Source organism: Solea senegalensis, linkage group LG8 (assembly GCF_019176455.1).
Source record: "Solea senegalensis isolate Sse05_10M linkage group LG8, IFAPA_SoseM_1, whole genome shotgun sequence".
Lineage (NCBI taxonomy): Eukaryota > Metazoa > Chordata > Actinopteri > Pleuronectiformes > Soleidae > Solea > Solea senegalensis.
Genome location: NC_058028.1, coordinates 18,992,221 through 19,120,084, shown reverse-complemented (window position 1 = coordinate 19,120,084; position 127,864 = coordinate 18,992,221). Strand labels below are relative to the sequence as shown.

General features: G+C 42.2%; 2 protein-coding genes across 2 annotated transcripts in view; one reads left to right on the top strand and one right to left on the bottom strand.

Moving 5' to 3' along the window:
- Positions 1 to 1,816, bottom strand: part of rbm7 (RNA binding motif protein 7) — a 4,808-nt gene extending 2,992 nt beyond the window's left edge. The window contains exons 1-3 of the mRNA XM_044031283.1: positions 1,592 to 1,816; positions 1,173 to 1,335; positions 90 to 165 (exon numbers count right to left, since the gene is read on the bottom strand). Of these exons, the coding sequence (XP_043887218.1) occupies positions 90 to 165; positions 1,173 to 1,335; positions 1,592 to 1,684 (332 nt within the window). The 5' untranslated portion in view covers positions 1,685 to 1,816. The remainder of the gene's footprint in view (positions 1 to 89; positions 166 to 1,172; positions 1,336 to 1,591) is intronic.
- Positions 1,817 to 54,291: 52,475 nt separating this feature from the next.
- Positions 54,292 to 116,444, top strand: clmpb (CXADR like membrane protein b). The gene is made up of 7 exons (XM_044032249.1): positions 54,292 to 54,542; positions 100,281 to 100,432; positions 104,753 to 104,957; positions 107,706 to 107,873; positions 109,145 to 109,264; positions 109,733 to 109,880; positions 111,200 to 116,444. The coding sequence occupies exons 1-7, from the start codon at positions 54,512 to 54,514 to the stop codon at positions 111,534 to 111,536; spliced, it is 1,161 nt and encodes a 386-aa protein (XP_043888184.1). The 5' UTR covers positions 54,292 to 54,511; the 3' UTR covers positions 111,537 to 116,444.
- Positions 116,445 to 127,864: the final 11,420 nt, after the last annotated feature.

Here is a 127,864-nt window from a genome sequence, read left to right as displayed (position 1 = left end):
TGATGGGACTGATGCACCTGTTAAAAAATCAGAATTAGTTTCTTACTTCTGCTGGGGGAAAAAATAAATAAAACAGGAGACATTCTTACCTCTGACCATGGGGATTTGGAGTATTTACAGGACTTGAGTTCTGAGAATTTCCTGTACTGTTGCTATGACTGCTACCTGTGACGAGATAAAAACAAAAACATTTTTAGTGAAGGAGAAAAACAATAGTATGAAAACTACGAACCACTGTGCACGTGTGACAATGGTGTGCTTAAGTATGGGTCTTTCTTAGATATGAGAGGAAATAAAGGTTCACAATTATTAGCAAATTAATAATTGTGAACCTTTATTTGCAAAGATGACATTTATTGATACTTCTGACAATTACAATTCTTGCTTAAATTGAAAGCATGGCTCCACCTTGTTTTGAGATTACAAGCCATCTGATCAGATACATGAAAATGTGGGATAGAAAGCACTGCCATTACAATATGACTTATAAACTTCAGCGTATTTATATATGTGCAGTGCTACCCTTACAATTAAGAACAAAGTGACGTCTGAATCTGACAGTGGCACACATTCAGATCTTTGTCTGATGAGTCAAATGATCAACACACGTTTCTGCAGGTTTAAAACATTATGCCATCTTTGAAGTTTTTATTAGAATTGGATTAAAATGGATACAAAATTGAATAACAAGGAAACAAATGCAAAATGTTTAAATCACTCAACTAAATTATAGCTTTGAAAACACTTTGCCACAGATTTACTGTGGTTTTTCTAAATCATACTGCACTGGATGGGAGGCAGTTGATCATTAATTTTTCTACATGTTGTAACTTGCTGGCTAGTTTGGTGGTGTGACTCTGGCTTTTGATTTGCAATGGCTCCCTTTATGCTTACAGTAATTAAACCCCAATATGTGTTTGTTTCGTTCATTATTTGTTCACCTCAGTTGTGTTTTGCAAATTACTGATTGCGCTGATATATAACAAATATAAATACATAATCAATTTATAAACAATATCAATCATAATGTATATGATTAATGACTAATTGTAATGCTTTCATCTAATGGTTTCTAATACTTTTCCAACAACATAAAAGACAGTAAATCAAACCAATACTTTTGATGTACAAGGTGAATTAAATCCAATAATCTAATGTCTGTGTGAACTCACCTGATCTGAACTGCACATGGATATTTTTTCCGAACAGCGTTGCTCCGTTGAGGAGCTGCATGGCGTATGGCACAGACACTTCGTGCTTGTAAACGGCAAAACCAAACGTTTTCTGTTTCCCATCCTGGTCTTTGGGGATTTTAGTTTTGACGAGAGGTCCAGCCTGTGAAAACAACAAATGAATACCATAGCCAAATAACTTACGCTGATGCTAACTAAAGCTAACTAGCCATTTTCCTAAAATTCCCACTAAAAACGATGCACCGTGTGTGTACAAAAACGCAGCGGCGTAGAAGGGAACCAACGTGAGTGGGCTCATTTACAGAGGAACATTTAAAATTCGCATTTAAAGTAGTAAGTGTGTTAGCGCTGTGCGTGTGTTATGCTAGCTTTACACTTAGCATTTGCGTCAACGTCACCTGCAAAAACAGCTCGAACAAAAGCTCCTCCGTCACCCTCGAGTCCAAGTTTCTGATGAAGAGCGTCCTGTCCGCTTCTTCCTCTATCCCCATCGTTATTATAGGTGCTACAGATAGATAGCAACACTGAAACAGTCGGTTGGCGTAAAAAAGGAAAGCGCTCAGCTTAATATAAACTGTAGGCCCAGTTTGCCGAAAAGTGAAATCATGCCGTCTATTTGAACTTCCGTCGTGGTGAATAGCTGCTGCTTTACGACACTCCGAACACCATACGGCGTCTCTTATATCAAATTGTCGACCAAGTAACACGTTTTCGCTTTGAGTACTTGGTCATGCGTATTTCATATGTGGTAAGTACGACGTGTGTTTCCCTTCTCTCCCAATTACAACTCTAGTAAAAAAAAAGGGAAAAAGAGAGAGCTGCTGCTCAAACATTCAACTACAACATTATTTTAAATAGTAACATTTGAAATTGTATTAATTAGACTTGATAACTGTCTAATTTATGGACATATTAATCAACTAGATTGAGGGACTGGTTAAAATGAGTGAAACTGGCATCTCCAAAGTGCTTGTTTTATTTATTAATTTTGAATTTAGTGATTTCCTATTTCCATTTTCTTTCTGAAAGTCTTTTTCACGTTGGGAAATTACTACTTATTACTATTAACTTGAAACGTTCCCTACTCAAAACCAAATGTATCACTAACTTTGTGATTGTTAGGTTTAATTATTTATTTATTTATTTTTTATGAAATACAAAACCAAAATATTTTCTGGTTACTTTGCTCCAGTTAACTGAATATCTTTTGTTATTGGACAAAACAAGACATGTGAGTAGACTGACAACGTCATCATTTTAGCGATTTGGTAAATACTGTACTTTTTTTTTTTGAACATTATCTAGTGAAATTTGGGACGCCACAATAAAACAGTGCCTACAGCAATGTACATCTGGAAATCTTGTTCAGTGCAGTATTTTGTTTTAAATCCGCTTTATTTATACACCACACCAAATCCAACTGGAACTTGTTAGTCTAAATCTGTTTGTCTCATTTCAGAAAATGCTGTGTGAATGCCGAGTGCTCGACAGATAGCACACAAAGTAAAGATAAAATATAATATAATAATAAATAAATAATACAGGGGCCATGAAACTGGAGTAGCTATACAGATAATGTCCATTTTTATTATTTCTTTATGAGAGGAGAAGAAGTGCTAACAGCATAATGAAAAGTTTCTTAATATTTTCACATTATTGTTTGCCTGTGCTCCGTTGACAGCATGGTTTTTATTCCTATAACATATATTTTAATGGGTTTTTCTCTCTATTCTATATATAGCCCATACTTTGTACCATCACCTTGTGTTGGTAACATTAATGCAAATGTTTCTCACTCTTCTCTTCGTTCACTCGGTTTGGATCGGTGGCCCAAGAGCCTGGAACCAAGTGTTTTTTTATTCTGGTAACATCACTGAATGTGGAGGTCAAATTAATGGAAAGAGAGGCTTGACTTCCTTAATCAGCTGGACCTTTGTGTCCATCCTCCATACTAATTGCATCAATTTAAACTGAAATTATTTTCCCTGTGTGTGCTAGGGTTTTTTCTGGGTTCTCCGGTTTCTTCCCACAGTCTAAAAACATGCAGATTTGGGGATTAGGTAAAGTGGACACTCTAAATTGACCGTAGGTGTGAGTGTGAGAGTGGATGACTGTTGGTCTCTATGTGGCCCTGTGATAGACTTGCAACCTATCCAGGGTGTACCCTGCCTTTCACCCTAATGCTTGCTGGGATTGGCACTAGCACCCTCCCACTACCCTCATTTGGAGGATAAAGCGGTAAAAGAGGAATAAATGAAAGGGAAACATCCTCCAAATTCTGGCCTGATGAAGCCCAAAGAGAAACAAGGATGATGCTGCATCCATAATTTGAGTGCCCCTCTTTTATGAAATATCTAGGTGTACTTTCTGTTTCAGTCGTAACAGATATATGAGATATTTAACACTTAAGTATTTAATCCTGATGCACCAAAATGCTGGCTGTCACTATGCTATTGTTCACAGTTGTTAACACCTGATCTACTGCATGTACACTGGCACTTAAACCACAAAATGCGGCAGAGCTGCAATGGAAGTTGTAAAAAAAAATATAATACCATAAACCATAAAACTACACCTGTGCTGTATACTGTTTGATGACTAATGCTTTTTAATCTATTTTGGGTTCCCGCATTGCCATTAGCCCATAATTCTCCCTGTGTTTGCCTCTCCCATTTTATAACCACTGGATGAATTTCAAGGGAGCACTATGAAAGTGCTGTTTTACAGGACTGCAGTTTGGAAATGAGGTCAAGCATTTAATAGAAGACAAAGCAGGCCAACCTGCTAAATATGAACAACTGTCATTGTAGCCTATATGGCCAGTTTTGCTTTAGCAGTTATCTCTTACCAATTATAATTGTTACCAATACAACCATTTTTGGATCAAGAAACACTAAAAATGTTTTCCTCTGTGTTAATACAGCCCAATTTGGATTATGCCAGCACTACATGGTAGAGTAGTGCACCAAAGTTTATTAAAATGAAACTACAGGCTGCTCAAAATAAACTAGTTAGAGTGGTACTGAACCTTATTTGTTTCTCTGGATAACAGTGACAATATTTGATTACATATATTGTGTTTGTTTAAGATTTATTCTTAACAATTTAGTTAGGCGTGAGCATCTGTATCAGGTGCCGTCATCTCGTCTTCCTTCAATTGACCTCAAAGGAAACAGTATATTTTATAACGTTTGTGTGTTCATCCTTGACATCTTAAATATTTGTGATGTACTGAGTGCTTTACTGTGTTACTGTGCACAGATAAGTTCCTCAATGTTGTACTGGATGCTGTGTTATACTGAAGTGTCAGTAGATGGCAGCATTGGTTCAGCGATACTAGATATATCATTGTTGCACAAGCAGAGGCCTTTTCTCTGCGGGGACATGAGACAGTTGCTGTAGACGAAAAATGTAAAGGGGAGTTGGATGCAATTGTCACAGGTATATCTTCTTTTTATGTGTTCTTGTTGCATGTAGTCCACTTTTAGTGTTTTTTAATAATGTTAAAAAGGTTATGAATGGCTTAATCCTCCTCTTATCATCAGCACAATAATAATAATAAGAAGAAGAAGAAGTTTAGCAGGCTGTACACTGAGAGGTTCAATGCTGCCCTCCACAGTTTTTAGTTCTCAATCACAGTTTGTCAACACAGTACTGTGCAAAAGTGTCAGGGCACCAGCAGCTTTGTTTTTATATTTGTCAAATTCTGTGATCATTGGTATTTGGTTAGGAATGAAAATTGGTATTATAGTATTATGTTATATATTAGTGTACCTACTCAACATGTGTATCTAAGGCTCAAGCATGTCTTGAATAAGCCTGGTGTAAGAGGCCTTTTTCAAAGCCGATATTTCCTAACAGGAAATAGTAGGAAAAACACAGGTTTTTACCAATAACATGAATAATGTCTCCACTCCACTCCAGTGTCAGGGTAGGTCACACTAAATACTTCAGCACTTTAACCTGAAGAAGTGGTTTTTTTTTCTGAAAGAGTTAATTCATTCATCCATCCATTCATTCATTCATTCATTCATTCATTCATTCATTCTCACATTAAAACTGCCCACATTTTATTGACATGTTCCAATGAAGCGATATAATTCTACTCTATGGTCATAGTGTTGCCTCAACAACAAATAGTTTGCACAGTACAGTATATGTACAGTTTATTCAACCGTACACACTCACGTTTGTATTATCTGCTGTTCAAGGCTCTGTTATGCCTTCAAATCTGTAGTCCTCTGTCCAAAAGCTATTATGTTTATTTTATGTTAGGAACACGTCTTTGACAAAATATGAAACACATGTATGCACATTCATTCACGTCACACATCGCATCCTATGCTCACCACCGTGAACATGAATGCATCGCAATGGGGTTCTTTGATGCCTGCACACACGACTGGGCTGTGTTAACATAATTAAATGGAGGATGGGGACTTGACAAAATGGGAGCAATGCTTGAGATAAGATAATCATTTATTAGTCCCACGGCAGGGAATTTGCTCAAGGGCAAGTCTGTGGCCAGTGAGGAGGAAAGTGACAGGGAAGGACCCCAGAAATAGGCCACAACCAGCCACCTCTGCCGTGGAAAGACCTGGGTGAAATTTGATGGTGGTTTAATGCTTCCATGCAAGGCTGCTGTCATGTGTCTTCACACACTTCCTTCCAATTATGACCTTTTGGCCTGAAGGTTTGGTGGAAGCCTGCTGTGATTGACTGCTGGTGAGACACATCCTTCACCCAATCGCCACCCTGGCTTTAGGCTCCAACCTATATACAACACACCCTTCCACTGCCTTTCTCGCCCGGTCATTAATATTAATAACTCACATGGAATTAAGTGATTTAAGATCATTAAATACACATGAATATTTGTCGAATGAAAGTTTAATTGAGCCATCTCTCCTGATGTCACAGAGCAGATCCCCATTTCAGTGCACCCAGTATCCAGGATGGGCGGTATGCTTTTTCATAAGTGCTTATACTGTAACAGCCGCCAGCTATATGGGGTCTTATTTTACACCTGTGCTGTTGTTGTAAAGAATCAGTTGATAATGGATGGTGGCTTAGTGGTTCCTAAAGTTCCTGTGGCAGTATGTGGAACAATCATACTTAACTCAGGATAGCAGAATCACTTTTGTGGTGGTCACCATCAATAATTCAGGACTGCGGTCTATGCATATATAGGCTTGCTTTTAAGATAGTTGGATATGTGGCACATACATACTGCATACATTACCTCTATCCAACAAAAGTTGTACTTTATACAATGTGCGTATGATGTGTTTATATCCGCGTAGTCCTGCATGTGACGAGGTGACAAAGACAGATCGTTACATTACAGCAAAAGCATGATATTGCAGCGAGAGAAAAGTTACAGTCTTCATTACTCAACTTTTCCCCCATTTGAGTCATAATCGTCTCCCATCAATCATTCTCAGCAAGTTTGCTTTAAATACAACTGCAAGTGTTGCACAACATGTGGCACAGGTTCTGTCACCACTGGCAGCACGCCACCCATTTTCAACACCCTCCTAGAACAAATGGATGCAAAAGTCTCCTGAAGGGCGTCCGAGCTGCTGCATCTCCCATTGCTACGTTTCTGTCATCCCTACATTAGTGCATGTTGCTGCTGCCCTGACGCGCTGTGACTTCATTTTCATTCCGGACTGCCTTCTTGCATTTGATCTTCCTCTCTTTCTTTCTTTCTTTCTTTCTCTTTCTCTGTCTCTCTCTCTCGCACACACACACTAAGGCAAAGATCCACCCGGTTGTTACAGTGCTGCAGTGCTGAGTAGGAGTATCAGAAAAGGCGGTTGAAAGAAGAATCTCTGGCATGGGCCCCACACCACAGAACTGACTGCAGCAGGGCATCCCAAAACTGTTTTTCCTTTGCACCGCTAATCTAAAACGGCAGCTTTGTTCCCTAGATCCCTCCACATAGGGCACACAAACACCTTTTACAAGATTTATTTTACATTCATTAATCCCTTCCCCTTACTCCTCCCATTACGTTTACCCCTTTCACTGTTCCGAGAAGTGAGGTGTCAGCATATTTCTGATAGCCAGGCGCACCCCTGACACCAGCCTGTAGAGGAGTAGAATAATGCCCCTTGCCAAAGGTGCCATATGGAAGGTGCTTCTTAGTCGAGGAATGGAGCGGAAATGACTGTCCTGGAGGAGTGATTAAGAACAAAGCTCATCACATCGCCAATCTCCAGCCTTTGGATGTTTAAAATCAAACTACTCTCTCCCCGTTTCTGCTTCTTTTTAAAGCCCGCGTCTTCAAAGAGGAATTGGAGCTCCGTCAAAAAGAAAGAGCTTCTCTTTATTTTCCTCCTCCAGTTATGTGTTGCCTAATTAGCTAAAATCAATCAACAGTGAAGGCTGCTGAGTGAACATGCCATCACCGACAATCAATACTGCAGCTAATAACCTATAACTCTAAGGCTGAACCCCTCAAGTTTCCCTCTGGAGAATTGTCGTTGCTAGGATAATCAGATGATGTTCTGCCAACAAATGTTTGCTCTACATGCAAACCTTCCAGATCAGAACTCCTCTAATTTTCGCTTGACTTCAGGCTCATAATCTGAACGACGTTTACAATGGAATGGCATTGAGGAAATTACACTGATTGATTAAAGAGCCCTCAGGTCAGTCAGTATTTTAAAGATATGACATGAAATGGAACAGCACAGCTGTACTGTAAATAGGAGTTCCTCTTTATCGAGTGCCACTTAAAATGCTGAAATTGTATTGTTTCACGAAATGGTGGTATGGTGAATGATGGTATGTTCACTGTAGTTTAAAAAAAAGACTTAACCATGCATCATTGGCATGCTGCTAAGAGACTATTGAACTACCCTAGGCCCAGGCTTAAGAGCTCCCAGAAGTCAATGATGCAAATGAAATAACATTTCTTTGCCATTGTCATTTCACAAAGAGAAGATGTCTGTGTGTTTTGTGAGGAGCACAAAAAGGTCAATATTTGTTTCTTGTCTAATATGCATGGCATGATTTGATTGCTTTCTCGAGACTCAAACCAAACACTGCGTTTGTCTCGGCATAGAACTGCAGAGATAACCTTAAAATTCCCGGGAAGTAAGCTCTCCGGAGACCCCACGGTTGTTTTTGTCTTCCTCACCCCCAGCCTCAGCCCTTTATCTTCACTGTCAGGATAAAGCACAATACTTCAAACAAATGCAGGAGCTGCTCTGGGCTGTACTGTGTTCCTCGCCGCAGAATAATAGAAAAAAATTCAAGAGGAATTTTGACAGATCTGGCAAGATGGGACTATGTCAAATCCATTGAAGGCTGTTTCAGGGGTTTGGATCTATTATTGTCACATCTAATATTGTGTGGTCCTTTGCTCATTGGCTTGTGGGAGTTCTCTTCACTACAACATTCTGAATTCTGCTTGGCATTCAGCTCATTCACTGATAATTTTGGAGAATTGTAACAAAGAAAGACGTAAGAAATGCATGTTATGCTCAGTAAGATAGTCATGTGAAAAAAATCAACAAAATGTCACATTCAGTTCTGAGCCCAGTGAGAAAATACACTATGCATTCCCATTAAATAGCTCAACACAAATGTGAGTTCTCCTTAAAACATTTAATTAACTTTGACTCAAATAGCAAAGACATTTTAATTGACAGCTTATTGAGACATCATGTCACACGTAACTGTTTCCATTTGGAGCATCCATGTTCCGAGTATCCATCCAGCTAACTGGTGTGACCATGACAGTGAGGCACAAGCCCTGAGACCTGCAGGTGGTAGACACATTTCACAGAGACAGATGGAGTCCATGGTCATTTCAATAATCTTCTTATGCTGTGGACATCACCTTTACATAGGTTGGTGGCATTAGGGAAAATGCAAAGTTGTGTGTACTGTCCTTCATTCTCTTAACATCTACTACATACAAAGTGTGGGGAACACGCCGGTCAGGTTGCTAGTCCATTAAAGGATCAACAAACAACCATTCACTCCCTCAACCACAGTCGGTTTAGAGCAGGGGTCTCAAACTCAAATGACCTGGGGGCCACTGAGCATCTAGTCTGGTCAGTTTTATGGGGGTGCTTACAGGTATGTCATGAATTATATCATGAATTTCAAAATAAAGTTCACAATAAAACCACTTCTGATGCTAAATCAATCTACAAATAGAAAAAGATATATATACAGAGATAACTTATTATAACTTGTTGTTAAATGGCAGGCCACATATATTTACTAGATTTGCTTAATTAGGTTGTACAATTAAAGTTTAAGTTATGTCTATACTGAGTAATTAACACATTGCGTCACCTAATGCCATCTTATTTCTATAGTAATCATAGTAACATTATATATAATAAGATAATTAGCTGATTGATTTACAAACATTTTCCTGTGACGAGATTACACTGTTGGAAACATACAGTTAGCTCATATTCATGCTATTACCCTGATATTACTTTAGAAATAATGTGGTATAAAGTAATATCATCTCCTTATTGCCACATTATTACTATGTTGTTACGGAAGTGTAAAACAGTTGGGTAAAATGGTGGTGCCATTATATTTTGCTGACTTGTAGGATGTGTTGTTGTTTGTCACATGAAATTAAGAATCTGAAAATGTGATTTACTGAGTTTTTATCATTATACTGGGTCAAGTGAGATAGTTAATATAAAAGACTGTAACCACCTTTGGAAATCTGATGTGTTTCCTGTACATAAAATTGGAAACACATCCAATCCAGTTCTGATAAATCCACACAGTGTTTACTGTCAAAACAGTTTACCGTCCAAGTGAGCTATGACTCTAAGTACACACATTTAAACAGAGGAGGGACATTCCTGTGACATTATGCCCTTCTGCTTTCCATTTCCCCAGAGCACACTGATGCATGCAACAATGCATCAGTTGCCTGCCCCTCTAGATTAAAGGAAAGATCTGGGGATCTCCCAAAAATAGCACTTGTATGAAAACTCCCACCAGCTGCTTCATGCTCCACTCAGGGATCATATTCTATCAATCTTCCCACCATTTATTGATGGGATGTCCACATAAATTTGCCTGACAGGCGTTGGAGCACAATGAAACATTAATTTTGTGTTCTCTGTCTGGTGTTCCCACATGTAGGGGAAAGGTCTGTCCCTCTGGCCACAAAAAGCAATGACTCATGACATTAACCAGTGGATAATGCTCATGGAATATGGCAAAGTAGGACCTGTATTGATGGCACAGGCTTATGTGCGCACACTATAGAGTGGGGCCATATTTTACATGCACATTTTAATGTTAACAACAAGATGACCTAGTTATTAGAGGTTGCTATAGAGTGTATTATACAGCCATACATTCAAGAGTACTTTTGTGTCTATACGTTCCCTGTAAGCAATAATATGGCAGGTTACTGTATCTCACCTTAGTGAATGAAAAGATTGGTAGTTTTATTGGACATTGTTGCTTTCTGATGTCATCGCTCGTAAAACAACAGAGGGAGTCGCTGCCGTCTAACTGCAGCCTTTGTGAGAGATACGTTTGCGTATTTACACTTTGTTTTCTTCAAAGTGACAGCGATGTGACTGCAACCGGATGAGGCGCCAAGGTTACGCCGCGGTTTGACGCTCCCCTTTTTTAAGATCTGTCAGAAAGTAAATAAATTATGTACATCAATCCATGCAGCAAGTACAAGGAAAATGCGGTTCAGTGTAATTATTGCCGCAGATATAGATAGGAAATCGGAGGTGTGACGGTGGCGTTCCATAAATCATATCCGTGTGTTGTGTGGCTCTAATAGAAACACATGCCTCGGCTGTACGGTGCTGCGTCCCAATCTTACAACCAGGAAACAGTAAGCATGCGTGTCACAGAGCATAATAGTATGTAAATAGTAGATTTATTGTTTTCCTTGTTGTGTTTCACATACAGTCCGGACAAAGTCATAAACTGTAGCATGAATATATATGAACAGACTGTCAGACAGCGGAAATACAGAATATATCACTAACGGTAACCGAGTGAAATTGAAATTCACCAGATTCAGAAATGCCCTGTGTGACGAGTGCAGTGAGGAGATTTGAATGATGAGAGACGAATCCCAAACAAACTCTTTACACATTAGCAGGGTCAGTGGTCGGCACCTGTTACAATTATATATGACTAAATTAATAGGGGACACATGAAAGGGGGGAAAAGGTTGGACCCATCATCAGCAACACTTCCCCTCTGGAATCCCAACCTCTGCTCCCAATGTTTTAATTCCATTACGATGAAGGGACGAGATAAGAAGCTGTTTGGTCGGTCAAAAACCAACCAGCACTCAAATCAATATTGTTATCTACCACGCAGCAGCCCAGTGACTGAAACAAACAGGAAAAGGACACAAGCGTTACTTATTTAAGTTGAATGATTCAACACTTTGCAACAACACTATAGCCTCTTTCTAGTTTGTGTGCCTCTTCTAATTGGTTTGGATTTGCATGCGAGATAAACATTTCTCCTCCTCATGAATATTTTTTGATAACACGCCTTACTTCGGTAAATAAAAACAACATCTTTAACTTTTTTTGCCCTGTGGAGGAGGGGGTCTCATTATCATATTTTGATATTTTCCACCTGGCTAACGAAAGGCTTATTTTCATTGTGCCCAGAGGCTCGCTTGTTCATATTGTTGCATTTCATCACTTGGTTAAATGTTTATTGAGTTTCTCGTATCATTTCTGCTAAGTTAATGTCTCGCTCAAAGGATTTCTTCCAAATGAGCTTTCAGGGTCTCTGCAGGTGTCACAATTTCACCTGCAGTGCTGGGTTCTGTGCATCTTTGTTTGTTGTTAAACCGCGTTTCTTCGCTTAATAAGCCTTCTGTTGTGATTGCAACTGTAATCAGGACTGACCAAGTGCTGTCAGTTACACTGTGCAAGCAAATTTCCATCCAGCGACGCAATCGCTGAGAAAAAAAAAGAGTGTCTGAAGCGTCTGCCATGTCAACTGCTACTGTTGGGAACTATGGTAACCGTCACATACCAGAAAGGATTTCATCATGAAGCGTTCTGCTTTGTCCATCAGCTGACAGGGTTACCATATTTACAGATGTTTTAATGTATTATTTATTTTTCGGTTTATTGGCATCAGGTTAATGTGGGTGGATGCATTTCTTCTTTGTGTGCTTTAAGCTTCTGCTTCAAAGTGTGAAGCACATGTTCTTGTTGGGTTCTCCCTCCTGGTTGCTGTAGAAACATGGTGGTGCAAGATGGCGGATTCTTTAAAGCATAGCCCTTACATGCACAAATGGCTACAAAAACCAAATGATATTCATTTTACAGTGACTAAACATTAAACACGCTTACTTATGGGTATTATTATTATTATTATATTCATTTTGTGCTAATAAACCCTCATCCAATGGACCTTTTGGTAGCTGGAATTGATAATAAGTGTATTCTAAAGCAGTTTGATGACAACAGAATGTTTCATTATAATGGAAATTCAGGCTCTAGGGCCAAAATTGATTAGTCATAATAGCGGCAAACAGTGGTACTAAAGTAAAAAATCTGACTCTGCATGTTTTTTTATTAATGTAAAACACCATTGGGTTTATGTGTGTTTTTTGTTGACTTAGGTCAAATTCATTACACTGAAAGTAAGGAGTAATTGCTTGGTTGATAGTAATGTTAATGACAGTTGGCATCCATGATGCTGTATTACTGGTTTCGTCTTCCCTCCCCCTCTTTCTCTCAAAGCTTTTGTGCATGCAGATAATATGATGTATATAATATTATTATTTGTGTAGCCGTTAAGACTCAGCAAATCAGGAATTTTATAGTTCATCTCGTCAGTCGGCACACTCCTCGTCTTGCCTGCTGTTTCCACCATTTCAGCATTTTTTTTTTCAGCACAGCAAAAAAAGGAAGTGGGAGAAAAAAGTTCAGTCTAGTTATTTCTGAATATCCTCAATTTCTGTTGTCATGCGCATCTACCTTTTGTCAAAACGCCAACTTCTCTACCTCCCTCAAGTGTAAAAACTTTTTTATTGTATTTTGTGTTTTCATTCATGTGCAAATTGATATGAATCTGATAGAAACACACCTACAGTTTTACTTTTTTTTTGTTGGATGTAATGATATGCATAAGATAATAATGTATACATGCAATATTCATTGAGGACACCCATTAACTGTGCTAGTGCTTTGGCAAAGTTACTCAGGGAATTCTAATGCAATACAAAGCATGTGGGGGGAAAAGACGCAAAGGTGGAGCGAGGCAGAGAGTAACAGGCAGAGTAAGGTGCCTCCGTCATGCTCACGGCCATGAGCACATAACTGGGGCAGTGTCGGCACTGCAGTGGCAGCAGCTGGCAATTACCTCTGTATCAGCAACATGTCTTTTGTGTCGACCATTTCATTAGCTACGCATCCGCTCCCAGTATATGATGGGGAAACCATTATTACCACCCCCTCTCTCCCATTTCCTGTCCTTTCGTTATATCATCTGTGATAGGAGTTAACAGGCTGTGGATGAAGAATACATGCATAGTTGTTGGAGGTTAAAAAAAAGTTCTGTTTTACATTCACAGCTTGTTCCGCAAGATGTGTGGTTCCACTGTGTTCCATAAAATGGCATAAATTAATGATGTTTTCTAGTCGGCCACATCGATCAGTCCCATTAATGCCAGTGACATAGAGTATATTAGTGAAACTGCCCCGTGCAGGCGAAGAGGGTGCATTACTAACGCATGAATAAAAACATAAATGCAAATGCACACACTACTTAACCATGCACATTCACAACCAAAAGTAAACTTAAGAAACCTGGTTGTTTTTAGATTCAGGGGTGCTGGGGTTGTTATTCTGCTGCATTGCTTCATCTTTAATTAAAGTGGAACCGAAAATGCTTCAGACTTAATTTAATGTGTGCTTCAGATTCACTGATAACGCTGACTTAATAATATATAGCTATGAGATTCAATCCATACAATCCTATATGTCACACTGCAAACCACAGACCCGTGCGGGCTCACATTCATGCACCAAAATCATGAAATCTACCTTGCTACAGATGTGTATATCAGTGTGATGGTGTTTCAGCCACTTAAAACACTTGAAAATGGTGATGATATTTATTTCCTGGTTATAACCATGGTTAGGTTTTTGTATAAAGTGAATAGGAAAAAATCATATTTTCCCTCTGTGTGTAAAAAAAAGCTCTTCATAAAACCAATGATGTCCTTGTAGCACCATCAAAATCCATAAAAACATAATGAGAAATGGGCAACATTTGGTCTCGAAATGTGTTCCACTGCTTTGCAAACTCCTCCGTCGCCGCACATCCCCACCAACCGCTCTACCTCTGGGTGGTAATTTAGTCCTTGAGGACCAGTATGTCACTGTACAAATGTTGGCATGACACAGACACATGAGAATCTATTTGGCAAAATTTAATTCTGATTTTTTTTTTTCTGTACAGAATGTACTAAATTCCTGAGGGGAAAGTAAAACGACATTTCTTTTTTCTGGCCACTCGTATCATAGAGGCTGAAATAAAATCAAAACCAATCGACCACACTTCTGCTATGTTTTGAGGTTGTATTAGGGTATTAGGGTATGGAGGCATGTACGGTATAGATTGAAATTCTATCCCTGATTGATATGGCCGTGCAATCATCAAATACAGTTGAAGATTGGTGACCGAGTTCATTTCCAACTTGATAAATGGAGTGCAAATTGAGCCCACTGAAATTACACAGACATGGCAAAAAAACAGAGCGACGACAAATCTCCAAATGTCACTCAAAAATATGCTGCAAAGTGTGTACAGTAGTAAACACCATCCTCCAGAGTTAAATTGTGTATGCAAGTGTGGAGGAAACTGGAGTGAAGTGGTGGTGTAGGTATTTTCCTAATTTCTCTCTACCTGCCATTAATCATCCATGTCCAGTTATGACACAGTCTATATGATGAGGCAGGGAAAAGATCATTCATACAGATGTCCTCCTCATTGGGACATGTCATTTCAATTAATGGGCCACGGTTGCGTTGGAGATGGTGGAGCTTTTTAAAATGCTAAATCGTCTGATTTTCCTCTTTCTTGCCCAATAGACCTTTTTGGCGGCGGTAATAATGTGATAACAAAATGTAAATGAGTACTTTTGATTCCAAGCGTGGAAACTTCATAAAAGTTCATTATATGTCTAAAGTATGGATGCACCGATCCGCTTTTTTCACCTTCGATACCGATACTGATATCTAAAGGTTTAGAATCAGCCGATCTCGATCCGATACCAATACAGAAAAACAGCGCGGAATTTTGTAAACAAACGGTAAAAACATCAGACTTGACTTAAACATTGTTTTCCTATTTTTTAAAAACATATAAACAGATAGAAATATACTGAATGACTTATTTAATAACTGTGCAGCAGTACAGCAATCTTAAATAAACCAAGAGCTTCACAAGCTTGATAGACATTCAAAATGAACAGTCAGTTCTTTGTTAATGGTTTAGTTTAGTACAAAAAATGATTTTAACGTTCAACGCAAAAGCAGCTGAGTAAACCAATAGCTTCTAGATAGCAGTGCATTGCATTGTATGTGCAACGCAGCGTATGTTCTCCATCGCCTTTTTACCATGCAGTTCAGGTCCTAGTCCCTAGTCATCCCTAGTCGAAATCTGTGAATTGCATAATGTCCTTTTGTAATAATAGCACATTACATTACATTACATTACATTACATTACATTACATTACATGTCATTTAGCAGACGCTTTTATCCAAAGCGACTTACAAAAGCACATGAAGCTGATTGACGTACATGTTTGTAGGGTTTCTCTGTGGACAAAATACACATTACATTACATGTCATTTAGCAGACGCTTTTATCCAAAGCGACTTACAATGGAATCAAGTACGATTAGCCAGGGGTGGAATCGAACTTGCGACCATGATGTCTTTGGTACACAAGGTAGGGTCTTAACCACTGAGCCACTCCACCCCCATCACATCAAATCAGGCGAAAGAAAGAAATATTTCTCACTATGTACTTGCTTTGTTGCCATGTTCTTTGTGATTTTTGGCAGTTAAATGCATTTCTTTTAGAGAAGCTGAGACTTCTTGGAGTCTTGTCATCATGTGAGAGTCTCTAGCCAGGCTAGCTGTTTAGGGCTACAAGTGTAGCTGAATATGCATAGGAGTATTGGTGTATTGTCTGCATGGAAACAGGGAGACCTGAAATGGTTTTTTTTGTTTTTTTTTTAAACAAATGCCTATTCGTGTAGACAAAAAAATATCCTATCTATCCACCTCTCTCTTGCGCTGGCATTGGTGGTCCCTATCTTTGTTGCCGTCATTAAACTCTTGTGTTACTGCACTGTTACCAACTACTGTCAATGAAAAGTAAGCAGCTCTCACAAGAATGCGCCCTGTCCTCAGTCTTTTTCTTCACTCCCGTGTCTCAACTGGCTAAGTGTTGAAGATTAACAGAGAAACCGAATTGTAAAATAAACAAAACTATTTTGTTGTTAGGGCTCAGAAGAGTTGTTTGCTTCATGATAACTTTTATTGTCTTTCTTTATTTCCCTTTCGATCCCCTGGATGGTTCATTGTAGGGTGACTCTGCTGGTTGGAAAGAAAAGAACTCCGTTTGAATGAAAGTCTGTGGGAAAATGAACCGACCTCTTACTAATAAGGTCAGTAAACACTGTCCTGAGGATTTAATGGTCTCAATAACTAGTTTCAGGTCTTCAATAGTAGATTATGTCAATTTTGTAAATTATGTTCCCATTTAGAAGCAAATATAGATGATGGCATTTATGAGGGGACACTCGTGTGATTGACAGCAGGTACTGTCTAACGAGTGCTTGGTTGCAGGTGACGTCTGTGGACAAACAGAAGACTACATCCACTGTTATATACGGTCTATTATTTCACTATGTACAACAACTACATCTAAGCCGAGAAGCTTGGCAGGACCATTAATGACTGACCTTGCTGTTGACCTTGAATGTTACTTTTTATGCTATGAAGGCTTCACACAGCTGTTTTTCATAATGAATGGTTATTTGTCAATGTTCATTAGGACGGTGCTATTTAGACATAACAACAGAGGTCAGAGGGACAGTTCTGTCTGCACTGCAGATAGCTTACCCTCACAGCCCGTGATAACCGTGCCTCCCTTCCGCAGCATGCTCCCTCATCTCCCCCCCACCCCACATCCCACTGGTCCCCGGGGCTACCATTTGTGAATTCATCGCTGCCTCACAGTCTTGTTCAGCTGTCACATCGCATCTCGCACTCGCAGACAGTCAACGCTAACATTGTTAGGGCTTTTCATATTCCATACACCCAGTTTCCACCTCCTACTCTAACCGACATGCAATGTTACCCCGAGTCTCTCGCCTCTGTTACCCCAGCAGAGACTGCCTGTTCACCCACACATATCCCACCTCGCCTTTGGTTGCAAGAATCCAGCTCTTCCCTGCTGTTTCGTACTGATTTTGGTCTCCTTTAGTTCTCTCCCTGTAGATCTCCGTATGTTTCACTGGGATCATTTATCCTTTAAATAAATGATCCTTTAAATCTATCATTAGACGTCTTTTCGGTACTGCTTTTAAACAAATAATTACAAGGAATATCGCCTGTATCGTCTTTAAAATGGCAAAACTCAGAGGTTTAGTTCGAGCTACAATGCTAACGCCAAGCTAAACACCATGGCAACTGCAGAAGCGGTGTGCGTGTTGAGGTTATTGTGTTTCACTGTACACCTCCCTTTTTTATGAATGTCAAACAAGCCAATTACTCCCGTGTTTCATTCATTTATTAAGTTGTGAGTTAAGTAATAAGCTGCAGACTCTGGTGCTGCTCAGCTGCATTGTTTCTTTTGTAACACGCTCATTGGCTTTAATACAGTTTACAGGTACAGTGACACTCATAGGAATTCTTGGGGTTCCAAACAACTCTTTGTATGGATATATCAAAGAGGGCAGCCTGACGCCAGCCCTTATTCACATTGTTCACATATGCTAATGAAACCAGCACACATTATAAATTAGATGTTGGGCCTCTCACTGATCCTTTCATTATTAAACATGGCTATATTATGTGACACTGACTAACTAGTGAATGGTATTAGAACTCCATGTCTGACACGTGGCAGTAGAATTGAATCAACTGCTTATTTCAATTCAGCAGTCACACTGGTATAGTCGCGACTAAACCTATAGTGAATGGGGAAGTGATGTCGGGCTTTTGGACCCCATTGTGCAGCATGTGCACATATATCTGCTGTTCATATCTATTTATAACCTCGGTGATCTGTATTTTAATGGAAGGTGGGATTTAGAGCAGGATACAGATGGATGGAAAGAATGTTTTGTGAGAGCTTGTCAAATGCATTGCAGAGAGTGCAGTGTAGAGACAGGAGGCAAGTGGGATATGTCAAACTGGAAGGAGAGAGGGAGTGAGAGTTTGACAGGAACCAGATGGAAGATGGTACAAAACAAGACATGCATGTCTGTTTAGTGTAATGCTAAAGGGGAAATAAAGGCCGTGTCAATGGAATACATCACATTTTACGTGCAATATTTACCTCAATTCACGTTTCAAAAAATGGTATATGCAGTGGTAAAATAGAATTCTAGCCAAAGCTATACATGTGCTAAAATACAGTACTGTAGTCACTCCACTCACTTTCACGAGGAATGAACAGTAGGAATTATACAAGTAATGTCAGTCATTGTCAGCAAAAGAAAAAGCAAGCTGTCCAGGAGGAAAAATAATACCCCAAATAAAATGCCTTTGCCAGTAAATCCCCCATTACTTGACTATGGAGATAACAATACATGTCACTTGGATGGAGAGACTCAAACTCCTCCTTATGCAGGCTGCAAATTGATGTTGCCACTATATGCATCTCTGCCAAAGCAAGTCCAGTGACTGCATAAGATGCCTCTTGCAAACAGCACAGGAATTTTCCTATAGGTTATCTTAATGGTGTTTTTAAACCTTTCCCATATTAACGTGCAACACAAGTGAGCATCACACACAAAGACTAACCTAGCAACTGACCATCGACCAAACCTGAAGTCCACACTGTTAGACTCTTCGACCCTATATTAAAAAAAATCCTTAATGAAGTCATTCAGGAAGTAAGAATTTATTGAATAGCCACCAGAGGTGTTGCAAAACAGTCTAGTCTTAGTTGGACTAACATGTCTGGATAATGCAATTCATAGTCCAATTACTCCTGCATGTATACACTTACTCGCACTGGAGTCAGACGTGACGTTCTGTGCATGCACTCAGTCTTTGACCTGGAAGTAGAAGGAGGCGACTTGTACTGTACTATTGTTGCTGGAAATCATACGGTAGCGCTGTTCTTCATCAGACAACGCGGCAACCGCAAGAGCCATGCTCCGTGTAATTTGTATCACGATGTACAACAGGTACGAAACTCACAGCACAATCGGTCTCACCGTTCACTGTTCAATACACACTAGCTTATAGAGAGGTACAGCACCAACTACTGTGGCGGAGTCAGGTGTATTCAGCCAACACATACATTTTCTCCTCCGCATGTGTACTCGGACTCGGAAAGTTGTGCGATTGCTAAACCGTGCGTGTGTGACAAAACCTGACCCGAACCAGAGTACAGTTTCATATTTGTCAGAACCCTGCCCAATCTGTCATGTTTCAAATTTGTGTCTACGCTCTAATGCAAGCCACAGGGCATGTTAAACTATTCAGGAATTTAGACACACATACACTCTGTATGTGTGTCTCCTGTTTATAGGTCAGGCTAAAAATACCATTTATCTATGTCACCACTAATTTAAATAATGTTGACATTTAACATGACGGGTGATGGACCAAATGTACATGACAGCCAGAATGACAGTGTTGACACAAGCCTGGAAGACTCGTCTTAACCCAGGTAAATTCTGCTGGTTTTGATGAATACAACATTTGAGAGATAAAGCCATGCAAAGTAGCATTGGAAAAGTTCTCTTTGTGAATAACTGCCAGAACATGGTGAACCACTGAACCGTTGCCTGCGTTGTGTCCTGTCCCGCTGATAATAACTTTTGCTGACATTCCCTTCCTAAAACCCCTTTATCACCAATTCTCCTCGACATATTTTTGGAGCGTTTCAAAGGAAGGTCTCTCTGCCTCAATCACAGGGATGCAACCTTCCAGAAGCAGACACACGTGTATTCAGGTGTCACAAAAGAGTGTCGCTTCAATCAGTTGCCCTCTTCAGTCCGACGGAAAGGAAAGCGTTGAGCATGACAGAAAAAGGAAAATAATAACACGGCGTCACTCGACTTGAGTGAGCGACTGGCTCAACTTGTTATTGAACTGCGGAAAGCTGACAAATAAATAAAAGGAGATGAAAACACAGTATGTCAGTTCTTCAATTTCACGCTAGACTGCCTTGCATCATTGCAGTGTATCCCTATAATAAAGAGTCCTTGCGTTCTGAATAGTGATTACTGCTCCTCCTACAATGTGCCACACAGCTGCTCAGCTCGAGCACCCTGCAAGGATTCTTCACACCACTCGGTGCCTCACACCTGAGCTCAGTCCGGTCATTTGAGGACACCGTGTGGTTCGTTCGTGTTAACGTGCTGAAGCTTCCGTTGAGCGTAACGGTGACTTTGCACCCAGGTCACTTGTGACATATTAGAGAGGGAGCCACAGAAGCAGGTGTCTTTCTATTTCACCTTTGTCTTGGTGCTTTCTGTTTGACTGCGACGCCTGTCACATGAACAGTCCTCTAGGTTACGGTGCCGCCAAGAGGCGCAGCGAAGGAGGACCAAAGTGGTGCAAGAGGACTAAGTCCGACAAGGACACCTGTCAAACTACCAGGCATGTTGCCCAACACGGTCTCGCCCCTGCGAATGCGATCGATATCGGGCTGCCGTCGTAGACGGACACACACAGAAGCAAAAGCCCACACATTACCCAAGCCACAACTATCTCTTCTCCCTTATTAGCCTAACTCACTTACTTACGTGTCCACTTATGCCAGCAAGAAAAATGTCCTGCATCAGCAGTGTGCTGCTGGGCTGTGTTTGCCATTAAGCTTTTGATTGCATTATGGGACATAAGCATGATTGATGCAAGTGGGGAAATGGGGATGCTGCAGAGAAAGGACAGCACACCCCCACAGATGAATCCATCCATTTGCAGATTGATCGTGTTGATCACTGCATACAAGGTTTTCTGAAGGAAAGACTGTTAATAAACAGATATTCAGTTCTGTATATTTTAGTATCGATAGCCAATAAATGTCAAGTGTTCTGAGGGAGGTACAACATTATTTGTGCTCATTTATTTTTGTCTTACAATTTAAAAAATAAGATAAAATGTAACTTTACAAGACTAATTACTTAGTGAACCTATTGGTTGGTTGAAGGTTTGCTTATTAGTGCAGCTAAACATACGGTTACTTTCTTTTTTCAATCACAAATTCAATACTTTTTCCACTGGTTAACATCATACCTGGTGTACTATTGGGCAGATAATTTGTGATTTCACGGAGACCCATGACCGAGAGAAGAGCAATTTTACATTGTGCCGAAACAGCCTGAGCATTCCCTGAAGCACTCAAAATGTAACGGACGTTTGTGAAGCCGCAGCATATTTGATTGCAGTTTTTGCAGTAAAGCAAATTTGCACATCATCTTGGACTGTTTAACAGAGATGCCAGGGTTTGGGGAGAACGCATTACGAAATCTAAATGTGAAATGAACGACCAGTAGCAAACGATGCCTTAACATTGCTGTTATTCAACCGATAACCTGATTGAATTACCTAATTTATGATAACCTGCACAAGTATAAGGAAGAGCTCTCTGTTTTCCTAACGGCCATAAAAACCTTTACAGTACTGGGTTATTTAAGGGGCTATAAAGTCACTGCAATCGATTTTTCAACACGGCAACACACATGATGCAATGCTGCTTCAGGATAGTCTTGCACTTTAAGGAATAATCCACTGTAATAATACCTCCCAATAAACCCAATCGTAAAAACGTTACTTCATGGCCCGATCAACTGCGTAAGAATTAATTTACTGTAATATGGCATTTGCCCTTTACATTGGGCTAAAATGCTGTGTCAGAGCACTAAACTCTGCATTGTTACTGCCTCAGTCGACGCCTGAGGGAAGTTTCTGCAAATGATGACCATGACTGATGGTGACTTGGTTGTACTGTTCCCAAGAAATAACATGGGGATTACTTCCATATCACTTCCAATTACATCAGATATACGCCTGATGCTCTGTTGTTCTTTCTTTCCCGCAATAACTCTGTCACTTTCACTCATTGTGGCCTTTTAATTCACTTACAGAGCTCCACGTCTCTGATTAGGACATTGTTCTTGCAGCTAAAGTTCACGTGCATTGTCATCGTGTTTGGGGGGCTTTGGTTCCATTTGCCATCCAGTCCTCCCCCTTGTCTTTACTTCCTCACTCTCAACTCAGAGAGAAATGACAAGCCAATGTTCTGGAGCAAGCCAGATATGCTCTAGTGGACAAACTTTGGTGTGATAAGTGTGATGAGTGCATGCCACAGTTCCAGCAAATCAACAGTGTAAACGGAGAGAGCTGATCGGCAGGCCTAATGGAAACCACTGGTCCTGAAGGTGTTTGTCTAATGGGCTGGACACACAAATACAAACAAGTCCACACACAAGCACAGGACACAGGAACTCCAGAGGGAGCCAATCCAAGAAGATTGTCCATTCTTGCTAAAACTATATCTCAAGTTGAGTAATTCCACTGATTTCTGCCACCTTTTACTGCTTGACATGGCAAGACTCTAAGAAAGAATGTGGACCTTTTAAAATAGCAGAATATGCCTGTGCCAAGGCTCAAGGGAACAAGTGTGCCTATTAATAATTCAGGGTCAGACAATCAGAGAAAGACAGGTTGTCAGTTACCAGATTTTTTTTTTCTCCATACTGTGAAAATGGCGTATACTCATCGCTGCGGGGGAGGGCAACTGCATACTTCCTTTCACTTGTGTGCTCAACTTCCTCTGTTTCGTTTTCCTGATGGACCATCTAACCAAACCATTCTTCGGCTCCCTCGGGCAGAGCTAGTGGCAGACAAATGTCATTAGTAACCTTCTGGACATTCTCCCCAAACAGCACCCACCATGGGATAACCACCCGATATTAGGCCGTGCACCTATCATCTTGTATTTCCTGAAAACTGATGATGGCTGGCACCTCTGTGTCGACCCTTAGTCCCCGAAGAGTGGGTTCTGACAAGATCCTGAAAATTCTGGACACCTTGTCTCCAACATCTTTCAGTCATCCCTCAGAGGCTGATCATGGGATGGATTAGGAGAGACAAAGAGCCAATGATGGGCATGGTTCACTGGCTAAAAGCAGCTCATTGTCCAAGCACTTTGATACACATGAGATTGGTAAAAAGTGAATGACAGGAAAAAATCAGGATGGTTACAGTGCTCAGATAAGATAAGCCCCTTATTTTGGCCGTCACACTTGTCTTTTTCTGAAACCAGGTGGATATGTTTGGCACGTGAGTGAGATTCATGCAGCATTCAATCCATATTCTCCTCTGTTCTCTTGAACTTTAAAACCGTTCTTTTGTTGACTGTGATTGTTTGATTTCCAGGTGATTAACAGTACAGTTACACTGCGAGCTGTGCTGCCATTGTCTCTGTTTTGTAGGTGCTAGCACGCAGGGGTCCCCGTTTGCCCCCAAATGATTAAAGCAGATGAGTAGCACTCTAGTTTGATCAGGGTCTGCCTGGCTTTTTTTCCTGAAATAAATGGAGACTATCTGTGGATGAAACCATTGATCTCCTGCCTGCTGATGTCTCTCACTTAATGGAAAGGTGCAGGAATACGAGCAGAGAAAGGCACGTAGCATAACATTGTGAGATCTGTGTCCTCCAATTATGATGGTCACTCACTATCTGAGGTGCACTGCTCCTCTTGGAGCCATCATGTAACTGCTTCTAATTCTTGTGTGGACGTGAACAACTCTGCCTTTGGAAGAAGGAAAGGTGGGAAGAACAAAACATTTGTTATAAAGTAAAAAGACACAAGCTTTAACATGACTAACACAGATGATTACCTGGCACATGATTTGGAAATAGATCGTTTCTGCTTTTTCTGTGCGCAGCTTGAAACGAACAGTTCAAAATAGCGGTAGAAAAATGAAGCAGTATGAATCAATAATTAGTTATGCATTAAAAGATAAATAAAACATCAATACCTGAACCACTGTGTCGTTCTAAAAGCGCTAGGCACTGATCGATGGCTCATCTGTTAATGTGTTGAAGCGCTTTACTGAAGCTGCTCTGCTGTTACTTCCTCACAGCGTTGCGTCAACATTTGCATTTAAGTTGAAAAGATTTGGCTGAAACACGGAAGATGTGTGTAATAAGAAAAATGCAAGTATGCAAGTATCTAAAATACTGATTCATTTTGATATGATGCGCGCGGATGTGTCATGCAGCTTTATTTCACTTGTCAAAAATGTTTGTTCATACATTGGACCACAGGTTATTTGGTAGATATTCCGAAAATAGTTAATTTCCAATGCACAGGATTTTCTGAAATTTTGTGAAATCATACCAAATCATTCCATAATAAAAAAAAAAAGTATCATATCATAGCCCTTGTATCTCTCTACGTATTGAATTGCCCTTTTGGGAATTGATGACATGCAACTGATTCTTACATTTTTATTGTTATTCTATTGCAAAAGATTACAAGTTATTAAAATAAGTAGCCAGCATTTGCATTCATTTATGCAATGGCCCCATGACACCCTGCCAGTATCATCTCATCTGCTGTCATGTTACTTGTGCAGACTTGCATTCTCACCTCATAGGCCCCCTCTCTCAGACACCAGTTGAATTATGCATGGTAATCTCACGGTATACACATTAATACACCCACACACACACACGCACGCACACGCGCGCACAAGACTTAAATATGAATTATGTTGTAAGACAAACCGTATTGCTTGGGACTGAATTTAAGTTCAACATTATTCTGTGTAGCTACGACATCTGCTATGTCAAGGTCAGTGAAAGTGTTTCACATTAAATAATTTAACGCAATGTTATTCTCTACATACATGAGTTATAAATCTCATTCCAAAATAAATACCTAAACACTCTTTGGTAAATGCATACATTTTACCGATCTTCAATTGCTACAGCGTGCATGTGGGTCAGTTGTTAAATGTGTTGTTTTTTTTCATGCTGCTCAATATCGCCAGTAATCTTTTTCTGATATGTGTGTCAATATCCATTTTTATATATTTATATTATATTTTTACACTTTAGTTGTAACCTTCTGCTGTTATTATATGAGTAAGCAGAAAGTGTTGTGTGCAGTGGAACATAGCCTCGAACAGTTGGCCAGGCTCTGTGGTTAATGTGCAACTTGGCTGGCGAAATCCAAGTAAACAACTAAATGACTGGAGGTATAAGGGAAGGGTAAATCCCCGTTAATTGGCTTTTGTGCAAGATAAACAGGCTTAATGCCAAGGTTGCAGAGATTAATATGAATTGTGATTTGCCAAAGATTGCTCTCTATCTGATGGAAAGCACAATTACTAATGTCAACCTCGGAAAAGGTCAAATCCACTCAATGAGTGGTGTTAACTCATTTGTTACTTGCAACCCGACGAATCTAGCAGAATTCCTCAACTCATTATTTTTAATATAAAATGACAAGACATAGAGCATCATATTTAAGATGCCTTTTCTCTTTTTTAAAGGCGTCGGATACCTCGTTCTTCATCTAACCACCGCAGTATGTTCCACTTACCAGGGAGTCAAATTGAACTTGCTCGCTCATAACAAACTGTGCCCGTGTGACAAAATGTAACATACAGCGCAATCAGAGCTACATCTAGTTTACACTAAGTGGAACAGTGGCTTGCCGTGTGTGTAAACAAAAGAGTTCCGGCCTGCTCTACACTGTGACATATCGTGGAAACAGAGCCCACTGTCACAATGTGTGAAAGAAAACTGGCGTGTTCAGACAGCTCAGGTCTCTCACCTCTGTCTTTTTTCAACCCTCATCCTCTGTGTGTGCGTGTGTGTGGAAAGAGATACTGAGGGAAAAGCAAAGAGATGAGGATAAAAACAAACATGCCTCAGAATCTGTTCCTTTGCTTAAATCGCATACCTAAGAGGCCAGATTGAAGTTTTCAGTATCATGAGAGTTGCTCTTCCTTCAGGGTCTCCTTGTTCTCTGTAATTGCTTTCACTGTCATTAGCCCAAACCAGTGCTTACTGCTCTGTGTTCTCCCATCTCACAGCGTGCCTCATCAACAGATGTCCAGGGATTACCTCATCCCAGTGGATAGACACATGCCCTGTTTTGTCTGTGAATTTGCTTTACCAACTCAAAAATGTCATGTATTTTTAGACGAGGCTGCACTGAAACACTAAATAAGTGTGCGTGCATTCCCATGCATCAACACACTGGGAAGCTTCAGCTCTGAAGTGCCAGGGATTTATCCATTCCTCACTTCTGCATATCCTGTTATGAAAGTGTGTCAACGATAGGAGGCCTCACTTGTGCAGACTGCACATGATACAATGCAGTTTTAAGTTTGAAACGCAGACTGTGTTGCAATAAGAAATCAGCACTGGGTTTGCGGACCCCTAACCCTTACATTGCGGACATTGGGCAAGTATTTCAATTTAACATGCTTCCTTAATCTCTGATGACAAATCATGGTCATTTTTATCACTTAAGATAAGACATTTCGTACATATAGCACCTTTGAAAGTGTAATTTAAATAGTTTTTTTCCCCCTGTGATTTGTATATCTTGGTATTTTTTAAACCTGTTTAGTTATCCAAATTTAAATTTTTAGTTTTATTAGTTTTTCCTGTTGTGAGATTTTGTGAGTATTGCAGGCCTTTTAAAGTGACGTTGGCCTGCCTGGGCCTTTTGAAGCCCTAAATCAAGGTTTTACAGGTTTTCCAAGTTGTCAGTACTTTGATAGGATTCGCCTATATTTGCCATCAGTCCATTTAATTTGTGCTGCTCTCCTCAGTTAAATTCAGGTAGAATCATGACTTAACTGTTGCAAATTGACGTGTCTTAAATCACCATTTTAGATTTCTAAAGTAGTGCTATGTCAGGAAGAGAGAAACATTTTGAGGTTACACAATCATGATGTGCTCCCCATAGACAGTTTCCCATGAAAAAGTGCAGCAAAACATAATGATTTGTCATTACTATACAGAAACTACAAACAATAGACATCTTGTTTGTGTGCAACTTTACACTATATCCCTGCATGTGTTTGTCAAACCTTTATTCACACTACATTCTTCACGTAGTCCTTTGCACGTGCATCTCTCCCTCCCTCTTTATCTATCTTATAACCTCTTCTGATTGTCACTTATTCTATTCCCACAATGACTCCCTGCTATCTGGGTATCTCATGTATTGATAGTTGCAGATTAGCGTGGGAGAGCTGTGCATTCAATCGTGGGGGGGAAATTTAGTTAACCCTCTCTCACACACGAGAATCCATTTCCATCAAGTGCTTTTGCAAACTATTTATGTTCTCTGCCTCCCACTCACCTATTAACCTTTTGTTTCACTCAGTAGAATTTGCAAATGACTCTCTCGTGAGGGCAAACCCGCAGATAAATCCTCTCGCCGGACTCGAGCTAATCGTCTATCGATGGAGATAGAGCGGGTTGAAGTGGTAGCTCTTGTGAGACTTTAAATAGAGGCTGTTCGAGTATGTGCGACAATAAACACTACACAGATACACACTCGCTCACACAATCCCTCATACTCTAAGGACTGCAGCTTCAGGAGAATGAGAGGCAGGCAGGCCAACAGAGAGGTGACGGCGCCCGGGCCAAGGTGACCCTCTTAAATCCATCAGCTGCTCGTGAGTGTGTGCACGGCTCAGAAACATGATGGACTCCCGAGGCATCGGCGCGCTCGCCAAATGGGCCATGAAGAGAGTGTATTCTAATAACCATATTGTCCGCGGGCTGGTACATTTATGCAGTGGTGGGCATTCGTTTTTGTTCGTTTTTAACACTTCAAATTAATCTTAGTAATCTAACCAGAGGTTAGGGGTAGAGTTACAGTAGCAAAGGTGGATGAGATTAAATACCTGGGGTCAACTATCCAAAGCAATGGACAGTGCACAAGAGAGGTGAAGAAGAGAGTGCAGCCAGGGTGGAGTGGGTGGAGACAAGTATTGGGGGTGATGTGTGACAGAAGGATAACAGCAGAAGTCAAAGGGAAGGTCAACAAGGCCAGCTATGATGTATGGCTTGTCTAAAAGACAGGAGGCAGAGCTGAACATGATGAGATTTTTGTTTGGGAGTGACCAGGAAGGACGGTGCAGGTTGAACAATTTGGTAAGAGACGTAAGGTTGAGATGGTACGATCACATGCAGAGTAGAGATACTGATGGTATTGGACAAAGGATGTTGAAGATGGAGTTGTGGGACATGAGGGAAAAGAAGAAGACCACAGAGAAGGTTAATGGACGTTGTGAAGGAGGACATGAGGACACTTGTAACAGAAGAGGACACAAGGGATAGGGCAAGACAGAGCCAGATGATCCACTGTGGCGACCTCTAAAGTGAGAAGCTGAAAAAAGAGGAAGAATAGTTACGAGTATAGTTGCCAAATTTGGAAAATATGGAAAGACAGATGCATTTATACCTAGTGTTACACCGTGTGCACGTTCATACACATACATAACCGTCTCAAACATAAACTTTGGAGGCAGGGTTTATGTTAGGTGTAGGTACCTGTGTCCGGTATAAATATTTTGAAATATAAACGGACACATGGTCCGTCAAAAATATTTTCTAGCGTAAAGCCTGATTGGAGGTAATGCATTACAGTAATTACTGCTTTTTGCAGTAGCAAGGTAATGTGTTAAACACTACAAATGATCTAAAAATGGTAGAGTGGCGAATGTGCCGCCGTCGTCTCGGTTGTTGTGCTGCAGCAGATGCGAGGCTCTCGTGGCTTTGATCACGGACGGAGCCAGGATGTGTTGCTGTCAATCATGTCCATATGAAACTATGTCAGCGATACTTTCTCACTAACCAAGTCTGGGTTGTTTTTTTTTTTTTAATCCTGACTCAACCAAAGTACCTTTTCAGTCTCACGAAAGAGGATCTCTTTTAAACCATATCACCATGGTTACTTGGCCGGTTGGGATTAAAATGCCCCCAAAACAGTGCTGTCATTTTACTCTTTCTCTTCTAGGTGATATTCTCTATGAGAGATTTAGATTCTCAGAGAAAGAAAGACACGGTGTAGGTTATTTAAACAACAAAAACAGCTTTCTTCACACAATTGTTAGTTAGTTTCAGGTGATATTAGTGCAACAGACGCTGACATTCAGCATTTGTGACGCATTTCTGCACCTAAGTATTTCAGTTCAACGTCTTTTCATTTCTGATGACATATCAAGATTACTTTATGTGTTAATATAATACCATATATAGCTACACATATATATATATATATATATATATCACCTTGAAGTGAATATGCTGATAATAATGTGGAGCCACAGAAGTGCAAACATACAGCATATTTACCTTCCTAAAATGTAATTAAAGTCCTGTCCTCTGGGACTCAAGACAAGCCTGCTTCCTCTGATATGAAGCTAATTGAGACCACCTTCCTGGATGTAAAAGGTCACAGCCCCCGTTACTCACCCACCCCCAGCTCCTGAAATACAGGAGGTACTGGACGCCCACCACATCCTTTAGATCAATGAATCCATGGCACCTCTGGTCAATTTCGCATACTGTATGTGGTTGTTCTTGGGTTGTCATTGAGAGGGGACTTTCTTCTTTGGTCTGAATTTATCGTTCACATTTTGAAGCCAGACCCTCTCTATTTTCTTCTCCCCCATAATTCACACTCCTCGTGCGAGAGAGGTGGCGGGCTCTTTCCTCCCTTTGCTTCTAAACAAACTAATCATAATAATAACTACACCTGTGTGATCCATTTGTTTGGTTTGACACGTTGGGTAACAGAGGGCAGTGATTAACTGCTGTGGTTTGTTTTTCACTTTACCACAAAGTCAGCTGATTGTGAGCAGGTATAGGCTAACAGACAGTCTCTTGTAGTGTTTCATTTAATGGTTGACATTGAAATTAAAGGAATACTTCACCGATTTGCATTTAGCTTTGTATTACTAGAATAGGGTTAGTATTTTTGAAACATTGTGCTTCCCAACCTCAGTTTCCCCTGAGTTGAGAAATATCTTCATTCTTTTCTTTGTTACGTGCCCACCAGGGACACTTGGTCCCGTTAGCAAAGATGGCAGACACTGTTTACATTCTGGCAATGAGCGTTGAGGATTGACGTACTGCGGGCCGGCTGCCAATGAAAAGCCAGCGCCGGCAACTACTCCCCAAGCTAGAAGTCCCAAAGTTTTCTCTACAATAGAGGATTTTGAGAGAAATCTCAGAAAAGTGGAAGAAGAGACAGCATCTAAGTATATCACGTACAAGAAACAACTCAATTTCCGGGAAAAGAGCAGGGGTTTAGGGTTAAGCATGGAGAAGAAGTGAGGTTAGGGTTAGGGCCAAGATGACCTGGTTAGGCCATATAACAAAAAGTAAAACAATGTCACGGTAAAGGCTTTATTTCATGGGCGTCGACGGCTATATTATTCAGCTAAGTCCTTACTACGGCACTCAGTACCGAACATCCAGCACCGCAGCCCTCCTAAAAATCCTCAACCGTGAATGAGGCCCCGTCCCCTTACGAGTGGGTCTAAAAACTGTGGAATTAGCGTTGCAGTTCTTGACTCAGGGGAAACTGAGGTTGGGAAGCACAATTTTTCAAAAATACTACCCCTATTCTAGTAATACAAAGTTAAATGCAAATCGGTGAAATATTCCTTTAAATAAGAATAGTTTTAGTGAGTTTTGTTGCTTTTTTTTTACCCCAGGCTGCTTATAATTAGGAAACAAGTGACAAGTTACACGTAATAAAATAATTAACCTAGGTTTTCTGACAAATTACGTATTCAGCTGTTTAGAAACCTGAATGGTTACGTAATTACAGTGGCCAATGGGCATGTTCATGTTTTCTGTAATTGTATTTACGAAGCAAACAGCACCCCAGCTGTGAAATGAGCCCAAAGAGCCTGAACAAAAATGTGTCCCTGTCAGCTTGTTAGCCCACCTTCTATCGCAAACTAATTGCAACAAAGTTGGGCGTTTTTCCACAAAAAGGGACACCATATGTCCCTGGAAATACAAACGCAGTCAGTCCCAGTGAGTGACACCTGCCAGCAGACAAGGCTTCTCACTGCATTTCCGTCAATGTGCATTCTTCAGGGCAACAGACTTTCCTTTCTTTGTCCTTTAAAATCAAGAGGGTATAAAGAAGAAAACAAATCGATGCAGCTTTATTGTGGCTCTGCGTCCACACATACAATAGTAGGATGGTGAATGCCTCGAAGGAGGGTAGCATATAAGGGAGGGGCCAGAGTGGCTATCTGGAGGAAATCAATACATGGTAAGTAACAATAAAGCTAATGTCGGTAAATTAAATATAAAAAGAAATCATTTCTTTTGCAATCGTTTTAATTGAAAGCAGGCACTTATGGTTTAGTCGTTTAAAGATGGATCGCTTGTCTTTAAATTAAAATTTTTAAGGGGAAAGAAATGCCAGTTTCTCTCTATCTCAAGTCATTTTACTGCTCTAGTAAAGGCAAAAAGATTTGATTTGGCTGTGCTAAGACCATTCAGAGGTCCCAGTGGGCTAAAGCTGCCCAGCCAGAGGTAAAGAAAACTCTCACTGAGAGGTGCAGGGGAAAAGTTCCTTCCCCCCCCACACACACACACACACACAAAATGAAGAAGGTAATCACCTCTTCAGTGAAGAGAGATAAGAGGAGGAGAACTGAAGACGTTTGCTCACATGGTTCAACTTACTTAACCTCATGGTCTTCAGATCCAGCCGTCAGAGCTTGATGCTGAAGTCAAATCAGCTTTTATTCTCACACCGTGCGATTACTGAATGTGTTCATGGATGGATGGACTTCAGTGTAAGATACGGGGAAAAGGTCCACAGCAAAGTTAATTCAATGGCGGGTTTATGTCTCTGCAGCTACTGTGCATGGCCTTAGCGATGTTGTCTTCAGTCCCTGGAACGGTATGTAAGCGTTCTGTTTAGAGTTGTTGCGATTCCGATACCAGTATCGGAGGCATTTCCGATACTGGTATCGTAATCGGAACAACTCTGAAATGTGGGCATCGGTATCGGCGAGAACTGGAGTCCATGCACCGATCCGATACCACGTAATTTATTAGCGCTCCGTTAGCTCTGACTGATCACCTGACACCTGTAGACAAGGAGCTAACGTTAGCGCATCATGTCGGCGGTTTGGCAGTATTTACCAGTTAGCTCCGTTAGCGTTGTTAGCTGCGCTAGCTCCGTTAGCGCGCCTACAGTCAAACTGGAGCGGCCCCTTTATTAAACGAAAAGAGCAGCGCGACAACTAACCAGTGTACCTGTGGCCTAACTAAGCCTCTGTTTTTAAAGTTTAGCGTTACTTCAGAGACTCATTTTAACAATCTGGAGTCATGTAAAAATGGTGTCACGCGCGTCCTTTCCCGGTCAGTCGTCATGGAAACATGAAGCTCTGCCAGTGCTGCGGTGTTTGGACCAGAGTCAAAACAAACGTACAAGCTGAAAAACTAAATAACATATCACTGGTAAAAATAAATGGTGTCCATTTACTGTATTCGTCCATGTTTTACAGAGGGTTTAACCTGAGCCAAACCTTACCAACAATGATAATCATATCACAGTCATGCAGGCGTAGTATGATATTTTTTTTTTATAACACACTGGTATCGGTATCGGTACTCTGTATCGGCCGATACCTACAGCACAAGTATCAGAATCGGTATCGGGAGGGAAAAAATGGTATCTGAACATCTCTAGTTCAGTTGTGTTGTTGGGAAGCTGATATGATTTGTCTCGTACTCACAGCAGTGTGCAGTTACCTACTTTCCGTCCACGGCACTTCCATTTTCCAGTGCCCAAGGACATCAGCTGTTGTGTTACGGTCTCCATCTGTCCAGTCCCATCTGTGGACAAACGTGGACTCGCTGTCCGCTTGTTCACATGTGAACTTAACCAGTGACCAAGGTGAGCGGCCACCTGCACGTGTACGTATGATAGATAGCGTGGATAGATTTCAGTGATGTCTTCAGTTCAAGTACTAGAATCGCAACTAGAATCTGTTTTATTGTCAAGTAGGTTTTGAACTTACAAGAAAATTTATATTTTCCATGTGGAATAGAATAAATGTGGACATTACAGGCATCATTATTAATTTGTGCTATAAAAAAAATGTCCTCACAAATTGTGCTCAGGCCTTCTCATGTCAGCAACCTGTCAAGCAGAGGAAAGCTCATCACATATTCCTCCTAAAGTCCACCTGCCACTGACTAAGCATTGTGCCCTTTTAAATTCAGCTGACTAACCCAGTCTTTCTGCTATATTGTTTAGTTGTTGCTGGGTGTTTCACCACTGGAACACAGGAACGAGACATGGTGGAAGAAACCATCTCGCTTTTGACTCGGTTCATCCATAAAATATTGAGTAACTTTTAAGTTTCAGCCTCATGTCCCTTTCAACCACCACATTAGGCAGGAAAGCAGTCAGACCCATTCGAAGTTTTCTTGTTCACCCGTGTTAAGTGACGATCAGCTGAAGTCTTAAAATTGTAGAGGCAATCTTGACGTCTCCATGTCTTTCCTTTCTCAAAGTGCTTTGGATTCTAAAATGAAATAAGATGCCTTTATATCCATGTGAATTACTTTATAAAATAATCTGGAGTAAATGTCTTGTCTGTGTGTTTAGCAGTATCTGCTCCTTTGTTGCCAGTGCTGTTGGACTCTGAGCTGTAAAAAAGACATTTAACAAAGTTGCTGTCAAGGGGGAAAGAAGATTAGTGAATCATTTACAGTATATATACTGTGGATTTAAGACCATGACCTGCAGAGTTTTCACTCATCGCAATAATCTTATAAACTACTTTCCACAAGTGCGAACAAAGATTCCCCTGAGGGGGAATGAAAGGAACGTGGTATCCTGTTTTTTTAACTCAAACTAAAGAGACACTGAGGATGTAGTTTTATCAAAGGTGGCTCCAATCATTCCTGGGTCAAAGACTTTGATTTGTACACTCTTCATTTTAGTATTATCCCATTATTTCTGATCATTCACACTAATATGTTACAGTTACGTTTATTTCTTCAGCTCCTACTGACTCCTAATGTGTTGAAATCCCAAAATCATCATTCAATCGTTCGTAATTGAAAGCACTGATGCTCAACAATGCTCCCATTATTTAGTTTGTCTCCATCCATGAATTCGTGACTTCAGAGAGGCTCGATGATCCGTGCGCTCCAGTGTCCAGACGAGCAGGTTTGGCCTGTGACTCTTGAAAGGTGCAGTGTGTTTGTCAGGAAGTAAAGTTTTAAGCCCCGTAGAGGACCAGACTGGAGCCTCTTGGCAGCTCTGCGAAAGGGAGCTTTATTTTTAGCAGCTGAACAACAGGAAGGAGAAAAGGAGGCCAACTCTACCTGGCAAGATATGTAGGAATGATGACATCGGCTCAGTGGAGTGTAAACGGAGCACAGGGAGGCTGGTAGAGTATGATAGGTTCAACAATGTTGTGGTGGTGTTTTCGATAAGTGCACTTACAGTTCATACAAACCACGGCTCATTTCCTTAGTCTAGGCCATATGCTGCAGATGCTATTTATAGATCTTTACATATCAAACACAATCATCTCTACAGACACTTTAGGGTGTGAGTTATAAATATCAGTGGATAGAAAACAGGTTTGGATAAACAGGAGATTTGAATGCTCTGCATCCTTGATAATATCAGCGGCGTATTTCAGGTTTGCTGTCATCCTTGAATTCATAAGCACAATATGACCTTTTACTGGCTGTTGGCATTCACATAATATCACACCATTTACTAGTATGTTAGTGCAGTGTCAAAATGTTAACAACCTAAAGTCATCCAATGGCTGTTTTTTTGATTTGTTTTGTTTGAAAACCCAGCTCCGAGGTTTTCACTGTGATGACATTGAACACTGACAACATGGAGACTTGCAGAGCTCTTCAATATTCCAGAATCCTGCAGTTAATTTAAGCAACTGCAGGATTCTCTTGTTTTATTTTCTCGCCTGGTGTTCGGCATCTCTTTGCCCGTGATCTCTCTCCCTCACAACACACGCACAGGATGCCAAGAGCTCTCAGTCTAGGCGCGTGATGCGTATTTCTGAAATCATAAAACTTGGCACAGTGTGCGACCAGTGCGCGACTGCGTGTTAGAGATACTGTTGGGGTGGTTTTTTTTTTACACAGAGTGCCGTCTCTCAGCGATTTGTTCAGGTAACAGAAAGCAGTCGGTTCAATGCTCGCCTCACGACAGGCTGCAGATACTGTGCCCGCGGCGTTTGGCGAGGCAGGCTTTCTTGGCTTTGTTGTTACTTTTGCTGTTTTGAGCACGGATGTGTTCGACTCCCCTGCTCAACGTCCGTATTTTCCAGGATGTCAGTTTATGCTAAAAGAAGGGCTCTTCATCTGTCATCCAAGCTATCGTGGCAATGTAGTTATGTCAAAATAGGTGAATTATATTGTGGCTTTGAATTGTTTGGGGGGGAAAAAATCCCATAAAGTCTTTAACTTACGAGATTAAAGTCATACATTTATGAGGTTAAAGTCGTGAGAATAAAGTCTTTTTTCCTTTTTTTCCTCAATGTGGCCCTAATGAGTACATGATCACAGAAGGCAAGTGTCATGTCATTTCAGCCTTTTAATTTTCCCTCTGTTGCATCTGTAACCTGCACAAACCTCTGCCAGACCCACCTTCACACACACACCACCTTGAAGTACTGTCGGCACTTAAAATGCAAATAACATATCAGGCCAAACTATACTGCTGCCTGTTTAGGAGGCATTTTTGTGGCTGGAGATTAGTGAATAATTTAAAGGCCAATCTGCAAGTCATAGGGGTGGCGTGCGTGTGTGTGTGTGTGTGTGTACAAGGCAATGCTGCAGGGGAAGGCCTCTTCATTAGAGAGGGCAGATTGGGAAATGGATCAGGCTCTGCATTCATTAGTGCGCACACAGAGGCGTGATTACGGCACAGAGACTTCCCATTCCTCACCTGTCAGGATTTTCTCACAGCGACGTATTTATCAAGGGGGAAAGCGAACGTTCTCCCCTCAAACACCTTTGATTTCAGCGTTATCCAGCTATGACAAGCGTTAGCCGTTAAATGGCATTAGGTGCAATTAACGCAAATGATGGGGAGGCGATCGCTGTCGCCTCCACTGACGTTTCTAAAATACGCACGAGGAGACGAGAACGTTGTCACAGGGCCGTGGTTCAGCCTCTAATTAAGAGCAAACGCCCCCCAGTAACTCGGATGTCAAGGAAACAGCTTCATGGTCAAACCTCGGGATGAAAGGTCAGGCCAGAGACCCGACATATGGAGATAATGTGTGAACACATCGTCTAAGACTATTACAAAAGTGCCTCTGGCAGATTCTTCAGACTTTACAATTACTTTGCTAAGTAGCTTTTGTGCTCTTTTAAAACTTGAACAATGCTTTTCATCTTTAATGGAGATCACTATAACAACAGCCTTATGAATCAGAGTGCACAATGAGCTAATTAACACAGATCTGATATTCCACAACTCACCCCCCCACCAGCACACCACCACCTTGTGTGTGTATTTCTTATTATTCAAAAATGGTATCAATAAATAATGCTGGCATCATCTGAGAGTGTGACTGAAATGTAAATGAGATTCTGTCACATGTTCCGCTGTTGGTTTCTGGTCTTTCAGGCAGTTATTTCCGTGCTGAATTTGGGTCAGGATGCGCAAAGGTGTTATTTTTAAACATCAGCCCCTTTAGCCAGTGTCTGAGCCACAATAAGTTGAGGCAGGCCTGATTTGCATTTTTGAAAGGACAGCTTGGAGAATTGGTGCAATATGTTGGCTCAGTCACTTTACCTGAGGAGTAAGTCTTGTCTATCAAGGACCTTTTCAGGTTTTTATATCATTCTTACCAAGTTATACCAAGTTTAGATCATATGTGATACTTGTTTTTGTGTATCTGTCCTTTATTGTTGCTGTGAGTTTAACTATACTTAGCTTAACACTGATGTAAAATTTCACAACTCCAAAAATAAGCCTTTATTCTTTTTTTTTTAACAAACTTTTATTTACACAAACCTCATTATGTGATGGCTGGACCTGCTTCTCCTCAGTGAGGCATCAGATGTCCAAAGCACATGTTGTAGCCCAAAATGACTTTCTCTAAGACAGACATTCCAAAAAAACGCTCTAATTTATTCTGTGGTACGGATAAAAACTGAAAATGTCTTGTTCTTTGCAATTTTTTCAATATTTTGTATGACTTCAGTCCTCGACTGAACAGTAGTTATCTGGCACAAACAGCTGAACACTGTTTGTCTGGTTCAAGCAGCTCCTCAGCAGCAACAATCCGCCGTCACAAATTCTCCTTCTGAATGAGGTTTTTGCTTCTTAGCTTTAAGCTAAGGTATCTCATGTCCTGAGGTCCTGTGAAAGCACAGAAATTCTACCGTCTGGAGCGTTCGACTTATCGGGGAGTGTTTGTCATCTGTTTTACCTTGTTTTCCTTGTGGTGTAATGATGCTTGAGATTGGCCCTTTCTCATCATCGCAAGTGCGTCTCTACAGGTTAAACGCACTTGTCTTTATTCTTCTTTGTTCATTTCCCTTGCATTGCTTTAAAATGTGCACTAAAATCTGGACAATTGTCTGGAGCTGCTGTATGTGAGAGGATAATATCCACAGATGTCACTCCAGACATTTTCCAAAACTTTCTCACCGGCTGAAATGTCTATTTTTTTTTACGCAAAATGTGTGCCCATATGAAGATACTCTGGGGAAAAGGATTTGAGCATGTGAGCGGGTAATTGGCCTATGTGCTGGAACCATAATGTGATATTATGGAAATATTCCTGCTGCTATGAAAACGTGTAGCAGCTGTTGAGTGGTTTCCTGTAGATAAAGAACACGCCTCTTTCAGTCCTTATGTGTGTGTCACTAATTAGAACCCCGAACACTTGACAAAATTCTCTCTGCACAGTTACATATAATATATATAACATATTTAGTCAACTTTATTTCTAGAGCACATTTAAAAAAAAAACAACCAAGTGCTTTTACAGTTGTAGAGGCACAGCAACATAGAAGGTGCAAAACATAAAATCAATTACAATAGAAGTGAAACAGTAAAAGAGTGACATAATAAAATAATAAAATGGTATAAAAAAATGGTAAAACTACAGTGTAGTGTCCGGGTTTCCTTTTTTTTCCCCTTCTTTATTGCAGAAACAGAAATAATATTCTATTGATTTTGTGTTTGTTTTTGTTATAGGTGGACCTGTAAGCCGGAGGATTCCAACCCCTGCGTAACAAAGTGGACACGGGTATGTTGTTGTTGTGTCTTTGTTTGTTCAGATCAAGTCAAATCAAGCTTGAAGATGCTCACTCGCAGTATACGACTCCGATGCTTGCATCGCACCCAGACAGCTTTAATTAGTTTCTAGGATCCGTGTTACAATCCTCAGTGTCTATATTTGGACGTTGAAAGCCTTGCTTCTCATATTTGATACGGAGTTTAAGCTCCGTCATTAATATTGGCTCTGGTGACTGACCACATTTTGGCATGGGGGTAAGTGATATGTGAAAAATCACTTCCAAGGCCCCAGTAGGCGTGTGTGTCATTGATGGCTTTTCCACTTGACCCCTTTTCTCGCCACAGAATTTGACAGAGCTAGTATTTAATATTCCACAATTCTGGGCCATATAAATATCCAATTAGGCTCCTGAATTCACCGGATTATGCCTCGACCATTTGGGATTTAAAAAATGATAGGGTTCAATCACATATTTTAGGGAAGTACATTTTAAAGGGTGCACTATGTGTGTTAGAACTATGGGAATTGATAAGAATTGAACGATTCCATTATCGATATTGCTTATCGATCCGATTCCTTATCGATTCTCTTAACGATTCTCATTGGGTGAGGGAATAAGTACAAATTTGTTTGTTTGTATTAACTCTCTTTACTTTCATCATCATTATCTAAATGTGATGGACAATGACAATGGAGATTATTGGTATAGTAAAAGTTTAATGGCACTCACAGTAACTAAGTAGACAGGGCCTGTCCTGCCCTGAGAGTTGAAAGTTACCTTCAGCATTAATAACAGATAGCGTCCCGTTAGCTCCGCTGATGCTTGACTCGGCGCTAAGTAACAGTGTATCAAACACGCGACAGTCCTGCAAATGAATTGCATGCTGTGTGGCCAAATGTTTCTGCATTTTAGACAAAATGGAAACTTTACAAGTGACCGTCTTGTCATCTTTTCGCGAGAAATATAACCACACTTAAGAGCGATTCTGCCTCGGCGCGCCGTTTGCTGCATTCTGAATCAAAACCACGCAGTTTGTGTGTGACGATATGACGCATTTGCAACGAGCGGAACTGATAAGCGGAATAATTAAGCAGACATACTAACGGATCCGAGGAATCGATTGACTGTGCACCGGTTCTGAAGAAGAACCGATTCTGGATTTCCATCCCTAGTTAGAACATAGAAATATGTGACATATAATCAATCTACCCTTTATTGTAAACAATAAGCAACTTTTACACTTTACAAAACAAAGTTTTATGCTATTACACTTGTTATGGGACCTGAAAAAACGCTTCAAACCAATTCATCGAGTGATTGAGTGATTGTTTTGTTTGATGGCATCGTTTGAAGTGTTTAGGGTTTTTTTTTTATTTTACAGCACAGATTGTACATGAAAATGGACACAACAAATGTGAAATGTGTATTCTCTTGACTGACCATCAGGGGGCGACTCTTCGCGTAAATGAGTCACAGCCCTGTTCTGTGCCATTTTGATTCAAGACTTGAATAGAGATATTTTTTTCTTTTGTGGAAGCATGAGTAATGCTGCCAGCGTTTCCAATTCATGACCCGCACGCTGTCAACAACAGCCTCGCTGTTGCACGGGCCAACAAATTTACACTTATGGATGTTTTATTTTGCAACACTGTCGCTTTTTGCGTCGCCGTGGCGAGAAGCAAATTAGAAATCGTACTGCAGACTGCATTTGTTTTCCATTGCCTCCTGAATTTCATCTGCCGTGCTTGAATGATGACCCCCTTCAAGAGTCGCAGGAGCCCACACTATTTGTCTGCTCTCATCAATTTTTTATGTCCACAGGAGGTCTTGCAGTTTTCTTCTTTTTTTTTTTCACATTTTGAGTAATCTGTTTGCTGAATCACACAAAAAGTCACTCTCAGTTCAACAAGCAGCTCCCAGGTTCAACCAGGGGAAAAAAAAGAAGTGTGCTCCTTCAAGCACAACTCTTGTATTTTCCCCCGTTGTTTGGCGTGACAGGGGAAAACACACACTGTGTACTCACCAATCACAAACAGCAAGTGACAGGGGGAGATTCCGCCACAGTGGCCAGATATGTAAAATCACTAAGATTGAGTTTTTATCCCGCGCTGTACCAGAATGATCTGCAAGTATAATGGTTGTGGACTTATTTCAAGTGAGGGTTTTTTTTTTGAATGAATATAGAAGATCTATTTAGTATAACTCCAATGTGGAGGGAAGCATCCATCTTTTGTTGAACAGCCTTGACCATGACATTACCACCATAGTGGAACCTAGAAATTGATATAATTTAAGTCGCTGCTTTGAACGTTCACACATGCTTCCCACTAAAAGTGTGTTCCTTGACTCAGCCTGGCCCCCGTGACGTTCAACCTGCCCCGAGGCGTGAAGTCTAATGTCTGTGTATTTTATGGCGTGGTCTGAAAATGCTTCTTGTTTTGTTGTGGACAAGCGAGCAACACATCACCTGATCATCTTAGCCCTCTGCTTCCTCTCCACGTGCTTCATATCTGTCTGCTGGAGCTCATTAAACAGGGCTAAGGGAGAGAGGAAAGTGAGCAGTATGTCCTGAGGAGGAAACTTGTCTTCCAAAAGCATTACCATAACCTAGTGCATCCCTCCTCCAGGCGTGCCAGTCTGCCGCTCCTCACTGTGTTTGTAGTGGCCCTGAGCTATGTGTGTATATTTACTATTATTAGGTGGAGAACTGCTGGAAGGTATAGAAAAGTGCCAAAGAGGGCAGCTATTTTTAACAGCTAGTGCTTGGCCTTAAACCTTTTTTTTTTTTCACATGTGAGCATGCTGCCCCCCTGCACTGTTGCTTTATGTGCTGACTTGGCATCCACGCATTGCCCCCTCTTTCTTCCCCCCCTCGTCCACCCCCTTGTTTATGTGCTGATAAATCACAAGACCCTTCTGTCTCTTTTTTGTCCACGTGCACTGTAACATGCAGAAGACGTTAATGGCTGCAGAGGAAAAAGGAAATACACCGGTGGTGAGATGGATATTAATGGCAGCATATAGACTTATTGTATACGGCCGTTGTTTTTATTTTAAAATGTCAATTTTTAATTTGGCTCTGCTGACATTCAGTTCGTGAACAGGCTAGCTGGGTTGTTAATGCTGGAGCTATGCACATTTTCATGCATGTAGGGAGTGATAGAGCTACACTAGTCCTCACTGACATTGCAGTGCTAATGCAGGTAGAACCGCCCACCACCAACCCACCCCCAAACAACCCCCTACCCACCCTCGCTACACTCGGCAAGCACCACAAGCTGAGAGCCTCCACAGACGCAGCTCTGCCCCCTCTTTCTCTCTCTCTCCCTCCGTGTTCTCCTCTCTTCCTAATCAAACATTTGTCTTCTCGGTTTTGTTTGACTATCATTTCCTTCTCGCTCCCCTGAAAATTACAAGACGCTCTCTGTTTCCACTGTGTCTGTTTTTTTTCTTCTTTGACCGCTCACTCACTTCCCAACAAACCAGTGGTGAGAGGAAAAATAACAACCTTGTGCCCCTTCAGCTGCTTATCGTTTGATTAAAAAAAACGCTAATCTCGATTGCCTTTATATTTTTTCTGGCACACTTTTGATTGGAGACAAAGACATGAGGACGATATGTCTATGTGACTGCATCGTCCTCCAAAACAAGACCTGTGTGACTCAAACAGTGAAAGTGCTTCTCTCTCATGTGTGAGAATAGTAACAATAATAATAATAATACTAATAAGAACATCTAGAGAGTTATTTTTAGTGAGGAACCTGACATCTATAATTATGACAGCCATATGAATCTGAATTTTGAGAGGTCATTTTGCCACTCGTTTTCAACGCTTAAGTTAACTGTGTTGTCAAGGTTACTGCATGCAGGATGTGAGCCCAATTCAGAAAACCTTATTTTTCTTCTCCCATTTTTAAAGCCATAACTACTGCCTATGTGTTTTGCATACTCCATTCCCACTTTGTGCATGTCTGGTGTTGAACCCCCTGCAAGGACCTGTGAGCTTGCATCTCACTAGTGCGGTGGTTGGAGACTCAAGAGACTCAAAAATGAACATCTGGGTTTTTTTGTTTTTTTTTTCCATGGCACTAACCAGAGATATTTATCAAGAATGAAGGCACATCGACTCAACCTCAATGATTACACACACACACACACACCACAGCGGTGAATGACTTCACCAACAGTGAAGGAGCAGAGATGGAGCGAGCAGCGGTTATGAAAGAGCGAAGATGTAATACGAGAGAGGATGTGACAGAATGAGAGGACAGAGAGGCTGCACAGCTGGCATCGGCCCAATGACTTCATTTTGTGGGGCCACAAATCAGTCGGTGTTACGTGAGTCAGAATGCAGGATTTGCGTTCGCCAGTGAAACTGCAGAACGTGCTCCGATCAGAGTGGAATGTGTCGCGTGTGAACACACACACACACACACTGAAGCAGATCTAGAAAACATTGTGTTTTAATCCACTTAAGGTCCTTGTTTACTTCTTTAATGAACACTCGCGTTAGAAGCATTAAATACAGCCCTGTTATCCTCCTACGGAGCCCCTCCATGGTGCAGACCAGTGCAGCCATGCGTAAATGGCAACTATGCCTACGAGGCATTTCCTGCACAAAAGAAATACCTTGTTTAAACTTATCTAGTGGGTTTACATTCAGTAAAAGTGACTTCCATGATTTTCTAGAGGAGAGTAGGCCTGACATTTCCTGTATCAGTGTAATAGATTATTTGTAGACATTGCACTGCATGCTTGGAGCACACATGATTCAGATTCTGAATCACAGCACACACAAATATCTAAAGTGTACCCTTATTTTCAAACACAACAGGGTTTGTTTTTTTTCTCCATGTGCAGCAACCATAGCGCTCTATACAGTAATGAGCCAGGTGATATTTAGTGGGTGGCCATGCTGACAAAAGCAAAGTGACAGCTGCATGCTAGGTTGTAATTTGTTTCTTATAAAACCCCAGTTCGGTGTCCAGGCTTATTACATGTGAGAATATGTCACGCAGGCTTTATTTCACCGGTGAGTGTATAGCACTTTCAAGCACACGAGACCGGCACAATCACATATCTGCTCGACTACGCAGTAACACACAGACAGTGCAGTGTTCCGCATCTGAACCGACCGTCATTTTTCTGTGCAATTTGGTGTATTGTGTGTATAAAGACAATGATTGGGTTGCCAGGTTGTGGGATCAGAGGAACATTTAGACAAAAACCACTTAAGACCACAGAGACTGAGTCTGTTGTGATGCTTGAATCAGACTGTAATGTAAAATGTGTGTCTACTCCACAGACACTCACAGTAATATAATACAATTTAAACCTAATTCAGACGCAAACCAGCCTGTGTACACCTTGGAGGATATGAGAATTCCATGTTAACTACTTTAGCTAATAGTCTTCATGCATGTGTACATATATATCTATATATATCTATATATATATAGATATATATATCTATATATATATATCAACAACTGAGACCTGTACATTTTAAAAGCCTCATTTGTATATTATATTATCATTCTTGGAGCCAATATTTTGAATTAGAACTATGAACTCACTATCAATAATTGATGCTCAAAAATAAATGGGCTAACAAATTAGTTACCAGGATACTTTCATCCATCAGGAACAGAAGATTATACTCATGGTTTATTGAGAGGACGTCAGACAGGACGGCCTCTTCCCTATAAATTGACAAGTACCACTCAAGTCCAGCTGTAGTGCTTTACGATATCGCTTTTATCCTTTTATTTGTATTATTATATCATATATCATCAGATGACTACTATATTATATTACTCGGCTCACATTGTAATCCACATGCGTAGCTGCTCCATTACCCTTGCTCCTTTGCCCTTACCCTGTTCTTACCTGATCCTAAATCTAATAATCACAGTTGTAGTTTGGGTGCACAATGCCACAGTTTGCTCCTGTTGGACCTTTATCCCTTTTTAATTAGTTTTTCAGCTTAACCTTAAGTTTCAACACCATTATTTTATGTGTGAAGCATGTTTCACACACATTGCACCAGACTGCAAAAAGATGTGACTAGATATAATGATATAGGATACAACATAATAATATATATTATTTACTGAACACATCTACAGACACTGCTTTTACCACGGCAGGAACGGTGTCCAAATTAGCAAGCAAGCCAAAGCAAATGTATTTGTATAGCACTTTAATATACACAGACATTATTCATCCATTCATTGTCCACTGCTTTATCCTCCACATGAGGGTAATGGTCATTGGAGACACAGGGCAAAAGACGGGGTCACACCCTGTTCAGGTCGCAAACACAGAGACAAACAATCGTTCACTCTCACATTCAAACCTACAGGCAATTTAGAGTGTTCTGCATGTTTCTGCTGTTTTTGGACTGTGGGAGGAGACCAGAGTTCCTGGAGAGAACCCACGCACACACACACACACACACACACACAGAGGGAGAAAATGCAGCAAAATATTTCATTAATGATTAAAAACAAATAAAGTTTAGTATAGAGTCTCAAACTACCTGGGGGCCACTGAGTATCTAGTTTGGTCAGGAGGGGCCAGTCAAGTGGAAAAAGCCATCTAAATAATAATATTTATGTTGATATTTCACATCATTTCACAAAATAAAAGTGTTTGTTTGGATATGGAATGATAAAAATAATCCACATTATGAATATATTTACGATGCAATTTGAAACTATTAATAAAAGAACATACAGAAATAACGCAAGAAATTGACTGGGGGGGCCTTATTTTTTAAATAGGTTACAGTTAGGGCAGATTTAAGAGCTTAGTGAGTATCTTGATTGGGGTTTTATACATCAGTAGTGTGTGTGTATGTGTGTTTCATCTATCCATGCACCTCCTGTGCATTTCATGTCACCCAACTTCTACAGCTGCTAGAGTTTGTCTATAAATAAAACATGACTGTGTGGTCATATTGGAAATATAACACTTTATTATGAGGGGGGAAAAAGTCCTCCAGAAAAGTACATACATGTAAAATGTGACCGTCTTAGTGTTTGTCCTTTTTTGTTCATTTGAATAAATTAAAGTAGCAAACTTGTTTTGCAGCAAGAGGTTGATGCAATCTCTATTTTGTGTTAGCCGTAAGGCATCCCAGAGGACCCGGGGCTCGTAGCTGCTTTTGATTGTGTTTTCTCTGTCGCAGTCTCTGGAGTGTTTGCATCTACTCAAGTGTGATAGTTTCCAAGCAAGTGCCACTTTGCTTGACTCAAACATGACTGACATTAGGCCGACTGAAGCCCCCATTATCCTATTCATTACCTGTGTTATTGGAAACCATGCGTGCGTGCGGCTGTGCTTGCCACCTTGTAATGCAGGACAGTCTTCCCAGGAGACGGTGCAGTAACTTGTGCCACTTTTTCCTCCAGCTAATGTTAGTCCTATATAGAACTCCTCTCATCATGACTTGTCCCATCCAAGCTGTGTGCACAGTGGGCGAGATCCTATCGGGACAAATTAAGAAGACCATGAATACTCTTTTCTGTGAAGAAGGAGGCAGAGAATCGAGCCAGACATTGGGAGTAGCACCTCCACTGCATTAAACTCAAGTTATTTCATTTACCCAATCTGGTTGGCCTGGATAAAACCGGCATGTTGGTGCTTACTGTTGCACTTTCATCAGAAGGAATAAAAGGTAGTTGTAGTTGTACTTTGGTGAGAAATGAAACCTGTACATGGCCTGAAAGGTCAGAACAGAGATGGAGGCTCGTGTTCGCAGACAGAAAGGTGATTAATCACAACGGCGTTAACCAGAAAGGAACTTTTTATACTCCGCTGCTTTGTTTTTTGATTATCTGTTTGCGGTAACATCCCATCTATCAACAACATGCGAGTTGGGAGACAGTGTTAATCATTCAAACTCTTTGCTGACAGCAGCATTTTTTACCTAATATCCTTTCTTTTTCCCTTATTTGGTGCCTGTGATCACGTCATAAACGACCCCATGCTGTGTGCACGAAAGTCAAGAAATCGTGCGGAACCAAATACCACTTTTGACCACAGGCGAACGGGTTGATCAATTGATTTGTGTAGCTGTGTAAATCCTCGTCGCCTGCAGATGGTCCTAAAGTCTCCACAGCGTGATTAGCAGCTTCCTACTGAGAATGCTAATCATGTGTGTGTGTGTATGTGTGTGTGTGGAGGTCCTTATCCTGATAAACTGATGGTTTATCAGAACGGCTCAGGCTCAGTAAGGCATGGTGAAGCCTCTTGATCATCTGTACGCTGCCAAATGGATTACCCGCCCTGCATGGTTAGGTGTGCACATGTGTGTTTGTTTGTGCTTGCATGTCACATGGTCCATGTTGATATAGTTGCTTTGTGCTGAGCTTTTCATTTCTATGTCACTCTTCTATGGTTAAGAAATGATTTTTGCTTCACTGGACACTGCATCAGTCGTGCCTCTGCGCATCGCTGCTTTAGAAAATTGCCATGGCTTTGGTGTAGTATGGCATTGTCTGTGACCAATATTGCTTTGTTTTATTATCATCATCATTATTATTATTATCCTCATCATTATTCTCATTATTTCTCAGGCAAACCCACAAAGTAAACGCAACACAACATAATCCAATTTAAGATAATCATGCATCAGATGGTCATAGCCGTTTGAAAAGTGAAGCCTGGGGAATAGGACAGAAGGAGTACTTAGCCACCAGGGGGCAACAGTTTGAATGGAACTCTATAGGAGAATGAGTCCACTTCCCTCTTGATTTATAAACATGTTCCTGAGGAGTTAATGGTCTCAAAAGCTTGTCTCAGGTCCACTTCAGCACAACGTGGTGTGAATTTTTGTAAATCATGTTCCTATTTAGAGGAAAATAAACATCTAACAGGAAGATAAACCGTGACACATATGAGGGAACACAAGAGTGACCGACGCCTCGTATCTTTTGATTTCCAGTTTAAAAAGCTGACATGACCCAGGTTAAACGCAGAACCTCAAAGGAACCTTCAAAACAGGAATCTCTTTTGCTACAACACTACGTTTACACAAGTGTCTGCTGCTCAGTGGTCAAGTCAAATCGCAAAGTCATTACAAATACAATGAAAACACTACAAAGCACCAGTAAAACTTTGAAAAAAAAGGAAAAGTCCAGTTTTCTGCCACATTGCTGCTATTTTTAACATTAAAATATTAATTGTAACACATTTTACATTCATTTTAATGCAGCGTGTCTATGTGTAGATACTTTATTCAGCCTTTTGCTTTTATTTACATCAGATAATTTACATCATTGAAATGAACTCATCTTGGCCTTTGCTAAGCGACAAATCATTTGGTACAAAATAACCCTCTCAAAGATGCAATCACACATTTGACCTTGGCTGAGAGAGAAGCAGCACTCAGTCATTTAACAGACAAATGGAACAGGTTTGCTCAAAAGCCCCTTGACATCACAAAATGTCTTCAGCTCTTAACACACACACACACACAGGTTTGTGCAGCTATACTCTTCGGACACTGCACTGACTTCCAGTCATTCATGACCAGTCAATGCCTAACCCTTATAATCGAAATATAGCCATAAACTTAAAGCGCTCCTCAGAAATTAGGTTCTGCGTCATTAGGACCCGAATAACAACTACACACACACACACACACATGCAGTTGCTCACCAGTAACGAGCAGATAAGAAGTACCGGTGTCTATTTGTGCAGCACTGTGCTACCATGTTAATCTGCTGCAGAATTAGATCCTATGTTGCCCTTTAGTGTTATTTTCCAACAGCTCGGTCATTTCCTTGAGTGATGAATGCGGACTTGTTGAAGACGGATGCCCCCAGCTACACCCCCACACCTGACATACGCTATGATGCAAAGCGTCTGCTGATTTACGCGGCCTCTTCACCGCCATATGGCTCACATCAGTCACTCCTCAGTGACCAGAATTGAGACCGCTTAATCAAGGCAGAGGGCAGCTTTAGTAATAGTTGTGGTTAGTGGACAAAAATTGGGCTGCAGGGGGCAAACACTTTTTTCCAAATCCAACAAAAGCAGCACTTCACCTGCCCCTCCCTCGCCCCCTTCCTCAATCAAGCTGGCCTCGTTTGTTTGCTAAACAATAACAGTGCTCACAAGTGCTCAGTCCAGTGTCAATAAACCTGAGGAGGAAATGTGATCAATGACAAAGGCGGCATTCAAATGACGTTAAAACCTCAGGCTAATCAGTTAATTTCCCCCGTTCAGAGTCGTATCTGCGCTCCACACAAAGGCCACTCAGATGACCCAGTAATGAACATCGGGGTTGTTTTCTTATTTTTGCTTTAAGTCAGTTACCTGTGGTTGGAGGGGTTGAGTTATACAACTGTCACACATTATCTCATTTTGTGTGAGCACATTTGTCAGAAATGACATGTTTCCATGGAATAAATTGAGCCAGAAGATTGAATTTATACCCGGGTTTGGGTATTCCTAGTATGAGTTTACGATAAGGACGTGATAATTCATCATATATGTACATAATGTGCACTTTCAAACTGATCATTGTTTACAGGTTACATATGACAGCTTGATGGTGACAGCGTTATCTCTTATACCGTCTAACAAATGGAACAAACACGTCTAAACAGACCAAACAACCCACTGTAATTACAAATGTTTTCCATTTTTCTTTTCTGGTCTCTGACAGGCGGGGATGCACCGTCTTCCAGTATCTGTTGGTGTGGAAAATGCCGGTGTTATAGAAAACAGATTCTAATGTGAGGGGGGGGAATGATATTCAGATGTGATTGATCTGTTTATCCAGGATTGGAGCAGGCTTCAATTTAGCTTTATTACCTTTCCCAAAGTCAGAGTCATATGGTTTTAGATAAACAACCAATCAGTCTTGTTTCACTTCTCCAAATGGCACATCATGTATGTTTGCTTTATTCAGCTATTTACTCTTGCTTTGCCAGATGAATTTGTTCACTCGTTCATTCAATCATGTGCCCATTCAGCACATTCATTTACTCACAGACAGGGCTGATAGCGGCAGAATGAAACTGTGTCGCTGTTAAGCGTCTCGGGTGTGACTTTGTCGTCTGGCCCGTTCTTTAATTAGAACACGATAACATGTTTTCATGCTCCGCCCTCGTCTTGTGTTCCCCGTGAAAGGCTCATAAATAAAAAAGAGGAACATTCACTGGTGAACTTTAGGAAACGAGTGTACTCAAGACCGTGGAACAGGAAGTTCCTCGAGATGGGTAGTGACAAGTGTTGGATCACATTTTCAGATTTTCAGTCAACTCTTTTAAACGTTGCGCAATCAAATGGAATTTAAAATAGATGTAAGACAGATTTAGAGCGTTGTTGATCTCGCAGCTTAATTTATTCTATTTATCAATAACTTTCCTCTCAACGATATCTCTGGCTATATTATATACGACTTAAAAAAAGAAAAACAAGTCTCACTATATAGGCTTTTTAAGTGTGTGGTTCCTACACTTGAGCTGTATATTTAAATAGAATAATCATCTCTTATACCTGGATTATTTTCATTTTACTGGTTTAAGACAAATCTGTTCATTTCAATGTTCCTTACGTGGTGGCCCTGGAGGAAACGAGCTTTACTGACATCCAATTTGGATCAATAAGCCGAGTGGCCAGCACTGCCTTAAGATGCTCGTCATAAATCTCAGACGGCACCGACACCACCCTCATTAAATTATAAAGAATCTGTGCGCTGTGAGACACTAACAGTGCAGCGTCGAACAGGTCGCTAAATATAGAGAGGCCTAAACAAAAAAGACGTCTTTGTTGTTACTCAAGAATCCTTTTAACAATCCAAAGTTCTCTCCCCATGTTCAGGAGAGCGGCCAAAGCATGACATCCCCGCGTACCCGTGTGTGTTTGCAGGGTGACAAAACACCGGCACATCCCTGTGATGTCATTATGAGGGAGATACAACTGTTCCGGCAGATGGGAACACTCTCCTTCTCTGTCAGGAGGCCCGAGCGACATGTTGTTGCTCCCGTTTAAATTGCAAATCCACTTAAAGTACATAAGTCAAAGGTGCGCATTAAAATGCCAGGGTGTGCGTGGTGTGTCTGGGAGTTTTGTTTTTGAAAAAATCATGGACCTTACACTTAGGAGGATTACATTTTTATGTGGGAGAAGAGGGAAAAACACACGCACACGTTGTCCGTCGTCATCTCAGGGAGGGGCACCCCCACACAAGACGTGATATTTATTCTCAAACGATATCATATTTCTCCTGAATATAACAATAATAAGACTTTTCACAGACGGCTGTGAGGAGTTTGCTGTGCTCTCAGCGATGTGCAACTAATCAGGGGGAAAGAGCAGTTTCCACACTAGCGACTTTTCAAGGCCCCATGGTATAAATATCAACCATCTGTGAGACCATCTGCATTGTGATGCTATATCACACGCCGAGGCCGAGACACCAAACGCAGACAGGTTGCGTGCGAGACGAGCGAGCTCTCGTGAAATCACGACCATCAACCAACGAGCGTGGCCTCGTTTCACCGCCGCTGTTGTTGTCATGCGTTTGTACCTTTTGTATATGAGCGGTCGTGATCGTTGTGATGCTGCTGCTCACTTTGTCTCCACTTCTGTAAGAGATCCCTGCTCTGGGAAGAAAGAAATAGAACATCGATGTAATGCCTGTGCTTTTCTCAATCAGCTGTTGGTGTCTGAACTGTTGTTCTGTGAGAACCGGCCGTCCACCCTCGCCTGACAGCAGGTGCTGCGTGACTTTGTGCTTTACGATGTCGCGTTTCGCTGACTTCTGTGAATAGCAACTTCTACGGAGAGGAGATGGCGCCATAACACTTTTAAGTCCAAATCAATTTCACATCCCTCAGTATACCTACACTGATAGAAGACTTATAGATATCAGATTTCAGATTTCAAAAACGGAGCTGTTAATAAATAATCTGTTTTTCATACGTTCTAGTCACATGACACACATCTCTCTTTACAGCATTTTCTTAGTTCAGCAGTTCTTGTGTTATTGAGGGTTTATGGATCCTATCATGTTTAACACATCTTTCTGTTTCCAATATCCAGCCCAGTGATTCTGACTGTTATCAGACACTAAAACTCGAGTATGAAATCAGCTCTGGAGCTTGTTTATTATTAAATAATAATACATTTTATTTGTCGGCGCCTTTCTCGACACTCAAGGTCACCGTACATGAAATGCGAGCACATACAATAAAATAAAAGAGGATAAAACTGGACGGCGCAATGTGAGAACAGGTGAGTTTTTAGTTTGGATTTGAGATGTTGGAGGGAGTCAGAGTTGAGGAGCTGAGGGTGCGGGCAGGAGTGGAAGTGTGGAGGAGATCTGAAAGGATGGCTTCAAAGGTGAGGAGCCGTATTTTGTAATTGATTGGACGGGTACGATTAATTTAAAATTCAGGTGGAAATATAAAAAGAAAAAGAGAGGAACTCAATCAAATGGCTAAAGATGTGTGTTATCATTATCTGGTGTATCGTCGGTATTCACCTCGTTGACTGTTACTGCTCATTTGGCAAATAAGACAGATATGTTTATCTGGGTGGGTTGTATGTATACTTAAAAACATAACATTTAATTCAGTAAGTTGTTAAAATAAGGAGCTTAAAATGTGTTTGATTTGTTATAATTCAGGGGTATCAAATGTACGCCCCGTGGGTCAGAACCCATTTGCGATAATCAAATAGTGAGTTTGACACCCCTGGTCTAATTGTTATATTAAATAATATTGCGTCATCAGTTAATATAATAAAGACTGGATCACACAAGACCGCTTCACTGTGTCCACTCAGCCTCTTGCAACATCTGGACTTATGTTGTGTATTTGCAGGACCCCCTGTGTCCAATCAACTGCTCACTCTGTTTTTTTGTTTATACGGTGGACGGATGGAAAAACAGAGAGAGACATATAATTTATGTGTGTGCATGGCCACTTTAGCTTCAGAGACATTGTTTCAAGCTATTTACTCACTGGAACAGAAAGAAATGGTGGAAGGCTGGTGCTGAAGAGAGCGCGAGAGAGACAGAGAGAGAGTAGAGTGGATGCAGGCCAGTGGAAATCCTTTTTTGTTATTTCTGTAGATCGTTGAGACACAGAAGAGGCGGATTAATTTGTCTTAAGGCGAGACAGCAGCCATCAGCACACAGCAGGATTTTGTTTGTTTACCTAACTTGAACCATGCTGCTGCTCATGTAAAATATCATGTCCAAAGTCAGTGCAGGCACAAATCTAGTGAGGCCGTTTTGAAGAGCTTGATAGACTGAGAAGCTGCTAGACTGGAAAAAAACAACAACAGATGTTTAATGACACATTTTTTATTTGTTAAACATAAAACATCGGCACATGTCCACATGGACAGATGATCCCCACAGGTGACGCTCAAGCACCTGCCCATTTCAAATAGATCTTTAGTAACCTTTTAAAACCAAGCGTATCGCGGACGTTACTGTGGTTACGCGACGTCTTGTGCTATCGGGAACATTTCAATGGTTTCTGAAAGCTGAGAAGTTGCACGTCGAAGCCAACATTTGCTTATTACGGTCATTTCACTCGCACTGTTTCCGTAAGCCGGAGAATCAGCGTCTTTGTCGTGTGTTTTGCACATTGAGAGACAAAGAAACTACTGTAAATAAACCATTTTGTTTTTCTTCATTTTAAATCGTTAAAACAGTATTTTAGCATGCAGTAAATTGTAAATAACTGTCAGATATTGGAAGCTATTCTGGAAGAAATGGCCAAAAGCACTTAGTTACAAAACATTGGTCCTTTTATGGTTAAATTTAGCACACACAAAACAAATCCAGGCAGTGATGTTGAGGATTGGGTGTTAAACGGTTAATAATTAGCATCAATCCGCAATTAAAAATGCCTATAAAGTGCAATTCTGTATACAGTCGTTTAATAGAAACCTGAATTTAATTAAGCTAATATGTACAGTAAGTAACTATGTGATATGCCACTGTATCATTATTATTTTTAGTTGTAGTAGTAGTAGTAGTAGTATTTCCCAATTCATTATTACGGTGCCTTTTTTCCTGCCCCTGAAATGTCTGCGCACGCCACTGTCACTTACTTTAATCCTGTAATATATATGTACATATAAATCTATCTTTTTTTTAAAAAAGGCTCTTTAAATCTGTTCATATCAAAGAGATCATCTTACACATCAGCTTATCACGCTGACTCACACACTCGTGAACCAGCTGTGGTCGCGTGTGTAAGAGAACTTCAGACTCTAGAGGTCTCCATCCTTCAGCATCACCCCCCACCCCCCATCCCCCTTTCATCATCCACCTATCCCTCCTCCTCCTCCTCCTCCTCCTTCTTCTCCTCCTCCTCTCTGGCATTTTGTGCAGCAGAGGAGGGAAGGAGGAGAGACTGCTGAGGAGACAGGAGACAGTGGAGACCCTGAGACAACACGTCCCACGCTCGAGCCAGACACAGAGCCAGGAACTTTGATTTGACGCCAAGTGAAGCCCGCGACGAGAATGACGATGAAGAGACAGAGTCACGCTTCTTCGCAGCGGGAGGTTTAGGTTGTTTTTTGGTGGGGTTTGGGGTTTTTGGGGGTCGGGGCGTGTGCAACACATATGATGATGTCCTTGGACTCACGTGTTCAATGAAGATTTATTCCTCGGTGATTTCGCGCATCGATCGGCCGATGGTGCCGCTCCGTTGTCCCCGCACTTAGGTCATTCTGTGTGAATGTGAAGGTGCTGCGACTGAGCGCATTGTTTCCAGCTCCCGTTGCATGTGTGGGATTTCCAGCCACGATGTCTGCAACATTTCGCTCTTTGTTTCTGGGTAAGTCACTTCCCCTTCTCCCTTGAAAGATTATTAATTCATCTATAACAAAAAAACAAAAAAAAAGAATAATATGCAGCGGTGCATGTTATTCGTCTGTGATGATAATCTCTGCGGCGACCACACTGACATAGCTTTGTTTTCTCATTGTTAGGATTGTACATTGTCATTGTTTAACACGTCTGCCTAAATGTTTTCAGCCCAGATTTAGGATGATGTCAGAATACATTTTTTTTTTCTCCCCTCTTTATTTTCTGGAGTCTCTTGCACTTAATAACGCGCATGTGTTAAGGATTTAATATTCATATGTATGTGATAAATGGAAAAGCTTCAGGTCAACGCCACGTTTGTAAAAAAAAAAAATACACACACCAGATAGCTCTTCTTCTCTCAAAAATGGTTTAGAATAAAAAATAAAATAAGAGCAGGGGATAAAAGTTCACCTGACCCCTCCCTTTAAATCTGCCATCCAGATTTATTGGCCTCATGCCTACAGTGTATGTGCATGTATTGGCATTTAAAGGCTGCAGATAAACAGTCTAACAAAGGCAATTAGACTCATTTAGAATACATTTTGAAGTGTTCTTGTTTTTTTTTAATAATACTATTATATGGATAAGTTAGTTTCATTTGAAATGGAGCTGCTGCAAACTGTTTAATTGCTAAGTCTCTCTCTTGTGATCGTGAACAAAAAGCTTCTCTTACTATTACTGTGAGTCACCGCCTCACCGCTGCTGCCGCCACCACCACTACTACTACTGATGATTCCAGCACAGCTGTGATTATCAGAGCCTGGAGCAGATTCCAGGTACAGACTTGGATAGAGGTTTGTTTTATTCCACTGTGGCTACACTGACTGGAAGTTAGTGCAGCACTGCAAGAAGAGTGTGCGTAAAAAAAATCACTTCCAGTAAGAGCTTCCACACTCCCCACTGCTGTCTCGTCATCCACGTTGAAAAAATAGAAAAAAAACTCACTGTAACTGGGTTAAACTAAGCTTTTAGAAAGGGAGTTTACAGTTTGAGTTGTCTCTGAATACTGTTTTGTTTTTTGTTTTAAGAAGTTTGGAAACATGGAAGTTGAAGTCAGAGAACAGAGTGGCCTTTTGTGGAATAGTGCAATCAAGCGCTGGCAGCTCAGGTCCAAATGTCGTGCCCCGTAGAGGGAAACCAAGGCACCATCAGGTGTTGTGTTTTTATAATTTTACTCACTCAGGCTTAATGGGAGTTGTGATGTACGGATTGTAAATGCAGCCCCATTATTGTTTTACTTCCATTTCGTGTTGACCTGTGGTTCAGCGTGGCTCCAGCCTCTTCTGACCCCCTGAACACGATCAACGTATTGAAGAACGGAATAATCGACCAATTCTGTGGACCTGCATACATTAAGTGTGGGGTTATGTTTGTTTAACAGTGAATCGTGAGTGTGTTCTCAGTGGTGACGGCAGCTCATCCTCGGTTTAAGCAGAGGGCTGACTCGGCACCGGGCGCTGCGTATGGAGACGCTGCCGTAGCTTTTACTAAACATCCCCGATGTACCGATTGTGATAGTTATGAAATGATAATGACATCACAAAGAATTCGTAGAATGCACGGTTGAGACAGCACTTTGCAGTGTGAGAACAGAACACTGCACTTTTATTTGCACAAAATCCATTAGTTCACTCGTAAATATGATTTCTTAAAATAACCATCAGTCTATGCGTGTATTAAATGAGAGTATTAAATGACTTCTTGTTGCTATGGCGAGGTATTTTCTCCTTCCCCTGTCTTGTTACACGATGTGAATGCATAAAAACGACTGACTGTTTAGTACAGATGCATCCTGGGCCATGCCTCTGTCACATCAGGATATCTACCAGCTGACCAAAAGACCAAAGATATATATATATATTGTTTTTTTTTGTTGTTTTTTGATGGCTACACTGCTCTGCTGTTTTAAACCGGAGGGCATTTCCTTGTAGTTATTGCCTGTATTAATTCAAGATCAACACTGAGGCCAAGTAAAGAGAGGAAGTGGCTGTTTTATTATAAAAGAATCAATAGCTATTAATAGGGGCTCATTTCCTCTTTTTTTTTTTTTATTTGGCGTTGGCCTCGCAAGTCAGGAGACATGCTTAATGTGATATCTGTGGGAGATGTAATATCCACTGTTCACATTACAGATAAGTAGCACAATTAATTGCCACAGAGAGCTCCATTGCTCCCTGCCAATACAAAGTAAGACGCGGAATAAGGTCGAATAATGCTACTTGGTGAGAGAGCGTGGTGCTGGGGCTGGACTGGGCCAGGTAAAGGAGACCAGTGATGGATTACCCATCTGCCCTTGTGTCAGGATTAAATGACTCTGAATGAGAGAATTTAAAAATGACTGCACAAGAAGTAATAACACAGTCTAAGTCACTTGACAGGACTGTGATTGGAAAGAACGAGTGGCTTCGTCCAAATGATTTTTTCTTTTTTGCTTGAGAATCATCTTGGAAGACGATGCACTGCGAGTGACCATGGGACTGCAGCAGGCTCGTTGCATTTGTGTGCTTCATGTGTCAGGCAGCGAGAAGATGGCCGTGCAGTGCACTCATGCTAGTATTAAGCCTTGTTTACACTCGTGAGGCGACACGGTCCAAACATCTGCAGACAACGCACACGCCCTAAAACAGACACGGACCCATTTCGAGTTGGTGCGTAATACAAAGAAATGTGAATAGGGAAGGAGTGAATGAGTAGCATGTTACTGGAATAATGTCTGAAGAAGCCCTACAATAGCACTGATGTGTTGTTTATCATTTCAGAAATGTGCTGTCACTGTGCCAGCTGAGGATAAAGGAATTTTATATAATGGTGCTTCAGAAAGGTCCTACATAGACTATATTAAAGTAGTAAGAGATATGTCTGACCTGAAAATCAGGTTTCACCACAGCTTGCATCTAAAGAATCCAGCACCACGTGATTCTTGAACAACGGTTTGTTAAGGAAAATCCGCTCGGCCCGTCTTCCCTTCGCGTCTGTGGTCGTCACAGTGCCGTAGTTCCAGATATTTTAGAGACGTGCCACCGCAGCAGAGTTTGGAGCCTGTCGCGATGACAGCGTGTCTTGTGTACACGTCCTCACACCCGCTGCCCTATGGCAAGTATAAACTAAGCTTTAGATGTAGATAAAGAGAGCAATGCTCCAAACAGAAATTCTGTCCCCATTCTATATTTAGTATGTCTGCCAGGGAAGCAGAGGATCTCTGATATGTGAAGATGACAGGAGCCTCTGGAGTCGGAGGTTATGAAGTGACATCTTGGTGTGTTTGTGCCTGAATCACACTCCCACACACATCCACCACCAGACTTCTCTGACATTCCCGCAAACCCAATAGACATCCTGCTATTTGACGTCTAGTTACCATACATTAAGGCTTTGTTTTGATTATTATCAAATTATCCTGTGGCACACATTCTAAGCTTTGCAAATATTTGTTTTTGGAACACGTGTGACACATATGGCAGAGCTGCTTTGTGGGGTCAGAATTTGGCAGATATTTGAAGCATTTGTCAGTTGGGTGTAGGGCTTTGCACAGTGCGTCTCACCATTGTAGAAGCATGGACTTTAAAAAGGACTCTCAGTATGTGACACGGATAATCTCACATACACAGACCGAGCAAAGCATCACAACACATGTGCTGTATCTGCTCAGCAATCAATATCTCGTAGATACTGCGTTTAGGCTGTATGGGACACAGTACAGTATACAGTAGCTGCAGGGAAAATAGCACATAGCTAGCAGTGCTTTTTTTGTTTTTTACAGATAGTGAAACGACTTTGCCTCCATCTGCAATGTCAGCTTTTTGATATTCAGAACAAAGTGTAAACAGGATTTTCCATCGAAGAGCGGATTATATTACTCGAAGCAAAAATGGCTAATCTTAATTGATCAGCAAGGACAGAGCATTCTGGAATACAAAACCTCCAGCGAGGGTGACTGAAGAGGGTACAGATGAGTCCAGAGGTCCAGACGTCCTCAAAACAATTGACCCGTATCATTAACAAACACTGATTTGCCTTCCAAGCACTTTCCCCCTGATGTGAATGGCCTTTGAATGACAGCATGCTTCCCAGAATAACAAGCCGTCCTCCCTCTGTACCTGAGGGTTTCTTCATGTTTCATTGATTGTGGTGCTTTTAGTCAGAGGGTCTTTCCATTCTGTCACAGCAGGCCAGATGCCATGTTTGAAATGAGAGTGTTTGTAGAAGTGTACTTGCTTTGTGGAGGAAATGCTTCTTTTTTTTCTCTTTTTTTTGTTTCCCTGATATGGTCAAGGTTGGCTGTGTTTTTTATAGCAGCCCCACATCTGAGGAGTAAAAGAAAGGTCACATTGTTGAAACGTAACACGGCCTTTCCTGCATTCATCTGCCGTTTCTACATCATTTCTGACAGCGTCTTTGTCTCCTCCTCCCCCTCCTCCTCCCGGCTTGTTTCGGCCACGCCCACAGTTCGTCAAGCTCTCCACACGTCAGGCTGTATGGGCCTTTGTCACTTGCGTCTTGTAAAACGCAAGACACATGCCGAGTCTGAGCTGGGTTTGTGTCGTGTTCCCGACCTATAAACACTCCCCCTTTTCATCCTTCGCCGGGAAAATCACTGCCAGATTATTTTGGAACGTATGAACAGGAACTGCCTATTTCACTTCACTGCTAATCTATGACAGATGTTCCAGAGAGGCTCACATTCACATTAACTGGAGCCACATGTGCAGGCTACACATGACAGTGCACTGCTCGTACAGCACACAAACAATCAAAGACACGGACGTTTTCATTTTCAACACATGAACTCTTGTGCATGCATGTGACGGCTGGCTGCTGGTTCACAGGACACATACACAGGTCATTTTTATATACTAAAATTACTAATATAACTAAACTAAGGTTAATTTGGCCTTATTTGTCAGTACTACTATACAAATACTATACAAATACTAAACACTAATCGTCTGACCGCAGTGCAATTGCAACCAATCAACCAACTAGCGCAACGAAGCATGTGACATAGGACTGTAACAAAGCCTGCGCGGTTCTTCTTTTAGAATAAATGTACAGTCCCGTTATTTAATGCTGTTAAATCCAGCAGCCATCTTAGTTGTTTATGAAACAACTGGTAGTTGCAGCAATATACAGTCAAACCACATTCATTTTGTTATTATTTCATGCGACTGTATCCCAGGAGACGCTGTCCATTATTTATTCTTTAATGTTTTTAATGCAGATATGGTAAGACAAGGAAAGACCTTTAACACTTGGCGTATAGCTGTAGCTTTAAAAGGTTCAAATTGTCCCTTTAGTTCCCTTAATGGCCATTTCCTCCAAAGGGGGAGAAATAACCGTGAAAGGCAATGAAGCGACTGCAATCACTGTCATTTTCTCAAAAAATGTGAAGTAATGACATCCATGTGAGCATAAATATTTTAATCAAGGCCTGTGTGATTGTTTCATGTGAGCAGCGAGGGAATCAAGAAGCGGACGAAATGGTGAGATAAATGCTGATGCTGTTTTTGAGGCCTGTAAAGGCCCGAGCCAATATGAATTCTTTACAGTCGTTGGTATTTACAGGAAAAAGTGATCAAAATTCACACATCTTGTAAAAAAAAAAAATACAATTTGAAATGATTTGTGTATCAGCGGTGGGAGACACGATCCTATCATCTCAGAGCTCAATACTGCGGTGCTCTCATGTGCGTGCTGATTTACTGCAAACTGGCGGTGTGGAATAAAGCTGGCATGCCTGTCTTCTCAAAGCAGAACATGCTTTTCATCTACGTTCACGTCTCTGAAACCACACGTCTTGTTGGTGTTGTTGTTGTTGTTTTTTTTGCAGATGCTCGACACAGCTCTGCAGGAAAATAAACAGCTCCAAAAATCCCACAAATCTTCACGCTGAGGTGTCTTTCACTTCTGTGCAGCTTAGCATAGCATTTACATCAATGACACACTGGCGTGAAATGCAAACTATTGATGAAACGTTTACAGTCGGCGTGCGGCGCACGAGTGACATTGGCATTGTTCCAGTTCAGGTCAAGTCTGCGCGTTTCTTCAAATAGTTCCCCTGTCATACAGATTCCTGTTTGCATGACGATGAGCTTGTTGACTGCATGTCAAGTCGAGAGGATCTGAAATTGTTCTCTTTACTTAGCAGAGTGGGCCTTCATTTGACAGTAAGGTGTTTTTCGCTGCGTGTCAAAAGCCCAGTAAACCGTCTGCCAATAATTGATCATCTCTTACCAGTCACTTAGCGCTTTAATTGGTCATGGGGTGCACCTGTCAGACTCCAGTCTGTGTGGTGCCACATCTCACGCTGTGATTATTGATTATCGTGTCCAAATATCAGCTTGGACATTCAAACAATATCTTGCTGCTCAAATGAGAATACAGCTCGAAGCCAGACTGTGACCACCAGGAGCCGTACACATCAATCTTTAATCCAAGAATGTTTCATGCAGAGAGAAAGACTTTTGAAATGCACATGTGGATGCTGGTCATTTATTCCAGTGTAATGCTGATGCACAGAGTATTGACTTTTCATCCTTCATCTTTTCTTTCGTTCTACGTGGCATTCAGCCGTAGTTCAGCCCCCGGAATTGATTGCAGGGGAATAAAAGGAACTTGATTTGCACCAAACAATGGAAACCCGGTCAAGTTTCTTTTTTTTCCCTGCAGGTTTTCCAATTGGGAGCTGACTGAATGAACTGGAGGAAATGTTCCACGTCGGTCTATTTAGACGCCTGCTGTTCCTTTCAATTTGAAGCAGGCTATTAGCCCAGCAAGCAGGACACTCCATTAGGTGTTTTGAACCTGCGTGCTACATTGTCTCACTCCATTTCCTCCTTTGCTTGCCAGTTTTCCCTAAAGCATTAGTGGCTTTAATCAGAAGAGGCCCTTCTGCCCTTCAGGCATTTATCTTTAGCCGCTTTTGGTCGTCGCAGAGCAGCCTGGAAAGACTTGAAGATGGATGGTGTTTGGAAGACAGGGAATTTGGTGGTCATTGATTATAGAAGTGGAAGACAGAGTGGTTACCTGCACAAGACCTGAACACCATCTGGCAGATCTCCCTCCACTCTTAGTGCATGATTGCTAAAGTCAGGACTCAGCCATCTATCAAACTAAGATCTATACTGTGTGTGAGATAAAAAGGGATTTTAGACTAAAAGATAAAAAAAAAAAGTCACATCATTCTTTAACTCTAACTTAATCCGTTTATTGACTGTAATAAAACGTTGGCCTTTAAGGCTCTGCAAGATTTGCAATTCCACTAATTGATTCTTTATAGGGATGAAATCTTTGGTCATCAGAACCTTTCCTCATGTCAGTAGGAACTGTAAAAAGCAATAACTTAGATCCAGCCGCGGTTTGCCAGTGCTGTTCTCTTGCAGTGGATGTTGTGTGATGGATGGTTTAATTATCCAACCACAATGCCGGCCATTTGCTCTGTCATAGCACAGCGAGAACGTTGTGAACGTAATATCATTGATTAGTTGCTAAGTTGTCCGCAAATTAAGTATGCGATGTCGCTCATTGTACTACGGCTCTTCATTCACTATTTCTGATTAAAGAGCACACAATTTCCCTTATCGCGCCAGAAACTGTTGAGAAGTTTGTTTTCCGAGGAGATAAATCATCATGTAGAGGCTCCGACTCTGTGTTTATGTCGTACGAGATCTGAAAAAGCTTTTACCCGTCTTGTCCTCTCTATTTTTCCTTTTCCGGGAAAGAGAGTCAGAACAGATGGCCCCACCACCTTTGTTTCTTCCAATTCGTTAGATTTGACTTGTTGGTGAAATGGACCCCGTTCGCTGTGCTATCACGCAGATGTGAACATGCACATTTGTTAATGTAGCCCTCCAGTAAACGTGGCGTCTTCCACAGCCAAGAAGAGCCTACAATATGGATGTTAAATCTTCATTTCACAAGGCTCCGTGACGTCGTTGTCCCGATCGTGAAGGCAGCTTGAGGTTTGGGAGTGTATTTTACTGCCTTCTAAAAAGAAAAGCGCTCTCTGCAGCTGTAGTGGTGTTCATGTGATTGTGGAAAGTCACCGCGGTAATATAGTGCAGCTCAGAGAATAGCAAAGTGATGACAACAACTTTGCAATAATAACTCACGGCTCAGCGAATGTCTCCTTCATTAGTTTTCGACATCTTCTCCATTTCTGTTTAGCGTGCGCTTGTTTAGTCTTGCTCCGTCACGCAGCTTGACAGACCCAACTTAAGGAGCACGCCATCTCTAGCTGAGAGACAGACAGGGCCTAAGGACTACATTCAAGACGCCTGTCATGGTATGGCATTGTTGTCCACACTGTCACACTTTGGTGTTCTTCAGTGTGCGAACGGTGCCGTGACGACTGAAAGCTGCTGTAAAGTCGAGTTTGACGTCTTGCAAAATGACTAAACCCGAGACTCGTTTTGGACCTCACATTTTCTGTCGCCAGCAGACGTTATCTTTTATTTTGTGTGTCTTTGTTCAAGAGGGACATCAAGTGTGTTAGCATTTGGCTTGATTTGCTGTATGGAATCCAAAGACGTGGTGGAGGAAATGGCGGCGTGTGCAAATTCAAGCTCTTAAAATAATTAAAGTTGGCATGATTGCTACTTTCTAGAGGTTCCAAGCTTAAAAAGGACAACTTTGGTAGTCAACCCACAGTAAAAAGCAAGCTGTGTTACTTTCTGAATGTAGGAGTAATACATGGAATGTGCAGATAAGATGAAATCAAATGCATAATTCTGTCAGTGTAGAGTGAAACGAAGCTTTTGGCCCCTGGACCCCTCCAGCTGGAAGTAAGCATTTTTCCATTTAGGAGAAGGAAATGCTGCTTACTTTATTAACCTTTCCTCTCGGTTGCACTCTTGACATTGAACAGAGTGGAAGAGGCCGACTCTTTACTGGCCCTTTTGCTAATGAGGCAATTAAGTCCGTCCTGCGTTGGTTGAGCAAGAGAGAGCAGCCAGTCATCTGCTGTCTCAGCAAACATCAAGTGTCTTCGCTGTGGTGCAGTCAGAATGCGTAACAAGCCGGCTTTGTTGTAGTGATCTGATCACCAAGTTGCCTCAGTGCAGCCCTTCACACAGATGGAGATCACAGGCAACATCGGGCTTCATTTAATCACATACACGGAAATTGCAGTAAGTGGAAAGAAAAGTTAACCGCTGAAATAAAATTACATTTGTGGTCCATTTGTGAAGCTAGGGCGAGCAGCGTCTGTGTAGAATCGCTGTTCGCACAATATTTGGGGTAAAACATCAAGAGCACTTGTTTAGGGATCAACGGTAGGATTGTCACTTTTCTCCTCGGATTACAGTCCAGAGTTAACACGGCCTGCTGTTTTGTTAATGCCTCAGGAAACACATTCTGTGTCAGACATGAAACCCTGCGCTCAGAGTCAGTAAATGTACATGAATGCATGTCAGTGCTGCCTGTCTCACTTCCTAGCCTCTGTGGGTCTTGTTGACTTGCAGTATTTACCTTGTTTCTTTTATGCTATGAGTTATTCATGCTGCTAAAAGAGCCCTTGCTTGTAGACAGATGGTACAGGTTCACATTTTTTTCCGTGAATTATAAAAGAAGTGGAGTGAGGGCATCGCGAGGATCCTAGTAAAAGTTGTTTCTCTTCTTCAAGTGTTTGCTGACAACTGGAAGTGTGGTGTGGATGCAAGTGATTGAATAGCTGTCAGTGTGTTGGGTTTTATCATCAGAATCCTGCTCAGACACATGCGTGTGTAATTGTGTAGAGTTGCCTCAAGAGCTTCCTGGAATAACGTTGATTGCTCTAAAATGTGCTTATACTCAGCATTGATTAAAGAAACACTCTTGTTACCCAATTATGAGTTTGACAGCAATTAGCATGTTTCCTCCCTCTTAGCCCCGTGACTGGCTGCTATGAGCAGCTGCTGTGTCATAGGAAAGAGGCCTGCATTAGGGTCTAAGTTAATGTGTTTAAGGGATGCACTATTCTAACGAGTGATAAGAGAAAGGCTTACGGCTGCTCAGAGAGGATTAGGGGACGTAGCTGTCTGTCTTAAAGCTCCGGCTTAACCATCATGCTTTTCCCCCCCCTCCTCCATCTCTTCTCACTGGTAATGAATTGCCAGTGTTTCCTGACACAAGGCATGAAGAAGGGTGTCTCACTTGGCAGGGAAGGGAGATGACTGCTCATTAGCGGAGGAAAGGTGTACCGAACCGAAAAGACAAGATGTTGGGACAGATTTGTTTGAAATCAATGACTGAAGCTCCCTCTTAAGTATTCAGCTGCCACAACACCGCAGAAAAGATTCATCATAGGCAAAGGTGTGTAGAAGTGGAGGAGGATAGTTCGCACCGGCGCTCCCCTTTTTGAATTGGATCTTCGCCCACTTGTGCACGTTTGACTGTGCGCTTTAACATATTTGCCTTTCGCCACATGACGGGATCAATAGCGAGAGATTGCCTCAGCTTGGTGGGAGACACGGATGCCTCTGAATTGACCGGGATGGAAAGGAAGCGACGAAGCTCTGGTTTTCAGTTACAAGACACAAGGGATGCACAGTGGCAAGGTCACAGTAAAAGTGCTCACTTAGCAGTGGACTTTACCGGCAGTGGACCACGTATACTCGACACAACATGTCTCTATAGTAAAATACACTGAATCAGACAATGCATGTATCCACATGATTCTATTTCACATCATCCGCACATAGGATGGAGCTCTCATGACGGTGACGATTGACTGAATTCATCATTCAGCTCACAAGGCACAGAAGCACAAGGCATTGGAACAATACTTCCATCCCTTTGTCGTATATAGCAGGTGCACCAATGAGTCTGTTACTCAGACCCACAAGAGATGATATGAACGGCCTTTACCAGTGTTATCATTGTGTCACGTACGGACCCTGAGCAGCGTATCAAGTAGAGCTGAAACAATTAAGCGATGAATCGATTACTAAATGAATCGACAACTATTTTGATAACCGGTTTAATCGGTTTGAAGCTTTTTTCATGATTACAACAAGATTTCCGATTGTTTAAGCTTCTTAAATGTGAGTATTTTCTTCATTTCTTTGCTCTGGATAACAAAGAAATCATTAAAGGTTAATCATTTTGGTTTGTGGACAAAACAAGACATTTGAGAACATCATCATTTCCAGGTTTGACAAACACCGATCAACATTTTTAAAGGTTTTCTGATATTTTATGGCGCAAACGATTAAACGACTAATCAGGAAAATAATCGACAGATTAATCGATTATGAAAATAATCGTTAGTTGCGGCTCTAGTATCAAGAGAGCTTTTCAGTCACGTCTGGTAACTGTACCTCAGCTCAGGTCTTTGATGAAATGGCGCCAGCACATTATGAATGAAAGTTATGATGCTGAGGCACGGTGCTCTCTTTGCACCTTCGCCCTGTTGTCCTCGTCTTTAGCCAGAGCACTTGCACAGATAATCACATTCTTCAGACGGTCTCATGAAGTCGGTGAGTTGCGGTGGTTATAGGTGGTGGTGGGGAGATGGAAGACGTTTAACCTCCCCTGTCCAGCGTGTGGAAATGTGATGTCTTATGGCACACGTTATCATCTGAATTCATTAGTGCTGCCGTATCATTGAAAGCCTGCATTACTTTACATATTGATTTTTGCTCGACTTCACCTGTAGCCGGGCTCAAGTAATCCCACTTATCGTATATATACATTCTATCTGTCACAGTGTGTAGCATTTTAAATAGAAAGCAGAACAACAAATGTGTATTTATTTATTTATTTGACCACAAATGTTCCCTGTATCGCTATTGTTTGCTTACGTGGCAATAGAAGCATGAATGATGTTTCACTCGAGTGACCGGCGCAGTCATTAATCCTAATATTTAGACTGTGGCCTGCCATCCACTACATGTAATCATAGCCATACACCGGTGTGTATTGTGCTGTAGGAGAAATGCTACAAGCGCAGCAGCATAGTCCATCAATCTAAGAGGGCAGACTTCTTCTTTCTTTTTTTTTGCTCCAGCCCAACGTTTGAAGATCTTACATGCCAACCTCCCTCCCCCATCCTGAGGGAGTATGTTTATGAGTCCTGTCTCTTTCCATTCCCCGCTCCCTCTTATGAGACGAGGGGTCTGAGTGGACAGAGTGTGTATGGCTTCCTGCCGCGGGGTCATGATAGACGGCCACTCAGCTGTGCGCGTCTCCCTCACCAGAGACCGACCATATTTCTCCGACATAGACCTGCATCTGCATGACGACTCTCGAGGACGTTGCTTTCTGTGAGGAGGAGTGTTTCATTCGATGTAATGGAATTACAGTAATCGGATTCCAAAAAAGATGACATCTGTAATCTGTTGTAGTTACTGTAAATATGCAGTAATCAGATCACAGATGAGGCCTCAGAGTTATTGCATTGCTCAGTACAACTGTGGTATCTCAACTGTAGATCTTTTTTTTAATTATTGATTCAAAAGGTTTATTTTAACTGAATACTGAAAAGAAAGATTGGCTTAAATTTACAATTCCACCGTCATTACTGGTCACATTTTCTGTGGGTTCAGCACTTCAGCTAATTACCTTTGGCTGTAATCTTCCTAACCTTCATAACTGGTCCTATAGTGAGTGGTGTATTGGTTGGTTGGATTTATGTGGGGGGTGGGATGACTATGTCGAGGAGGAGTATTAGCAATGGGGTGACCCAAGGGCCTAATTGAAGGCTACTGCTCGGTCATAGAAGGAATAAGCGCTGCAGGCGCTCTGCATGGCAACAAGCCACTGCTTTTGGGTCAGAGAAATGAGAGGGGGAGAGAGAGCGGGAGAGAGAGAGAGGATCTGTCATTGATCCTGTGGCATTAGCCTGGGCTGCAGCCACAATGAAGCAAGGTCTCTCTCGCTCTCTTTCTGTGTGTGTGTGTAATGTAACTGCAAACATCCTAATAATTATAATTTGTGTGGACACACACACACACACACATATATATCACTCCAAACATGTGTTTGTGTACATGTGTATTCCCACACGGCCTTATGTGCATGCCATATTTGCTGTGTGTGTGTGTGTGTGTGTGTGTGTGTGTGTTTATTACCATTTCTTTGTGGTGGCATATTGCAGGTATGCATTGTCATAGAGTGAGTATACCATATGTATTCATTTCTGGCTCTGTCTGAGTGCATGTGTGTGTGTGTGGTGATGAAACAGGAGAGGCTTCTTGGCGACTCATCCATCATTTTCCCCCCTGGCCTGCAGTGCCCTCAGAGGAACGCTGCGCTGTCACAGTGACATTGGGCTCATTTTGGACTAGAAAAATGGTGCATCTGCCCCAAGTGTCGCCTCCCACACCTCCCCGGCTTCCAACCAAACAACCAACTTAGACGCCACAGTAACAATCCCTGCGATTGTTTCAGAGTTGTTCTCTCATGTCTACTGGGACAGATCACTAATTAGAGATGCTGGTGTACTGAAGGACCCTCATTTGTCCACAGCCGTTTAGCGTGGTTGCTTCAGGTGCACCGTGACCTTCTATGACCCCCATCTGCTGGATAACCTTGGAGAGACTGAGGAGAAAATGAGAAAAGAGAGCAGTGTGTTATGAGTGTCCCGCGGTCCCTCAGCCCCGTCTCTTCCTCCCCCGGTGAGTCAGCATGAGCAACTGCAGTGGAGCAGTCCAATCACTCTGTTTACGCATGCCTCTGAAGAGACAACGCTAACACCACAACACTAAACCACCTCTTCAGCTGCTGATTCATGATCGAACGTGGATATGTGTGGGCACGCGTCCTCCAACTCTTTTCACGGGCAGCGCAGGGCGACACGAGCGCACATCAGACAAACTTTCACTGCTGACAGTGATGAGTTTCATGGTCAAGGAGACATCCTGGTCGATGAATTTAAAATCAAAAAAGAGACGAGGGCATGGGAGAGAGAGAGAGGAGGGTTTGGCAGACAGTGGGGCATGATGCAACCTGCAGTGTCTGTTTCTCTCCCATCAGGCGTGAGAAAGACAGTGAGTGGGTTGTACAAGGATGTTTAAATCTTTGTGTGAGTCTGCGTGTATGTGTGGTATGGTTAATGTCGCAGGTAGTGACGAAACGTATACAGTATGTACAGGCATGACGCTGTACAACTGTAATCTGTTTAACAGAAACACACACATCCACATAAAAACACGTAAAATACAAGCTTAACTGTAGCCATGGCATGTGAATATAGTTCTTCTCAAAACAGCACCTTGTTGTTGGGAAAAAAAACCCAAAATGACATTGTTGGAGGGTTTTTATATTTGAATCCATGCGAATGTAATCAGGTTTGAGTAGATGATATGGGCAAAAACGTTCTATCTATCGTTATTTACTGCGATAAATGTTGTTTAGCTCCTGGGGTAAATTGGTTCATTTCTGACCTTCTTCTTCTCAACACAAACCCTTGTTTAACAGATCTTCAGGACTTGCAGTGTGTTTGTGCCGCTGTCTTTCGCGTCTGCAGCTGAAAGAGTTGCTTATCAGTCCCGCCGCAGGGAACAAACATGCACACGCCGTGTATGTGCAGATCTGATGCACTTATGTATCAGCAGAGGGACAGACACAAAATGCACAGCTTCCCCACAATAAGCCGCCTTTCACAGATAGCTGCTGTGCAGCCGACAATAGCGAGAATAGCTTCAATTCTGATCCGAACAACGGCGACGGACAACTGTGTCCTTTGCTGAACTCGCGTCAGCACATTCTCGCCTCTTTGACTTTCCTCCAAACTTTTCTCCAAACTTTTCCTTTCTTTGGCAAAGTAACCTTTTCACAGAAACATGCAGGCTTTTTTCGTGTCATTGGAGATCAATTGTCATCCGCCCTCTTTGACTGAACATGTTGTTTCTTCCCTGGGCTTGTAGCAGTGGTGACCTCGTATTCCCACCTGACCTCACCTTTCCCATAAGTCAAGCCTAAGGTTGACGTCTGTTATTAATTTGCATGACCTTGTTGACTGTAATGTCCTATTGAGCAGCAGTGAGCCCGTATTGTCTTTCATACATCCCTGAGAATAACTTCCTTCCTGTGTGGGGATCAATAACGTAGTGCGGGACCTAAGAAATAGAACGCCATTTCCTTTGCAATAATGACAGAAATCATGGGGGATATATGCTAGCCAGCCGGAATCAATAGCCATAATGTGAGTGTAAGCTCTTTCCTTCCTGTTTCAGTGACAGAACTGTGGTTTGTTGATGAAAATGTACGTACACTAAAAGCAGTTGTAGGCGAGGAAGCTACACTGAAGGTCACAAATGTGTCCGTTTTCTTTTAAATTCCACAACCGAGCCTTGTGATGCAGCGCATCCGTGGACTCTTATCACGGCCTCTGACCATGAAAGAATAGTGAATAGCACATTTCAATCGTTCTGTCATGAGAGAGCTATAATCTTTTACTTCTGCGTGGCATATGTCCTTCCACTTCTAACTAATCCTTATAATGCCTCGGAAGCGAAGGTCGTTGTCAAAGCCGAGGGGTGATTAACTTAATCCACTTGTTTTCTGAATCCGATTTACCTCATTTTCCAAACGGGAGAACAATGTTCTGCTACACAGACATCAAGATGATAGTGTGGCATGCGTTAATAAGGAGGGCCCCAACACTGAAGAGGCTTCTATTATCTGCCCATAACATCTGCATCCCATTATGTTCAGCGGATTTCTTCTAACGATGGCACTCAAAGCCATCGCTGCCATATGAGGAGTGTGAGTGAAAAGTGAGAGCAGATCACCCAAGTTAAAAGCTGATGATCTCTCTCTCTCTTGTCCATGAGCCGATCTGCAGCGTAAAGCCATGAGCAAAGCAAAGTAAGGCACAGTGTCCCGTTGAGTCTGCTGCTGCCGGCCAGCCTCAGTGAGTTACGCAGTGCAGTGGCACACACTTCATTAACAGGGCCCTCCATTCCAGAGGAGGCTTTATTTACTTCCTGCACCAGGCAAAGGCAGATGCTCCCTATATATAATACATCATACTATAGAGTTTTGTGCAAGTACAAATAAGTGTGTTTAAGCGAGTGTGTGTATTTTAGGTTCGAGACTTTCTCTCCGTCATTTGCTTAAAACTTGTTACACAGTGATTTTTGAATTAAAACTCAACTTAAAAAGTATCCGGCAAAATTGAAAATTGTTTACATGTGGTGTCGTATTCATGTGTGATTGTTTTAACATCGGGTAAGCTCACAATGTGCCCTGCTGTATTTACATTTCAATACTAAAAGTGGGCTAGAACGCGATCAAACATGAGACTCGTGTGTTCAGAATCAGCTGTTTATCACAGATCGTCTGAAGCAGTTTACTTCCTGTCATACATTCCTAAACACTAAAACCAAGTTGAAGCTCAGCTTCAATTGATCTCTATGAGACCGCACAGAATGGATTTTTTTTCACTGTGGTGAGACGGTGATTGGATAAAATGTGGCAAAAGCATTGCTTTCAGGGAAGCTTACCTTCTCTGGGAGTTGGTGGAGCAGTGGGCGGGCACAGACGCTGGGCTGATGCATGAGGATTGGAGCAACTGTCTGAAAGGCAGAGCCACTTTTCGATTGACAGCGCAGTGGAAATATGCAAATTTCTGTCTCCGTCCCTGTGAAGTCTAGAAACTAGGGCTGTCAAAGTTGAGATAGCAGCTAAAGATGCGAGAGAGGCGAGGGATCGTTGGGCAGAACGTTTAATTTTAAGAAGCAGAGCGACGGAATACAAGATAAAACAAGTTACCTGGTAGTCACGGCACAATTTAATGACAATGACTGCTAGTTGCGATCCTTTGCCTTGACTGTCAAAGAAACAGATGCGCGACTAATTGCTGAGACCTGTGCAGAGGAATTCCTCAACATCACCAACGAGTGGAAAATAAGTGGCAAACTAACCAGTCCAGGCACCAATCATGCCTGTAATACGCTGGCAGCTGCCCGATGACTTCCATTTGGACACCTACGCTGCGTGGCTGACTGTGCTTTCGTTCTCTCTATCTACTGACAGCCCTACTGGAAACAAATAGCAGCCAATTGGGATTTATTTGCTCGGCTATACAGCCCATTTCTGTTTGTGCACTTTCTACACTATAAATAAAAACAATGTTATATTACTTCTGTGTTGCTGTTTTACATAATTATCGTGTTTCCTTGTTCCAGTTGTTCGTTCAGTCAGAGCAGAGGGCAGAATGTATGTATAAATAACTGAGCTTCCCCTCTTTCAAAGATCAGCAACGACCTGGCAAGTCTGCATTTATGAATATTTGTTCATAGATGTATTAGTGTGTGTGTCTCTCAGTACATTAGAGCAACCAGGAGCTTCCCCTGTCTGACTGGATCAGACTGGATCACTGTCTATTGCGTCATTGTCTCATGGCATGTGAGCTGCTCTGGAAGTAGAGGTGACACGCTGCACTCTTATTTTGCCGGTTATAGTTACAGGTTTGGCACTCAAACATCACTTTTTGACCCTGCAGAGGACAGTCAGCACATATAAACATGTATTATGAATATGAGGTATCGCATAGAGTCCAATGGCAAGAGGTTGAACGTGAACGCGATCACCAGTTAGAGGAAAACATGCAAAACGTACTTTTTCTGTCTTTTAAATTTCCAGTAGTGTGAGAACCTACATTTTTAAGAGATCATGGGCTTGAGTGGCCTTACGGCACCCTGTAATTTCTGTCGTTACCTCACGTTTGAATATAAGCCACTATGTAATTACAGAAAATCAGTTATATTTAACACTTTCAAACTCCTCATGAACCAAGTTTGTTGCTGCGAGAACATCCAAAGATGGATTTGAACTATAACGTACTTAGATGCAGTGGCATAGTAGCCATCATACTGGATAGTTTATTTCACAGAATTCATTATTTGCTGTGGTTTCATAGTTGATTAGGCCTTTTTTTTTTTTTGGAAAGTGAGATGTGGGCTTCATGTGATTTCGGGTCCCACCCCGTCCTTGACCTGCAGTGAGCACATGCAAATGGTCCTGTTGGGAGCTCGGCTGCTCATATCACAGGGACGAAGCAAGAGGAGGAGAGGAACGGATAATGAATAATGAGGCACAGGGAGCGTTGGTTTAAATGTGGGGCAGACAAATGAACAGACAGTGAGTGGAAAGACGGACGAGAATGAGTCAAGTAAAGGAAAAGTGAAGGATATTTAAGAGTGTTTAGCAGATCCCGTTGTACGGCGCTCAGCCATTCATAATAAACAGGCCTAATGCACAATTAAAGGCACCTGGAGCTTCTCCATCACTGATTAAGTCAAGCTTATAATCAACTGCTGATCTAATAGCAGTGTTTGTGTGTGTGTGTGTGTGTGTGTGTGTGTTAGTCCTCTCCTCTGCCTGTCACTCCCACCGCTTTGCAGATTAAGGTGTGACTGAGCCAGAATGAGATTTCTCCATAGCCAGAACAAACACCATAATAAGCATTTCCAACACAGGCCTTATTATTTCTTTCGTGACTGAGTTGTATTGCTGTTTCTACAGTGCTGGCAATTTGATCAGCTCTAGCTCCAAATGGTTCTTCATGACATTTGTTCCCCCCGAATATCAGAATGATAGAGTTCTTTCTCTATCTATATCTTTGCGCTCAATATTAATGGTTAATTTGCTTGTAGGTGAGGTATAAAAAACCCTTAAGGCTGAAAATGTGAAATAAATAGTTGAAAAAGGTCATTGGCACTCACTTTTGACTATTGTAGAGCCTTCGGATTAAGAAAATTGTTTCACCATCAGCGGTAGGTTGTAATACACTGGCAACACCATTCTCCTTTTCCAAAGCTGTAAAACAAAGACCGCTTATTCTAGTCTTGAAATGAACACCTAAAAAAAGCCAACAAAAATAATGTCTCGAGATGCCTCAGCATGGGAAAATAGGGACTTTATAGTCGACCCTGTGATGATGACGAAATAACTAAGATTGTTTTTTCCCATTTATTTAAATATGTGAGGGGGAATTAAATGGCACAAAGTTATGATAAGTAGTGTTTCTCCCTCTCAGTTTTGGATTGTGAGTGCAGCAGTTTGCATGAGGTGTGTTTTTGACTTGGGTTCTTTGTGAAAGGGCCAGGCGCTTGGCGTGAAAGCCGGCAAAATAAAAGCTGCTTTTATCTTCTCTGTTATTCTCCAGCTCATATTTAAGACCACAGTTTCTGGATGTTTGTGGAGCTGGCTGAAGTATTCCCCTTTTCCTTGTTTGCTGGATTTCTTTTTTTTCCCTCTGTAGCCCCACACCACCCAGGGATTCTACTGTTTGTCTCTCCACTCCATTTGATAAAGCAAGTCTGCTGAACCAAGCCACTTGAACTGGCTTCGGTTCATTTAAACAATCCCAAGATGTCGGACTCACGTCAACCTTAATATTTTATCACCTCTGATTCTGGGAGAAGGAAAAGGGAACTTTAGCTGAACTGTTCCTGGAAAAAATCCCATGACTGCATTCACTATGATTAACACATAAATGAATTATGAGCGAGGGAAAGGTATATGCATGGTGAAGCTTAATCGCGGCCCATTTCCTCGCTTTATTGTTTTTCTGAAAGACTGTTTGTGATGATGAGGCCAATCTGGTAGTGGCCAGTGTGGGAGCTGATCCTTATCACTCGCGTTCTCATGGCTTTTGATGGAGCTCTCGGTGGCAATTTCTGAGCCACAGCACAGTGAAATATGGAGCGTTAAAGCTTTCCTTCTCTCACGTCCTCACGGGCGATTGAGGTTTATGTTAATTTGCTTGTTTAACAGCCCGGCTGACCTCTTTAGCGCTCTCCTCTGCAACCTAGTCCTGCTGCCTGGAAGTCATCACAGGCACTTTAATCAGGGGAAGAGTATGAGTTTGGGTTTTTAAAGAAGACCTTTCAACGATGAACAAGACCCTCAGGATTTCCTCCCCTTTTGGTTGTGTTACAAAAGGCCTTTTTTGACCCTGTTTCCCTTTAAGATAAATTAAGTAAAAGTGCATATGTGCAGGACTTAGTCTGTCCAACTAGATCAGTGTCTGCTGTGCTTCGAGTCTCCACCTGTCCCTACAAATTATCTCTTTTGCCGCACCCTGGGAGTTCCAGCGCAATGATCCATTTGAGCAAGAGAAAACAAGCCCCCATTACTCTCAAATTGAGATTGGCACCTCACTCCAGAGTGCTGGTCAAAGACCGGTCAGTGTGGAACTCGTTTGTGTGGAAAGAGAGGTGTTAAAGCACATTCATCTGCCCCGAATGGACAGATGTGGTCAATTTCAGCAGCTGCACCTGCATCCTAATCAGACAAGAGACCATTCAAAGATTTTGACCCACAAAAGCCACCGAGAGCATGTCTTAAAACTAGCCAGGTCAATGGAGAACAACAAACCGTAAAACTCAGAAATGACCTATTGTGAGATGGTTTATTTAGTGACTGGAGGTTGTGATGCACCGAGAAAGCACTGAAGTGGAGCTTCAGAGGGTAACAGTGTGCGGTTAATGCTGTTTGGTCTGTGTTTCTAATTACAAGAGAGGAGACGAGGAGTATGTGCAGTTAAAGGTGTGAGCTGTTATTAACCGAGCGGTCAATAAAACACTTAACTTAATAAAACACAATTTTTTTTATTGTGTTTCCGCTCTCTGTCTTCTCCTGTTGTTCATCGCCTTGCATCTTTTATACTGTGTATAAAGAACCACCAGTTTGTCAAATGCAATTTCTGCAGTCGCACAATTATGAGGACACCGTCTGCGGAGCAGATAACGGAGAGAAGACGCCGCATGAGGCCCTGGAGGTGCACCAGATCAAGCTTTGCATATTTGACACTGTTTCCACTGACTTCTCTGGAGGCTGCTGGTTCTGGCACCTCAGCTACACTTGAGCTCCATCGCTGCTAATTTACTAATCACAATAAAGCTGTTAACAATCCAAGAGAAAATGAGAATCTCTTGATGGCAGGTATAAATCCTCTGGCATACAATCAACATGCTTTTATTGGTATTTGGGGTTTTTTCATCACGGTTAATCACTTTCTGTACTCCTGTCTGCTTCTCAGGGGTTGTTTCTTGAGTTATGTGTTGGAGGAGAAATTCAGATGAAGAACAACCCTGTCATGTTGAAATTCAGCTCAGTATTTGTAAGTTGCTACTTAAAATGAATCACAATTCTTTAGTGAGTTAACTTGATGTTGAGTTGTGGGTTGAATATGTTGAACAAAAGCTACGTTTTAAGGATGTCACATTAGCTGGAATTATAACATGGAAGAGGAGGAAGAAGAAGACGCCTGTGAAAACCCGGGTGGATTTACTAAATAAGAGGCCAGGAGGCTGAAGGAGTCTGTCTTTCCAGTCCCTGATGAGCTGGAATATGGTTGGATGGATTGGGTGCCAGATGTTTGTGGATATGCAAGGAATATGTCAAGGCCCTCGCAGCTTACTGCAACATGTGAGAGAGCTTGGCACAGTAAAAGCAGCTCTCCCCTTGGCACAGTGTGCTTGTGTGCAACTTAGTCTTGATCCCAGCTCCAACCCAAACCCAAAGACATTCGTGTCTCATTATGTCATATATTTAACTATTTCACTTTGTTTCTTTGTCTTTCTTCCTCTTTTTCTAATCATGGTAGTCATTAGGTGTGATATTATTTCATTACAAGAGTATCATAGTGTTCCACACATACCACCTTATCTAAATTCAGGGAATGGAAGAGGGAAGTTAATCAAGGCAATTAGCAATCCAATCGCTGCCTTGACAGCGCCGTCTCGCTTTTTGCTGTACTGGCATCCGGTGGATCTTTGGCAATCATCTCAGCGGAGGTTCCTGTGCGTAATCCTGATTGGCTGTTCTGTCTCAGTGTGCAGAATCAACTATATATACACATTTAACCAGGAGTAGTTTAACTGCCAACAATTGATCCAATGAAGAAGACAGATGGAACGAAGGTACTGCGTGCGTCCACTGCCCACATTCATCTCGCTAATCTGTCCGGTATCAAGGTTGTAAGTCCTCCCTTGGCCCGCGGTGATTTCATCCGGGGTTGGCGTTGGAACGTATTTTGCGAACGTAACACCGGGTCAATCACAGGGCTTGATCAGTGACCTTGCACGCCTTTAAAAGCCATGCTTCAACCGGCCCACCAGCAAGCACGTCGATGAAGGATGGACTGTTAGCATCACAGGGAGCACCCATGCGTCCCTGAGGCTGATTAGAACACAGGTTCATGGACGTTATTTACTGCACGGCCTGTATGTGTACATATGTGTGTGTGTGTGTGTTCTGTTTACATGAGCATACTCTCAAGGACTCTGGACCCAGCAGCAGGTTACATGCCTCATAGCTCCATCCCCAGCTGTGGGGGGGTACGCCAAGATGGCTGTCATTTTTTTTTTTCTATTGGACGTGACACCTCTTTAGCCTTGGTGAATAGCTGCTGGAAGGTTGAAGGCTGCTGACATATGCTCAGACCATGACATGCCAGAATGTGCTTTGTGTGTGTGTGTGTGTGTGTGTGAGAGAGAGAGAGAACCTAGGTGTCCATGATGGTTTTGTGTGGCTTATTAACACCTCCAGTATGTGTCTGTGCGTGCGTGTGTATGTGTGCACCTTAGACGACATTGCAGCTGATGGCTTGTCACTGATAGTGGCCCCGCAATGAAACGAAGGTCACGGTACTCTCTGGGTTTCATCTGGCCCTCTCATAGGAGTACTGCTGTAGCTGTCAGCTAATGAGACAGTGGATGGGAGCAAAGGAAACGGAGGATAGATGAAAAGAGAGAGAGAGTGGGGTGTGTGTGTTTATGAGAGTGAGGAGAAGGGGGTGGGTAGAGGAGAGCGGAAAACTGAAGAGGCAAAAACACAGGCAGTGGCACAAGGATACGAGAGAAAGAGGCAAGAATTGGTACAAAAACAAGAATATGAGAAAGTGAGATATAAAAAAAAGGGGTACATCAGATAGTCATGCTTTTGGGAAGACAGCGGACAATGGGAACAAGTGAGGTAAAAGCAACTCGGAAGGTGGAGCACATTTATAAACAAGTTTCTGCTTCAACTCAAGCAAACATAAGATGTATCACCACAGAGCAGCATTGGCCTGTTGCAGAAACAGTATGGGGGGTGCCCTACTGAGTTTTCTGTCTTCCTACTGAGAGGATCTCACCCTGTTCTCCTCACATCAGCTCCGTCTTCTTGTCTCACCATCCCCGACTCCCTGTCTTTCTCATTTGCTCCCTTTTTGACTTCTCCTCTTTTTTGTTCCTCCTCATTCCCTTAGAGTGTGCTCCCAGACTGTGCCCTTAGGCGACCATACTCGGAGATGATGGATTGGGTGGTTGTGGAGCACTGCAGTGTAGCATGACTGATGGGGACATGCATTATTTTCCTGGAAGGCTCAGCCAGCGAGGGCCAGAATGTAGTACTGTATATATCGCTGGCGCTCACTCATTGTGCAAAAAAACGAATGCTTTTAATACGCATTGTGTGACCCTGAATCACTATTTCTGTTGTTGTTGTTGTTGTTATTTTGCAGATCTTCACGCAGCATGATAACATTTGGTCCTCTGACCAACACTTGTTCCCCTCTGCAGAGTTCAGAGCAATCAGCATATGCGCAAAAGGCCACTTGGCTGAGACATTATCCAGTGACTCACCTCCACCATGGGACGTCATCCCGCCCCCACTTTGCCCGCCCTGCTTTCATGCATCATACATGTGTATTATATTGGCCGTCGCCTACCTCCATGCGTGTTGTGTGAGCGCACAGGGTGGAGTCATTTACCAAACGGCCATGAGTGTCCGTCCTGCTGCTCCTGCGAAGCTTTTAAGTCGCGTTGTTAGTTTTTAACTTTAAATCAATATTCCAGTCTGTGAATTCCCCGCAACTTGGTAAAAGAACGTGTGTCCAGTGCTGCACTGTGCTTATCATGCTGTGCGTATGTACCGTGGCCTCGGCCCGAGTCATTCATTTATAATGAGTCAGTTATGACTCCCCCGGGCCTTGCTGGAGACGGGAGTCTCACTGTTCAGTCAACCAGACCCTCCTGTTGGAGCAGGAATGGCAGGGATGTGCCACCGTACAGTGTTAGATGCACACGGACAGAGAAACGCTGCGGTGAAATTAGCATCCTGTGAATAACGAAGGCTCAAAATTACACTCTTATTTAGCGCACAGTGTTGGTTTAGAATTGTAAATGTGCCATCACGGAGCAGAAAATCATAAAACCGAACTCCAGCTGTGGTGTTTTTCAAGCAAAAGCGAAATATGTCCCATTGGAGTTCATTTCCTTTTCCGATCAGAAAACTCAAAAAAGAAAAGTTAATGAATTGCCAGAGTTGTTTTCTATCTAACATGCAGTAATTAATATTAATGCATATCAGTGCATTAATATACATACATACATATATATACATTCTTATCGCTAGAGAAGCACTGGGGGTTAAAGACGGGGGAACCCAATGCAAGAAGCTTCCAACGTGTCAAAAATAAACTATGGGTCACTTGAAGTTGTGGTTGTGATATCGTCTTACTGTGGAGGACCGAGAAATGACATGCCAATTATTCATACAGGACGCAGTCATTATAATAATAGTCACAATCACAGTAATAATGATCACAGTGGCGATGGCCTAGATACAGTCTGCCTGTGTCCATTCCACTATGGAAAAACAGTTCCAAGCTGATACTTCAGATTTAAAACCATTTAAGCTTAACGACTACACTGAAACACAACAAGGTTTTCAGTAAAAGTGTTGTTGCTCAGCAGTTGTCGCGCATTATTTTTGCTTTTTCTTCATCAGCAACGGCAGCAGAGAGAGCGTGTGAAAAAATAAGTGATCTATCTACAGCACGTCAATGTTCTCTGGGGTTTCAGCTGCGCTGAGAGTCCGGTTTTTATCACCTACTCTTCAAAAAAGCTGGACTTGATGTCTCAGCTATTTTGAAAGACATCATATGTTTGTTCTGTTGAGGGTTGAGCCTGTGATCCAAATGATCTTCACTTGACAAGTGCGTTGCTTTGGCATATATGCTTTGTCAGGGTCACTGTCACTCAATGTCCTCCACTATTCAATCTTTTTGATGCAATATTGTCGTATGGATCCGCTGTGTCTTATACAGACTGTCAACCCTCGTTGCTTTCACCGTAACCAGTGTCTGCAAAATCTATTTCACTGCTTTACTGTGCGCCTCATCCAATTAGTCTTATAGGCAAAGCACACGCCAACCCACTTTATTTTACCTGTCAGCAGACTGTGCTCATCTGAACAAGGGACCACTCCATATTCTACTGAAGAGCAGACTTAGTGTGAATTAACTTTAGCTCTTAAAAAGCTGAAGGAACAAACTGCTCTACATGCTACTGTCACAGTCCACTCATCTCTTTCCTGCTTGGAATTTTGTGGGCCTCCTCTCTCAGGTGTTGGGAAACAGAGGGTTTATGAAGAGAAGCAGCTGGTGCCAAAAGACTCAAACCTAAACACTGTGAGAGCTCACTTCATCCCCTCTGTCTCCTGCCTCATGTTTCTCTGTTCTCCGTCCCTGCCGTCTTCCCAATTCCTGCTCTCCTCCTCCTCCTTTCCACATCCCTCTCTCCTCTTCTCCACCTCCCATGCCCCACCATCTCCCATTTCCATCTACTTGCTGCTGCATTTATCTTTTTCTCCATCTTTCGCTCCTTATTCTTCCCTCCCGTTGCTGTAAACTAGTCAGGCTGCAGAAAACACAGAGCATGTCAGGAAGTTAGCTCCCCTGAAAGGCTATGGGTCGCCGCCATGCCTGTATAAGGCCAGATGACTGGCCGGTGTTGTGTCTGTTATCGTGTGAGTGTGTGTCTGCGTAAATTCACTTACCGCTGTTTGTTCTTGTGCATACCCAAGGGTTTTGGGATTCTGTATCTCATGAAAGTGCGAGTATGTGTGTGTAGTTGTATTTGTTACATCTTATCAGCTCTCATGGAGACCAGAACCTGGTCCAGAACCTTATTTTCAAGGAACGAGTCAAGTTTAGGGCTAAGATTTGAATTGTTAACTGAATTGTAGGGGTAGTCATTGAACTAGTTATGGTTAAGGATAGGGATAATGCTTTGTTTAGGCTGTCCAAGTGAATGCAGAGTCCTAAGAAGAATTGTGTGTGTGTGTGTGTGTGTGTGACTGCAGCCTAGCAGCAGGGTGACGTGTGCCGTGCAGCCGCAGGGACTTAAGGGGGTCTGCTCTCTCTCAACTAATCCAAACAAAGCTCAGGCTGAGCCAGAATGAGGAATGTCTGCTCTGTTGGTCACATACGCAAAGGGTCAACCTGGATGAGTGTGTGTCTGTGTGCGTGTGTGTGTGTGTGTGTCCCTCCTTGCTTTCTTTCTGAATGTTGTGGTTGTGCATGCACTTGTGAGTGTGTTTGCTGGCGCGCGGCTCAATATTCCCCCTGTGTGCTTGAGGGGAAGCACTGTGTTAACGCACAGAAGCATATTGGGACGCTGGCTATTCTTATCCCCAGACTTACCTGATTGCCTTGTAAAGTCACAAAGAGATGATAAATTCACCCTTGCTGGAACATATTCAGTCTGCACCAGAATCATACACAAGGGAACTACATACTCAAGAAAAAAAAGAAGAAAAAAGAACACCATCCCCACACAGTACACTCATACAATGGCTCATGCACCACTGTATGACTTTTATTTCTCTATGTATCTCTAACTATGTGTTTATCCATCTTTTTCTTGTGTTTGTCTGCGCCTTAATGCTCCCTCTGAGATACAAAAACACCTCATTTTACCTCATATAGGGCCCCATTCCAGTAACATTTGCACAACACTTTCCCTTTTGGCTCTTGCCTTAAATTCCTGTTGAATTTCAGAACATTAACCGCTGACAGTGGCTCAGCCTTTTCCTCGGGGTGGCTGTTGAAATACAGTTGAGGTTTGGAGAACTAAGTGTTCGCCTGAGCCAAACAGATCATTAGACACATGTCATTGACAGGGATATTATATGTTGTGGGTTTTCCAGTGAGTTAAGGGGGAGGGGGTTGTTGCTGCATTGAGCACACATGAGGTCTGTACTTGTGGCCAACTTGCTCTGGTGATCACAGAAACTGTCACAGCACGCTGGACCTTTGCTTGGACCAAATCGTGTAAACAAAAGAGGGATCGTATTGGTAAAAGTAGTTGATCCAAAACATTTCTCAGGAAGAAGAATCCTTTTAAATGTCTTGTGATCTAGGCTCAAAAATAGAAGTCATTGGGCCTTTGCAGTGAAGTGCAGTTTATCTGTTCATCTTGGAACCACGTACATGTTTGTCACCAGTTATAAAACCTGTAACTAAGTGACTTTACAACCACTTTTGTGGGAATTGTGAGGCCAGCATAGTCTGACACAAGTGGAGTCACCCATCACACACATTAGTGTTATTGCGGTAAAATGGGAGAAAGAGGTTGGAAAGTAGTGAAGGTTTCCAGCCAAAGTAATACCAGGAGAAATGGCTGTAGGACAAAATAGATATCGCTCTTTCATCCAGTGTTTTTACATTTGGGGATATTTGTGTATAGGTTACATATTAATTAAGATTTGTTTGAAACTTTGTGAGCATAATAGACACGATGCTGGTTAGTGCAGGTCTCATGAAGTGGTTCTTGTCTGTAATATCAATACTTCCCTTTTTGGCTGTTTGCGTTTGTGTGAGACAGAGCGAGCGCAGTCTGATTAGTCTCCATGAGTCCCTGGAGCTCATTGGTCATAGGCAGCTGTGACTGGTTTGACCTCTGACTCTGAGTGTTTTACTCCTAGGGTGTTGCCGCTACAGAGTGATATTTTCTCTTGACTGCATAACCAATTTGAGATATAATATGTAACATTTCTGCATTAAGGATGACTAATGTTATATATGTTGTTGAGTAGTGTACTATGTTGCCAACATTCTTTAAATCCATAGAAATCCATATTTCTATTCATTTTGGTCGCCTGTTAATGATGTCATCCACCTTACTTCCCTGTAAACTAGGTCTTTTGTTGTTGTTTTATATTTTGAGAGAGAGAGAGAGAGACCAAAGCTACATACTGCACATTTAGGAGCATTTTAGTCTTTTTATTTTTGTTTGTATTGCACCACCAAAGCAGGTCTGTGCACCAGTGGTCCCAGAGTTGGTACTTTTACCTTCCTTTGCACATTCTTTCACACTTAATCATGTAGAATTCCTGGGAACAGTGGAACAAAGCAGCAGTGACGCAGTCCATTTACGGGCGGGTTTGGTCCATTTGCAGTCGCACATGTTCACACTCTGTGGTCTGATGCACTGTAGCATTGCTCGGTCCCAAATGTGGAACTCGTGAGAATACAATGAAATCACAGACGCTTTATGCAAACCCTCTGTCATCCATCCATAGCCCACAGCCACGAGGAACACTGCCATTTCACAAGCAGGCCAATTAAAAGCCAGTGACATTCAGGTGTGGGAGACAGAATGACATTAAAACTAATTCCTGCTAAAAACCCAGTGACATTACAGCAGCAGCGGGCCAACTAGAGCACAAGCATCCACTGACCAGCTTAAATCGCTTGTGTTCTTCAGTGAAATATGTTGTATTGTGTAGAGAAATAGCCAGTGGGAACTCTGTATGAAGGAACATTTGTCACAAGGCATTTGTCAGTGTTTTTACTGATATAAGATGATCCACATATACTGCACAGTGGTGCTCTGGGATAGAAGAGGAGGAGCACAGCATCCCTCTGACTGTGATCAGAATTTAAATCACCTTTATCGCCAAGTACATTAACATGTTAAATGCATTTGTGATGCATCACCATGTGCATGTAGGATGTGTAGGTGCATGTGGTTATGTCAGTTAAAGATTACATGGTGTGTACTGTTTGCACATTGTTACTGTGGAGAGAGGAATACATTAGCTGTTCAGCCTGGATGTGCTAAGAGGAAAAGGGAGTCCCTTCCCAACCCATTCTGCTGTTACACCCTTGCTTGCATTCTCATGCAGATGTTATTCCCACACCCCCATCCTAGTGTGGGATAGGAGCAGGGCTTTTAATGAAGGACATCCCAGGGACAAACGACATCGGGGCCTGAAGGTCATACCGTGGAGTCGGCAGCACATTGCTTACGACAGCAGCACTCTCTCATTCAAGTGTGCATGTGCACATATGTTAACAAATGTGCTAGGTATGCACAATGTAAGTAATGTGAGTGTGAGTGCCCACAAATGCGTAATCAACAATGCATGCTGCTAGAATATGGAGAAGTCTTTGTGGCTCTATGCTGGCAGTGTGTTTGCACCCAAGAACCTACCTTGGGGTTAAGCTCTTCTGCTCATTAAAGCGTACAGGAGTCGTCTTCTTCCCTGTCACTCCCAGAGTGATGGGAGTGATGAGGAAACAGAGCTCCTTAATCAGCATACAGTGCTTATAGTCCGACTTATATTTCTCTCATTCATGTACATACCACGTGGATATGAAAGCACACTGACGTGTTTGTATGAACGTGCGCACACATAAACACACAGACTAGCAGTAGTGGCAGAGCTCAGGTGGAACAAAGTCCTCTGTCTCTCTGACCTCCTCCTTTATCCCCCTATTAGCATGGCCTCTCATGCAGAGCCACAAGTCTCACATCACATCACTGGAAGGCACGACTAATAGAAATATTAATCTGTGGGAAGATGAGGGAGAAAAGCTTTTTTCCGCTCCCCCTCTCTCCTTTTCCCCTCAGCAAACAGATTAGTACCTAATCCAAGCGGGATGGGGAAGATAAATTGTCCCTGATTGGCTACATTGGGATAAATAAACACATGTCTTCTGCGAGTGGATTGGAACTGCAGATGGCAATTTTTATCAACCCATTTTGTCTCATGTTCAGTCTTAAATATCTACATTTCTGTGAGGTAATTCAATTCTGCTGGTGACATAACGCCACTTGTTTTGCTCAGCAGTACAAATTCTTTCAGGCGTTTCCTGAAAACATCCTGAAAACAAAGTACAATAAAAATGGATCAGGCTAGAAATTTAAATTTAAGTTTTGTGAGGGTTGCCAATGAAATGTTATCAAATTACCTCTAACGTTAATCTCTATCACGACACAGAGAGAGTCCAGTCTGAAATTCACACCACACTCTGGCAGCGTTGGTTGTCCCTCTTTCTTATTTCTCTTGATATATGATGCTTTTATTGTTTTTATTAATTTATCACCTTGATCTCAGCTGCGGTGTTTTTACCCTGATACCTCTTCAAATGGAATTAGTGTTTAGGGATGTAACAGGCCAGCGTGTGGCACAGAGGAGTAAAGCTGGGATGTCTGAACAGTTTCTTCTTCTGGACTCAGGGAAGAACATTGCCATCATCCTGGCATTGGTCCAGCCATGCATGGTACAGGCATTATGCACTCACGACTGAGCAGGCGCCATGCAGGGGCAAAAACTCTGCCTTTTATGACAGTGACTGTTTGTGTGCGCATGTAAGGAGCATGTGTACGTGTGTGTTTTCTCGATGAGTGTGGTTGTACTGCGAGGGATGTAAGATACATGATGATGGTCATTGTGAGGATGGTGGATGGGGCAGTTGGGCTGGTGATGGTAGAAACCTCGCTCCTCAGGCTCGCAGAGTCCACCATTTCCACATGTGAGAGCAGACACAACGGACAGAGGCTGGCTCTTGAGATGCCTGTGCAGAGAAATTCACAGCTGATACCAGTCTGAGAAAATGGTGCCAAATTTCCTCTGGAGCAGGGTGCCACACGCAGTGGGAAAAGTTGTCTTTTTTTTTTCTTCTTTTTTTTTTTACATTCCTCCTCAAATTCTCCTAATTTAGCTAGAGGGATTTGCACTTTCCATTTTATTTAACCATGCATAAATATTCTATTCTAATCTTGAATATTGTCACGTACGACTTGAGCTAAATCCGATTTACTCTCCTTGCCCTCACCACTTAGCCCGACCCCATCATTGTGCATGTTCACATTTAATAGTAGGATGACCTTATTCTTGTTGAAGTCTAAGGGCTAACTAGCCCTGCAAATGGAGATTGTCCAGGGGCACACTTCAAACGGAGTTGTGTGACATTGTTAACACATTAACCAAATTGAAGGAAATGAATGTTACCATCGTAAAGCTATCGTTGATTAGCATATTTCTTACCAGTGATAGCAACATGCAACTAGCTAACTAATGGTCTAACATTGTTTTGCTTACGCAATGGCTCTTGAAGGGATGTCCCATTTCATGGGGCTAGACATTAAAGGAATACTTAACCAATTTGCATTTAGCTTTGTATTGCTAGAATAGTGGTGGTATTTTTTTAAAAAAAAATGTGCTTTCCAACCTCAGTTTCCCCTGAGATGAGAAATATCTTCATTCTTTTCTTTGTTACGTGCCCACCAGTGACACTTGGTCCTGTTAGCATAACTGTTAGCAAAGATGGCGGACACTGTTTACATTCTGGGAGTGAGGTCCCGGTTTAAAAAGTGCGGAATTAGCGTTGCAGTTTCAAGCCTCGGACCAAGTGTCACTGGTGGACACCTAACAAAAAAAAGAATGAAGATATTTCACGACTCGGGGGTAACTGAGTTTGGGAAGCACAATTTTCAAAAATACTACCCCTATTCTAGTAGTACAAAGCTAAATGCCGATCGGTGAAGTATTCCTTTAACCACTCCCCCTTGTCCTTGATGTCTAGGACAAAGCAAGTATACGGTGTAACATGTGAACACTTTCAGTGCCACAAGTCCACGTGCTAAGTTGCTAACACATTAACGTCAGAGAGAATCAAGAATACATTTAACCTCTCATTACACACACAGTCCAAAATGAGACCTGTAATTTCCTGAGGCCTCCTTCTGATATAAACACACATTAAACAGATGTCCGTGTCAGCATTGTGGAATATGCAACACATGGACACACAAGCACCTGGTGTAGTGGGGGGGGAAAAACAAACAAAAAAAACGTGTTGGACTAATGGGTTTCAGTATTATCAAATTTGTCAGCACAAGAGCGGCAGAGGCAGATGCAAGGGGAGGAAAGTGTTTGAAATACAGCTGAGCTTCACCTTTTTCATGTATTTGTTGTGCTGGTAAAAATGGAAGAAAAAGTGCAGGATGGAAGAATTGCCTCCTCGTGCTAACAGAACATTTTCAGTGGCGTACCACATAAACCTTTCACTGGGTCTGAGGCTCTTTTTTTTTATTATTATTCGTTACGTGGGATCCAAACTGCCAAAGAGCCAAACGTTTCATTAATCTCAAGACAAAAGCTCCTGCATCAGCACAACCTGCAGTGTAAGAATTATATGTCAAACTTTTGTGAGGAAAAAAACAAAATACGCTGCCAGGCTGAGCTGCCCCCACCTCAGCAACACAACCTACACCGTCTTCTCTACACCTTGTTCTTTTTCTAATTAGAAAGGAGATACCGCCTAAAGACAGACACATAAGGGACAAAGCACTTAACGTGTCTGGCCGTAACTAAGATTCTACATTCTGCTTCCAAAAATAAATCAATTTATGGTTCCCTCCTGGGTATGCTTTCTCATGCCTAAAAGAAGCACAATGTTGATTATAACTTTAGCTGCCACACTCTGTAGTCTGCCCAAGCTTAAGCTGTGTGGCCCGAATTTAAATGAAAGCACTGTGGTACATGAATTTGCATAATACACAAATGGAGAAAAGGAGGGAGCGCAGAGGTAAAGATGAAGGCACTGCTATTTTTTGAAGCAAAAATGAAAGTCCCTTTGCCTCCCATACCACCACCACCAATCGCAACATTCAGATGCTTTAAATTACTTCCTTAACTCAATGAAAAATCCTCAGATATACCTCATACAGAGTCGCCCTAATGTTTAATTCACTTGGAAGTTGAGCGCGGGGCATGTTTTTTCTTTCGGTCTGCTCCCCTTTTTCTCCATGTCCCTGTGGCGATGTCACAGGGGATTAAGTCACAGAGAACACAAGGGACTTGTTTATGATTCATCTGGGGGGACGCCGGAGCCAATGGTAACGCCCATAGGGCAGGCAACATCCTCGGCTCCCTCGCTTTTCTGTATGCTCACACGGGATGCTCTAATGGCCCTCAAAGACATGACACAGAAGGATAATTCTTGATAAAGTCATGATGTGCATTTACACCTTTTTTTGTGTGGGTGTGTCACAATGCATGTCGTTTATGAGTGGATAAAAATACCATAATAGGTGGTGATTGCTCAACACATCATTTCCATTACCTAGACATCATTGGAGGATCATCTTCTCATGTCATGAAGACGCAAATACAGTTGCAAGGCATCACATTTCCTGACTTGTTCTCATCATGATGCTGCTCAACATCCTTACTGTTGTGCATACCTTAAACACATCCCCCACACTGAAGTCAGTCAATGATGTGTTTCAGTCCAGATTGCCATCTGTGAATTACACTGTAAGACATGTTGTATAATGGAGGTGCAGTGGTGGAGTGTTCTCCCTATGTCTCTGTCTGTCTGAATGGAAACGGTGTAGCGATGGTGCGCGTTACCGCTTGTCTCCTCTCATTTTAACTCATATAACTGGGAAATACACATCAGGTTTTTGTTTTTTTTGTTGTTTTTTTTAATCGTCTTAATATTAAAGCTCCAGTGAGGCGCTTCTATCGCCCCTTGATTTTTTGTTTCTGTGGTACTTCTGTAAGTTATGTGTTGTACATCTGATTTTGAAGTTAGTGTTACCGATTCAGACTGCATTTTGGAAATTTAGAGCTGTGTGGTGCAGGAACATGCTGGCGCATAGTCATAATGTGGGAAGCGCTTGTTTTTTGCTTTGTGTTCTGTTGGCGGAGCATGCATTTGAGAAGTCAAAAGTCATGATTGTGATTAAAATATAGTTGTGAAGTCCCATGGAACGTTCAGATGTATTTTCCACAGTAGATTCCACCTCTGAAACTTTTCATAGGCACTTTGTGGTGTTTACGTAGACTGTTAACTAGAAGTATGCACTTGACATGAGTAATGATGCATCCGTGCAGCAAATACGTCTAATGGAGCTGTATGAAGGAAGAATACAAACATTTTATTACAAAAAAAGGCAATACAGCAACCGGTACCAAGGCAGAAAATTGCAGAGAGAATAAATGCAGTTGTCTGTGTTTCATGTTACATGTGTCTTTCCTTTATAATGTTATTCTGTGTTCTTTTATCTTGCATGAGGTACTTTAAATTGTCTACATATCCATTCTTACCCTCCCACCACCTCAGAGTGGCCTGTACTTGACTTGAAATTGATACAAATGTAAGACTTTAAATTTGCATGAATTAGAGTTGTGTTATTTATTTCCAAACCAGTGTCAACCAGTGTTTCTTTTTACATTAGAGGCCAGTAAAATCACAAAAGTGTGGTAAACAGAACTTGAATTAAAAAAGAAAAAGCAGTTTAATGGCTTTGGTTTTTAAAATTTAGAACAGATGTGCACTAAATGTGCAATCAATAAAACCAAATACGTACGGTACGATTCCGTTGCCACTCGTTTAATTTAATGTCTAACGTTTAACGTTTTCCTTTTGCTTTATTTTGTAGACAACCTACCACCTTTCTGCATTCTTTGAGACAAAGCTGTGGTATGGAGCACTTGTGTATGGAGAACTTGTTCACCAGCATAAGTTACAATGATAACTCAGCAGTAACGATGATAAAAAGAGGAACTCCCACTCAAAGATTTCCTTTAATTCTGCTCTGATATGAGACAGATTCATACACAAAGCACCATTGTACTGCGTGATCCTCATGACGTTTAATGTAAGTCTCCTGCAGCTCAGCCTCACCTATAATTGCATAGGAACCTGTTGGAGTTGATTAACTTCTGTAATGAGAGTGTTTGTGTTGTGGTGAGGCTCGTTTTAATGAGGCATCTCACAGTAGGTAAACCACAGCAAGTGCGAAAGGTTAGTTTGAAGCACATGTTCAACCACAAAACAAGGCAATCCTGTGCCACTGTTACCAGTCCTGTGCAATGAGAGGTAGTTTAGTCCTTGAAAAATGCCTGTAGATGTTGTGTTATTCGACTTCATCGGGCTGGTGTCAAAATAACTAATATTGCTGCAGTTCAGTGGGACCTACTGTCTTCTTTTAATTGCTCTTTTAATTAACTCGTAGCTTCGGTCTTGTCAGAGGATGCCCGAGCATGCCATTTAGCACAAGGTAATGAGATTAACCTCTCGTTGACCAAGCAAATGTAGATTATACATTACGGTCGCAATGAAATGAGCTGGGCTTTGTTTACTCATGTGTACAGCCAGGCGGCAGGCAGGCGAGCCACAACTCTGTCAGCGGTAACATAGCTAAAATGTCGAGGGGGGAGACGGGAGTGTGTTTGGCATCGAGTCGAGAGTGTGGTCGACCAGCTGCATGGGGAGGAAAGAGAAAGCAGACAGAGCTGGAAAGTACTATGAAATTGTCCCTCTCTGCTTCTCAGACAGTCAAAGAGATTGCGGTGCTAATCAGTCACACACACTCACGAGTGACTGTTAAGTTAAACAAAATCACCCAAATTCCCCTCCTGTTTCTTTCTCTCGCTCTCTCGCGCCACACACACACACACACACACACACACACGCTGAAAGAGTCTCTCTTCATTTACACACATCATGACATGACCTCCAGTGTGAAAGACACACAAACTGTTCACAGCTGGCGAAAACAACACGTGGCACTTTTTTTTTTTCCTCGTTTCCTCTTTCCAAAGTGAGTTGTTGTTGAAGGTTTTGTGACGTTGCTCAACACCGACTCGAACGTCTGTGGACACAAACATGATCATTATGCCGCGGAGATATTCAAAACACAGTCATACCCTGTCAGGATTCAGAATTTATTTTTCTTAACATGTGGACTACGCCCTTAAGAAAAAAGTGATGTGATGCCAAATAGGGCTCCCTGTAATAATGGAATAGTGTAAACACATACATTCAAACTGTACTATGTATTTATTGTATGTATTGGCACCAAAACAGGTCCCACATTTTTATTGCCAGACAAATGTATACTTCAACCATATCACAAATCATTTAGAAACTGGTGGTTCTCTCCTGGAGACCTCTCCCGAGACTGTGTAAGACAACGGCACCGACTTTAGTGGTAACCTTCGGCCCGTTTCCTCCTCTCCCCTTGTTGTCACTGTGAGCAAATGTCCTTCCCCGAGCCCGGAAGAAGCTGCCTTGGCCCAGCTCGTGCTGTACCTCTTTTAATCAGGCTTTGGGGAGTGAAATATGGGCCTGGCGAGCCGGCTGTACCCGAGCTTCATTCATCTGGTTTCAATCTTCTCTCCACCTTCGGATGTGGCCGCGTGGGCATTCCTTTTCCAGACACTGGAGGGGGGTTACGCAGAGAAATGGGCTGAGCAGCACTTGGGGCAGATGTATTTGTTATGGCTTTGTGTGTGTGTGTGTCTGTGAATGTGTACGTGTGTGTGTGTGTGTGTGGTTGTGTAAGAATCTGCCACATGCAGAAAGGTACTGACTGATTATTGGAAAAGTGCAGTGATATGGGTTCCGGATGGTGACCTTCTTGATAACAGAGATCCGGTAAGGGGCTAGGGAACGTGTGTGTGTGTGTGTGTGTGTGTGTGTGCAGTCATTGAATAAGATTTGTATCCTACATTAACAGGTTTTAGGTAATCATAAGGACAGATGGTAGGTGGGAACATTAGCTCTCCTAAATGAACCTAAGTGGGGCTTTTCCTGGAATCATTGCAGCCCTTGTTGACCTTCGTGGCCATCGCTCAGCCGCCACTCTGCCTCTGTCAGCTCCCCCGCCCGTCGACACCTTTTTGTAAACAGCTGCCAAACAGTCATAGCAACTGCACACCTCTGGGGAAACGGTAGCCTCCGTCACGTCCGTCCTATAGTCCGACATATAGGTAACCTCTTTGTCCTCTAAAACTGCAGCGCGCACAGGAGCACGGCGTGGCTGTGAAAATATCATCGTCTCGTTTGTGTACGAGGTGTCGGCCTGCTTTGTTAATTTCTGCCAAACTGATCAAATAATACGATATTTCAGATGCATGCCTTAACACTGGCGACAGCGCTAACATGCCAGATATGTCCGTGACCCATTCTTGGGCGGATGGAGAAATGGAGTTAGCGCCCCGTCTGTTTTCAATTAACGGATGAAATGTACAACATGGGAGTGGCTCTGTTGTGTTCAGTTTCTATTTCCCCACGAGTCTAGAGAAATAAGTCATGGTATTTTCTGAGTGAGACCTTGACTTGAGACTTTAGACGTGTTTGCAGAGAGGTGAGGATGAGGAGGAGTGGGATAAGGGACGCAGCTGCACTCGCCATACATTCCCCACCATGATCTCCCGAAATCTAAAGCTCGCATGCACAGACTGCGTCTATCTTCCCGCCGCTTCTAAAGCTGAGCTTCAGCGCTGCTCCAAATATAGCACTGTAGCTCTCGGCTCGCTTTCTTCTCATTCCACTTGTTCGTCACATGCCAACAAACTTCACCATGTCGGCCTACTGTGGCTTTTATTGTCTTCCCACACGTTGTTAAATGCTCCTTTGAAACACCATTGGAGTATTGAATTGCATTTAACAAAAGTCGGGCGTGTAGTGCCGTATAGTCCATGAGGTAGATAGCGCTTGAAGTTTTCATTGGTCCACACTATTGTGAGGCATCCATCATCAGAGAGAGCCGAGGCGACCAAATGCATTCCACTTCCTGTGGTCATGCACCTCGTCAGCTCTATTTTCAGGCTAACGGACATAAAAAAAATTGCAGATTGCAGCAGAATGGACTTGGCAGAGCAAAGGCTTATTAGGTATTGATCCGCTGAGATCAGTGGCCATGTTCAGCCACTCCAACAATGTGAAAGGAGTTCATTCACACGTTTGCCAGCCACAAATTGAGATTCGATCACATAAATAACCAGGAAAACTGAGAAGCTTTTTTGTCAAAGCCTCGCGCTTTTTTCCTGATGTAAAAGCTGCCAGAGAAGAAAGTTGTTTATATGTGCACTGTGGGCATTATAGCTGTTTATATCATAGTTTGCCCATCTGTCCAGGCGCCTGCAGTGCCTTGCATGATATGATATCATAGCCTACCAGGAAATCTTTAAGTTGATCAGCAGCAGGGAAACCTGTCCTCTATAGTGTCTTAATAAGTGCAGCTCATCTCGTCTCGCACGGCACCATCTGTCAACAGAGCCAGAGAAACGCTGTTGTCTCTTCCGTTGTGACTGTGCTCTAAACTTTGTGATGAATATTTTCCACTCGTATGCACTAAGTTAAGCCAACAGAAATATCTTAATGCCATGCTGACCAAGAATAAGAGCAGCCCCGGGACAAGCGCTTGTTGTAAATGAAGGAATAGGGGAAATGTTTTGCAGAGGAAAGAGGGGAAACTTTTCTCTGCGATGGAAGCCAAATTTGATTTCTGTGAAAGCAAAATGTAATTTCTCTACCTGGGTTTGGAGATGTTTCCTTTTGATAGCACACATCGCTTACTTACCATTTTTTTTAAAGCCAAGCGGTTGTTTTGTCTTCAGTACATACACAGTATATATAGTACATACAGTATACACATGCCTTAATATGTCAAACTCTTCTCCGTAGGGGACAGCAGGTTTATTCAAGGCTGTGTGCATATGCTCCAGGGAGGATATGTCCTTTACACACACTTATACCCATACAAGTTTCTGTAAAGATGTTACTTTTGTCTCTTTCCCCTTTCCTCTTTGCCGCATGCCACTCCGTAGTCTCATGCAGAAGAAAAGTCAGTGAGCAAACAGACTGGTTTGTTTAGGCTCTGCCAGATGTTGGGAGGTTCCCTTTGCTGCAGTGGAATATCAAGAGGTCACCACCCGTTTCACTGAAGCGCGTTAGCTGATGCAAAACACACCATTTGACATTTGGTCATTTCGGTAAAATGTTGTTTTGTTTTTTTTTGAAGCTGAGTGTAACGCTGTGACCCGGTTTGACGCCACATGAGCTCCTGTCGCTTGTCCTGCAAGTCGGGATGAAGTCTCCAAGATGCATTGTTGAAAATAAGGTTTTAATTAGGGACCGTCATTTCCAAAAGTATATGAATTGTTGTGTTTTTTTAAACTTCCAGCCAATGACATGCTCTGTTTTCTTTGTACCGGAGACTGGAGTTTGTCTCACTCTCCTGCTTGTCACTCTTTCCACTCAGTCACGTGTGTAGCTGTGGTTTTTACAAAGACTGCACGAAAGTGGAAAGAAGTAAATGTCAGTGTTCTCTCCTTCTTCTCTTTTTCGCTATACTGTAAATGTTATGAGCAGCACCAGAAACCAGAAAAGAAAGCTTGCACAAGAAGACATGCACATAAAAAAACGTGTTGCATTGCAATCAAAGACCAAAGTCCAAACCTTCATAAGAAGGTCTTTGCTCTTTGGACCCTTTTCAAGCTTAACCCATAAGATTAATAGTGCAGTCGTAGCATCTCGGACAGCCATGAGTGTGGGTGACAAAACCAGATGCGGTGTTGATACCATGCGTATAGCACAGTAAGCAGGTTTCACCGACTCTCCTCCCCTGGGGCACGTGGTAATTAGCTTTTCTCCCCATCTCCTCCCTACTTCCTTATTTTGCTGGGGAAAAAAACCTGAATATTTTGTGGGGGGAATTTAAAAGTGCTTGTCGTGAAACTAATTTCGGATCTATTTTGGTGATCTGTCAGCGGGGTGGCGTCCCTGTTGCTCGACATGACAGCAGTGACAAAGTCATGAAAGGGATGCTAATGAAGGCAATAAGAACATCACAAGGTGAACATTTACCACGGGGCATTTCATTATTCAGACCTCAGTGGTATTCCATCTCTCTTTTCCAACTCCCATTGGTCCTCCCTCACCTCCCCCATTTGCCTTCCCCCTCCAGGTTCCACGGATTGTTGTGTGAATTATTCCATTTCGCTCTTCAAATCCACCATTATTAGTCCGAGCAGAGTTCTTATAAACCAAGGTGAACATGGACAGTATGATCCCCACTTTAAGACTAAATAACATAATATGGCATGCAAATAAATAAAGAAACACAGTAAAGTCTTTACAGTGAGGTCTTGTAGGAGATGCAGTATTTGTTTGTGTGTGTGTTGTTTGTGTCATCAGTCAGTCAATAATAAAAACCACCACAGCTGCATGTCAGTAAATTGTTGATACGTTACCTGATGAGACACGAGTTAAAAAAATAAAATGATTTTGTTGTTCAGCACAAGAATAGGAGTAAGTAATTACAAAGGAAGGATGCGTTTTCCAGGAACTACGAGTGAAGTATTGCTAATTAGCCATTAGGTCTGTGTTGCTCCTCACTTATTCCTCGGTAATAGCTCCGTGTAACGTCACTTTTAAGTGTTACAGACAAAAACTCAGCGGAGAGGTCGCTGAGCGAGGTGAGGAGGATTATCAAATTTGATCCCTTCAAAGAGCCACGGGAGCAGAGTATTCATGAGTTAGGGCCTTGAAACTACAGGGAGACTAGTGTAGTGGGCCATATGCAAAACATGTTTTAATGGGGCATGATAACTTGGTCCATTTAAAGAGACTTACCCCTGAAGAAGTTGTAATTAAAAAGGGAGATGTGGCTGTAAGAATAAAGGAGGCTTGCAGAGCGTGCACAGGGGTTGTTTTCTTAGGTGCTCAGTTTGCACTTAAAGATTTTATGGCATTTCGAGAAAGTCTCTAAACTCCCAAAGATTAGGATAAAGGGTTGGATGTAACCCGCTCTCTAGTTATTATGTTTAGATATGTGTTTGGCATTTGAATAGCCAATTCAGGTCACACAAGAGTGCTGCATCGTTGGTGGGAGCAGACACAGCCTTTTTCTTCTGCACACTAAGCTTTCGTCTCATCAGCCCTATGTTACCTGTCACCTTGTCCCCAAATCAGCTAAAATAACTACCTTTGTGTCAGCGATAGGAACGGATAAATCTTATTTATATTTGCCACGTCAGATTTGTTTTTGCTCGTGAGCGTGATGACAATTTTAGAGAATCCTTGTTAATCCTCGATGAAGCCTGATACGACGGTTAAAGATAAAACAGCTCAGATTGGCAGAGGTTGGAGACGATTGCTTTCGCCTGCTCTATAGTCGGACTGCGCGCGTTACTAAACCGTGACTGGAGTTTGTGTACCTGATGACAGCTGTATGCCAAATCATAGGTTTGTGTGCCAGGGCTTTGATTTACTGTCTGCAAAAGAAAGTCCCTCAGTTATGTAGGCACGCAGCAGTGGAAATGTGTTTGCGCCAGATCATTTGTTCCCATAAAGTGTGCATCATACACACCAGCAGTCACACATGGACATAAAATGAAGATGCATTCATGAAAAGTAGCATGAATGTGCAGTACAGGAGCAACAGAACTAAAAACAAAAAAACTGAGCCACCGCCAACCTTTTATTCTTCTTTTTGTATATCGGTTAACGTGAGTCTTTCTCACAGTATAATCCTTCCTACACACCAGTGAATTACAGTAAGTGCTGAAAATAAGGCATCGCACCACCCCTCCACCTTTCCCTCAGCCCATGTCTCTCCATCATTTCACCCTGTCTCTGTCCCTGTCTCTGTCTTTCTGATCTGCTGAGTACCAGAGGTCATACATTGTGGATGTGGCAAAGGCCCCAGCCCGGCCAATGTGCTGACTGAGGGGATATGGGGCTTGACTTTGGGAAGTGTGAAAGATCCAGGCCTGCCTTGTTTGTCTGTCTGTCCATCTCACTGGCCACACTATAATAAGATTTCAGAGGCCTGTAAGGCGGATTTACTGGAGCACAACTCCCCCTAGGGCCTTTTCATAGAAATTGGTTCCTCCACATTTGCCCAAGCCTCTCTCTCTTTCTCTCTTTGTCATATGTGTCTATGTTTCTCACTCTGTCTTTTTCACCCGTGGGGAGGGGGGAAGCGCCCACTTTCTTTTGTTAATTATAAAATGCTTTTCTTTCTGTCTGTGGGTTAAAATTGGAGCTCGCCACAAATGGAAGCATGAAGCATGAGTCAAACAGAGCTGAGAAAAGCAGACACAATGTGGGATGGAGGATATGGCGACAGTCCAGATATCACAACTCCTCTCCGCGTTTATCTCACCCGCACAATGGCCGTGTTTATTTAGATGGTTACACTGTGTCCTTATGGAATCTCGTGATAAAACATGTCAATGTTTACATAGCACCTTGAACCACAGTCACACCATGAACGTCATCCGTAAGATGACACGTTAAACACTGTTGGTTTGGTAGACGTGAGTGTAAACAGAAAGTCAAGGTCAAGAACCCATCAAACATTTTCATACTCGGTCTGCATAGCTGATTGTTATAATTATTCTGTTGTGTCTCATAGTTGATGTTGACACAAATGATGGGGTCTCGCTGTCCAAACATCCCAGCTGTGCACACGCTGAATGAGGCCAATCCAAATGTGTGTACAAACTCACATCAAGGCAAGCTTATTTTGGGAGTACTGTGTCATCCATTTTCAAGCACATAAGCCCCTCTGCAAGACTAAAAATAAATGGGAAAGTGGGGAGCAGTGATTATATACTGGCAAAATGAAGACAATTTTCTTTCCATCACAGATGCAGCATATTTACCGTATACTGTTTCTTTCCCCCAGTGAATTACGAGCAATTTATAGAAATCAAAGCCTCATTGTCAGGCAATGAAGCAAACTTCTGACACCAGCAATTTCAATTTTTTGTGAGCTGACCCCAGTCATTGTTTGAAAGTCAAGCGCTTGGCGTGAGAAGAGATTACCGTGCCCTGCTTTCTTCAGGTCACCTCGGTCCTATCTGTCTTTCACACAAACGCCTCCATTAACGGAGCCCACAGATGAAGCAATGGGCAGTTAAGTGTGATGGGAGGCAAGACAGGAAGTGGGGATTTCTTATCGGGCCTGTTACACAGGATGAGCCGCGAGGGCCGCGGGCATGGGAGAGCGGATTAGGGAGGGTGGGCTGTGGGCACAGGTCTCCCAGCAGAGCAGTACCACACCATCACGTATTAACTCGCGCTATTAGGTCCAGCAAACTGCACACACACAGACACACACATACACACACAATCTGACCTTTCTCCTTCTGCAAAATATTATATATTTTCTGCAAAGCTTTCTCTGATATCCAAACTAGCCACAAGATGAATGACCCCACAAATTCTGCGTTAAAAAGGGATAAATGGGGATACCTCTAGGGTCCATGAGCTCCAGTGTGGGGAGAGGTGGACCTTTTTGTTTTGCTGACTATTGAAGTAATGATTTGAACCGAGAAAGTGGTCCAAGTCCAACAGAGCAGATGGACCTCAGCAATTTGGTCTGACAGTCCTGGAATTCCAAGGAGCACAAAAACACCCTACTGTGAAGTTTGCTCTCTCTCTCTCTCTCCCTCTCTCCAGCTGGCAACCGCCAACTGGAAACCTTAAATTTGATTGACCAAGTATAGCCTGGAGCTCAGGTTTATTGTCCATTCGTCACACAGTAGACACCAGGGGTTAAACAAAGCTTAAAGAACTGCTGAGGTCCGACACATGACGCCAGCTGAATGGTGAACGCTCTGGTGAGAGAAGTGGTCTCAGCCATGCCTCTCATCCCCTCTGTGTCCTGTGGCCCCACTGACTCATTGTTTGCGCAGCACAGAGCTGACATTTCCACTGGCCCGTAGATCACTTGTGGGACAGGGTGTTGGCTCCTGCGAGGGCGGAGCAGTGGACGCATGGACAGGCGCCCAGTGAGCGCTGATGCCTCCACAGGTCACACACGGTCTCCCGTGGAACAACTGACAGCATGTGACTGTGTCTGCAGAGCCCCGGGGCATTCTTTATATGCTGTGGGAGGAATGACTTTGTAATTACGGAACACTTTTGAGCGCACATACGTTGTTGGTCAAATATGTGTGCGTCACACCGTGATGTACACCGTTGATTCTGTGAGTTTTCAAACTCGGGGCACTTTATTAGGCAGTATGCCAATGAAAAGGAGAGTTAACAGTATTTACACAACTGTACATTCAAAAATGAGCATCTGCCGGGCAGGATAACTTTATTTCAAGCACTCTGAATCCCCAAGAGCTGGTGGCTCATTCTGCAATTAAATTATAGGCAGGTAGTTAAGTTAAATGCTGTAGAGCCAAAAATATCTGTCACATTTATGTGTGTAAGCTCAGTAGAGCTCTACAGTGCTGCACAGGATTTTTACAAGAAGGAGGGAGTGAATATCTCAGCATTGCACCCCCCTCTACACACACACACACACACACCATCCATAGCTTCCAGCAAACCCCCTGTGACGCCTCTGGCTAATTCCCTTCAAGGCCGCTGGGCTGTCCAGCATCCTCCAATAAATTAGCCTTGCTGCTTCCCCACTGACACACAGGCTCTGACAGTCTGGCTGCTGCCCAAAGTCACTCATTTGTGCACACAATTAATTATTGCTACTTTTCTCTGTAGTCCAAGCTCTTCATTAAGTCGATTGTGTGTTGTGTTTGTTTTGGCTATTTGTGTCATTACGGTTGTGTGGCTCAATTGCATTAGCTGTGGGAGGGGTCTTATCTCTCTCTTGTTGCCAGGTTGTCTAGATACGATTTATGGATGCAGTGATTGTGTTCATGATCTTGTGTAAACTGTTGATCAGTGTTTCCCAAACTTGTGTTGTCCTCAAATGTTTAGTTTAGCCCACAAACCAAGTTTATTGTCACAGAATCTCATCAAATCCCACTTTTAATCAATGAATCAAACATCAAAGTAGCTGCTGATTATTGAAACATCAGTGACCTGTTGGTATCACTGTGATTAAAGACAGGGGCGTAGGTATGCGTCAGGACAGTGGGGACATTTGGAGAAACCCAGATTGTCCCTTCTAATATTAGAGACAGGGCAATGTGAGCGCAAGAGTGAGCGAGAGGATTTTAGGAGCATCGGTGAACGCGTCCCAGCCAAGCAGAAATATCGCTGCGAGTCACAGAGGAGACGAGAGAGAAACAGCGACAGTTACCTAAAGCACAGAGGCAAATATTTGTTGCCTTCCTCTTCCTCTCTGGCCTGTACTACTTAACACACATGTCATTTTGTCCATACCACTAAAACAGAGAGGCCAATCAGCAGGTGACATTAGAAGGTTTTTTGTTTTTTTTAACCACCCAGACCGTAAGTGATCAAATCAAGTTAGCTATGTTGCCATGTTTTTACTGGAAAATATAATGTCAACTGATGTTAGTTAATCATATTTGCTAGTTGCAATCAGCTTCAGCTTGTCAAACATTTCAATTCACTGTTTTGTCTCCTGAACATAGGACAGTTTGCAGGAGTGCGGTGTCCCCACCTGTCTTCAAACCAACCCTACGCCCTTGATTAAAGGACAAATGTCCACGTCTAGTCTTGTGTAGTTTAATAATTCAGTTGCATAACTGAACCGTTGTGTTTCTACACAAAGAACAAAGGCCCGTGTGTAGCATGTGCATCTCTTCAGAAGTCAAAGGCTCTGCACCTCTCTCTGCCAGGCTATAGCTCCCCAAAGGTCCTGCTGTGAATAAGAATGTGTTCTTTGACTGCCCTTGTCAGTGGGGGGGGGGTTTACAGAAAGATCACCATAATATTTCTCTGTCTCTCTGGGCTCTTATACCAAACTGTGAAGGAAAGGGGGCAAAAGGATCCCAAACTCGTCGCTCTTCGGTGTTTGTATGTGACATATCTCAGCATCTGTCAGATAGCTGTTTAGATTCTGGGTCATATCGCTCACTGTGTCTTCCGTCTCACTGTGTCTTCCTCTATTGGCACAGTTTCCTGTCTGCAGCCTATGTCTCAAGTTATTGTCCCCATCTCTCTTACGCCCCTTCTCTTGCTGTCCCACAGTTCTACTCGGCCTACTCTCAGTGGGTGCCCAGACGGAGATGAAGAAGGTTGTTGGGGACAATGCCACCTTACCATGCCACCACCAGTTCCAATCGACCGGCTCTCTTGACATTGAGTGGCTACTGCAGAAACCGAAGTCCAAACAGAAAGTGGTGAGCTATGAATCCTTTCACTCCCTGTATTATCCCGCCTGTCCATCATCAAGTAGTTTGTCAACACAATAATTCCACGGAACCATAGCTGTAATAACAATGACTTGTTGGTCCTTGGGCTTTTGGGGCAGACTTGAGCTGGGAAGTGTGCCTCCACAGACGCAGGTCATTGTTTATTTCCAGCAAAGCTGTGAAGAAGCATCTGGTCAGTTCCTAGTGACAGCAGCCAGAAAAACCATGGTTATAGTGGAGGCTCTTGATAGAAAGAGACAGACAGAGTGACTGGTGAAAGAGTAAACAGCAATGATTAAACAGCTAGCGACTCGGAGCCCAGGGTCATCATTCACTCAAACTCCCTGTAAGTAGGACAGAGGTAAGGCCTTTTATAGTGCGAGTTAGGTAAACGGTTATTCAGTCGTGAAGAGGCTCTTGTCTCCAACATTGTTTATGTATAAACAATAGCTGATGTGTTAGGCGAAGAATGTGTCTTATTTGGTTCTGTAATAAGTGTCATGTGAGTCAGTTTAGTCTACCGATTAAAAGCTGTGGTGCGTAACCATTAAAGGAATACTTCACAGATTTGCATTTAGCTTTGTATTGTATTGTATTGTAGAATGAAGATATTTCTCGACTCAGGGGAAACTGAGGTTGGGAAGCACAATTTTTCAAAGATACTACCCCTATTCTAGTAATACAAAGCTAAATGCAAATCTGTGAAGTATTCCTTTAAATATGAAAAAAAAGTCTCTTACGTAGAAATCCTTGTCAAATATCAGAAACATAGCTTTAGTGTCTTTTAAGCACTGCTCTGCTGGTTTCGTGGGCTTTGTTGGCGACAGTATTCAGAGCTGGTTGGTATCACTCTCGTTAACTTGTAAACATTTTTCCAGCTCGCCTCTCTCGGTCTTGGTGCATCAACCTTCAATAAATGCTTGTGCTTAAGCCATGTGGGATCTCCCGAAAACCACCTACCGCAACTCAGATTTCTTTTTCACACAAAATGCACCTGCTAGAACACTTTCTATACTTCAGGCAGAACACTGTCTTGTTCTCCCCTTATTTCAGCCCACCTCTCTTTTACATACATTTCCTCTATCGTTCTTACATCTGGGTCATGCTGATTGATTTCCAACCAGAGCAGTAATTGTCGCACATTGTGCCGGCTCAAGTTTTAGTGCCTTTTCCACAAAGGAACAATCATTTTGCAGAATGTTCCCCAACAAATTGGGTAGTTGGGACCCTGAGGTCACACAGTTCTATGTTCGTTTATAGTGATGCCGTGTCTTTCATCGCGGGAACATGAAATCAGCCATGTTGACGTCATCCCAGTTGTTTTGTTAAAGTATCCTCTACATTTTTAAATACACTTCATTTATTTATTTGTCTTTCTTTTGTCTCACTGTGCGCACCGATGTGTCGCATGGCAGGAGTGTTTTTCACTGCGAGAAAGAGAAGAAACGGTGGTGAAAGAGAACGAGCCGGGAAGGAAAGAAAGAAAGGGAAAAACAAGTGTCTTACGCTTTGATGATTCAGAGGCGGGCCGCCACGTTGCGATAAATATTTAACAGGAAGATAACATTGAAGGCACCATTAATTAAAATCAAACATCTGAAAATTTGATTAGGAAAGAGACTGTGCCTGTAGCTGAATGAATAAATCATCCCTTTGTGCTGCTGGAAGGTTGTGTTTTGAGGGAAAGAGCATCATGTCATCATTTAGCGGCTGTACAGACATCAACATGTTAAAAATGTACAGGACTATACGTGTTCAGGACACAGGCGGGCAGAGACAGGGCATCTACAGAGTGTACATTACCAAACTTCATCAACTTCATTATTTAAAATCATTAAGGGCAACTGTCTGAAAACTATACTCATGTGCTTTATATGAACATACTCTTGGGTTATGTGCAGCTGGCTGGAATAATCCTTTTCAATTCATCCGCTGTCATGAATCTACTGTATATTCAAATACTGCAAATAATGTCTCCCACTTTGCATGTAATTAATACGTTTTATTTTTTTTTTTTTTATCAACTCATCAATTTTAAACATTTTTGCTGAAGTGTAATAAAAAGAACCAACCCATTTTTCATCCAGTGTCTTCTCCCACACCAAATATATCATTCAGAAGAGCCCGCGATGGCAGAAGCGCTGCATATTCTACTTAATTCTACTGAACAAACAAACCACCTCATTTTAATTGCAAACTATATCAACAGCCTCGGGTCATTTTGACTGAGTTATCCCTAAATTCCACACACTCATACAGTAGCCTTAAATGTTCAGCAAACACTCAAATGCAGAACTGCACATATGCAGATATACATACACATACACAACATGTGACAAAGACAGTGCCCACAGGTCCGTGCTTGTGAACCACTTTGTTTACGTGCCAGGTCAGTGTTGCTTCGTGCCTGCAGCTGTGCTGCTGTAATGTATGTCTGTGTGTTTGCGGTGAGTGCGCACTTACAGGCTGGTTTATGTGTGTGTGTGTGTGTGTGTGTGGGTCTTTGCATGTGCGTCTGTGTAAACGGCCACTTGTCACCTGCGATGACAGCAGGTGCCCCTGTTTCCTTAGGTGCTGATTCACTGTGGCACCAGCATTTAGCAGAGCCCCATCTGTGGGCTCTCACTTGCCCTGAGTAATCGGCCAGTGTGACAGCTGTGTTTGTTTGTGTTTCTGTGTGTAAATGTGTAAAGAGAGGGGGAAAAAAAAGAGGGGAAGAGAGACCGATGAGGGAGAGAGTGGGGGAAGGTTGAGTTTGGGCAAAAAGAGGTGGATGTAAGAAAGCAAAAGAAAAAAAACCTGAAACAGGTTTACAGCTTTTACGTGTTGCAGCTCAACTGTCTGTTTCTGCACTAACCTCATGTGATAAAGATGCGCTTTAGACCATAGTTTCTTTATTTTGTGTACTTTTATTATATGAATAAATAAATACATTAGTCTTTTATCAGTACCGCAGGGGGAAATTCCAGCCTCTACAAGAACCCTTCCTAGAATTAGAAGCAGCAGGCAGCTACTGAGCAACCAGCAACCCTTCGATTACAAGCCAAGTTCCCTTTCCACTTGGCCATGTGCTGCCGCCATCTACCTGGTGAAAAAATAACATCAAATTTGTGCATGTATACAGACCGTACATACCTTTAAATGACAATGGGTGCAACAGTGGCTCAGTGTTAGAGTGAGTCGTCTTTCAACTGGAAGGTTTGATTCTCCATGCCGAGACACTTAAGACCACGTCAGTACACCCACTATGGTAGTGGGTTTTGATTAAAAGTTCATTGTATGTTATGAACATTGTGGTGTGACGCCTTTTCCCCCCGTGTCAGCTGGATAAAGCAGGAAACAAACGAATGAATGAACACACATGTATTAAATCCTATCAACATCACTGAGAAAGACAGAGAGAGTCGTGTGGACCTGGTCGGCTTAATCAGCATTGTGTTATTCTTTTAATGTCACACACTACAGCTTTAACAACACAAAGACAAATCTAAGTATCTATTGTGTGCACGTTTGAATGCACTTTGTAAAACACTTCATTTTGTTGTTTGAGCATGTGTGTTACACTACACTAGGGCAACTGTGGGTATTTAAATCTGTCATCTCAGCCCCAGAATATCGTTTTTTTTCGCTCAATTTGACAGCCCCACTTGTAGAAAGGACACAACCGTGCTCACATATAGTCATCTAAATGAACACTGGCAGGATGCTTGGAACCCAGCAAATGCATTCATTTATAAAATATTATTTCCCAAGTGTCAATTAATTAAAAAGCAATTGTTAACAGTGTTACCCATGAGCGCCAGTACTCTGTGGTTAAGTCTGAGCTGTATGTTGTGTTATTATGTTGTGTTAAAGGTCCATTGTGTAAAATCTTCTTGAAACTATTTTCATTTGGCACAATCACATGATTGTATGGTATGAAATGACAACCATATTAGACCACAAAGTACAAACTAAATAGGGGTTTTGGTGCTAACTGAAGGCTACATTGGTTCTCCAACACACTTGGAATGGAAGGCTGGTGTGAGTTACACGCTCTGCTTTTTATGCCACCAGTCGCATATATCAAGGCTGTTACTGTTGGGACATAGAAATTACAGTAAAACAACCAGTTTGGTTCTCTGTTGAATTCAATTCAATCTTTATTGGAGACTCACAGGAGCGCCATAGAATGATATAAAGCACTGGTAGGAAAATAACATTGTTTTGGGAGTTGGTTGCAATAAGTAACTGAAAACAGACAACAACAAAAAATATTAGAAATACCACGTACAAAAATAATAATAATATCTCCTTTTCTGTGTCCAGATCATTAACTTCTTTGGGGGCCAGGTATACACCAACGAGGCGACAGGCAGTGAGGCCAGTCGTCTGTCCTTTGCAGGGGAATATCTGGGAGGAGACGCTTCCCTGCTGATCAGTGACCTGCTGCTGACCGACTCTGGTGAATACCACTGTAAAGTCAAGACAGGGGGGAAGTACCTCTGGTGCCATGTCAACCTCATTGTGCTGGGTGAGTGTTATCTCACACACGTTAACACACACACACACACACAGTTTGACACTGTATTGACTTCCACTCATTTGAACAGCCCAAAAAAGTGTTGTCCCCTAACGCTTTAAAATGACACGTCATGTGATAGAAATCAGAGTGACTCCCACCTCTCTGGTCAAACACCAGCGACTGTATTCTTTCTTTCTTTTCTACTCTTGTGCCACTGGCGTGCTCTCTCGTCACCCTGTTATCTGATCGTCGAGCCGCCGCTACGTCACTTTTCTCTCTGAAGTGCGGCGTGAGGGGCTCGACTAACGGAGCGCCACGTTAGCGGTGGGGATTTTCATCACACAGCTGCGACTCCGGTCTCAGGTTCACTACCAGACCACGTCCCAGCACTGCTTCCCACTCTCTCTCTCCCTCCCTCCCTCCCTCCCTCCCTCCTGTCTCTCACTTAGACCTCAGCCCACGTCTTGGCATTTTTCAAAATCAGGTACACTTCAACCATAACAAGTTAATGCCTAACCTAAAACTTAAACTTAACCATTTCCTTGGAAATAGAAGGATTTGCCTTGCCTTATGAAGAATCATGTTTATGGTCCTGGTTACAAGGTCAGAAAAGGTCCTAAAGAAGTAGCAAATACACACACACACACACACACACACACACACACACGCACATCTGGGCACATACCATCATGTTATGAAAAAAACGAAACCCATTTATTCATGGAAATTGGACATTGCTCCCACTCCATCTCTCACACACATACACAGAGCTAATCACTGGATCATTAGCCTGGCACATTTCCTCCGTCATGCTGACTGATCTAATGATTCAATTTGATTCAGACAGTGTGATTTGATTTTGCTCGTGCTGTTTGGGTCCGTTTGGATTGCTTTGTTGATGAGGTGAGACCAGGAACAGGCAACTGGGCCTGGAAGAGCACAGAGCTGATTGATTAAGTTAGGGACTGAGTTACATGGACAAGCATCACGTTAAATTCATTTCTGTCCTCTACAAGATATATGAGAAAGCAGGCAACAGACTCTTGTCTAAGTTATGGGGTACAGTGTGTTTTTGAGTGAACTTTAGAAGTTGAGAATGACATTGAAAAAGCTACTCATTACTTTTACAACTCATGAGCCTCTACAATCTCTTTTTTCCCAATCTCTATTGTTTGTATTTGCCCAACATACAGATGGTTATAAACGGCTCAGTGGTAATACGTGTTTCTGGCTGCGTATCTCAAAAAGTTAAACTCCTTATGAGGACCGACAGCGAAAGAGGAAGAGCTGCACCACAAAAGCCATCCTCAAAGTCCGGTGGGAGGAGTGAGATCATTTTCAGTGTCTGGAGAAAAAGTAGAGATTTATTAAACTATCGTGAGAGATTAGTTCAGCCCGCAGTTATTGGTTTTCTAATGGAACACGCTGTTAATCCTCTCGCTCTCACTCTCCTCTCCCCGTCCATGAAGACATTTCAGAGAGTTAGGGCCTCGTTTTTTTTACAAATTGCGCTCAGCTTTGCGGGGGCACTTTCCATTCTGAGAGAAACGAGCATTTGCATTTCTTTTCCTCTCACTCCCCATGCTAAGATAATGGCTTGGCAGCAGAGTCAGTTGCCAGCTTGGCATGAGACAGTCTGCATCTGTGCGAGTGCGTTGGTGCCTGGACTGCTTGTGTATGTCAGCCAGGATGCCTGCACTGTCTTTGTAAAGTGTGTGCAGATTTGCATGTGTGGGAGTGTGTGTCGTTGACCCTGACTGAGCTGTGACATGCACAGATGAAGCGTCAAGTGCTCACCACTCGGCTCCTCTTATTATATTGCTTACTGAGCGCACGGGCAGAAAGCTCTCCGCTTCTCAGACCAGGAGGTGGAGAATAGCAGGGTTAGACCAACAAAGGCAGGGTACTCTTAGAAGCTGTCTGGCTTTATGGACCAGCTATCGCTAAGTCACTCCGTCTCAGCATTACTCGGGAGTTCCTTGCATTTTGCTTTGCAGGCAGGCAAGCAGCAGCGGCGGCAGACAAATTCAAAAGCTGTCATCGCTACCAGACAGTGCAGCAAAAAATACGAAACTGACGTTTAAATTTAGCTCGCCACTGATCTAAAAATATGTCGCATGGGAGGGAGAAAAAGGATGTGCTATTTCCCAGCTTTTGTAGCGTAGCAGTGCCTTTCGGCGTGTGTCTAAACCGAGCAGCTGTACAGGGATCAGCGGGTTCCAGCTATACTGCGCTGTGCCTCCAGCTACTGAACCATGACCATAACCTTTGACCTGTGGCGAACATATCACCACAAGCGCACACAGCTCTGGTGTCACATTGATCTATTCCCTATGGGACTGTTTTGCTTTGTTTTTCTGTGTGTCACCAGCTCTGAGAAGTGACAATCACAGCAAATAAAAGTGAATAAATTGTCTAAAATGGAACTGGAAGTCAGGAAATATTGTCAGTTCTTCATTTTATGTAGCATTGTTGACTTTATATGAAAGAATTGTTCGAAACTACAGATTCTATTTTTAATCACAGTCCACTGTAAACTACAATTTTGTATCAAATGTATCATCGCTAACCTATCCTATTTTAAGTGTGCTATAATTTGATCAAATCAATCTAAAGTTTTTGTTGAACAAACAGAACTTGCTCTGTTGTTCTTATGTATTTACTTTTCTATGTTAAGTGTGCATGTTTTGCAGTAACTGCCCCGTTGTCCTAGTGAGTGTGGTTGTGACTGTTTCTGACTCCCGTGTGCTCCCGCAGTCAAGCCTTCCAAGCCAACGTGCCAGATGGACGGCAAACCCCTGGAGGGCAGTGACGTCAAGCTGAGCTGCAAGTCCAGCAATGGTTCAGACCCTATCAGCTACAAGTGGGAGCGAGTGCTGGGCAAAGGCAAGAGTCTGGGCAAACTGCCAAACCTGGCACTGATAGGTAAGGAAATAAATTGGCAGCACGGTGACATGCTGATTCATCATCGCAGCGCTCTGCGGAGAAATGCGACGAGGACTCAGTTTCATATAAGCAATTTTTGTAGGCTGCATTTGTCCGAGAAAGTGTTTCACTGAGCTCCTTTCATTCATATCACATTCATACATTTGCCTACACTGATACGTAATCTGCCCACACTGTTCTACTACTGCTTTGTCTCCGAGCGGCTTCACGAGAGTAATTAACAGTTTTGCTCAAGGGCACTGAGATAGGCTCACATTGCCCCCACAGAGGCCACACTGGTTTTTCATGCTCTATACATTCTTCTCCTGGATATCAGTGCATGACTTCTACATGTACTCTGTTGGGACGAGTTTATACAAGACAAAGGTTTCGACTGTGATCTGATGAAGTTGAAATATCAGTCTGGATCAAATGAATTACAACATTACAAGGTTTTTTTTTCCTGGGTTGTGTGTAGTGTTGGGAAAATCAAATATAATACGTAGAGGTGACCTGGCACCTGTAACAATACATCGTACAGTTTTCACCAACGTGTCCTCTCCAAACCTCTCTGTCTCAGTTCTTCCCTTCAGTGTTCCTCTAGCTTCTGCAACGGCACGTACACAGACAGAAAGCTTCAAATGAATGACCTCCACCACACAACACCTGTTCAGTCTAATTAGCTTTCAATGGACGATAACAGACAGTGTCAGCAGCTATTATTTATGGGTCTGGTGGAAGGTAAAATCACATGGATGTCATTGGTCGGGGTGACTAAATGCCCCATGGGACTGCAGGGTTCCGTCACCCTCTCATTCACACTCCTGTTCACTCTCCTCACTCTAAAATAAACGCTAAATCTATCTCGGGTTGCATCTCCTGTCATGCAAATACAGTGATATCAATATACACTCAGCAGCCACTTTATTAGGTATAGAAGACATCTGGGGTTGGTTCTTCTCTGACCAACAAGGCATTTTCACAAAGACAGCTTCCGCTCAGTGGATATTTTCCCTCTCTTTGTACAGATGGTTGTGCATGACAATCATAGGAGAACAGTAGTTTCTGAAGGCCATGCCATGTTCATAGTCACTAGAATTGCCAATTCTCTCCCATTCGGATGCTCAGTTTGGAGTTGAGCAGGCTGTCTAGTCTACTGAACATGCCTGAAGTAAAATGAGCTGTAAACACACAGGAATTCTAGAACTACACAATCATGTGTAAAATGAAGTCTGTATTGGGTTTCTGTATCACCTGTTTCTACTCCACAGATCTGAAGAACCCAGAGATTGTGACCCTCAGGAATCTCACCATGGACAGCACAGGTGTCTACAGGTGCACGGCCAGCAATGACGTGGGAGAGGAGAACTGCACAATAGAGGTCCCAATGCGTGAGTTTTGGGAGGAAAGAGAGTCCGACCTCAAGTATTCACCTCCCCACCAAACTGCCACTCTGATTGATGGTTATTGTTTCAAACTGCAGCTGGAATTACATTTATTCCCCCCACCTCCCAACTCGCTCACCCTCTCCATCATTCCCCTCCAGTGCTCCAACACTTGGGAGTGCACTAAACTTAAACTGGTGGCCACTGGTCACCACCTCTGCTACAACAGTTATGTTTCACTGTCACTCTAATGCATTTCCTCAGAGGCCCAGGTGGCTCGGGGTCATGTGTCAAGACAATTATACATCGACCACCACAGCAGAAACAGATGGATAACGTTGGTGTTGAATCCTGTTTGGTTGTTGTGGCACAACTGCAGGAAGAGAGTGGAGCGTGAACCATAATGCAGAATATTTGAGAACAGTATGTGACAGTAAGTGACTCCTTATCTCATCATGTCCTCTCTGCCCACAGATGAGAGGGATATGCAGGTCGCAGGTGCAGTGGCGGGAATCTCCCTCGGTCTCCTCATCCTCGGTGTTGTCATATTAATCATCTGGCTCTACCTCCGGAAGAAAGAGAAGAAGAAGTACGAGGAGGACGAGACTCCCAACGAGATCAGGTAAATTCCTCCACCTTTTATCTCTGATTGTTTCACTGTCCTTTTTAAATAGAATACATACACGCTGAAGTGTTGTTTTACTATCGTTATACTGTTACTCTGATTGAGGACCCAGTGTGATGTGGAGTAAGGAGTATTCTCTACATTAATCATGCTTAAAACAAGGCTTTCCCACCATCCATTAAACATCACATAAAAAACAAGATAAAAACTTCTGAGGCATGAGGGATCTATAGAGGAATAACGACATTTTACACTGGCACGAGAACAAACATAGGGTTCCTCCGTCCCCTATTTTTCCTTTATCATATTCGCAGATCCAGCACGACACAGACAATGTGGCAGTTGTTTTGATGTAGGCCGCTGTTACTGCGTGGCCTGTGAGCTGCGTACGCCAAAAGCTTTAATTGGCAGCCGACGTGGCTGCTAAAATTATATGACACCGCTGCCAATACACACACGTAGCTTATGGTGAGGAATTAAAATTCCGAACACAGTCACGCTATTTGTGAAGCTAAGCGTGTGACCTGTGCTGAAAGTACTCAAAAACACAGCTGAGCAGTTCAAACGCTAAGTGACGGAGCAACAGCCCCTGAAGGTGTTAACGTGTTTGCTGTCAGAATGACTTCCTGTCGGCGTTTGCGCGCACAGATACGGCTCCACCTCGTTAGAACCGCTGGTGAGAAAACATGCTTTGTGTCAGCGGATGTGACGACTCATTTTTTTCTTGTTCTCTCTGAAGCTCACGTGCGTTAATGTGACTAATGGCACTTGTTTATTTATTTATTTATTTATTTATTTTTTGCAGCAGCACGTGTTGTAGCCGCATATTTACTGATGTAGCAATAAATAATGCAGTGTCTTCGAGGGAAAGCTTAATGTAAATAATGCAGAAGGGTCGTTTCCCCCGTTTTTGTAGCATGTTTGGTTTCCACAACAGATTTAGTGACACACATTTAAACCCAACCTCAGTGGTGTTTAAAATGTTTTTTTTTCCATGCAGGAGTTATAGAAACTTCTCTGCTGTGACCGAGAAGATGTTTGTAGCCAGCAGTGCATAGATGACAGGTTTCTGCAGAGTCTTATAAGCCTTAAATCAATGGGATAATATTACCTGCTGATTTAGCCTCACAACCCACATGGCCTTGCAATTACTGCAAAGATCTTGTACTATTTCAATGCCGTCTGTCATGGAAAAAATGGGAATTCTGAAGGGTTTTTTTGTCAATAGGGGCTCATGCGTGTGTCTATTTTTAGAGGTACAGTTTAAAATAATTTTTTTTTGTTCCGTGTGTATGTCTGTGTGTATCTAACTCCAGGGAGGATGCAGAGGCTCCAAAGGCTAAGCTGGTCAAGCCCAACTCCTTGTCCTCTTCCCGCTCCGGCAGCTCACGCTCCGGCGCTTCTTCCACCCAGTCCATGGTGCACAACAGCGTCCAGCGCGGCCAACGTCCCCGCCCACCTGCTGTAGCAACCCTGAAGGAAAATGGACAGCCTCCAGGCTTCCCTCAGTCCCCTCCAGCCTACAATGCAGTGATGCCCCCCAAGACCCCCGAGCCCCCCATCACTCCCAAATTCAACTCTAGGAACATGTCTGGGCCCACACCCCCAACCCTTATGGTCCCCGCTCAGACCAAGGCCTTTCAGACTGTGTAGGACTGAAAGCCAATCACTTCCTGCAGCCATGTGAGACTACCATCCCTGCCCAAGCCCCCAAATCCCCCTCTCAAAGACTCTTCCATGAACACAGAAATGCAATTAGATAAAAGGATGTTACTAAAAGAATCAGTACGAGGAGTCCAAAAGAACTTTTAAAGAATGCTTACTTATTAGGGAAAAATATGACGTGCTTGCCCTCCGCCCCTCCACCACCTTCACCGAGTTACAAAAAAGAAGCAAAACAAGACCTGAGATGCAACTGTTTGTGTCTCAAAAACAGGCAAAAAAAAAAAGGGCAGAACTTATTTTCTGAGTTCCTTCTTTTGGCCTTGGGAGACACAGGGAAGCACCATGTGCAGAGAGGTGGAAGAGAGGCCCCCTCACCGAGCTTTTATTTATTCATCACATCAAAGGAATAAGCATTCAACAGAGAAAATGGGGGGAAAAGAGGAGGCTGGCCTAGAAAGTGGATCCAAACTCTACACCAGGTGCTAGTGGAGTTTTACGGCTGTTGAGCTTTACTTGTAAACTAATACAAGATGGATGCCAACAAGAAAAACACGAAAGCTAGTCTTTTTTGTGTGTGTGTGTGGGCCGTGGAGGTATTGGAGTGATTCTGTGATTCATGTCACTCTGCACCTCCAGCTTACTGCTTCCGCCACCTGCTCTGAAACCACAAACCTCTTTGCCTCCCCTGGGCTCGGCCGACGGTGCCCATTTATGTGGACAGTCTTCTCCGCGCTCTCACAGAGAGCACTGCCAGAAACCACAGTGGTCCCGAGACTGACTCCGTTTCATCTGCTTTGCCGTTCAGCAGGGGAAACTTCAGGTACGAGGGTGTGGCGTTGGCGGTGCAGTCAGATCGGTGGAGTTGTTAACCCTCCCCACATCTTCTGTAAACATCACTTTCTGGTACTGAATATATTCCCTGAATAGTTAAATAGTATATATTACGCCTATAGCGTGTCATTTAAATATAGGGGATAAGCATCTATTAGACCAGCGGGACTTGTTTTGCTTTTGCTTTCATCTCCCTGTGTTTCTTCTTTCTGAGCAGGTTGTAAAGGGTGATTGACAGCCATATGTCCACTCATCCATATTAAGAAGTGCCACCAATCCTTAGGATGGGTTATTATTATTATTATTATTATTATTATTCTTTTTTGTTGTTGTTGTTTTTTTTTACTCATGCGTTTACCTGCTACATTTCTGAACCGAAACCAAAATGGCTCGCCATGAATGTGTGATGTGCAGCGATGGTGGATGCCGTTACTTTCAGCCTCCTGTGAGGTAATGAATCAATATTTCAGCTAAGGCACAAAGAATTGACCTTGACGTTCAATTTCACGAATACTGAAAGCATGCATCGAGGAGTATGATTCTCTTTAATTGTATCGGGTGTGTATGGCGTCGTTGTCAGTGCTCTCCCTGGATCCATAACAATGGAGCTGTCTCGCCGGATCACCGGGCGCGGCGCGGTGATTGGTTGAGCTGTGCTATCAGCCAATGCCCCTTTTTTGTCATATCCTGAGACAGACCCGGAGCAGTATGATTGAAAGCAGCTGAAAAAGGGCAAGTAGCCTATCTAGTGTGCCTTTGCAACCCCCCCATCCCTTAGATGGTTTCTTTCTCAGTCCTTATCTTCAGCACCCCAGTGATTACGTCTCTGTTCACATCCAGTTTTGAGGGTCAACAGCAGCAAAACACCGAAAAGGTACAATTTCACGTACTTGCCCGAGTAATAATAACCGATGCAGCCTCGGCAGCACACAGTCAATTAGCCGTAGTGAGAAAGTGGTCCCATTTCCCGGGACAATATTATGTATATTCTGTAATCAGTCTTGTTTTATATTGTACATACAGATAGATATACGCACATGATGTCATTTAATTTGATAAATAAGGGTATGGGGAGGAGAGATTTCCTCTCTCTAATGAGTCAAATGAGAAACCATGTAACAGATGTTGTGTTCTAAGTGAATTCACGTAAAGCATATAGTATTATACCAAATAGGTGGTTCAAATGTAGACAAATGCTCCATCCAAAGTGAGAAACTGTATCTTACAACAACAACAATGAGATTCATGGATTTTATTGTGATTGAAAATAATTTGACGGGGTGACATCAGCGTCCTTGAAAAGTCTTGAAAAGCCTCTTCCAGGTTACCACAGAATTTGAGCTCATTATTGACAGTTTAGTCAGCTCATGATTAATATTTGTAGTGTACTCTGACCTTCAGTACCCAGCTAAAATGTTCACTTGGGCATAAGATAAATTCCTCTAACAATGTAAACTCCACAACATGTTTCCAAGTAAAACAACCAGTCAGACACTCTTACAGGCCCCGTTACACATCTGTTAATTAACAGATGAATTGCTTTTCTCTCTGCGCCAATAGATGGGTTTCACTCTTGTTTTCATTTTGAGATCAGAGATTTCAATGTGGATTTTTCATGTGACTTAACTTTGAGGGAAATAATGGGTAAAAGAATGCCTTTTATATTGAACTAGAAATAGCAGTTCATTTTTGACCAGGGAAGCTACCGTATGTGTGTGTGGGTCTGTGTGTGTGTGCGTGCGTGCGTGCATGCATGCATGTTGACGATGATGAATGTATGTGTGTGTGTGGGTGTGTGCATGTGTAAATTCAGTATAAGCCCTTGGGCCACACCCACACATTCTCATGTTAGCCATTGGAGTGGGTGAGAAGGATCCAGTCGGGCAAAGTAGCCTCCATCAGAATTGATATGACATCCTGAGACGAGTCACGTTCATAATTCATCACCGACCGTCGTCAGCTCTGGAGGCCACTTGTGTGCTCTGTCCCCGCTCTCGCTGTCTCTGAGCGGAGAGCGCACTTGGCCCCCAGTGTAGTGATGGCATCCCAATGCAGATACGCACACACACAGTCAGGCAAAAGTTGTATATGTTAGGGCTGTCAGTAGATTAAAAAAAAAAATGAACTAATTAATCTCACATTTTGAAATTCGTTAAAAGTTTGCATTTTTTCTGACCAAATGACTAAATGAATGAGTAATCAGACAGTGTAGCATTTCAGACACCGTTGTTTAATTGTGTCTTTCTTTTTTAAACATTTTTTAAACATTCTAAACTCAGGCCTATCAAGTGTCATCTTAAAATAAAGGCTCATCATGGATAATGAACATGTGTTAACATGTCCTGAGAAACTATAGCGCGTTAATCTCGGCTGTATTAATCGCAACCATTAACGCGTTAACTTTGACAGCCCTAATACATATATATACTAACACGTGCCACAGTCAGGTGTGCATGAACAGTGTGTGCCTCATGTACTTAAGCAATGGCACATGGACACACACACACACACACATGCACTTTACACAAATAAAGCCCCAAATAGCAATCCTTGCTTTTTCTGCTCCATCAGAATCAATTTGATGGATTGAATGTCGGCTGGTATTAGGACTGACTGATGGAAGCAGAATCCTAAACACAGCACAGAGAGGAGGGACACACTGCACTGCATTCCCCAGGAGACATCTGTACACACACACACACACACACACACACAGAGAGCGCAACAAAAGCAGCTACTGTAACAACACACAGATGTGCATACACGCATGCACTCAGACGGGCACTGCTATGCATCTTAACAACCTGAGTAGCATATGATTCAAGACTCTTTCCTTTTTCTTTCCTTTTTTTTTTACTGAGAATCTGCAAGAGAAGTAGCAGGAATCAGAGGAGGTATAACAGGATTGATATTGAGCCAGGCCTGTGGGCTGCTGCCATTGAAATTCCCTCCGCCACAAATGGAAGTAGCAGCGAAGGTGGAGGATGGGATGCAAGTCTTCCAGCTGCTAAATTCCTCCAAGCTTTATGATTTGCTTTCCAGCAACTGCAAGTCTCAGGTGGCAGATTCCCCCACTTTATGAGCCCGCATGTTGCATCCCTCCACTCTGTGTGTGTGCGTGTGTGTGTGTGTGTGTGTGTGTGTGCATTTTGTGGCCTGCTCTTTCCAAAAAAAAAAAAAATGTAAAATGCTTTTTGTCAGTTCAGTCGAGGGAGGAAGAGGAGAACGAGAATCTCACAGCACACCCAATATCATTCTTTAAAAACAGTGTCCATCATGTCTTATTATCAGCACTCAGACATGGTTATCCTGCGCTATATGATAGGAGTATGAATCTCATGTAGCCACGATGTTTTCTTTATGTTCTGTTAAGCAGTTTTATTCCTGACTAAAGCTGTTGAGCAGGGGCAAAGTGACGGCTCAGCCTGGTGTGTAAGGGAATGTGATGTATCATTACTTTTATGAGAGGAGATGGATGAGACTGACGTCGACCTCGAGAGAGAAAGGAAGCGAAGGCACCTGCATGTCGTAGGAGATCGAGCAGAGGAATGGGAATGCTTTGCTTTGATGTAACATAACTGTATTAGGCAAAAAGAGAAAAAAACAAAAAATGAAAATCTACAATTGTAAATATACTCACAGAAGACGCGTATGAAGCTTTATTTTTTGTCTTCTTTTGATTTCTTCTTCTTCCATGTACCTTGCACTTTTCTGTGTGCTCCGTGCCGACCACCAGCCTGCGACGGCTCCGCGTGGTCGGCCCGTTTTCTTTTGACTGCACTGGTTCGGTGTCACGGGGAGACGCGCTCAGTGCGGTGTCACTAAAAGGAAACACCTTGGTTTGCTGTACTCTCATCGTTTCTTTTTCTGCTGTGGCTTCTCTTTGATTTTGTAAAACAGTCCGGATATTTCTTCTTCTTTTTTTCTTCTTCTTCTTCTTCTTGTTTGTTTGTTTGTTTGATGAAAACAATCCATGTAAATATCACAAGTAAAAAAATGTATATTTTTACGACTTCTGAGTTATTACTCTTTCATTTGCAAATAAAATACTCAATGACAACTTAATTTAAATTGTGGCATCGTGATTTTATGTGAGATACAGTCGAATCGATGTGTTCAGTTCAGGTATTTTGGAAACCTCTTGAATTTATAGTCATTTCCAATGTCTTCTAGGTTTTTTTTTTACATAGTATTTCCTCTTAATACAGTACATGTTTTATTATATTCACATACAATAAAAAGAGCTGGCTGATTTTGCTTGAATTTGGCAGCTGCTAAAACAGTGCGTAACTCATAACCTTTACTTAAAAATCAAAAACGGATGAACTAAAGCGGTTACCGCTTGAAAACCCTTGCATTAAGAGATTTAGTCATAGTGCAAGGTGTTCACGTTTTTGTTTTTTTTGTTTTTTCAACCAACTGATGGTAAATTAGTAATGGTTAATGACTAAATGTTCCACCAAATAGACGAGCTATTTCAAGCAAGTTTCACGACTCAGCAAGTTGACCTTCACAGTGTAGAAAATCAATTTATAATCTGCCCCTGAGGAACGTTTCAGCATATATATATATATATGCTGAAAACAGAATCCAGGGATGCTGTGCATCTTCCACTGAAGGAATCACGGACCCGCTGTGGCTTAGGTATTAAAGGGCACTGTAAAGTTCTTTAAGGTTTTCTGTCACAAATATAGACGTTCTTTTCAGCACAGGTCTATAAGCCCAGAACGATCCATGCCGGGCTGAGGATGAGACGCAGGGCAGGGCGGCTCCTTCTCCTTCCTCCATCTCCCGCCTCTCAGCGCGACACTCCCACACGAGGCAACAAGGTCAGCGATATCTATTGACCTGTCAGGCACTTATTGACTGACATTTATCTCCTCCGTCTGGGAAGTTCTTTTGCTGACAATCTATTGAACTGGCGAGATGAAGCATGAGCGCGTCAATCCCAGTAACAGAGCGGGAGGTGACTTTATCTTTGCGCTTCAAAGATGACACACGAAAGGCGCAAAAATAAAATCCCAAAAGTGGGTTGTACACGTGAAAGAGAGAGCACATGATGAAACCGTGGAGGGAGGATAATGCAATTAGTATTTGTGTTTGTGGAGGAGCTGGCTGCACACTGCCTGCTATATATACACCGCTTTAAAGCACAGCACCTGTGGTAAGCACAGCGACTTTTTTAAAGCCAGATCACATTTCTCGCTCCTCGTTCCATGCCTTTATAGCCTTTGTACCCATTGTCCCATAAGCCTCAGTCTCACACGTACATGCACATACACTTATAAATACAACGTGCGTATGCCTCACTGACAGTATTTGCTTGCAGCTTGAAACGTCGGAAAAATGAAGAAGATGGTGATGTGTTACGTTGAATAATTTACGACTGTCATCTGTCTTCTTAGGCCACAATTATGACATTAATACAGAAAAGAGACACTCCTCCTCAAGGCAGCCCTGAGTCATCACATGGTAAATAATCATTTGTGCAGGCATTGTAGTCTAATTAACGTGAAATCATATTTTTGCTCCTCTGTAATCTGCCGAGTAAATACTTGTAGATAGCCACCAAAGGGTTTTATAATTGAAGTCACTTGCATAATAGCATCCCCTGGTGTTCGGGCGACAGCGCTCTTGTTATCTGTTACACCGATAGGCCTGTAATGGAATGAGAGGAATAATAAGCCGCGCGTGACCAGCTGAGATTATTTAATTCAGAAACCTCAAGCTTTAGCAAAAACAGGTGCAACTTTTGCACGACAACAGTCGGTTTCCAGGATGTTCCGTCAAAGTTCTTGACGTCTGTGAGGCCTGGTTAGTATTTTCTTCTTTCTTGGAAATTGACCTCATCACTAATCACCAGATCTCATTTCCTGAGTCCCCACAGATTACCGTAATCTAATTTAATGGCAAACAAAAAGTATGAGAGAAACAATAAAGACGTCCATTTATGGAGCAGTGTCGTATGGAGCCGTCCTATATGGTTAATTGAGAGAACAGTAGCAGTCATTTTGTTAGTGGAGCTCACTGAGTGCAGGTTCCACACACGAGTGGCTTTGCCTAAAGCTCCCTCTGGTGGAACTTGACAAATGCACCAAGGTCTCAGACGGTAATGATTAGTGATGTTGGAGAAGTGAGGACTGTTCATCAGTTGTGCATTATGAGGCACAGTGGAACAAACAGTACAGACCATAATAACAATAAGCAGGCACTGCAGCTTAAAAATTGACATATAAATCGTTCCTCTCTGTGTTCCGTTCATCATTTCTTGTTGTTTGACGGTTAACTTTAAAACTTTAAAAATAAAACAACCCTCAGGATTCATGCACACTCATTATCGTCAACCTTTGTGAATAATACCGTGGACCTTCGCTGGTGCTCTGTGAGTCTTTGCACTGATTATGCGGGGGTAATGAAAATTACACTGTGACCTACATTTAAATTATATTTCACTCTGACAACTCGACTAATTATACTGCTGCCATGCATTTATAAAGAGAGGTTAATAGCCTGCTATTTTTGACACTTGTTCCCTGCTGAAATTCCACTTAAGAAACTTGACTTGTCTTTGCAAATGGACGAACTGAGGAAAAATTATCATCTCAAACTAACCAGCGGATACTGTTCAGGCTGACGGGCAAGATTATGATGAATGCACGTATGACAGTTCCGAAAAATCTAAGTATATATTCATAGCTGTGCTTCGAAGTAGACCTGAGCAAGATATGACACCCTTTTCATGCAGAAACACTAAAAGCTTTTAGTCTGTCTAATGGAAGCATTTGTCAAAAAAATGATTAGTTATAAAAGATCTATAGAGAACCATTGTAGCCTGTGCTGTGACACGGTGTAGATCACATGTTCCTCTATGCTGTCAATTAAATCATAAACCCGCACATGTGAAACACAGTAGTCCAATATTAGAGACAAAAATAAAATTCATAAACTGATAACCACACTGATAACTTTATATTCTTACATGTACTGTACAATAACGAGTCTTTAAATGATCATACAAATTATTACACCAGCAAGTGACAGATTTGGTGAAATAAAAGCATAATTAAAGTAAATCATCTGCAGATGTTACCACGGTTAAAAAGTCCCCAACACACACAAAGACACTAAAGCTAGTTTATTTCTCTGGCAGCAGAATTTAGGCCGCTCCACAGATCATAACAGAATCAGAATCACTTCCAAGTTCAATTTCTGCCAGTAAACGCTCCTTAATGTTACATACTGGAGCTTTAAAGATCACCCGTGTGCATAGTTGGTAAGTATCAGCTTTCCAGACAAACCCATATGACAGACATACAGTATATACATTAGACACGTATATATATACACGTAAATATATATATACACATATAATGCAGTTATTGATAAAACATATTTCAGTTTTAAATATTTGTAATATTATCACAATAGTAGCCCTTACTAATCAAATTTTAAATCATTGAATTATCAATTATTAATAGCCATGCCTACTACATTTATTCTTGCAATAATGACTAATATGAAACTTGGCTGCACCACAGTGGGCCATGTCATGTCATGTGGACCTCTTTATGGACCCCTCGCACGTTATTGTTTAATTAAGCAAGATGGGAAACTTTTGTATGCAGCACTGACTATCATGTCCTCTCAGGACACACTTTGGGACACAGTGATATAGGGACACCTTCTTTCAAAAGCATCTTATCTCACTATAGAAAGACACTCCCCAAGTGTTGGTGTTGTGAAACCACACAAGGCGAGGGTTTCTTCTTCCACAACAGAGAGTGCAACAATGCTTTGGTTGATGGTGAAAATAAATGTTTGTCACTCCTGATTAAAATACGGCGACTTGTGGCCTGCACTCCCAACGCTCGAACTGCAGCATTAACATAACAGCATTAACAGAAAAGCCGATTAGTCGTCGCGCCAATGTCAGGAGCACAAGTCTGGGTGCAGACGTGGCCCAGACCAGAGCCGGGTGGGATCATTTTTTGTTGTGCACTTAAAATGCCCTGAAAATTCCAGGTATGAGTCTATGTTTTGTTTTGTTTGGCATGTTGATTCTCTTTTTTTTACTTTACTATACATATCGACTGTACAGAGAACTTTAATAAAAGTAGCTTATTGATGTACAGCTGCGTTCCTCTTCTGTTAATGTGATAACTTTATCAAACAACTTTTTTTTTGTAAATATTTTGCTTTTCATATGCAGTAGGGCACTTCCTCATGATTTTAGAGGAAAATAGAGGGCGTTTTTTGTCTATTAGAACACCAGTGGGGGGGTCCTCCCACCCCCCACCCCCTGTGCGCGCCACTGCTGCTGAGGGACACCTGTCCTGTGGGACCCCCAGACTCAGAGCCTCCTCCTCCTCTCAGCAGAGCAGAAACGCTCCTGCTCGAGTGGGTCAAGCTCACAGACAGTAGATTATTATCATCGCATCATCAGTCACAGAGAACATGGCCGCGGAACATCTCATCCCCCAGGTGAGGCTGGAGGAGCCGGAGGAGGACAGGATGTTCCGGCGCATCGGCTTCCGCTCTTTCCAGCATGGACTTCACCAGCGCGGGAAGTCCACTTCACCCTGCAGCGGCACAAAACAACACAAGTAAGATTTACTTTGAGTACTTTGACGTGTGTGCTGAGTTAATAACGTCTTTGTTCACGCTCCAAATGCTCAAGGCCAAATTAATTCATTTGATTAATTCTGGGTGTCAGAAAATGAAAACGAAACCTCACTAATCCACTGTATTTAAATCCAGAGATGCTCCTTTATTTATTTATTTATTTATGTCTTACATGTCATAAATATCACAGTGACAGCGTGAAGGATGGATACATAGACCCACAGTTTGCTCACTTAGTGAACAAACAAACAAACAAACAAACACATGAGGTTAGCATAAATAAGCAGCAAGCCAAGACAAACAAATATGTCCTCAAAAGAACAAAAATGCCACTGCTACACCACACACTTAATTATATCCCGAACAGGGATGAATATTTGACTTTTAACTTAATATTGCATTGTATTGTCTTGCTTATGCTGTTACAGTAATTGTTTTTTTTATTATTAAGTTGTTTTCAAAACACCAACAACCTTCTTGGTATTAAGGTGATTGTGATTCTTTGTTTCTAGTTTAAAAGATTTGATTAATCCTTCCAAAATCTATATGAATAAAATCAATATTTGGACCCATTTGAGCTTGAAAGACAATGTTTTAATCACCAGATGAGGAGGCAGGAGTGGCACCTGTTGTGGTCTTTCTGCTGCTGGGCTTTTTGACCGTTCTCTGTCTCAGTGGGAATTTCCTGGCTAAATAATGGCTAAATAAATCAAAATAAACCTTGAGATGATTGTGTATATTTATTAACCGATGTTCACTGTGAACTTCAGTAGATTGTCTTAACTAGTTGCTGCCAGTTGATAACAAGTTGAACACCTAATAAAGTGTGTGTACGACATTTTTATTTTTCATTATCTGGGCCAATTGTGACTTTAAAATAAATCTGTTCATTTATTAGTACTAGAGCACATTTGAAAGCCTCTGAAAATCCAAGTTTAAATGATGGCTAAACTTGTTTTTACTCGCTGTAAATGAACAAACAGCAGCTGGGTTTTCCTGACCAGCTGTTTGTCATTGTCTTCACGACAGCGTCGCTGATTGTCAAGTGGTAGTTAAAGATGGTGGATATGAACATCCAAATTAACAACAGGCGTGGTCTTGTGGTATATTGCTCCACACAAGATGTACATTTTCTCGTCACAGTAAAGCTTATTGTTCCATACCAGGTTGTTATAATAACAGAGGGTGGTTGAGCAGAGGACTGGAGGTTCCAGGGTCGAGTGTAGGGGGGGAACACGGTCAGATTGCTGAAGCGTGTGGGCAAAAAGCCAAGTATTTGTAAGTGAGGTGCAGGATTAAAGTGGAAGCCAATGAAGATGAATGTGTGTGGGTTTGGGTCGAGTGAAAACCCTGGCGTCCTGAAGCTTGTCCACGGCCTTGCTCCGTACACTAGATGTGCCAGAGTCGGGAGTAGAGCGTGCAGAGTCTTGGAAGATTGTTGACGTGATAGAAGGCAGATTTTGTGATGTGTTTAAAGAGCTTGCATAATACAGATTATGCATGTAAATATTAAGGATGGGAACGACATGGCATTTTGAGAGTCGCTTGTCGAGGCGGGTAGAAAATATTCTCCACTGTACTTAGAGCTGAAACAATTAATTGATTATTCATCGATTACTAAATTAATCGACAACTATTTTGAGAATCGGTTCAAAGCTTTTTTCATTCAACAAGATTTCCGAGTTTAAGCTTCTTAAATGTGAGTGTTTTCATAATTTCTTTTGCTGTGGATAACAAAGAAATCATTAAAAGTTAATCATTCTGGTTTGTAGACAAAACGAGGCATCATTTCTGGGTTTGACGAACACCGATTTTTAAAGGTTTTCTGATATTTTATGGATCGTTAGTTGCAGCTCTAACTGTACTAATTGTATTGTAGGCTCAAAAACATGGCTGTGATGTCCAATATTGACCATCAAAGCAGTGATAATAAAAATGAGAGACTTTTGCAAATTTAAAATGTTTATTCAACATCCTCCTTAAAAAGGCAAATTTAGTCTAGGCTTTACTGAGGTAGAACCGTAAAACATAAAAAAGCACGTTTTAAACTGTGTTGGGCATGAAAAAAAACCTAGACAGAGGCATAAGCGCCCTTATCCGTGAGTTGTCACATCACTTTTTGCTGCGCAGAGTTTACAAAGCATAAAGTGCAGTGTAGCGCACATGCAATTCACAAATACACATGAAAATCCCACAAGCCCCGCCCCCTTGACTTTTCAACTCTCTACGTTTTTTGGCGAGGTGATCATGTGTGGATTGTCGGTCGAGCAAAAGAAGTGGAACACAGAACAGAAATGCATTGGCTGTTCATGTTTCTGAGAGACTGATTACAGATTAGCTGAAAACGTGCTTATTATGAAAAACAGTGTGTTTGCAGTCTGTTAACTGTATACGTCGGACAGGAAACGGGGTGTTTTGGCTCAGTCTTTTGCCTCCAAATGCTTCTTTTCCTCAGGTAAATTTAGGCGATGTGCTCTGGGATTGTGTCACAACTGACTGTGGAACAAGACATTGCTCTGACACTGCACGAGTCTCTGCCTGTGTCTATTTCAGTCGTCACCTTCGACGATTCAGATCTAATTGGAGCTTTGTCTAATATGAAAAGTGGCCGTTAGCGGCCACAGTGGAATGGTGATTAGGCATCCATCTCTGCTGAATGGTTATCAGCGCCTCCAGTGTCACGTACGGGTCTTGTGATGCATGCCAACTGTGCTGGAGCCAGAAGTCACTGCTCAGTGATGGTGTTAGAGCAGTGAGGGCATCTGTCTCATGATGCAGCCTCTGACGAGAGCGGCTGACCTGCAAAAACAAAACTCTCCTCAAATTAAACCACAAGTGTGAAGTACACGTTTGGTTTAATCTCATCATCAGTAGTGAAAATAATCAAATGATGTTTTTTGCTGTGGTCATGACAATCATATAATGTTTGTGTTTACTCAGGGGTTTTAGTTCAGAGGCCACATGCAACACAATGTGATCTCAAGTGGGCCGAACCAGTTAAAGTAATGGCATAATAACCTATAAATAACAAGAACTTCAAATTTTCAAATTATGAGCAATCTCATATTTCTTGAGAGAAATAAGTGCAATTTCAACAATAGTTTACCATGTACACACGTGAATTACAACTTACAGGTCAAACATTTAGTCCCAGGTATCTGAAAGTAAAAAAATATATAGTTTTTCACACAATGATTAGATTCTACCCTGCTGAAAACCACCATCGCTTCCATGCTCGTTTATGCTGGTTTAATAAATATGAAACTATAACAAATTCATCCTATGGGCCGATTCTGACACCCCATGTGTTAACTGTTCGACTCAACATGAGCATTAATAAAAGGACGGTTTTAAGCATCAGTGCATTTAATGTTGCAAATGTAACATCCCTCCAGAGGAATTATGGGAAAGGATGTGCTGAAGGACACCAGTATCCCCACTGACAGTGGTGTGCAGTTGTCACTTGTCAGGTGTCCAAGCTTGTGTCTTGTGGATGTAATTGGAGGTCTTATATAATTGTGACGGCAGTCCCCCTGCCTGTGTGTGTGTGTGTGTGTGTCAGTGTAACACTACTCTCTTGACAGCTTTTGGGCTAAATTGCTGCCGTTTCTTGCTGAGGGCTACTTAAAAATCTCTGACATTACTCATCACCGAGTCATATTTTTGTGCATTGCCCACCAAATAAAGTTTGCTCTCCATCACCAAATGATGAGATTTATGAATGATAGGAAAAACCCCACATTATGTAAGTCAGTGCTGATGCGACTACTGGCTTGATTGTAATTCAGAAACCCCCCCCGAACGTCTGCACTTCTGCTCTCTCGGTGCACACTGTACAGCTTTAGTCAGCGGGACCTTTATTGCCCGTTAGAAAAGCACTGATAACGAATTTATCCGGTCCCGCCCATAAGACTTCTCTTACAGTGGAAACTTTCCAAATGCACGAGTAAGGATGTGGAGTAAAGAAGGACACGATTAAGATAAGATAACGGATAAACCGCAGGTCCTTCTGTGTAAAATGAGATCATGTGTGATCTGGTGTGTTAATCATGTTTCAGAAGCTCGTGTCAGTATAGTGTGTTTTTTGTTGGACCTCATTCAGTGCACACAACTCTCGGGGAAAACACGGCTCATGCTCATGCCAGTGGACATCAGGCAGGTCAGGTGTTTCCCACGTCGTCAGCAACTTTCTGACTGAAACAAATGCATTCAGTTGGGTAACAACAGCTGCTGCGATCTGCCCCATTTTCTGTATGTATTGTGTATTGGATGGCCACTGGGAGTCCTGCACACGTTAATGCACACGCATAGAGCGGGTGCAGACGGCGTGAATGATGCTGACTGACAGAAATATAGCATAAGGACGTATGCAGAGCTCTGCTCAGACCCTGCTTGTGTACATTTATAATTAGACAGCGTTTTATATGAGGCCTGAGTGCTTTTAAATTATTGAACTATGTCAGTTGGAGCTCTGCAGCTGATGCTGATGCACTTTTCTCCTCTGTCACAGTGTCCTACATGGCTGCTCTGACAGCGGACGCATGTGTGTACAGGGGATCTAATGAGGACTCCATCAAATCCGGGACTCGGATTCAAGCCTCGGTTTTTCCGAATTGATCTTTTTTGTTTATTTTGGAAATGTCATGCGGCAGCTCCCTCTGAAAATCCATGAGCACAACTGGGATCAAAGCCATTAAGCATTTTAAATCAGGGTCCCACATCATCGTGGTCTATTTTGGAAAGCAGAATATGAAGAGGCTGTTGAAGTCATGAGAGAGAAAGAACTGTTGCGTTGCTTATTTTCCTCCTTTTAAAATGTTTTCCTTGAGCAAAAGCAAGGTTTTCTTTCACCAAAGTCGCTGCAGTTTTCTTTCCCAGTGCCGTCACATTTATATCAGAGGAGGTTTGTGGTACTTTGACCGCTGATTCTCATTTGTGTGCAACTTTTTCTTCAGAGCTCTGTGAAACATGCTGGGAAGCTTGACCCAACATGGCTCCTCTGGTAGAGTAAATGGCTGCATTTAATTGAGATTCTATCCAACATGCTGTACAATTGTCCTCTCATTCACTCACACACTCACTCTCACACTGGTTTTTACACAAGTGCAAGTTTCTGGTTTAAGCTACTTTTTAAGCTCTGTAGTTTTCCATAAAACCAGTCGTTATTGATGTCACTGATTGAAGTTAGTTGTGTATGTACAAGCATGATTTTAATTAAACAACATTTTGCAATTGTATGTATGGTCGATGTAATCATCCTACTGAATGTTTAATGCGATAAATATTACGTGTCTGCAGAGAATTTATCATGAAATATAAATGACCTGCTTGTTGCCTATAACTGTAAAATGAATGTTTTCAGATAAATTGTTAGTGTATTTTCTGTTGACATTACAAAATGACTAAAGCAGAACACGAGTAAACGTTATCTCATAAAACTACTGTATGCACGAGTGTGAGCCGAGCAGGAGCTTCATTTAAGTACCGACATCAGCTTTAATGATCACGTTTAGCACAGACAGTGCAGAAAGTGACAGTTTGCTTTAATTAATTTGCACCGTTCAAGTACATTTTGTGCTGACAAGACATCGGTCTGACATCTGAAGACGGCACAGAGCGCCGATCAGTGTGCTGAGTGTTTGTTTTGTCTTCTTTTTTTTTCTGTTCCTCTTGTTGATTCTGGATTTGAGAAAGAAGTCGGCCACAAAGCAGATTATGGTTAACTGCTAAGAATGATTTTTTTTTAAATTTAAAGGTGTTTTAATTTGTTTTTCTGTCTGTATCAAAAGTGCAGATATGCAGTACTAAATTTTGTAAAATGTTAATCTTGACTGTCATGTGATTCATGATGTGAAAACTAGTAGGACTCTAAGCAACTCATACGCACCTGTCATTGCACTTCGATCTGTATCATAGAATAAGTTTTATTTTCTGTAAAATAATAAATGTGAAGCTCATCTGTTTGTTGTGCAGATGACCAGTTTTCCCTGCAACAGAAAAGCTATCAGGCCAATATCCTGCAGAGTCAGTGAAGCTCAGCCGTAAGGTCATGTGATTCAGATAATCCAAAACAACAAAAGCCATAATGGTGCTGAAAATCACTGCATTCTGACAGACCTGTTCATAAACTGCTGCTACAGCGATTATCGAGACCCAGCTGCTCGTTGGATCACAAGGCACGTGGTGTTTACCCACATTAATGTAACGCCGTATGTTACAGTGAGAACTGGATACGACGCTTTGTTGTCATGGGGACAGACCACAGTAGGGAAGGACCACATGGCTAAATTTCATTATGTAAGCAAATACATGATGATAATTAATTCTGCATAAAGATCTTTCTGTGTTGCACTGTGCTTTTATTTAGGCTGGTTAGATAATTGTTTATTTATCATAATCTATCACTCCTTATCTATGTAATACAAAGGTTTCCAGAGTCAAATAAACAATAATCACAATCTGTTTTTTTGCCAAGTAGATGGTAACATACAAGGACTTTGCTTTGGTTTGGGGAATAAAGATTAATGAAACAATCAATATAGATTAAAGCAGATCAACTTAATTACTTTAAATGATTACTAAAAGGAGATAATGCAATATAAAAATCAAAACATCAGTAGAATATATACAATAGTAACAATATAACAAATTGAAAATGAGCATTTTAAACATTCTCGGACAATTTACGGACCAAACAACTCCTAGATTAATCAGAAAAATAATCAACAGATTAATAAATACCAAGTAACAAGGCTTTTTAGGTCTGGTGTGTCCTTCAATACCTCTGAAGCTGCTCTCTTTTCGCTCTGCTACTCGCTATGTGCTGTTGGGTGGATGTACAGTAGGTGGGTAACTAACGCAAC

Coding starts and splice junctions, on each gene's coding strand:
- clmpb (XM_044032249.1), top strand. CDS start 54,512: ATGTCTGCAACATTTCGCTCTTTGTTTCTGG. Junction 104,958..107,705: donor TGTCAACCTCATTGTGCTGG/GTGAGTGTTATC, acceptor GTGCTCCCGCAG/TCAAGCCTTCCAAGCCAACG. Junction 107,874..109,144: donor GCCAAACCTGGCACTGATAG/GTAAGGAAATAA, acceptor TCTACTCCACAG/ATCTGAAGAACCCAGAGATT.